The 113,148-nt window shown below is 39.3% G+C and overlaps 2 protein-coding genes across 5 annotated transcripts; one reads left to right on the top strand and one right to left on the bottom strand.

Moving 5' to 3' along the window:
- The first annotated feature begins 17,414 nt into the window (after positions 1-17,414).
- On the top strand, positions 17,415-35,026 carry dbh (dopamine beta-hydroxylase (dopamine beta-monooxygenase)). Its single transcript, XM_066713126.1, has 12 exons — positions 17,415-17,772; positions 22,389-22,535; positions 22,729-22,986; positions 23,388-23,564; positions 26,594-26,696; positions 27,244-27,410; positions 27,760-27,903; positions 28,747-28,785; positions 29,080-29,139; positions 33,027-33,154; positions 33,330-33,489; positions 34,361-35,026. Exons 1-12 carry the CDS (start codon positions 17,449-17,451, stop codon positions 34,481-34,483), a joined length of 1,830 nt encoding a protein of 609 aa, XP_066569223.1. The 5' UTR covers positions 17,415-17,448; the 3' UTR covers positions 34,484-35,026.
- Positions 35,027-36,947: 1,921 nt separating this feature from the next.
- sardh (sarcosine dehydrogenase) lies at positions 36,948-110,227 on the bottom strand. 4 transcript variants are annotated; one of them, XM_066713122.1, is made up of 22 exons: positions 110,084-110,227; positions 109,193-109,325; positions 107,024-107,362; positions 106,436-106,614; positions 106,140-106,319; positions 105,416-105,539; positions 104,221-104,321; positions 102,425-102,529; positions 99,918-100,047; positions 93,063-93,149; positions 87,999-88,089; positions 79,747-79,888; positions 70,684-70,767; positions 70,236-70,349; positions 69,575-69,713; positions 68,678-68,791; positions 57,800-57,947; positions 53,018-53,111; positions 44,509-44,671; positions 41,466-41,634; positions 40,884-41,019; positions 36,948-37,763 (listed from the first exon to the last, which is right to left on the bottom strand). In XM_066713122.1, the coding sequence occupies exons 3-22, from the start codon at positions 107,346-107,348 to the stop codon at positions 37,638-37,640; spliced, it is 2,751 nt and encodes a 916-aa protein (XP_066569219.1). In that variant the 5' UTR covers positions 107,349-107,362; positions 109,193-109,325; positions 110,084-110,227; the 3' UTR covers positions 36,948-37,637. The 4 variants fall into 4 exon arrangements, with proteins under 4 accessions (XP_066569219.1, XP_066569222.1, XP_066569221.1 ...); XM_066713125.1 differs by having other exon boundaries at positions 109,291-109,325; XM_066713124.1 differs by lacking the exon at positions 110,084-110,227 and adding an exon at positions 109,771-109,848 and having other exon boundaries at positions 109,291-109,325.
- Positions 110,228-113,148: the final 2,921 nt, after the last annotated feature.

The following is a 113,148-nucleotide window of genomic DNA, read 5'->3' as shown; positions in this document are numbered from 1 at the left end:
GTTACCACACGAGTTTGCCCCCTTTCAAAAGCAGCAGACTCAGATACTTAGTAAATAACGTGTGCATTTATCATAATATCCGACTGCCTGCCTATCCCTTTCTTTACAAACTAAAAAGGTACCGTACTTGAATTATGGATGCTCTATAATCAACACTGAAATTCAGTATACTAAACTGCAAAACTGTCAAGTATTTGGAGAGCCACTAGAGCCCGCAGAAACATGTTCGTATATATAGATCCAATAACCTTAACCAAATAATCACTTGCTCATTAAAATTGAACTCTGCATGTTATCAGTGAGTGGTTTCTATTATGGCAATCCTAGATATATTTCATTTAATTTAAATAAGCCAAATCTTTATTCTAAGTTAAAGTCTCTCTTAGGGGAAGATTCATGATTATTCTTTTCTTGCAGTCACATAACAATGAAGTCGTCGTGTTGTTATATTCATTACATAGCCTGGGCGATCAGAGCAAGCAGGTCACATGGGGTGGAAATAAACAGCCAATGGTCCTGTTACAATGGGTATGGGCACACCAATCTTTAGAAGAAATCATCAGGAAAAACAAGCAAGTTTATGTTGCCCAAATCAGGCTCAGTCAAAGTATGAGAAAGTGCTTTTGATGTTTAACATAGCAGATGTCTTTCCTTATTTCTTTCTTTCTGTGAATTAAGAACATTCATGAAGCAAAATTCAGTGTAGGCGTTGTGTGATCCATGGAAGGAATTAGTTAAACATTTACTACCACATTCACTTCAAGTGAATTAAAGCTACTGTGATTTTATTAATTTTGATTATAGAATTGTATTTGCAGTTTTTGTAGCAATCAACACTTTTGAATAAGTTGGACTTCTATATAAATTAGACTGATTCATTATAAATAGTCTGAATGATGTACAAATACAATTTATGTAAATATAGAAAAATAAATGGAGCATTGGTCTTTCTTCTGGGATAGATGGGACCTGTGCAAACCTGGACAGTCTACATCTAAACAGAAGGGGGGCTAATGCATTGGGAGAGTGTATGTGCAGAGTAATTGAGAATCATTTAAACTAGGGAACAGGGGGGCAGGGAGCTCTGACAATGGGATATGTTCCACTAAGGAAAGAAAAACAATGGAAACTGCTTGTAGGAAAGTCCTGCAATGTTTGTACCTCAATGCCAGGAGTATAAGAAACAAGATGTTAGACCTAGAAGCCACAGTGCTGGTGGGTGACTATGATGTTGTAGGAGTGATGGAAACATGGCTTACAGAAAACGATGGGGATGAATACAAGTTAGAAGGATACAACCGGTTTAGGAGAGACAGGCAAAATCGAAGAGGAGGTGGGGTAGCATTATATGTGAAAAATTACATTGAGGCTGAAGAACTAAAATTAAATCTAAAATTAAAATCTAAAAAATTAAACAATCTTTGTGGGTGAAACTTTTGGACAAGAGATGTGGAGGATTAGTGGTAGGAGTGTGTTACAGACCACCCAACTCAGATATTCAGAAATATGTTGCATTGTACAGTGTAATCAGGACTGCATGTAGCAAGGATGTGGCTGTTATAATGGGGGATTTCAAAGCCCATTTGGGATTACAGAAGCAGAAACAAAAATGGTTGAGATGGTAAATGACTGTTTTCTAACTCAATTTGTCAGGGAACCAACCAGAGAGAGTGCATGGATTGACTTGATCTTTTCAAATGACCAAGATAGAGTCAGAGGGGACACTAGTTAGAGAACCAATGGCAAATTGTGATCACAATATGGTTAGCTTTGAGGCATACTTGAAAAAAACAAGGACCAAGACTAAAACAATGATCTACAATTTTAGAAAAGCAAACCTTGTAGGTATGAGGCGACACTTAGAAGAGTTAGACTGGAGCACATTGGATACAGATTCAGTTGAAAATGGATGGTTATATTTTAAGAATATACTACTTGAGGCTCAGGAGGAATTTGTACCAAAATTTAGCAAATTGAGGACCAAAAAACATTGCACAAAATGGTTTAATAGAGGTATGCAAAAAAATATAAAGACCAAGAAAATATTGTATAGCACATACAAAAGGGATAGAGATGAAACTAAATACAAAGAATATGTTGAGCTGCAAAGAGATCTTAAGAAAAGGATCAGGAAAGCAAAGAGGGAAATAGAAAGAAAGAAACAGCTCTTGGAGCTAAAGCTAATGCAAAGAGCTTTTTTCAAAACTACAACAGCAAGAGGTCAAAAGGAAGTGAAACAGATAAAGGGCAAAAATGGAAAACGAACAAGATGTGGCAAATATTCTAAAGGAGTATTTCACAGAGGTTTTTACAAAAGAAAAAGCAGATAACATGCCACAGGTTAACAATCAGTCCAGTCAAACCCTAAGAGAGATCAGGATAAATGAGGAGGAGGTACTAAAGGGACTAGCAGAATTATAAACAAACAAATCACCTGGGCCAGATGGTATATTTCCAACAATACTTAAATAAATTAGGGAAATTATTTTTAGGCCGCTAACTCAAATATTCCAAAAAACACTTACAACAGGGGATGTGCCAACTGACTGGAAGATGGCAAATGTCATACCAATCCACAAGAAAGGGGACAAAACTGAGCCAGGAAATTACAGACCAATCAGTCTCACCTGCATTGCTTGTAAAATGTTGGAAAAAATGATTAGACAGAAAATTGAGGAGCATCTTAATAAAAAACATTTTCGTGGAGATAGTCAACATAGGTTTAGGTGAGGAAGATCATGTCTTACTAATTTATTGGAGTTTTTTGAACATGCAACTACAGCTGTAGATCATGTGAAAGCATATGATATGATATACTTAGATTTTCAAAAAGCTTTTGATAAGGTTCTGCACCAAAGACTGATCCTCAAATTGGAAGCTGTAGGCATTCAGGGCAATGTAAGTAGATGGATTATGAACTGGTTGATGTATAGGAAACAGAGTATGTCGATTAGAGGAGCTGCTTCTAACTGCAGTGAGGTTGTTAGTGGAGTTCCACAGGGATCAGTACTAGGGCCTTTGCTTTTTCTAATCTATATTAATGATCTGGACTCTGGGATAGTTAGCAAACTTGTGAAATTTGCAGATGATACTAAAATAGGTGCCTCAGCAGATACAATCTCAGCAGCACAGGTTATTCAAAGGTACTTAGATAATATTCAGTTGTGGGCTGACACCTGGCAGATGAAATTCAATGTGGACAAGTGCAAGGTATTACATGCAGGTAACAAAAATGTCCACTATAATTACACTATGGGAGGAATAGAACTAAATGAAGTAACACATGAGAAAGACCTAGGAGTCTACCTGGACTCCTCACTTTCTCCATCCAAACAAGGGCAATAGAAAAGGCAAACAATGTTAGGGTATATTATCAAAAGTGTAGAATTGAGAACAAGGGCAGTGATGTTCAGACTGTACAATGCACTAGTTAGAGTTCATCTGGATACTGTGGACAGTTCTGGGCTCCACACTTCAAGAAAGATATCGCTGCTCTAGAGGCAGTTCAGAGGACAGCAACCTGACTTATTCCAGGTCTGAAGGGAATGTCCTACTGAGAGACTGAGGAACTGAACCTTTTCACCCTGGAACAGAGGAGACTACGTGGGGACTTGATTCAAGTCTTCAAAATCATGAAAGGCATCAACCACATCAAATCAGAGGAAAACAGGAGACACTTCTTCACACAGAGTCGTCACAATCTGGAACAAACTCCCCAGCAATGTGGTTGAAGCTGAAAATTTGGGAACATTTAAAAATAGACTGGATAGGATCCTTGGATCACTTAGTTATTAATGGACGCCAAACAAGCACGATGGGTTGAATGGCCTCCTCTCGTTTGGACACTTTCTTATGTTCTTATGTAAATTAAGTTGTCATGCCAGCGCTGCAGTATGTTGGTCTCAGTTCTGTGGCAGTAGTAATGCACATTACCAGTTATATCTCTTCTGCACAGCTACACAAGACGTTACAGTGTCCAAAACATTGCATTACCACTGCAGAATATTGTGCAACGGCCCTGGCAAATCAACAAACATTATCCTCCCCTTAGAGAGAGACTCACTTCAGAATAAAGATTGGGTTTATTTCAATTAAATAAATAAATCTAGCATTGAAACAATAGAAACCACTCACTGATAACATGTAGAGTTCAGTTTTAATGGGCAAGTGATTCTTCGAGAATGGTTATTGGACCTATATCTATGAATAAGATTCTGGTGGCTCCAGTGGCTCTCCAAGTACATTTGTGCAGTATAGTAAATACAGTCGTATAGTCAGGGCATTTCACACTTTCATGTTACTAATTCTAATATCTCTTTTAAAGAACTATACATTTGAAGTCAGTTCAGCGATGAAGACAGAAACAAAAACAAAGGTTAGTTAGTTTAATATAGTACAGAAGCCTTAGGGCATTTTACTGGGGACTAGCTAACTCAAGTGGAACATAAAAGTGTATGACATATATTTTGTATGCATGATGTACATATTTGAATATATAGCATACTGTGTAACCTGTATGCTTTTGAATTTAATGCAATTCAATGAGTATTGCAACCAACACACTTCATAAATAGTCCAGATATAACAGCTGGATTCTGTAGAGATTTATTTTGTAGTTTTTGTGTCATACTGCAACATTAAACAAGACACACAATTTCCTGTAGATAAAATACGGACCAAAAAGTTCAACGTTTGAAGAATCACATTGCATATTTGGCACTCTGCAATGTGAAGACAATAAATAAAAAAATCATCCTTAATTTTAAAACACTTAAGAACAGTAGTTGGTTCTTCTGTGGAGTAAATGTTGGTTAAGGATGTTTAATACACAGTGGCCTTAAAGGCTCGAAAGAATTTTGCATTTTGCTAATGAGGCAGATTACATTGTCACTCTGCATGATAAATGGATATCTTTTTTAGGTACAGTATTGTATTTCAGATTACCAATAGGGGTCACTTCTCAATTACAGGCTGGGGGAACCTTTTTTTTTCTCATCTAGAGCCGCACATTTGGTCTTAGAGCAAACTCAAATATTTCACTTTTTTGTTTTAATCTATGACCATAAATGAACAGGCTATACAGGTTACAGGATATCACAGTATTTGACATGCATCCAATATTAGTGGTTTATTAAATAATGGGTATAAATGCAAACAGGACCCTGTGATGTACACTTTAAGCTGTGGTGCCGTCCCATCCCTTCCTCGTCCCCGTCCCCCCAGTAGCAGGAATGGCAGGAATAAATCACATAAATTAAAATGTCCACCAAGGCTAGTGATAACGAATAACATTCAGCCTGTGACATATTTAAGAAGAAAAAAGTGAGCCTGTTTGATTACATTTTTTTATTATTCTTAATTAAATATCTAGATGGTTCTGCTGAAATTAATTACAAATCCTTCCTGGGGTCATACAGTATATAGCCCCCACATAGGTTTTAAAATAGTTAATCCTATTTTATGGAACATTCATTTATAATTAAATCTGTTTGAGATATATTAGTATATGGAAGGAACAGTGGGAGATTCATGAGTGACAACCATTATCATGAACACACAGAAATGTACACGTCATATATGTGTGCCAATTAACATCACTTTCATCTTTATAGCTGAGGTACCCAATGCCATGGTCTAATCTAAGTTTAATGGCAAAACCATACTCCTGGTTCACAATAAATAAATACAATATTGTGTATACAGTATATATTTAATCAATCATCAACCCCATAACCATATTCTGAATCCCAACCCTAGCTACCACTAAAAAAAGTAAACGATCACCAATCTGAAAATATCCATCTTGGCTAACTCATTATAAATGCAAATCTTAGCTCATGTGAAAATATAACCTTTTTTATAATCCCTTAGTTTAATTCAACTGTAAAATGTATCCAAACACATCAAGATGTTTCCCTAAAACCTTCTTAGGATAATACATTTTCAGAACCTGCTCTAGATGCTCTCTATTTCTTTAAATAATGACAATGTGAAAAATGCAAAAATACTTTCTCCAGTTTACTTTGGAGAAGTAGAGCATTTTGAATGCTTATTTGGTTATTGTTTTTTTGGACCTCTGTGAAAGCATGATAATCTTTAAGTGCAAGGAGTGTTACAATCTTAGCTCTATATGTGTCTCCATCTCTTCTCGATCGTTCCCCCACTTTGTTGTAATTAGCCATGCCTGAAACGTGTAGGGGAGCAGAAAAGTGATGGAGAGGGATGAGGGAACCAGGGAACAGAGAGCAAAGCAATCAGCCACAATTAGAGGGAGAGGGAATAGTGATGTTGTGACAAATAGTACTCTACAACTGGAGCCCAAATCTCTAGGGACGAAGAAACTACCAGCTACCGCCAGGTTTATCTTGAAAGTAGAATAGGTGCATAGAATTACACAATGAAGTGTGATTTGGATGCCAGGAGAAAAGTGACAAACACTTCCTCTAGAGTGATAATAACAAAAGGGAAATGAGAAGCAAGAAGGCTCTGCTGTTAAAGTAGGATTAATGCTCTAGTATCCTACTGTGATTTTGCAGCTTGATCCCCCGCGTTTGTGTCTGCTTAGATCCTTACAAACAGGTATAATTACACTAGAACCAGTAATTAACAATCTGTCCGTTTGGCTTGCTGTTCTTTTAAATCCCTTTTCACAAATGTTGCATTTTACTACTATTAAAAACGTGAAAGACACATTTATGCATTCATAAGATGTGAGTGATTTACATGTTATTGTTTATTGAATTTTTCCACAGTAAAAATGTACAGGTCAGCAAATTTGGTCACCAATTTATAAATCCCTTACAAACATGAATAACTATAAATATAAATCGTTAAATGTTGATGTTTTCCTTCATATGAAAAAGCGTATTATTATTATTATCACTCTTGTGAAAGGAATGGTGCTATCTCTATGACCAGGTTGAAATGTATTTAGCCTTTGCTCTATAACGAATCACACTTGGGGTTATGAAATAAATATGACATCTGTCAAACACCTGGACACTCTAGTGCAACTACACAGATAAAATGGCAATTTTAATATCAGCCCAACACTGTGAAAAGACATAGCTGAAGGGGAAAAATATATAGTGTGTAAGACCAGATTCAACTTAGCAAAGACCCTTGCATCAGTGAACATGAGATAGAAAACAAATGCATGCCGTAACAACGAAATTACAATTAGATCCAAGGAAATGAACTGATTAAGCAATTACAGAAGCCACTTTGGACTGTATTGAGCATTCAGTGTCTAGTAGCACAGAAGTCCCAGTTTAGTAAGCCTCAGAACATCACAACTTGCACAATTTTATATGTTGTGTCAATTGTAGTGTCTAGTGGGGATTGGCTGCATTCTGGGCTCCAGCTGGGTATGTCAGAAATACATAGTTCAGGAAATGTGCCAGCTGAGAAATGAGTATCATCAGAGAGGCTCTTTTCATAATATTGCTATGGGACTGGGCTTCAGTTACAACCCTGGCCCTTTTAGTTCCACTATGCTGGACCTCGGTATAGCAGTTTTTCTTTCACTTTTCCTGGACCAAAGCACAGCTGCCCTCATCCTCCTGCCTTGGCAATGGAGACTTCCAATAACGAGCAAGACGCTTCCCATGGCTCACACTGCAACATTGATCAGAAAGAGGTAAATCTCAGTCACCAATTTCCCCTCCCGTCAGCCAGTTGAAAAAGGCCATCCCATAATTCATGGCAGCAGTAACAGACAGCAGTGTGCTGGTCAATAATTACTCATTTCCTGAAATGGTAAAAGTTGGCTTATTCAGTAGACAAGCACAGAGGACCTGCTCAGGTAAACCTGGTACTATGAGGATTATCACGGTAACAAACCTCGGCTTTGAACTTACGGAATCTGATTTCCGGGTGGGTAGCGGGGTTTCATTAATTAGTATTTGTTTGGAGGGATAAGTACTTAGCCTTGAAGAGGAGCTAGGCTTTTGTTTATGATTTTTGTCTGTCCATAATAAATCTTCACATCTTTCCACCATATCCCTTGCATTGTGGGCACCAGTTTTCTTAGACCCCACCTCTTACGAGTCCCCAGGACTGTGGTCATACCCCCAACAGTGTATCAGTTTGCATCATCTCATCATATAAAACTCCCATTGAAGGAGTTATGTCAGTAGTAGTCACATTTAAGTACCTGAACTGTATAATACAAGCCTATGTGTCAGATATGTATCTGGTGCTTAATTAGTCGTATTAGTATTTTTGATCAGAACCCCTCGTTTCCACAGTTGCAGCCTAAAGGTGAAATGGTCATATCTCCAATGGGAAATTCTGCTCTGTGACACCACAATCCTAAGTAGAGTGTATAGCCTCAAGTATATTTCTGTGCTTGCATGACTCAACCTCAGTTTCAAAAAATACTGCAGTTTCAGATTTATATAATAATTTTGTTTATATCATGGCGGCAGTTACAAAACTGCTCTAACCAGTAGCAGTAGAGGCAGTAAGAAGTAACTGAATGATATCTCATTGCTTAAATTTGTATCATAATTATTATTCATTATTTTTAGTCTTGTACTATTATTATTATTATTATTATTATTATTATTATTATTATTATTATTATTATTCTGTACGGATAAACACTATCTCCTCATACAGTTCTTGCGCTACACATAACAAGTCTCCAAAACAGTTACATAAAAGTAAAAAAACAATACTTCAAGTTATTATTATTATTATTATTATTATTATTATTATTATTATTATTTACCATTTATTATAATGATTTACTTCATATGAAGGGCCAGCATGAACATTATGTGGTCTTGATGAGCATCATGCTGATTGATTGTGAAGGTAGTTCAAAGGCAATGAATATACTGCTAGTATGCAGACACCTCTGAAACTATCAATCTATCAAGAGCTATCAAGAGCGGGAGGAGCGGGAGGATGTGTTACCTATTGTATGTGCCCTAGATCACCCAGCAATGTTCAAATGTTATTTCAGCTCGCTACAGCTTAACTACCATACAACAGTCAATAGTTGAAAGGCAGGTGTAGATATGAGAATCTTGAAGGACGACTATTTCTGCAAAATCCAAATCACATATTTTACCCGTTATTGCTCCTGTTGGAGAATGGCGTGAGGATAGTGAACCATAAAGGATCCTGTGACAATCATCCTGTAACTTTCCTTAGGGAAGGTAGAGCACTGCTGTCTTATTAGCTAACAGCAAATCGCAGCGAATTGAATCACTTTCCTACAAAACTTTTTTTTCCCCGTTTTCCTTTCTTTTAAAAATAGGCTTAGGTTTAAAAAAAAAAAAGATTCAATGCTAGAGAGGCTTGTCCTCTTGGCATTAGTGATAAAACTATTCCAAGGATGCCTCCCTGAGCAATGACTCATAGAATAAAAAGATTTAGTCTCAAAGCTGTGAGCTGCACACCAAGCGCTCTCTGCTTTCTCTCATCTTCCACCTTTTCTGTCAAAGCCATGATTATTGTTCATTTCCATTTTCTGAGCACAAGCAAACACACACACAAACTCCTATTCTTCTTGGTAATGATTTCTTTTCACACAACTTTCCGCCTTCCTGCTAGAGATATTGTACATTGTCGCGTTTCAGTCAGACCCAATGCTCGTTTGGGTGTATTGTTCATACAACGGTAAATGCGCAGGTTTGACAAGGTTTACTCCATGCGAGACTCACTTCCGCTCTCCCCCACTAAGCATCCAAGTACCGCATGATATTGCAAACCAGATCCATATCGCCTCCTTGCACACACACTAACCAGAGCACTTGCCCTATTCCACTGGGAGATGAAACTAGCGGGAGCCCTGGCAATCTATTATGATGTTAATGTGTTTCATCACAGAGCAATGTCAGACACGGGATGATTTGCAGCAAGCCAGGCACAGCAAAGGTGCACAATTAGATTTGTGTCAGCCTCCTTGAATAACTAACAAGACTCTCAGAGGACTGCAACACCACTATACAAACCAATTCCAGTCAAGGGAGGGGTGCGCGTGTGTGTGTGTGTGTGTGTGTGTGTGTGTGTATGTGTGTGTAGTGGGGATTAAATACAAAACATATATTGAAGCACTTTAATTCAGGAGCTCAAAGGCTAGGTTGTGTGGCTCTTTTTTTTTTTAGGAACATGTCTGCTGGTTTCGATTCATCACAGGCTGAACTTGGTCACAGGCTTTAGCTCATGTGACTCACTTGTCTAACATGGCAGCTATCCTGGTGAATCAATAGCAGAAACTTCCCAGCCTGCCCATCCAGCTCACAGTCCTCATATCCAGGGGTGCCCCAAAAGGAAGTGAACCTGAATTTTATCACATTAGTTATTAAACTATCAAATATTAAAAGGGCTGAAATTCTGATGTATTGTACTGACAAGGGCATAAAATATTCATAATTGGAGTTGAAGCGAGAAATGCAAGTTTGGCCTGTTTTTTCTCATGTCTTTGTCTATTGTTGAAAGGTAAGGACTGCCTTTATAAATCAAATATGATCAGCCTTTGAGATCCACTGCTTGCTTGAAGGCTTCAATCTACAGTGACTATTGGAGGTTTCAAAGTTTCTGATCCCACCCTCCAATCTTCTCTGAGGCCTTCTTATTGATGATATATCACCAGTAAAGGATCCATTCAATAGCTGCATCAGTTAATCTATGAACAGTCCTTCTTGACAATGTGCCCATCCAATTGCCATTTTAACATCTTCACTGTTTCAACGTCTTCTATGTTTCTTCTAAAATGCTATTCTTTAGTTTTTCTAGCACTTTTTCTAAATAATTATTACTTTTATAACAAGTATTTCAAAAACTCAATTGCAGATAAATTAGGTTAAATTTCCAATAAAGATTCTCCCATCGTCTTAAGTACACTGAAATTCTACTAGGATTTTCTGATCAGACTTTCTGCCACTCCACAACAGAGTGACATCTGTCTGACATCTATCTCCTTTAGACAGAGGGTAAATGAACAAAATGTGCTATTAAAAGCCAGTGTTCTAGGACATTTGAAACAGAAGACGTAAATGCAGGGGGGAAAAGAGGGGGAAGAAAAAAAATCACACCTTTGCTGGAGGTGCCCTCAAGTTAATTAAGGGTTTTAAGCATTTGTTTTAAGCGCTTTAACATTCCTTTTGTATTAGAGGCACATTTTTGCATGACTTAGGGTGGCAAAGAAGTTCCAGCCATTTGGAGTAGAGACCAATAACAAAAACAGTGTAGTGAAATTACAGTCATGAGCACATAGCTAGACCACAAGTTTCCACCGCATCACAGTAAAAAAGTAAACACAGTACAGATAATATGTATTACAAGCTTTCACTGATTCACAGAGACTGGTTTTACACTCTTATAAGGGATAAGGATTATTTTGTGTCCAATTCTAACAAATTCATTGCAACTAGATTGTTTTCCCTTTGACAATTATCAACAGAAAATCTGAAAGCAGCTGTGGATATAGTGCTGTGTATTTTATGCCTCCAGGGAGAGGATTAGCTTATGTTAGACACATGGTTTAATGCGTAAATAAACAATGTGACTTCTTTAAATAAAAATATCTGTGCATTATTCTAAAAGACATCCAGAATATGTCTGCACTGAACGGTTAACAATGCTCCTTTCATTTGTGACTGAATCTAAAGCACCCATACATGATGTTAAATTTTGTTAATAGTACCCATAAGAAATCTTATATGCAAGTTGTGCATTAAAACCATCTCAGAATTCCCTCTTATATCTGTGTTTATTTACCCACTGTAAAACAACTACAGCACAACAGAAAACTAACAACACTTTCAATGCTTCTGATTAAAAATTTTATTAAAAATATTTAAGGGATAGTGGAAGCTCATCCACAGCAACACAGAAGAGTAGGCAAGGTAGCAGTTGTAAACAATATTAATATTGAAGCAGGGTATATTAATCAATAGTAATTTATTATTGGAAATCTTGATGTTGTTCATTTAATAAAATGCAGGAACTAGGAAGCACCAATGCAAAGTTCCTGTGGTTCGCAATCCCAGCGATGACAATTCCAGTGTTAGCCAGTATTTGATTCTTATGCTTGGCAGAGAGAAGAAATGTTTTCATAGCTTGTTAACTTGTGAAGCGCTTCCATCTGTTCTTTACAGAGACAAAATTTTCTAACGTGGTCCAAGAGAATATTGTTTCTTGTTTTGAGTTTTATCACAGTGTTACTTAAATTAAAAGGGCGATGCTTTACAAGTTTAAAAATGGTACTGGGAGCAACAAGTAAGCAAGCAATCAAGCAAGTTAATGCTCCTAATGAGCAGGGGACTGGTGAAGGTGGTTGACGTGTGAACCCTGATCGGAAAATGGTCCCTGTGTGTGTGTGCGTGTGCGTGTGTGTGACCCAACAGGCAGGAGAGGGCGAGTGTCCCTTTGAGCCAGAGTCCCTGCCTAACCGAATCATGGCCAAGGTAAATTGAAATTGAAGGCATTAGGCAGAGACACACAATAACCAAATGATCTGGGATGGAGAATGTCAGAGAAGGCCTTGAGGCATTGGAGCCTGTCTGCCTACTTGCCATGTGCGCCGTCTCTCTTGCGCACGGGCCACACATGCACTCACTCTCTCATCCATCTCGTACTCTCTCAGCCCCCCCATCCCCTCTCTCTCTCTGCCTCCTTTATTCAATTTCCTTTTGTGTCGCTGATGCATTTGCTTGGCAGCCGCCAGGGCCACGCATGTCAGAGCCCTTGAGGCCCAGCAATAAAATGCGAACATATTGTCACGTTAAAAGAGGTATAAATCCAGTGCCATGCCGCCAGCTGTATGGTAATTTCATTAGCTTTGATGCCTCACTTTAAAAAATCTAATTTCTTTTTTTTCTCCAGTCTTGTTTTGGTTGATGATGCCACCCACATCACCCCCCCTCTCCCACCATTGTGGACGAGGAGGTTGAGATAACCTTTATACAGATGGAAAATACTCAGTATTTGTTGACTGAGCAGGCTGGGTTGGCAACATTTGAGCTCCACTAACTCTGGGAGCTATTTTTGTGGCTTTAAAATATTAAATCTCTGGCAAATCGGTGCAACAGAGTGTTTACATTCAATTGGTTTAATTATTTTTTTTATAATTATTATTTCTTCCAAGAACTGTTGAGTGCAAAATGCACGTGAAAGTATAAATGTTTCCCCTAGCAACGCACTGAAAGTCAAGTAGAACGTCATTAAGGCTTGCAATTGAAGTAACCAGTCTCAGAACCTCTACAAATGATTGTAGCAACAGCAAATCAAAGACAAATTGAACATTAAAATGTCTCCAGCCTAGAGAGTGGTAACCAAGGGAAGATTACTTATACAGTGAGGGGAAAAAAGTATTTGATCCCCTGCTGATTTTGTACATTTGCCCACTGACAAAGAAATGATCAGTCTATAATTTTAATGGTAGGTGTATTTTAACAGTGAGAGACAGAATAACAACAAAAAAATCCAGAAAAACGCATTTCAAAAAAGTTATAAATTGATTTGCATGTTAATGAGGGAAATAAGTATTTGACCCCTTCGACTTAGTACTTGGTGGCAAAATCCTTGTTGGCAATCACAGAGGTCAGACGTTTCTTTTAGTTGGCCACCAGGTTTGCACACATCTCAGGAGGGATTTTGTCCCACTCCTCTTTGCAGATCCTCTCCAAGTCATTAAGGTTTCGAGGCTGACGTTTGGCAACTCGAACCTTCAGCTCCCTCCACAGATTTTCTATGGGATTAAGGTCTGGAGATTGGCTAGGCCACTCCAGGACCTTAATGTGCTTCTTCTTGAGCCACTCCTTTGTTGCCTTGGCTGTGTGTTTTGGGTCATTGTCATGCTGGAATACCCATCCACGACCCATTTTCAATGCCCTGGCTGAGGGAAGGAGGTTCTCACCCAAGATTTGACGGTACATGGCCCTGTCCATCGTCCCTTTGATGCGGTGCAGTTGTCCTGTCCCCTTAGCAGAAACCCCCCCCCAAAGCATAATGTTTCCACCTCCATGTTTGATGGTGGGGATGGTGTTCTTGGGGTTATTCCTCCTCCTCCAAACACGGTGAGTTGAGTTGATGCCAAAGAGCTCCATTTTGTTCTCATCTGACCACAACACTTTCACCCAGTTCTCCTCTGAATCATTCAGATGTTCATTGGCAAACTTCAGACGGGCCTGTACATGTGCTTTCTTGAGCAGGGGGACCTTGCTGCAGGATTTCAGTCCTTCACAGTATAGTGTTACCAATTGTTTTCTTGGTGACTATGGTCCCAGCTGCCTTGAGATCATTAACAAGATCCTCAATCCTCAGGATCAAATACGTATTTCACTCATTAACATGCAAATCAATTTATAACTTTTTTGAAATGCGTTTTTCTGGATTTTTTTGTTGTTATTCTGTCTCTCACTGTTAAAATACACCTACCATTAAAATTATAGACTGATCATTTCTTTGTCAGTGGGCAAATGTACAAAATCAGCAGGGGATCAAATACTTTTTTCCCTCACTGTATAAGGACTATTTATTTTTGTATTGTCCAAATATAGACAGATTTATCACTACATAACTAATCAGGGAACCTCTTTTCAGTAGCTATCTGTTTTGCACATTTAACATTACTAAAATACAAACATTTTTGATTGTTTAATTTTCCTCAAGGTGTGTATTAAACAGAGAAATTGATAATGATTTCCTTTTATGGATATAGTTCCAAAACTGCTGGGAAACTAGTACATCAAATCTCCAAACTACCTGTAATAATGTCATTCCTGATTGCTCATACCCTTGTATTGCTGTTATTCACTGTCAAAAACAATTTGGCATTACATTTCCAGTTTCAAGGCAATATACACTCACCTAAAGGATTATTAGGAACACCATACTAATACTATGTTTGACCCCCTTTCGCCTTCAGAACTGCCTTAATTCTACGTGGCATTGATTCAACAAGGTGCTTGAAAGCATTCTTTAGAAATGTTGGCCCATATTGATAGGATAGCATCTTGCAGTTGATGGAGATTTGTGGGATGCACATCCAGGGCACGAAGCTCCCGTTCCACCACATCCCAAAGATGCTCTATTGGGTTGAGATCTGGTGACTGTGGGGGCCAGTTTAGTACAGTGAACTCATTGTCATGTTCAAGAAACCAATTTGAAATGATTCGACCTTTGTGACATGGTGCATTATCCTGCTGGAAGTAGCCATCAGAGGATGGGTACATTGTGGTCATAAAGGGATGGACATGGTCAGAAACAATGCTCAGGTAGGCCGTGGCATTTAAACGATGCCCAATTGGCACTAAGGGGCCTAAAGTGTGCCAAGAAAACATCCCCCACACCATTACACCACCACCACCAGCCTGCACAGTGGTAACAAGGCATGATGGATCCATGTTCTCATTCTGTTTACGCCAAATTCTGACTCTACCATCTGAATGTCTCAACAGAAATCGAGACTCATCAGACCAGGCAACATTTTTCCAGTCTTCAACTGTCCAATTTTGGTGAGCTTGTGCAAATTGTAGCCTCTTTTTCCTATTTGTAGTGGAGATGAGTGGTACCCGGTGGGGTCTTCTGCTGTTGTAGCCCATCTGCCTCAAGGTTGTACGTGTTGTGGCTTCACAGATGCTTTGCTGCATACCTCGGTTGTAACGAGTGGTTATTTCAGTCAAAGTTGCTCTTCTATCAGCTTGAATCAGTCGGCCCATTCTCCTCTGACCTCTAGCATCAACAAGGCATTTTCGCCCACAGGACTGCCGCATACTGGATGTTTTTCCCTTTTCACACCATTCTTTGTAAACTCTAGAAATGGTTGTGCGTGAAAATCCCAGTAACTGAGCAGATTGTGAAATACTCAGACCGGCCCGTCTGGCACCAACAACCATGCCACGCTCAAAATTGCTTAAATCACCTTTCTTTCCCATTCAGACATTCAGTTTGGAGTTCAGGAGATTGTCTTGACCAGGACCACACCCCTAAATGCATTGAAGCAACTGCCATGTGATTGGTTGATTAGAAAATTGCATTAATGAGAAATTGAACAGGTGTTCCTAATAATCCTTTAGGTGAGTGTATATACACTCTAATTGAATTGACATCCCTCCTTCTATACCTTAATCAATATATTTTTAATGACCATACATAGACTGATACAGCAGGTACAGTCTGTTTTAAATGCTTGAATATGAAACTGGACAAAAAATGTTGGTGACACATATTATTGTAATTTAACATGCATACATATTATGACCATTTTAATTTAACTTGATTTCGATGGCACTCAAATTAAGCACTACCTCGCAAAGGGTGTTTGTGCAGCATTGCAGAAGAGAGCACATGAAACATTGAAATGCATTGTTGATTTTTGTTGTCAAGTAGTTGTTTTTTCTAAGCTTATTAATAAACCCCTATTTCCATAAACCAGAACAAAGTGACATTAATAATAATAACAATTTGTTGTAAATGTCTGGCATTGAAACTCCCACACATATATTTATATATTTTTTTCACCTCAGCTAAACAATAAAGCTATTAATCATCAACACGACCACAAAAATAGATCTAATATTCTGTAGCTGGCACTGAGTACAGTACTTACTTTCATTATAAAAATGGTCATACTTGATTTATTTCACGGTCTTTTCCCTCGGGTCGCTTAATTTATTACATTTTCACAGAGAAGCCAGGAGTTTCCCCATAGCCATTTAGTCTTACTCAGTTTCAAAGCCACCAAACCATTGTTCTCACTGCGGTTGTAAAATCAACCAAATAACCAACAAACATTTCAGTTCGTTGAATCAGTTTAAACCTTTCCTCCAGTTTGAAGCTGGTGGTGTTTTAAAGACACCTATACAATCAGCTACCCCTGAGGGTAACAGTTGAAGAATCCATGCTTTATGTTTCAGTTCCTTTGGCAGATATCCTCACAGATGCTGGCTTTTAATCATAGAAGACATTTAGCTAATCTTCCCTAGGCAAATCACAACTATTTCATATTGTAAGAACCCGAAGAGTCCATTCTTAAAGTGAATTATTTTTCTGTTAGTAGCCAAGACATGTTTATCCTAACAGTCATGAAAAGTTTGTGAGACTCAAACTTTCACAAAAAACTAACAAAAAAGGAAACAATAATAATTAGTGGCCTTTTTCGGACACCTAGTGCCAATCTAACACCCGCAAATATTAAATAGGCAATTAAATGGACCCAGTCCAGTCCAATTCTCATTGATAATGTCCATGATCAATTAAGGTCTCAATTAAAGAGAGGCAGATGCCGAGAAGCACTTGACCAGAGGGCTCAACAGACAATTGAATTTAGTCAACAAACCAAATTCAATTAGGGACAGAACAGGGAACCAGCTGCATCATCACAGAGTGTTTAAATGACCAAGAGAGTGTGGACACCAATAACCAGACAGATCGAGAAAGCCTACGAAACAAACAAACCAAAACTCTTTCGCTTACAGAGGCTGGGAGAAAATGAGAAACTGGCAGTCGACCTTCAGCCTGCGTGAAGTGACGGTTATGTACTTCACCATGTTGGCAACACTGGTGGTGATCCTTGTGGCCTCCTACCAGGCAGCCAGCAATCTCGAGGACCCTTTCCCCTACCAGATGCCCCTGGACCCCCGTGGAAACCTGCAGCTCTCGTGGAACATCAGCTACCCTCTGCAGAATCTCTACTTCCGGCTGCTGGTGAAGGATCTTCGCTATGGTATCATGTTCGGAATGTCAGACCGTGGAGAATTCCAGAATGCTGACTTGGCTATTCTATGGAGTGATGGGTACAAGTCCTACTTTGGGGTACAGTTTAAGTTATTTTTATTTTATTTTTTTACTGTAATAAGTACTAATTTTAATAATTCAAATAATAATAAGTATTCAAAACTACTCAGATTTAGCCTCATAACACACATATAAAGGAAATATGTGTAAATAATGTTTTTTCTAAATTCACATCTATCAGTTACATTTCAACAGAATTGTACAATGTGTGACAGGTACTGGTGCCCTTTTACAGACAGCACAGATCATGTTGTAAAATGTCAAGCACCACTTTTGAGCTGATTGACACAGCAAACTTTAAAGTCGGTTTCAAACTGTCAAACATTACATTGAATGGCATGAAACAAGTTCAAAATCCATTAATTTTGTTTTTTTATTTAAAGCTTTCTTCTGAGCCTTGTAAGGATTACTAATTACAATTATTAAATGAGAATTTTAATGCACACATGCATTTTCAGTCTCACTTTGTCTCGCTCTGCAACAGACAGAATCTTCCCTGAGGCTAAAATACATCATTCTTTACCTAGCTGGATTTAGAAACATACTCTGGTCGGCAAATTTCTGTTTTGACAACAGATGTGTGCTTGGTGACTGGTTGGACAGTATTCTATGTAAAATGGTCTTCCAAAAAAGTAATTCTGTGCTTAATGATCTAGGTTATTCTAGACTGTGAACATAGTAACATACCTGGGATTTCTTTGGAAAATTAGAAAGCTGATGTACATGTATAGCAGATAATGAATTTGCTCCAATTCAAATAGAACCATTTCTTGGCATAAGCGACATAAGCAGCAGCTTAGGGCCCCCCAGCAAAATAAATGAATAAATAAATGGAATACATTTTCAATGATTTTCTATAATCGATTTTCATAAATGATCACAATGATCAGTTTTCAAACAATTTACAGATTCTATTGAGTGAGTCATGCCCATCCTAATTTATGTGCTAGAAACCTGCCATCGATCTGCTGCTCCATAGCAAATGCGTTCTAAAGGTTTGGGTGTGGCAGAGGAAAAAAACAAAAATTATGATTGTGACACGACCAAATTATAATGTTGGAAAAAAGAACAAGAACATACCAATCCGGCGCAAAAAAGGGTAAAACGAAAAACTGAAAAGAAAAAGAAGCATAAGAGAAAGGTATGGTAATATTATTTGGTTATGCTTAGTTTTTATTGCTGTACAGTAGCTTGCTTGCACACTAACTAAACCAGATAGCTGCCTGGCTGTATGGGTTTCTTCTCGTTACTTCAAGTTCACCATTCCTGCCACCAAATAGCATTTTATTATAACATGGTGGCTGTGTATTTGCATCTAAAGCAATTTTAACCTTGAATAGAATCTGCAAGAGGTTTGTTCAACTTTTTTTGCCTCCGTAAAAATCCATGCTTTAACACTGCTATCTGGCTCTGGAGCATCAGTGAACACATTAGCCAATTATCTATCAAGTTAAAATCAGCAAATGGGATTTGTCAGCTTGGTCAAGAGTCTTATTTAAATCTGCAAAGTGTGTGATAAATATCAGTCAGGACCTTCCTTGACTGACAGATTTTAGACTACACATGAAAGGGTTGCTGCTAACTATGACTAAACCTGGTGCCACTAATCCTATGTCATTTTAAAAAATGAGATTTTTTCACAAAACAATTAATTTAGGCTAACGAACAAGTAGATTACTACTATAATGTGAGAAATACAGATAGACTTAGTATGCAAGGAATTGTGTATAATACATCATAGGTGAAAAACATGTCTAATTCATAACATGCGGTGTCCATAAAGTTCTAATGCATGTATAACCTCCTCAGGAGCACTATTGAAGTATTTTGGTGGAGCATCCTCAGCTCAACCAAGACTACCTACCTCTTATGGTTCTAAGTGATGTTGTCCATTTAGCTAACAGGTCCCACTTTAGTCTTTACATGTAGATTTGTACATTGTATGTTTGTTTTCGTACATTTGTGTGCTTATACAAACGTTTTCAAGACAGTAAGCTTAAGCCTATGTTAGTTTGATGTTGTGCCAAGTGGGCTACAATGAGGGGGAGCCACCAAATCAAATCCTGCTTAGGGCCCCCAAAAGGCCAGAAACGGCCCTGAATTCAAACACTGTACAGTGAAAGGCGAAGTTAGCTAATTTGTGTTAGATATTCCTCTAATAATTCCAAAAAAGTGTCTTCCTATTTTCTCTCTTCTGAACAGCGAGTGAAATCACCACATGAAGGCACAAACAAAATACTCCAATGTCACTTTGAAAGCTGACCCCCCATTATCTTATTTGACAGTCAGAATCAATGGATTAGGACAGGTTTCAACATACCCATTATGTTCCTCACTAGCTCGTAGCCCTTCATTGAGTTAACTGTGGTATTTGCAAGAAAGTCTGGGTGGGTAACAGTGATTTGAAGAACAACCTCCAAGGAATCCAGAATGAGGAAAATTAGTTTAGTTTTATTAAACATTAGCTGGGCTAAATATGTTTTCTTTTATATAGCACATGGCTGAAGGGCAGTTTGTACTGCATACTTTATGTGGAGACACTGTGAATTTGCTTTACTTCAATCCATGCATTGATAAAGCATATCCTGGCACTAAAGGAATATTATTTTTCTCCTACAAAAACTACAGAGGCATCCTTCAGTCATTATTCTATAAGAGAATACCCTCCAAATGTGAAATTGTTCCAGATTATGACAGTGGCTTCTGCCTGTGAGTAATCTTCTCAAACCTTGGTGAAGGTTGAGAAAGGTCAAGACCAAAAATAAAAGGCATGGCGTGCTAAGCCTCCACTTTATATTTCTGCATTTTTAAAAATGTGCTCCAGGGTGTTAAGAATTCATAAGACTTTATCTTTGTTTGTGGACTTTGTTTTTGAAGTTTTTTAAAATTTAAACACTTTTTAAAATATATAACACAGATTACATACATACTTACACACACACACTTAAGTCACACTCAAATACCAGCAAAAAGCAAGTGTTTACTGGGCTATTGAATCTAAACAGGGCACTGATTTGGTTCATACTCAGAACCAAGGATCATGAAAACAACAAACAGTCAGGAGGGAAAAGCAAACAATACATCAATTTAAGGTGCATTTGTATGCTATAACCAGTTCATCAGGACATATGATTGTGTGTTTTTGTGGTGTGGTTACTGGACCCAGCAGTCACCGAGTATGAGGCTCGGTTCTCGGTTCATGGTCACGTAATCAGAGGCATTACGGGATAGAGTGGGGTTTTGACATATACTGCAGCAAAGTTAAATAAAATAAAATAAATGAGAAAAAGAGCATGACATTACATTATGTGCATATCTATATCTATACCAAAAGTCTGGCTGTGCAGATCTGCAATTGATTGAATACTCAAAACTTATGTTAAGTTTTACATTACTGCCTTAAAATAAAATTACACTAATACATGTACACTGTAATGCAGTCCAAGACTGTCTATGTATGCAGAAATATTTTTCAAACATTTTTTTGTAGGCTATATAACTTCTGACATGTTTGACAAAAGTTAGCATTATATACATCACCAACCTGTTGTTTCATCAATAACACTCCATTCACATAGACCCATTGCAGCACATTTGGTAGCATCTTAACTAGATCGCAAAGTGGAAACTTCTTGGTGTTGATATCACACAGATAATTGACACAAAAAAGGCTGCAAGTTTCTGTGTAAATGGGGCTATAGAGAGTGTATTTATGATAACGAAATTGGGATGCTGTTTATTTAGATAGCGGTACATCTTGAAATATTGTAATAGAAAAAACTAAACTGTAAAAATAAATATGCTTTTATATTAGATTCAGACAGAGGGAAAAAAATCAATACAATACAATACAATTTAGTCCATTTTAATGTTTCTGTAAAGTGTATCCCTGCTCTACTTTACAATCAAAACACAGCAATCCTCTTGTGTCTGCCAGTATAACCTACTCAAAGTGAGTTGATTCAAAGCAATTATTTTTGAAATGCCTCACTGTGCTTCTGTTAGTCAGAAATAAGAAAAAAGAATAACAAGCACAAACAGAATTCCTTGCCAAGTGTATGTCTTTGTCTTTTTACTGTTAATGGTGTAAATAGAAATTAAAAGGAGCTACTAAGCAGATTTTAATTGTGCTTGTGTTTATAACAAACTAATTTTCTTGGTTTTAGAACAGAAAAAAGAAGTTCCACTTTTCCACTCCTTTAAACACAATCTTTGATAGATATAGGCCCCTCACAGACCAGGAGCACCAAATAACCAATATAATGAGGTGTAGCTTTTCTGGCAACCTGTGGGTGCTCTACATTTACTGAAAATGTACAGAAATGAAACAAAGGTTTCCAATTCTACCTTCCAAACTTTTGAAAGTCATTATTTTTTCTAATTTTCTACACATTGCACAGTCGAGAAACGTCTGCTTCATTCTGAAAGAAAAAGACAGCCCGAGAAAATTCCATGATGCAGTCTTAGAAAATTGCCCAGCTGGGGCATGAATTCTTGGAAAAAGCTGAAAGTGGGTCCAGAAGTCCTTAGGGCGACAATTTGCCAACTCATTCTCACTGCTACCTTCTACCATAAACAGATGATAATTGGTTTCAAAGATGGTAGGAGCTCATGTCAAGTCTGTGTCTCTGCAGGACGCCTGGAGTGATGCTCATGGCCACGTCAGATTGGATAGCCAACAGGACTACCAACTGGTAGAAACACACAGGGCTCCAGAGGGATTTTACATTCTCTTCAAGAGGCCTTTCAGCACCTGTGACTCCAAAGACTATGTCATTGAGGTACTATCTTAACTGGAAGGAGGAAAAAGAAATGTCTCTCTGCTGGCATCTCACTCACTCAGCCTCTTACACATACATTTTTTTTCACAATCTGTACTTAATTTTCTAAGGATGATCCTGCACAATAAAGTGTTTAATCAATAGTATATAAGAATTGTTTTACTGATCTTTGCCATCTTTTGCATTGTTGTAGGAGGGCACGGTTCACCTCCTCTATGGTACCCTGGACAGACCAGTCACCTCGCTCCAGATGCTCAACCTTTCCCTGACCAACACTGGAGTCCAGCGAGTGCAACTGCTGCGGCCTAATATCCCTGCCCCCTCACTGCCTCCTGATGTCAAGACCCTGGAGGTCCTGTCTCCCAGTGTGACCATTCCAGGCCAAGAGACCACTTACTGGTGCCACATTGTTGAACTGCCAAAGAATATGCCAAAGAACCACATCATTATGGTAACTCAACTGTTTATTCAATAAATAGTAGGTATACAAATACGCTATAGTCCAGAGATCACCAATTCAAATCTGGATTAATTCAATAGTCAACTGTGATTGGGATTTGCATTTGTACAACTGGACAAATACTGCTGGAGTTGGGTGGGGTCAAGGATAAGCAAGATTTTCCTCAGTCACCTGTGAAGCCATAGTGTTTGACAGTGAAAGCTGCATTATTACTTTATCTGATACATATTGGGGGATTATAAACAACATAATTACTGATGTCCTCAATCAACAGATTTATCAATCAACAGATAAATACATAATAGATGGGCTGGTGATGTTAAGGTAGTAATATTTTTCTGATCCAAAGATCTTATCCATATACTTATTTAATACCATTTGTTTATCCTCAGTATGAATCTGTGATCACCCCTGGGAACGAAGCCATTGTCCATCACATCGAGGTGTTCGAGTGCGCCCCACAGTTCAACTCCATCCCCGAGTACAGCGGCTCCTGTGACTCCAAGATGAAGCCTAAGACCATCAATTACTGTCGCCACGTGCTGGCTGCTTGGGCAATGGGTGCCAAGGTAAAAATCCTTGTCTGGGCAGAGATACCAGACTGAACAAGCCTAATGCAATCACTCACCTACTTTAGATAAGAGAACACAAGAACATCACAGGCTCAAGATACTGTGGTGCTCAGGATAGCCAATTTAATTTATACGGTCACAGTTTGACATTGTAATTACATTTTTTTATATATATGTCAGTTCCCAACTGTATCAGTACTAATTTTAAACTTCAGTGACATTCCTTAAATTGAAATTTATATATACCAAACCAGTCAACCTTAATTAATTGAAGGTGAATATACAAGCTGCTGGTATTTCAGTACAGCATTAAACTGATTGGTACCATAATTACAAAGTATATTATAAAGGTTCGCCCCACACGTCCACTATGCCTTTCTCAGTGTGATTACACATGAAAGCCTTAAATTAGGATTACTGCATCTATGAGTATTTCAGCATAAATTACCTTGACAAAGACTGCAAGTGTTTCGGTTTCAAATTAAATAAAACAAATTCCATGTTTTTGGTAAGTCACCTGGAACTTCTGGTGACTGTCCACGAAGAACTGGGCAAGAAGCTACATCACAAACGGCTGAAGGCTCAATAGTTATGACAATGCTTGATAAAATAAATCTATTTCAATAACTGAAGAGGTTGCCCTGTAAGAGACATTTGTTTGGTTGGTAATTTGAAGACAAGCTGCTAGTCAGGCACACTGGATTGAACGGTGTTGACGTTGCACCGCATTTTAGGATAGTTCACATTGAGAGAAGTGTCAGGGTGTTACTTTGTTGCCTTTTGGCACCAAATATGAAGAGTTATCAAAGCATTTTTCTCATCTTTTGGAAAGCAACAATGGCAGAAAATATTTCATAATGACTCAATGTCTTTGGGGTGGGGGGGCAGGGTGTGAATGTACAGATGCATAAAGTACAAAGTCAGAAACTGCTGGAGATTCTGGGTCCAATTTAATTATATATACAGTTTAAGAGATTTCTCGAACAGCCATTCTTCTGGTTACATTATCTGTCAAGAGAAGGTTATCTAGAAAAGGACTGAATCTTGGATATTTCAAAATAACTACGACCTGAATTTAAAAATGTACAGTTATTTAAATGGTTAAATTAAGCTCTGCCAGCTTTAGCAGTAAACATATAAGATACATTGTTTCAATGGTTAAGGATCATAGCCAAGGCAGATTTGGAAAATGGTATTTATTCTAAATAGAAGCACACAGATGGGATTATCAAGAAGCAGTGAAATAAATGCAAATCATGTTTTCTGATGGTTGATAATCCAGAGCTGAAACGATGAGATTAAGGTTTAAATTAGTTGGGGATTTTTGAATGTTGTTGTTGTTTTAAATATATGTTCAATGCAATCTTACAAAACAACTGCATGTGAAAAAACAGTACAAGAACTGATATAAATAATCCTTATTGAACTGGTAGATTTTAAAACCTCATTGTTCAGATAAAATAAAGCATATGAAGATAATAGTGCCTGATAAGATAATAATCAAGATGCCCCCCACCCCCTTCTTCCTGTTATTGTATTATAAGCTTATTTTATTTTATTTTTAAGAAAAATGGCTTAGGAAATTGAAAATTGAGTAGGAGGATGAAACAAAATATCAGTTAAGCTCTTGGCTGTACTTTGCTTTGCTGTAAATGCCAAGGATTTTATCCAAACAAACTGAAGTATGGAGTATTTCGATTCTATATAAATTCCCAAGTGAGTGATACAGCTGTTTCAACAATTCTTCACATGACCGTAGAAGACCTAAACAACCTTGTTGACTTTAAAAGCCTGTACAATTGTATTAGACAAAGTGCATTTACTTCAGCATAAGTGTGCATACAAAAAGTGTTTTGTAGACATGTATAATGGAAGAGCAAAATATTACACTTACTGAGCACTTTTATTACAATTACACACTGGATGGTGACTGCCACACTGTGATGTTGCTGCCGCAGTTAGAAGCTGCATCACATATCTTGCCTTTGAGCTGCTTTCGATATGTAATGATGTATTGGCTAAAAAGTAAATCAAGGAAGGTCAGGTAAGTTTTGTTTTAGGATTAAAGCAGTACAGTGTTTGTATAATGTTATGTTACAGAACAGGAATTTATATATATATATATGAAATGAACTGAACCAAAACCATTTTATACAATCGTGTTTCACTAATAAGATAATTCCTGACAGTTTCCTTTAAATTGGAATTCAAATTTCAGACACATAAAATGTATGCTATTCCCTGGGGGGGGGGGGGGGGGATCATTTTGCAGTGCATATCATGTGCTTGTGTTCAGTTTGATCACACAGGACTGGCTATGTTTCTCCTTTTCACATACTTTAAGGACAAAACAGTTGTAAGACAGCATACATATAGTGACTTTAATTGCGAGTGACTGTCCTATTAGTTTGACAGTCACTCTCATCTAATCTGGGATTCCAGTCTGAAGAGCAAACAAAGCTGTCAGTTTGGCAACTTTCAGGCATGCTTTTTTTTATATATCGAGTCCTTCTATTCCCCATAGCCCAGTGTTTGCCAACAACACAAATCGGTAAACTAAACCAGCTAGATGAAGAGTCCTGGGGGTCAGTGTTTTAAATCAGGTTCATCTTATAAATGAAAGGAATGGAAGCGAACTGCTCCTTTAAAAATTAAGAAGCCAACGCACACTCTTTGTGTGGGGGAATGAAGAACATGCTTTTATATAATCGGCTGTGCTGTGCAGGCCGATCTTGAATTCCTTAAGACATCGGCTACATTTGAGTGAACAGCCTGGGGCAATGAATGCAAGGCAGCCTTACATATAAATCTAAATCTAAGTATGTAAATATTTACGTTGCATTCCTTATACAGGAGGCTTAATAACATCTCATTACGACCGCCATGTACATGGCGAACTCCTTCACTGCAGATAGGATGACTAACTTGCTTAAGATGACACACTCTTGTTATCAGTCAGTCTCACTTGGCCAAGCATTGTTTACTGCACATAACAGTTAAAAATATAAAAATGTCTGTCCTTTCAGGCTTTTTATTATCCTGATGAGGCTGGTCTCTCGTTGGGGGGACCGGGGTCTTCCAGGTTTCTCCGTTTGGAGGTCCACTACCACAACCCCCTGAAGATCAGAGGTACCATTTACATTTACATTACTGCTGAGTGAAAGACCAAATGCAGATCAGGAGATACTGACCGCAGTTGGCAGAGGTCTTTCTCTTTTTAAACTCCTTTTACAGACCCCTGATATGAAGCCCGTGGGCCACTAACAATATGGAGTGGAACAGATATGTTTCAAAGCAACACACACACACTGTACAGTTTAGACAGTTGTTTGTTGTGGAATGTAATTTTTCTTGTTATGCTCATCTGCCTCATTGAGTGTTTTTAAATCCCCTCTTAAATCCAAAAACTTACTCTTTTAAACTGGCTTAGTTTGAATCACTTATGTGGTTATATTTTGTTTGTGTGTGTGTGTGTGTGTGTGTGTGTGTGTGTGTGTGTGTGTGTGTGTGTTTTTATTATATCCTGTGTCAGGCTGTATAGTATTCTGTTCTTGTGTCCTTCCCTGTATACCTGTGAAACTTGTACAACACATTAAGATATTGTTTTAAATGCAGTTAATAAAACAAAGTTATTATTATAATTGTTAAACTTATCATTGTTATTACTTACTTGTAGGCCTACTGGACTCATCTGGAATACGGCTGTATTACACTCCCACACTGAGGAAATACGACGCTGGAATAATGGAGCTGGGCCTCGTTTACACCCCAGTGATGGCGATCCCACCCCACGAGGAGCACTTTGAACTGACTGGGTATTGCACTGCCAAATGTACACGGACTGTAAGTAGTGGCTGGTAGCCAGAGAAATAATTAAGCCAACAAGACGTGGGGAGGGGACATTGCCATCGATGTTGCTACCACATTGTGAGCTACTAACATGCCAATTTCTCAATACTGCAGAGATGGTAAGCACACAAACAGATGGGGTTTGGGTTCCTTTCGGTGAATACATTTTGGAAGTGACCCTAGAAATGATCTCAACTTGTACAACTGTGTATACTATGAAACTACAGCCATATGTTTACAAAGTAAAAGCTAGGTGATTTCAAAGATCCTAACTCTGACATCCCAATGCCACCCTGGCTGGGATGTTCGCAGGTCACTGGTTTCTTTTCCTCCCCCATGGCAGGCCCTACCATGGGGAGGGATCAACATTTTCGCCTCCCAGCTGCACACACACCTGACAGGCCGCAGTGTGCAGACAGTACTGGTCAGGGAGGGCAAGGAGGTGGTGATAGTCCAGGAGGACAGCCATTTCAGCACCCACTACCAGGTAGGTGAAGCCAGCATACCGATGAACCAGTGGGTATGCTGTAAGGGTCGGCAGGGTTGACTTGAGCTTCTCATCACTTAATCAGAGCTGCTACACAGAACAAATTAAGCATGGATGCCAGGATGCATCTGATAAGGGATGTGGGGGAAGGGGTCACATGATAGCCACGATAACTTGACCCCAATGCTGGTACCTTTGAGGTAAGAAGACCACTGCTGGACTGTAACATATACATAGTATTCATAGTGGTGTTAAACATGAAGGAAAAGAGGGTTACTGACTAAAATAAATACTGATTTATAAAATGTATGTTAAATTGTGCACCTACATGCATAGTGCTGCAGAACATGTGTTTCAGAAATGCATCTTCTTAGAAAAACCAAAGAGTTGGATGATTTAATTTAAGTCACCCTTTTAAGCCCACTGACTGTCTATATCAGCAGTGTGACCACAGGGTTTTTTGCACGTTGATATTATGTTGTATCTTGTAATCACCAAAAAAAGAACAAACAAAAAAGAAAAAACCCTTGAATTGAACCTCCAGGATTTCCATTTCCTTCATCTGAATGAAATGCAGAACATGCTAATAAATGCTTGCCAAGGCATAACAATATCAAATACAAAACTAAGACCCTTAAATTAAATCTTAAAATATACACATTTTGGTCTAATTTTGTCTTTAATTAAATGAAAAGGGTAGAGTTAGGTTATTAAACTAAACAGTGAACAGGCATTTCATTGTATTTAATCTGTCAATATTCATTGAATGAGTCAAGGGTATTATGATATTATGATATATCATGTTACAGAATAGATCTGTCTATATATATATTTTTTTTTCAGATTATCCGGATGCTAAAAAAGATGGTGAATGTGTTACCTGTAAGTAGTAAGTAGAGGATCTAAGGTCTTTAGCAAAAATTTTGGATATTTAAATGTCAGTAGCCTTGCCCTTTCGAGACCTTTTATATGTTATGCTAGTAAATATACAAAAAAACCTGTCAGAAAGCATTTTTTTCAAATAAAAATATAATAATATATCAGAATTTAATGCTAAAATGAATGTACATTATCGGCTGAGTTGATGGTATACCAGCCACTGTTAGCCGGAAAACATTGATGAGATTTTACCTTTGTATTTACTCACCTTCAGTGAAGACCCTTTATATTTCCCAGGGTGATGTCCTTCTGACCAGATGTATTTACAACACTGAAGATAGAGACAAGGCTACGGTGGTAAGCTCAGAAAAACACGTGTCTATTCTGCGTATCGCACCGCATCTTTATGATAATGAATATCCGCAATGAGATATAAAGTAAGCTACCCAGCTGTGTAAGACTGAACAATTTCTGCCTTTTAGTCTTGTGTGTGTGCTTAGAAGGCCCTTTAATTTTCTACATTATGAACCATGATGAGCAAGTCCAACCTCATTTAGTCAGAGCTCTTGCCTGAAAATCTATTTCTTGACCCATTCATGATGACTTGAGTCCCAGTGGCTGGAATCAGCAATACCAGGAACATTACCATAAACTATTTGCATTGCAAATGATTAATTAAAGTGCTGCACATCGCCTTAGCCACTGTTGCATGGTCCAGTGCAGCTCAGACTGTTTTGCATACTGTATAATTACTTCTGGGTCATGTAACAGGTATATGGAGAAAGTTGGCTCTCTTCTAAACTGTTTGTAAGATTATGTATATCAAGTTTAAGTATTTGTGTGGGTTTAAAAGCCCTCAGGGCTCAATTTTGTAGAGATTTAGATATATTTTAAGGATTTGCCATGTTAAAAAGCAAGAAATATCAAGCTGACATTTTCATTTCTTACAAAAGAAAAAGCATTGTACTAATTCTCTAAAAGGCTAATTTCATAGGCTGTGATTAGTTTTAATTTTTTTTCTGACTAATTTCATTTTAGGTCAGATAGTTCTGGCATTGAATAAATTGGAGGGACTGGAAACGAATGTGAAAATGTACGCCAGCATGTTGTTAAAATGATATGTTGTCTGAAAAGCAACCCAAGTGACTAATTAAATAAAAATAAAACTAACTCATAACATCCTTTTCAACTATGTCAGACAGATACTAACATAGTGTCCCTCATGAAAGACAAATAATTATATTCATTCTGAGAAGAGAGATTGTTAAATGGAAGCATTTATCAAGGGAACTGGACCAATAACTCCTATACACTCTCCTTATATGCAATAATAAAAATCTTCATACAGAGATTCTTAGTGTAATTGTCTTCTTGTTCATTTTAAAGAATAATTGATCAATTTATTTTATCAGTTTCTGTTGGAGATCTATATAACTATACAGTGAGGGAAAAAAGTATTTGATCCCCTGCTGATTTTGTATGTTTGCCCACTGACAAATAAATGATCAGTCTAAAATTTTAATGGTAGGTGTATTTTAACAGTGAGAGACAGAATAACAACAAAATAATCCAGAAAAACGCATTTCAAAAAAGTTATAAATTGATTTGCATGTTAATGAGGGAAATAAGTATTTGATCCCCTATCAATCAGCAAGATTTCTGGCTCCCAGGTGTCTTTTATACAGGTAACGAGCTGAGATTAGGAGCACTCTCTTAAAGGGAGTGCTCTAATCTCAGCTCGTTACCTGTATAAAAGACACCTGTCCACAGAAGCAATCAATCAATCAGATTCCAAACTCTCCACCATGGCCAAGACCAAAGAGCTGTCCAAGGATGTCAGGGACAAGATTGTAGACCTACACAAGGCTGGAATGGGCTACAAGACCATCGCCAAGCAGCTTGGTGAGAAGGTGACAACAGTTGGTGCGATTATTCACAAATGAAAGAAACACAAAATAACTGTCAGTCTCCCTCGGTCTGGGGCTCCATGCAAGATCTCACCTCGTGGAGTTTCAATGATCATGAGAACAGTGAGGAATCAGCCCAGAACTACACGGGAGGATCTTGTTAATGATCTCAAGGCAGCTGGGACCATAGTCACCAAGAAAACAATTGGTAACACACTACGCTGTGAAGAACTGAAATCCTGCAGCGCCCGCAAGGTCCCCCTGCTCAAGAAAGCACATGTACAGGCCCGTCTGAAGTTTGCCAATGAACATCTGAATGATTCAGAGGAGAACTGGGTGAAAGTGTTGTGGTCAGATGAGACCAAAATCAAGCTCTTTGGCATCATCTCAACTTGCTGTGTTTGGAGGAGGAGGAATGACCCCAAGAACACCATCCCCACCGTCAAACATGGAGGTGGAAACATTATGCTTTGGGGGTGTTTTTCTGCTAAGGGGACAGGACAACTGCACCGCATCAAAGGGACGATGGACGGGGCCATGTACAGTCAAATCTTGGGTGAGAACCTCCTTCCCTCAGCCAGGGCATTGAAAATGGGTCGTGGATGGGTATTCCAGCATGACAATGACCCAAAACACACAGCCAAGGCAACAAAGGAGTGGCTCAAGAAGAAGCACAATAAAGGTCCTGGAGTGGCCTAGCCAGTCTCCAGACCTTAATCCCATAGAAAATCTGTGGAGGGGGCTGAAGGTTCGAGTTGCCAAACATCAGCCTCGAAACCTGAATGACTTGGAGAGGATCTGCAAAGAGGAGTGGGACAAAATCCCTCCTGAGATGTGTGCAAACCTGGTGGCCAACTACAAGAAACATCTGACGTCTGTGATTGCCAACAAGGGTTTTGCCACCAAGTACTAAGTCAAAGGGGTCAAATACTTATTTCCCTCATTAACATGCAAATCAATTTATAACTTTTTTGAAATGCATTTTTCTGGATTTTTTTGTCGTTATTCTGTCTCTCACTGTTAAAATACACCTACCATTAAAATTATAGACTGATCATTTCTTTGTCAGTGGGCAAACGTACAAAATCAAATACTTTTTTCCCCCACTGTATATGATAGTACTGGATTACTTACAAATTCATACAATAGTGAGGATTTATGAGATACATAACCAGCTGTCTAACATCAAAACCAATCTGGTAACACTTTTCAAACTCCCTAAGAAGCAACTTTCTGATAAAACAAAAAAATCGTCCTCTCTTTAATAATCAACAAATGACAAGCTGAAAATAATCACATGGGGGGAGAAAGAGGAGCAGGTGTCTGATCAATTATTCAAAAGGGGGAATTATCGTAATATTTCATGTTACCATTCAGCTTAATTGTCATAAAGTAAGAGACAATTGCATACAAGATAATTTATAGGCATTAAGTGGGGTAGAGCTAACAAGACAACAAACAGGACACTGCCATCAAGGGAATTTAGGAAATTAATGGGATTCTCTAAGTAGCCCTTGCTTGATCTCCTACCTCATCAGCTGTTGACCTAGGTGAGCTTAGTCAGGTGAGGTGCTGACTACATAAAATTCTCCATTGTACTGTACCTGAAATTCAATCTCTGTGTCAGCAGGAAAGCACCCTAAGTGCTGAGGTGTCATGTTTTTGCCCTGCCTGGCAAGCCAGTTTCCATTTCCAAATGTATTCAGCCGGGCCAGAAGAGATGCTGACCTAGAGGGGGCACAGATCGACAGGAAGGACTTTTCTGAACAAAATACAGTCAAGAGCAGTAAATGTAACAAAAGCTCATGAAAGTGAATGAACTACACCATTTCTAACCACCCAGACATCTAGATTTGTCGAAGTCGAAGAAACTGTATATTATAAGCTGAAGTAACTGGTCAAGTCTTTGCTTCAAACACATGGTTTAATCACAGCTGACAAGTTGACAGTCTCCCTCCACCGCATCGAGTCTTTGGCACTGGATACCTTAATACTGCTAAGAAAACCCACTATTCTACCCTAAATACATACATGTGTATGTTAATGTTATAAAAGTTTACCTTTGACCATTCTTTTCTACAGTGTACAGGTTAAACATCAAGGGAATATCTTGTCCTCACATTACATTTATTTCAAACTTGGTAATTTTATCTAACTTTACATTTGCATTGACATTACAGCTATACCTCATTGAATTAGAGCGGACTTGACGTTTAGCTAACATTTTCCTTGCTTTATTCGACCATCCTTCCATATGCTTTATAAAAGGTTGACCACTCAGTGGCCGTTCAGTTTTATTAAAGCAACACAATGCCACTTCTGTCTCCGTCACACCAGGGTGGCTTCAGCATTGAAGATGAGATGTGTGTGAATTATGTCCACTATTTCCCTCGCACTCAGCTGGAGTTGTGTAAGAGTCATGTGGATGAAGATTACCTACAGAAGTACTTTGCCTTCATTAACAGGTACGTTGCAGCCAAATGATAATACCCAGCAGACCAAACAGTCGTCTGTGCTGAAGCCATTTCAGATCAACATCACACTGGTTAAACACAGCTAGGTACATAAAAGTCTCACCTCACTTAGAAAGAAGGTCTTCTTTCTCTGTCTCTCTCTCCTTCCCTCTGTTTGCTGGGGCAGGTTTCAAAATAAGGAGGCTTGCAACTGCAACCAGGCCACAGTAACGGAGCAATTTGCGAACATCCACTGGGACACCTTCAGCAAAGAGGTCCTGAGGTCACTGTACAGCACGGCACCCATCTCGATGCATTGCAACCAGTCTTCTGCTATAATGTTCCCGGTGAGTATGCTCACAGAGAGCATGGAGGACACAGCATGTGCGTTTGTACCTGTGCTGAACCATATTCATATACGTACTTGTGAAGACTGCAAGGGGTTTCTCCTTTGTGTGGAAAATGTTGCATCTATGTGTGAGGGACAGGGGAATGACCTGGCTACTGAGTCTTTTTATATTTATTATTTTATCAGTGACAAGGGGGCAATAAAGCCTATTTTTAAAAAATCATATAATCTTGATTATGCATTAAAAAACTCATCCAAAGACTCATCCAAAACTTCAACATGCCTCAGTGCTGCCCTTTTGAATCCCCATTCGTTTCTGACTGCTCACTTTCTGGAAATCTAATTTGAGGCGCTCTCTGTGAAACCTGCCGGACTTTTTAAATAGATTTTTTGATCCTTCTGGGTTTGATCCAGTTCATAACTCTAAATGATTTGGCTCTCAGACACAAAAAATTAAAAAAAAAATAATAATAAATTATTTAATATGATAATATTTTACCTGCATCTTTCATCCCTGTCCTATAAGTTACCCTGTGGGTTACAACATCCTTGTATAGGCTTGTATTCTGATATATTGCACAGTTGTACACTATTATACAACAGACCTGTTAGGCAATGCTAATTAAATACTAGTCCATGCTGGCCTCCTCCTGTCAGCAATGCACAATGTGCAACATTAGAATTCAAAAGTTAGGATCCTGGTTGCCTGTAATTCTTCAGGTGTATCCCAATCTCATCCATCCATGAGTGTCTGTCCAGAGTGCAATCAAACAGCTTTGTTACTCATTGTTACATGTGCAACATACATGTATTTCTCATCTCCTTGCTATGCCTGTCTGCTGATTTGTGTGTGTGCATTTGTATTACAGGGGGAGTGGGAGAGACAAGCCATACCCAGGGTCACAGCCACTCTCCCCAAACCTCACTACCTCTGTGAGACAGGGAGCCAGAGCCCAGAGCAGCTCAGTACAGCCATTGAGGTTCAGACCTGAGAGCAACCTTGACTCCTAAACAGACTTGGGGCCAATGAAGACTAACCAAACCAATATCAAATTAAAAAGGCATAACAGGGTTGAGCACCGTTAGTGCTAGAGGCACTGTTGACATCTGCATTTCATTCCAAACCACCTGAGAATTACATAATCGGTCTAATTATTTATTGTGGTCAGGTTTAAATGGTAGCTTATTCAAAAAAAAAAAAAAAAAAAAAACATTAAACATTGCTTTAAAACCGAATGGTACAACAAGTGCATATAACATTTAATAGCACTTGGTTGTATAGAGTTATGTCCATACACTGTGGTATGGACACATGAATCAGAAGAAAAAAGACTAATATATTCTTGGAATTGATAATTAGATGTTCTCTTTACCAAGGAGACATCCAGCAGTTAAAATTATTTAGAGTAAATAAGCAAGAATGTTTTTTTAGGTAGTAAATCTGCATATTCTGTCACTCTGGCCTACTGTATTCCCTTGCACAGTTTTTAAGCATTTTGCTCCACCACATAAGTGCTGCACTCTTTTAAATGCCAATAAACATTTGAAAATGTAAGTGGATGAATGTTCAGTTTTGCACACCTGCACTGTTTCTTTCTAGATCTGCACAATTACCAAGGTAACACTTGTGTTCACACATTCATAAATTGAATATTCACCACCACTTTAAATGATCATTAAAACCCAGGTGAGAAAAGTTGAACTCGACTACATGTAATAGTTTTGGCTAATATTATAATTATGAAAAAGCAACATCTTTGCATGTTAAAAGGTAGATCAATAAGACAAAAAGTATAAAAAATGTAAACAACAGTTAGATCAGGTGTCAGTACACACAAGGAACAGCTGCAGCATTCCACTGCTGAGACGGAAAAATAAATGTAATTCTTTAAATACAGAGAAGTCAGCAGCTCAGATGATACATATGTTACCAGTGTTCTTTGGCTAGAACTTAAAGGGCGCAAATTCTACTCTGGGAGGAATGGAGTTTATCCATATGGAGTTAACAAATCGTTGCATCTTGAATGAAGATTTAGTCAAACAAAGCACACGTTCCAGGTATGAAAGCCTGCCAAGATAAATGTTTCACATCTTTAATGCATGCATTTACCCAGTATATTATTTGCCACAAATATTAAATTTTCTCATTGTTTGCAGAGAGCTTTGTTCGTGACTGTCTGCACAGCTCAGCCAGAAGTTTATGATGTCTGTAAAACCCTTGGCTTCTCCCGTTTTATAAATCAAATCCAACAGACTTCAAGCTGTCGATTACCTTGTAAATTATCAACCATAAAGGTTTCCTTTCCTGTTGCTTCCACAGGGTTGGCACATTGTACTGGGGAAGGAAAAGAGACTGAATCTCCACACTGTGGTGATATGGGATTGAGAGAGGGAGGTCATGGGTTTGTGTCTAGGCTAAGCTTTATGATGTTGGCAAGACAGCCACAGGAACGACTATAGGCAAAGTGGATAGGAGGGAAGAAAGAAAAAAGCTGGGGTTAGATCACTTCACCTCAATAGGGGCCCAACTTAATAGATACCAGGCAGTATCTTTGCTTTGTTCCTGGATTCTCAAGGTTGTCGATCAGTGTTTAACAATTACATTTTTATATTTTGTTTGCATACTTATATAGCATATATTAGGCTCCTTGGTATAATGAGTGTTGTGATCAATTTATGAAATTTCATGGAGTCATACTGAGAGGTATGAGATTAATCTATGTGGGAGCAGTGTTAGGTAATGTGATACAATCATGAACAACACATCAAGTACCTTGTCACCTCTAGTGTGAAATACAACTGTACAACAACTTGAACAATAGCACAAGCCTGTCTCACTCCTGTTGTCTGTATCTTCAGCCCACTGTCTGGCTGTCCCAAGACAGGGGAATGATAACATCCAGCAGAGCTCAAAAGTAACCCTGTAGGAAAATACATTATGACTCATTGGTCAAACACCTAAAAAGTTTTAAACAATTAGGAAATAATTCACAAAAGGCAAATGACATAATCAGTAACACGTAAACTGCCTGTTTAGCAACTGACTTTAAAGGTAAGGGTGAACATATGCAATAGCATTATAACCAGCACCTCAGTTCAAAAACAGTAAAATACTCATACCAGAGAGGAAGGGAGGACTTCTCATGGTCAAACAGTTGGGATTTATTAAAGGACTCGCAAATCAGTGACACCTCCTCTCGTTAAACCAGGACATGATGTGTGTTGGTTAGGAAAATATTTACACATAAATTTGTTTTGTTTTCAAAGGTAAGCTGCTGTCTTAAATGCACATCTCTGTTGAAACACTTATTTTGACTATTTTAAAATTGTTCCAGGGCACATTTTTAAGTGATTTTCTACAGATCCTACTAGGATATGTTGGACTAGCCAGAAGAGTGAATTACTAGTTGCTTAGGGGCAGGATGTTGTTTAACTAATGAATAATTTTCAAAATATGTATTACACAGATTTTTATTTTATTTTTTTGTAAATGCATTGCTGTGATATAGCTAAGGAAAAATGAATACAGTATTAATATATTTATTTTATTTTAACCTGAGTTCATCATAAACAGCTCCCTTTAACTCAACTTAAAGTAAATTATAACCAACCAACAAAATAGGACAGAAATTGACATTTCTCATACCATCATACCACACCATTTGCCCATAGGGAAAATTAAGACTTAAATGTATAAAGAAATGGATGAAAAGCAAAGGACTTGGGGAACTGACAATGAGTAAACATTTCAAATGGAAAAAAGATCCAGGTACCATGTAGTATTTATGCAACTTCAAGTAGTTTTTATGCCAGAGAAAAGCTCACTTAAGACTCCCATATTGTCCTCCCTTCAGTCCCACCACAAACAGGCTTAAAGGGCTTCTGACAGCCCCAACTATCCAACCGAGATAATGAAGTTAAGGTACCTATTGACATCACTTGTGAAGCCCTGGAAAGCTAGCATCCAGTCTCTCTTCAGAGCAATCATGACTTCTCCTTTTCTGCTTCTTAAAAAAATGAGATACAATCAAATCATACAGGATCTTAATACTAAGAAGAAAATGGCAATATCTCAGATGGAAAGCTTAGGTTGTCAGGAGCCCTTTAACATTCCTCCTTGGGTGTCAAGGTGAAGCCCCAGGAGGCTTAGTAGATCCCCTTCACCCTCTTGCTCTCTGGATCAAAGGGAGACTTCAGGTGGGCAGTGGCTTTGTAGACGACCCCCATTCGCTCCATGGTGAAGTGCCCATTTCTCACAAAGTCAGGATTCACCTGGAACAAAATGGAAGCAGCTCAGCCAAAGCTCTGACCCAACATGGTGCCCCAAAACAATATTACACCCAAGACATAATTGACCACTGATACACGTATCTTTTACACCAGCCACCTGAGCAATCACAAAAAGATTACAAAGTTATAAAATTTAACCCTTCTCAATTTCCTGTCACAATAAAGATGTTTGTGTGTTGTGGCACAATGTGGCAGCAAAGCTGCAATCAAGCAGATTCCTCTCACTGTGATTTAGCTTCCTTTTGCTTTTTGACACAATAACTGTAAACTGTAAAAACTTTAAAGTAACAAACCATAGGACATATAAAATCAGGTGAGACATCAGTTTAAAGGTTGAGGACACTATTCTATGCAGTGGACAAGAGATGAGGAAGCTTCAAATCCATCTGGGTTTCAGTGTCAACCACAATTTTAGAACCATTAGGGCCACCTTATATTGTACAGAATAGATTCACTACGTAGTTTACCTAATAAAAAAGAAAAAAAGAAATGAGCGTCCGGCTAATCCTGCAGACTTTTGAAAAAAAAAAATGCATCTCACAAATTACTAGTTTATGGGTTTGTAAAAAAAATCATAATACACGAATGGAAAGGAAGATCTAAATCTCCTCAGGGCTAACTGACGGTGGCCTTCATTAAAGAAATTATGTATCCAAGGAAACCTGCATTCAGCACCATCATCCCTGGGTCTTGACTAGAATCCCAGAAAAGCTAGGCAGAGACGTACAAATGAGGCACGCCGACTTCACGTGTGACTGCCATCCTACAGCAGTGCATGAAGAAGGAAGCCTGTTCAACAGTACACAGCACAGTGCCTCCAAGCATGCCTCCTTCTCTCCCCCTGTCTCTCTCTTTCCAAAGCCAGATTGTGTAGCGATCCCGCTGCATCTTGGCAATGTGTTGTGTCATGATGTCATGTCACAAACTCCAGCGTGTTATAAAAACTGGCATCCCGTGCCCCGCTGCCAGGTCCGCTGAAAGCTATCGCCTGTTAAATATTTAACGGTGGAGCAGGCACACTTTAACTATCCCACCTCCGCAGTAAGCCGATTTGCTGGATCAGCATATCAATGCGTTTCCACCCCCAACCCAAAGTGACTTGACAAGATATATATACGACAAGGTCAAGTTTCTGATCAAACCAGGGAGAAACTGCTTATATTACGATATGTGCTCCAAATGCCTTTTGAATGAAATACATTATATTCTGATTTGGTTGTCATTGGCTCTCTTCACAGCGGGTCCAGAAATACATATTCATGTCCAGAGGTGTCGCAAGGGGGTAGGCATCCCAGGCAATTGCCTGGGCCCCCCCCCCCCGCTTTCACGAGAGAAAACTCTTTTCTAAGTCCTCAAAGACATGAAGCATAGTCTACTTTCAGGAATGGAGACAGGCATCCAATCTCTCTTTAGGGTCTTCCCTAGTCTATCCTTTGAATTCTCACCCTGAGGCACAATGTGACTCACTTCTGACCCACCGCTCATTCCCGAGATTTTGTGGGTGTCTTATTTTGCCAGCATAACTTTTCTTTCTGCATTCCCTCCAAGAACCTCCAAGTAAGAGGCTATATTGGAATGTTGCCGTCAAAAGAATTGTTGTGAACACGATGGAACATTGCTACATCCTCCCCTGTCTAAACAAATCTCCCAGCCTGTCACTTTTCCGAAAGCGGATGTCCCTTTAGATCATGTCAAAGATCTCCAACAACAAACAAGCCCGCTCTTTCACATTGTTTGCACCTGTCTCCGTAAGCCCCTGGTACAGTAGCCTTCCCCTGGTCTCTGTTTTCACATACCGAGATCAATACAGCCTTTGCTTGTAACACTGTCAGGGCAGAAAATAGATCATACGAAAAAATATTATAATAAAAAAAGATTCTCAAAAAATAAGTAACTACAGCTGAATGCTTTTCAAACTATTAAACATTATGGATTTTATTTTTCTATAGAAAAATATAGATCAGTAATATTCTAGTAATATCTGGACCTCTACTGTGGCTGAAACACAAGCTGGCTGAGGAAAATTTTGGTAAAAAATTGGTAAAAGAACAATAACCAGAGAATCAAGATCTTGATGTTCTGGAGTTTTATCAAAATATCATAAACATGAACATGAAAAATCCAGGAGGAAAGAGTATCTTTCTGATGGAAGTTTACCTGTAGAGATATAGCACATCTCCCTTTGAAGACCGAAATTTCAAGCAAGGCTCTGTTCCAGTCTTAGGCTTAGTATACCCTTCCTGCCCTTTGTGATCATTCCTGGCCATATCAATAATCCTGCCCCTGACTGCCTCAGACCAGGCATGAAAGACTAATCGACTCAGTCATGAGAAACGTTCCTCACGGTCCTCATGCTGTTCTCCCACTCTGTCCCAAGTTTGCATTTATTCCAAGAAGCCTTCTCACCTTATGTACAGTTTGCTATTCCAAGAAGATATTTGATATCCTGTAAAAAACCGAATTCATTTTCACATCAGTGAATTCTGGACAGCAGAGGAACTATCAACTAAAACAAGGAACACAGCCAGGAGGACCTAACAGAATAGTGCAGGCTCCAGTCTGGGCTCTGGGGTCCTTCTGAACTGCCAGATGTTGGCACATGTAAGTGGAATGTAACAGTTGGTACTTCTTACTGCTATTACTTCTTACAATTAATTAATGTTCCTTCCTTGAAGACTGTTTTATATTATACAATTTGTTCAGTCTTTTAAACACTTAGTACCATCATATTGTATATAACTCTTCCAGAGCTTAGCTAGTTTTAAAAGCTTCTGCTTTTTTACAGTTCAAAAGGTACACATTTCTGCAATTATGTGCCGTTATCTCATGGCCGTTTGGTTTTCGTGGATGAAATAAATAGATAAGCAAGTGTCCATATCCAAAAAGCCAAAATGTTCAACTCATTTAACTTGGGTGCAAATTACAAACAAAGGTGCCAGTTTCATATTCCCATCCGTGCAGTAACTGCTTTGTATAAAGCGTAGCATTGAGACTCAACACCAGAGACCCAGTGGGCGGCCTTTATCCTGGACGACGATGATATCATTAAGTATGTGAGTGTGATTAGAATAGTAGCGAGGTAGCACAATGGGCTCTACTCACAACTCCACCATCTGGGTCCCGGATGTAGCCGTAGCCGATAGTCTTGTCAATGGCAAAGCCATAGTCTGCTCTGCGCAGGTGACCAACCGGTTCGCCATTCCTGAAGATAGCTTCCAGGCCAAACATGGGCACTTTCCTGACAAACCCAGAGAAAAGACTTAAAACTTAACTGAGACAAGACAAAACTAAAACAAAAAACATACTATTTGTGTTTCCATAGCAAGTTAGTGAAAATCACTTAATTACATGAAAACTGGTGCTCAGTGTTGTTATCAATAATTACTAACTAAGCAAGTAAATGTGCCGGTATTTCAGTGCACTAAGTCAGGATATTGGTTCTCATCCCTGGTCCTGCCATACCTCTGTGTACAGTTCTGTGTTGTGTATATCATTCATTTACTGAACGTTGTAAACTGTTTGAATGTAAATTATTAAACAATTAAGCAATATAGAAGTAAGCAAGTGTTCAATCTCCTAATCTGGGACAAAACCCATAAGACAGAGGTACCCTATTAGGAGATCAGTTCCAAAAACAATTGTGGTGAAAAGAAGAGGGTGACGGTAGCAGCTGCGATACTCAACTCGTTGATGGTTAAACTGATGATTCGTCGCCGGAGCCCCTGGGCCTTTTTTGCCTCCAGAGCCTCTCTGCCCAGGAATGGGATGGAACTCTTCAGTTTACAGGTGAAGGCAAGTCCTGCCTCCAGGGGTGTGTCGTCGGGACGTAGGTCAGCATGCCAGTGCCTATACCCTGTGGGGGGGATATGACAATGAGCATCACTATGGTCTCAATGGTTTCAATTCTGTTCTCCTAAGAAATTAACCAAAACTTGTTGGCCAATGGGTCCAATATCAATACATGCAGAATTGTTTTCCCATAACAGAACAACATACAACCATAACATTATGACCACCTGCCTAATATTGTGTAGGTCCCCCTTTTGCCAACAACACAGCCCTGACCCATCGAGGCATGGACTGCACTAGACCTCTGAAGGTGTGCTGTGGTATCTAGCACCAGATACCGTCAGACCAGGCCACCTTCTTCCATTGCTCCGTGGTCCAGTTCTGATGCTCACGTGCACGTGTGCTTTCGGCAGTGGACGGGGGTCAGCATGGGCACCCTGACTGGTCTGTGGCTACGCAGCCCCATACACAACAAACTGAGATGCACCAGCATTCACTTTTTCAGCAATTTGAGCTACAGTAGCTCGTCTGTTGGATCAGACCACACAGGCCAGCCTTCGCTTCCCACATGCATCAATGAGCCTTTGCCGCCCATGACCCTGTCACCAGTTCACCGCTTTTCCTTCTTTGGACCACTTTTTATAGGTACTGACCACTGCAGACTGGGAACACCCCACAAGAGCTGCAGTTTTGGAGATGCTCTGACCCAGTTGTCTACCCATCACAATCTGGCCCTTGTCAAAGTCGCTCAGATCCTTACACTTGCCCATTTTTCCTGCTTCTAACACATCAACTTTGAGGACAAAATGTTCACTTGCTGCCTAATATATCCCACCCACTGACAGGTGCCATGATAACGAGATTATCCGTGTGATTCACTTCACCTGTCAGTGGTCATAATGTTATGGCTGATCGGTGTATGTAAGAGTTATTCAATTAAATAAAAGTCATTTGTAATAGTCTAATTCAAGATTGAAAAACCACACATTCTTAAAAAAAAAAAAAGAAAAAAGAAATGCTCAGGACAGGAAACACGTTTAAAACTAATATCATCCATCAGGAACACGGAGCTGGCTTTTACTTCTTTTAGCCAGAGGGATTTGAAGACTACCTTTTCTTCAGTTTAAATTGCTAACTAAAGGGGTTCTTGGACTTGTCTTGAACCTGTGTTTTTCTGGAGATAGCCACACCTGGCTGCCAGGCTTTAGTAGCCAATCCCCTGCTACAGAACTTCATAAGCATGAGTGAGGGTTGGCCTCATTCCCAGATAATAGTAAGCCTGCTCGTTGAGTACACACAACATGTTCCTTAAATACGAAGAGGTCTCCAATATGTGAACGCAGGGTGCTACATTCTAATCTGTTTATACAAAGCCTGTCTGGGTGTGAGTGGGCAGATGAGAGCGGAGATTGTCAGTGACTCATTCACAATGCCTAGATCACCCTACCCCAGTGCCAGTATCCCACGGACGAGCAGGAGTTGAGTATTCGTGAGGAAAAACACCCACACTTAAATATTTAATCCAACAACTTTGTACGTTTTTTAATAAATAAATAATCCTCATTTTCTTTCCTCTTAAAATATGTATTACCCAGTAAATACCTTTGTTTTGCATCTGTTTCCTAGAGAAAACAAGAACAAAAACATTAAAGTACAAAGAAAATTCATCTTTGAATCCAAACAACAAATGTTGATCCAGGAACTGGAAAATGTAATGCTGAAAAAACGAAAAAACAAATGAAAAATGTTTAATTGAAAACAAATTTGGAAAGTGTACGTATTAGTTTTTCAGATAAATATAAATAAAAGATGGAGAAAGACATCATGGAGAATGTCTGGAACAAAAGAGTAGCAGTCTGATTTAAACTAAGTGTCTGCTACGGGGAGCTATGCAAATTAACCGATTTGTTCTAATTTGCGTGATTCATCCTCTAGTTCACAATTTGTCCTACTTTGACTTCTGTTATTATAAAATATTTCCCGAGCAAGAACAAACATAAATGTTTGAGTTAAAAATGCTACTAATTAAGTAATACAAAGTTATGGTGTGGTCAGAGATAAAGAAACTTATATGTAAAATATGTAATTTCCAAGTCAGACCCATTCCCTGAACTGAGAGACCATCTCAAGGCTATTTCTTCAGGCAGTGCATGAGGTGAAATCTGTGGCTTTCAAAAAAAAATTTTAAATTAATACAAACTGACGCATCTAACGTTCCCAGGTTGTGTTTATTTTAAGGTGGAAGTTATTTGGTTCAATCTTTCAAGATGCATGAAGCTCAATCAGCTTCTGACCTGTTTTTATATATTCATACGTATCTCGACTAATGTCACTGAGCATGTTTATATGCCTAGTGAAAGAGGTCAATAGCCGTCAAATGTGATGGCGTTCAGGATCACAATCATACAAAAATAAGAATACAAAAACTTGATCAAATAACTGTCTCCAGATGAGGAAATTCAGCTTTTTTCAACAAACCTGATGTGCTGTGATATAACATATGGGGATTTCACTCAGGTTACATTGTGCATATCTGTGTCAAGATGCAATTTAGTGAGTAGTTGGATTCATGCTACTATAATGTTTGACAGGAGATAACCAAAAGCTTAAAACAAACAAACAGATCCTAGTCTTTCAACAGTGAAGGCAGGTTAAAATGTGGTAAATTCTAGCAGGAGAGAGACTTATTTTTGGTTGGCCTGAAAATGGCGTGCGGGATTACAGCATGACTCAGTAGCACCTGTTCCATTATACTTTAATGGGTAAGTATGTACTCTAGATTGAACAGAGTGATGAATTTTGCAAAGCACCTTGGGAACCCTTATTAGAGCCTGCATTCATTTATAATATGGTAGCACCCATTCACACCCAGCTGGCCCCCGGTTTTTAGCTTGAAGATGTTCTCAAACAGGCTGAGGAATGAGAAGCAGCTACCCACCTTTCTCGATGCTGAGGGAGTCGATGGCTCTGTAGCCGGCATTACAGATACCATGCTTGGCCCCAGCCTCCATAACAGCGCGGTACACTGGGACGCAGGCCTCTCTGGGAATGTGCAGCTCCCAGCCCATCTCTCCCACGAAGGAGAGACGCATAGCACGAACCTGCGAGCAAGGAGAGCTCAGTAAGCTGTCTGGTCCAGGCACACAGCCACTTATTGGAGCTCCTGTATGTAAATGGTTGAAAACTTGGCAAGCCAACAACAGAACAAAACCAACCAAAGAAAGAAACAAGCAAGCAAACAATTGATTCATTGAACTTGTTATTCTGTGACTCTCCCCCACCCAAACAAATAATAAAAAAAATTGAATGCGAATGAACAAGTCAAAATAAAAAAAAAATATAGACCTCAACCTTGCAAACTGAAGGCCATTCAATTCCAAATTCCATGTTAATTGTTTTCATCCATCAATATGAAAGTACTACTGTTTTAGCTGTTGCTACCAATTGTACATTTCTTCATAATACAGGCCACATCTTAAGAATAGTTTTTGGCGTACACGTCACTTGTTTGACTAAATAACATAGCAGCTTTTGTAAACATTCAGACTGCTTAGCGTTTTGGAACCACCTTGATATCGGACGGTTTCCTCCCCGCCAAAATTATTTCTGTTCTATCCTTGCATGGAGCTGTCACAAGGCAGCCAAAACACCATTATCTGGCTTCACTTACCTCATAAATTACGGTCTTTGGCTGGCTTTTGAAGCAAATTATGAGATTATGCAAAGACAAATTGTTTTTGGCTGGTGTAAAACTTTGGAGGGGTTAAAGAATGTGAGCACTAAAGAATGTGAGCCAGCAAGCCAGCCAATGATGACTTTACCATTTCAGACCATTCTGAAAGATGGCATCCCAGAAGATTTAAGCTGCTGTTGCTGCCAATGGAAATATTTTTGATATTCTACTGTTAAATAAAGAAAAGCACTGCTGATGTGTGTAATGAAATTTAATTCTCCACCGTGGAGGAGTTTTACTTATTTAGGATGCAAACCTACGTGTAACCTGATGGATGGGTCTACAACTGCAATATATTTTTAACATTACAACCAGTAAATACAAACTCTTCCCAATTTAGCCAGGTACACAGTAAGACTCCTAGAATATTAACTCAAGTTTTGACTTACCATGAGTGTCTTGCCAAAATGACCAAATGCGGTCATATTATTTATAATACTTTCACTTGCTGGTGGATCATGATTGCAACCAATGGGAAACTTTGGTAAAAATTGGTATCAGACAAGTATTTGAGCCCAGAGGAAATGGATTGTATTAACTGTATATGTTCAATTATGTTGTATTATGTGATTTTTGATAGGGCATTAAGAACATCCCTCAGTTTGGTTTTGTGCTACTTCCTCACATGATCTGGACCCCTGTGTCTGCGTACAATAATGCCATCCACATGGAAGACTTCAAACTCTTGACCACAACAGACTGAAGAAAGTGAAACAAACTCAATGGAACAAACCGGTTCAAGTACTGCATTTAGTCCTTTCTTCCCTGTAATGGACTTGTTTTTATTCTTCATGAAATACCACTTTGAAGTACAATGGCATCTAGACTGCACAGCTTTTATCAGCTCTATATACCTATGGTTGTGTTTGTTTGTTTGTTTTTTTGGCTCCTGCTTAACAGTTCACTAAAAGGCTCTATTTTTAGAGATGAGTTCTGAACAGGCCTGCCCACACTCACTCACTCCATTAATCTCTATCATTTTGTTGGAAAAAAAAAATCTTAAGAAATGCAGGAATTTTTGTGTTATGCTTATGATGAAAATTTAAAAGGGAGTCATGTCATTTTTCTTGTACATATCATAGACGAGTGTCAGGACACAGTGGGAGTTTGTCAGCATTGCTATACTCCGTGTGGATAATTTACATGAGACAACATAGGCGTTGTACGCAGACAGATAAAAACAAGATGAAAGTTTTGTTCCTTTTTTAAATTCTGATGGTGGGACTATTAAGGATGAAGACCTACTTTCAAAACGCATTCTCTTATTATATGATTGCCATACTTTTTTATTAATCAAAAAGACAAGTTCTTAAGGTTACAAAACCAAAAAGAAATGTTTATAGTAGGTAGGTAGTGTATGCTGTAGTGTTGTTCTGTGGCATCTAACAAAGCCTCTTAAAAAGCTTTCCAAAAGCTAAAGAAGATAAATGATATGGGGAAGCACATTAGAACAGCATTGAATAATTTGCCACCAATGGTTTGCACACGTGTTGCACTTCACTCATTTCCTTCCCCTACGCTTCCAGTCAGATTACACTGAATAATGAGAGGTCTTCTCAAGTGTTGTTTTTGTTGAAGCAGTTTAGACGGGATTCCAAACATATTAAAGCTGAAGTTTCCAGATTCCCTGATGCATCTACTTTACAATTTTAGATTATTAGAATATATTTTTTAAACAATCCTTCGGCACTCTGACTTTTTATCAACCCTTGTAGATGACTGCAAATTCCTGTCATTAATCTAAAAACAATTATTTATAGATTAGATACTGAAGTTAAGACACAGACAGGACATATAGCGTATCAAGCATGATTAGTTCTGCCTGAGTCTCGAGACTTATTTCTCAAGACAGCTGGTCACTGAAGCAATATACAGTTCCATGTTATTTTTCAAACAATTCTTAAAGATCTGATTTGGACTGAAGATGCAAGTACCAAGACAGAAACAACAAAATAAAGGCATGATGTAACCTCTACTTCACTCGGGATCTTTATGAACTAGCTGAGATGAGATGGTGGTTGAGTGCTATTATGATATAATACTATATTGTAAACAAGAGGGGTCAAACATACTTCTCTCATTCATGCAGTCCTTTTTTAATTTATCTTTTGGTTATCGACAACCAATTCTTCACAGTTAAGCCACTGAATGGTTTCAGATTTGTGTTTGTTGGCGTTTGTTTTGTTGTTGGCAGTGGGTTTTTCCCCCCAGAACCAGCGTTTTCACAACATTCAACTCCAGCAGTCATTGCAGAAGATGTCTGAGGGGGGGTGGTCCATATCCTAATGAGCAGCTTCATCTCAAGTTCAATCTAACCTAATAAATCGATACAATAGTTCCAACAAAGTTATCCAAAGCCACAGTTGTAAAAACCTAAAGTGTTAAGCCCAATGCTCACAGGCAGGTCTGAGCAGTGCTGTGGTGGCACATGTGCCAAGGGAGTGGGGGGGAAGCAGCTTCAACACTCAGAAACAATTGACACAGTGGACACAAGTATTTGCTGACAATCCCGATGCAACACCCAGTTTAGTCAGAAAATTAAGGGAAGTGAGAGTCTTAGTGGGCTTTTCTAAGGCTATTTTATGAGGGTTCAACTTTCATTCGGCATTCTTATCATGATGAACGCCTTCACGTGTTCAAAATACATAACAAAAAAAGGATTTTGCCATTGTTGTAGTGTCAAAGTGACTCAAATTTAACTATTACAATCAAATTATTGATGCTCTTCTTTCTGGCTGGCATTGGCCTTTGACAGCAGTGATCTGCCTGGTCCGAAACCCTTATCTGGTGAGTTACTGCCGACCGGCGAGTGAACAGACAGCAATCGATGGTGCAGATTTCTCCGGGCCTGGCGAGCAGTAGGCTGGCCGCTGTGCTGGTGTTTTACAGCTTCGTGTAGGAGTCAGGTCTGCGTAAATCCACCTGCTATTGATTTCACATCTCACCTTTGCGCATCCCTGCCTGGCAACAGATGGGGCTGCTCCTGATTTATGTGGCTTTGTCTCCTTCCCAGGCGATTCTCCTGCAGCCCCTCCCAGCACGAAACCCACAAACTCTGCACCCACAGTGCACTCTTGCCCAGGACACAGCAGAAACTAATAGTACTGTAATCCAACAGCCCCCAGCAAACCCCTTCTGATTGGCTGAATGTATTTTGGTTTGGTGTATTGTATAGTGCTTCCTTTCTGCTCCCAAAGGGCTGCAGAGCAGAAGGTTTTATAGGTTTCTTTAAATCACTTGCATAGGAATAACAAAAAGGGTTAAATGGATCCAATTAAGCCAATAATTAGTTCATACTTAACAGCTCAGATGGAAAGAAAAGAATATCGCTGAACTGGACTGGACTTCTCGGACTACATCAAAGGAAGCCATTTGGTTTCCAGATCCCACACCTCCCCCCGGGAAGACAGATCACGAACATTCCAAAGCTACACTTCTTGGAAGCATGTGACTGGACCCTGCCTTATGAATGCTGTTACATTGTGTTGTTCAGAGAAACTCCACTGAGGTTGGGGAGCTTCCATGTCGGGGTCTTCCAGGCCAGGCCTGTTAAATAAATATATTATTCTCTGTAATTCAAGTCTGCTTTTTTAAAGAAGGGTTCAACAACCCAGAGGACTGAAACTGAAGAGCCCTGGTGTATGATGTCAACACATTCATAGAACAAAGCATCTGAATACATGCATGGACTGCAGACTTGCACATAATTGACATCTCCTACAATCTCTTATATTTGACATCTCATAAAACCTCCATTACTACAGCGCACTAGATGCTGACTGGTTAGTACCTGGTAATCAGTGATGGTACGATAGAAGCCCAGAATGCAATCTGTATGTGTGAGAAGGAAGACCCCCTACAACTGATAAAGGAAGCCTATTTAAATGTGTTAAAGATAAATGGTGCTTTGAGATATAAAACTAATGATCCATCTTTGAAATTCAGTATATATAAAACAAAAAAATACAGAAAGTGCTCTGGGAAATTTCACTGATTTGAAAAAATAAAATAAGCATTTTGCTGTAGCAAATCTGTACTTGGTCGCCAGTCATGGCCAACGGCCAACGCCAGCTATATGACTATTTTAGTACAGACACCCTCAACACGCAAGGAGGCTGCTGGCCACAGAGCAGAAAGCGCTCTGTCTCACAATGGCACAATAATCTCCCACACACTCTGCCATAGAACTGCTTTCTCTTTAACTGGAATGTATAAATCAATGCATCTCTGCTCTCAACTTGGAGAAATGTCACGGTGCACATTTTTTATGACCTTCCGCTGCTCCAGAAACCCACTAAATAATGAAGTGCATCTTCTGCCAGAAAAATGCTCCCGAATACTGTAATAAAAGCACATTACTTGGAAGGCTTTAATTCGAATGGAAAACGGCATAGCGCTAAAGTATTTGTTTAGCTGGATCTCAGACAAGTTGGCGACAAGCTGGATTGAAGGCTGTCTGTGCTACACAAAGTATTGCGTAAGAGACTGCAGGCACTCACACTTCCTGTGCCTACTGTAATTTTGTGAGAAAAGCTGTTAATTGCTAGAGCGGAGTAAAATTAGTTTTTACGTTGAAAGTCACAGAAAACTTATAATAGGTCTGTCCCAAAACGACATGTGTTCTTGCTACAACTTTAACTGTTTGTTTTCTTAATATACTGACAGTTTTTTTGTTTTACTGGAGGTACTCCAATTTATGTTGTGATAACGGACCTGCATTATCAAAAACACAAAGCAAATACTTTAGGGTTAGGAAACAGGAAATGCTGAATATGGCACATATATATATTTATTATTTTGGTATTAACTTTATCCTAGGTAAGTTATGTGGTTCCATTACTAACATACAATGTTGTATATTGAAAAGCAGGTGACATTTTCAGTGTTTAATTGAAAACTATAATTGTTTCATTGAACCTTTTGATATCAAAATATCCAGAAAGAATTATTTAAGTTGTCACAATCATTATTATTATTATTATTTATTAGCAAATGCAAAACTGAATCCTTATAAAATACAAAATACAGTACAAAATTGTTATTGTGGATGAATGCATTAATGAATTGAAGACTAAAGGTCATGCCACCTTCGAAACAAATGGCTCCAATTGAGTTCATCCTCAGCTAGACAACATAGGAAGAGGTTAACTCTGTTATACAAATACAATAAACACAAGGTGTAGGCTTCTCATACATATAAGCAGTATGAAACTTCAGGCCTGCTTGAACCACATTTCTATAGATTCAGATGTCTTGAAAATGAAATAATAAAATGAGATATGCCATCTCATCAATGATGCGCCATTGAATTATCACTGCTACAGCTCACCAGCATTAGAAAAACATGGTGAGTAAGTTACTTTAGTTAAAATGGGGGCAAAAGCCTGTTTTCTAATACATTGCAGGATGAGGAGACAGCTGGGAAAGAATAAAAGCAAAGCTAAAAAACGGATGACTCTGACACAGAGGGTACTCTTAGGAGACATGCTCACAAGTACCATCTGCCAACTGCAAGATGCAAACAACTGCTTTCTCACACTTTCTAAAACTTTCCAAGGTCAACTTTTAAACATTTCCTCTTGATGATCAGAACTGGTTCCAGAGGCTTCATGCATTATGGGGTTAAAGTGACAAGGATCAACAACGTGAAGTATTTACTCTTGTTTCTAACTATGTGGCTCTGTAACCTTGGAAGAACCTATTGTAGAGATGAATTAGAAATGATTTTCACAGGCACTGATGAAGGGGTGGGGGGGGGGTTCACTACTCTGAGAAACATCCATCTATTCTTACTTTGCTCAGGTCTGAAATCTAGTAAATGAAAGCCAGGGCTCCACAGAAAAGATTTATAGCTTAAATTCATTAGCTTCAAAGCTTTAAGATGTTCTGACGTCAGCAGCAACAAATGTGTTGTTCTAGTAGGAGGCAACCAGACTGCTGCCTCGGCATCAGTGTGGGCCACCACCACATATGTACTTCACCACGTATAAACCAGATAACAGAAATCAAGAATCTTTACAAGAAGAAAAGAAAGGTATTTTTAAAACCCTCATTAATCTCAATGCAAGGACAGGCAGAGAATCACTGACAAAGTTGATCAGGAGGGTCTCCACGCAATTCCAATTATATCAGCCATGATTAAAACGCGTCCATAGCCTGAACCGCCCTTTCGGACATGCATGGTATTGGAAATCAAAAGCATGCAGGCTCATCAAATAATTCATAAAAATTACTCCACCGGCCTGTTCTCCCCAAATGGTTTGATTCTGGTGTTTTACTTAGGGGATTAAATGAATTCCCTTCTGGCTCCCATGTGTTGTCAGAGAGGCAGGCCCAGAATGAACAGGCTACAGTGATGGGAGACATGAGTCTCTTCATATATTTCTAAAGAGAAGTAAGCTGGACTGTGAAAAGATGTTTCCCCTCAGGTGTGGCTCAACCAATAATTAACACCTAGTAAACCAGCAACCTTACTTCCTTATTAAAACCATTGCAACACCGATGTAAAGATCTTTGATGCTTGAATTTGGGTCATTGTCACCTGCATAATAATGAACCACAGAATGCAATGCGCATGGATCGATGCATCTTATTCTGAAAGAATGTCCCAGAAACAATTATGAATTGCCCATGGGATTACATAATTTAACGACAGAAGATGTAATTATTTATATATTTGCTTACTTATAACTAAATCTTGTTAAAACAATCAATTTTAGTGAATTGCAATTTACTGCTCCAACAGCTGCAGTCTTAATTAATTTCAGGCTTGTTAAAGTGGCACCCATTAATTAGCACTACAAGCTTAAACTAAGCAATTCACTGTAGAAGGCATTTCCCTCAGTCTCTTCCACACATGGTTAGGCTCCACTGTCATCTCCTTGACCCCAACAAATGCCATCTAAATAACATTAATAGTAGTAATAAAAATTATTATTTTCAAATGCTGACTTCCACCCCCCCAACAACCAGCAGTCAGCAGTACTGTACATCCAGCACATAAAAGCTCAGCTGCAGAAAACAGTGAAAATCGAATTGCTTTTAACATATTAAACTTTAATATTAATACAAACCAAGCTAATTACATTGAAGAAGATACACTCGTCTTGGTGGAGCACCAGCAATCTTCAGCTCTGTTGATTAATTTTAAAATGCACAGCAGATGTGTCTTAAGTGCTTTTTAGGTAGATCAATGAACCAGATGGAAGGGGCAACTTAAAGCATCCTACATGAGAAGCACAAACTTTTTTCTGGATGCACCAACTAAAATAAGCCTCAAACTGTCATCTGAGGTAAGCAGAGTCCTAAGGCTTTCATCCCATATTTAGCAACATCAGAAAAATTCACAAATGAAAAACCTTCATTGTTCATTCATTCCTGATGTTTCAGTGGTTGGAGCAAAGGATGGGGTTCTGTAACAACAGCTGTGTGTCAGATTAGTCACATGACTTCAAAACTCGGTTTTCATGTTTCAGTTCTGAAAGTCATTCACACACCAGAAGCTGGTTTATCAGTCAGGTTTATTCCTTTTGCTATAATTTGCATCCCCTCACCTGTCTTTTCAGTCAAAGGGTTTGCCCAAGAAACTCTTTAAAAGTACAGAGCCACACAATGCACTGCTAAGAAGCAAACATTTTACTTTGTTATGACGGCCAGATGAGCCTGCATACTGAAGCCACTTAACACAAGAATTTTATTTTATTTTATTACTTACGTAATGTCCTGCTGCTTTCACAACTTTGTGTGTTGAAAAGGGAAAGGCTGTGTTGCTCAGGTCAGAGTCCAAGACCTCCTGGAGAACAGAACGGCTGAAGAGGCAAACAAGAAGAGCAAAGTCAAGAACCGGTGTGAGGGTGCAGGGGCTTTGGACATACAGATGCATATCAATCTCTGGTAGGGGCTAATTCAATAAGAGCATAAATCAACCTTGCAGTTTTAAAAAGCACTGATCACATTGGGCTGGCTTGTTTCCCTATGAAAGTTAATGAAGGCATACAAGTCTGTTTGCTGTCATGTTGGAGAGCAGAAGCTTCAGACTGCTGTCTTCTTCTTGATGGCTACAGCAGATTTTAACGTAAGAACAAAGAAGTTCTTGGAAAAGGCTTACTGCCCTAATGCTTTAGATCTTTCAGTTTTTTGGATTTACCCTGGCAATCCCCCCCCAAGCCTACCACTTTCAAACATGATTAATCATGATGAGTGATCTTCAAATATTTCCTTTTTCATTTTCTTAACAGAATTCAGCCCTGGAAAAGAGTCTTCTGGTGCCTGACAGATCCAGCCAATGCATTTTGCATCTGGCTAAGTCTATTCGCTGTAACACAGTAATATAGAGTGCCAAACAAAGATGTTCTTTGGAAAAAGGTTAGTGCCCTAATGCTTTATCTCTTTCTGCTTTTGAAATTTCCCAAAAGCTCGCCATTTTCAAAATTGATAAACCATGATGAGTGAGATTGAAATACTTTTTTAAACACCCTTTTTCTTTCTGTTTTAAACAGCATTTGGTCTTGTGATATAACCAGGGAATAGAGTGTAAATTACAAATGTTTACAGAAAAACTAATTAAAAAGACCATTTAAATTGTCTGCCTTCAGTCTGTCATTTAAGGATATTGAAAGAACATTCAGCATTTACAGCCTTGTATATTCATGAGTTGGTCAAACAGAAAACTGAGTGGCCACCATTTTCTAGATAGTCAACCACATTGACAATAAATTCCCCACCGGCATTCCCACAGAATCATAAATCTCGACAGGAACTGCAGTCTTTTAAGAAGTGTTTCAACAATGTCTTTACCAGCATTGTTTTTCCTGTTCGTGTTCCATTATTGAGCTTTCAAAACTATGGGGAAACTGTATTAACACACAAACCTCCATCCCAGAGGAAGGAGGCAGATTTATAATTGATTACTTACAAAACGAATGTGAGTCTTAATATAAAACACTGAAAAATTAATGAGCACAGCCTCTTAAACAAAATGCAAATGTTTGGGTGGCATACTCTAATATTTAAAAGTTTTCATGCTTCAAAGCAGAAAAATAACTTAACCCCAGTAATGCATACCTTATAGGGTAAACATGTAGATATATTATTTAAAGGCATGTAATGCAGTATAGAAGAAATAAACGACTGCTGGTTGGGGTGTGGTAATTAACGAAAAGCTCCAATTATTGTTGAGGGAAAAAACCTGAGTAGCTGATTATCTGACCTGCCCTGTCATTAATTTCAACCAGTTTGCTAGAAGATTAAAAAGCTTTTTTTTCATAATGTAATCAATTATCCAAGAGCCTACAACTTGACCCTTTTTACAGGCTGACCTGCCTGAAATGAACCACTTTTGACAGGTTTCATCATGCTGTAAAACATCTGATCTCATTTTAAGAAAGGGGAAAAGTACAGAAGCTCATCAGTGCCACAGAGAATAACAAATCATTGAGTTAAAATGGGATAATATTACGTTATTTCACAATCGTTATTGCATTGAGAAGAGATCACTTCATTCCGACATCAACACCATGCTTCATATATCAGAACAGATGTGGATTAGTACTGTATGGTGTATTATTCATAACCATTACACCTGAACTCAATAACCCCTGCTATTGGTCTTACTTAGAGTGTAAACCTTTAATGAGACAAACATCAAGGGTTTACACGCATATATACAGTACTTATTAATTAAAATGTTGACAATTTGCCCAGCTAATAACCATATTTTTAGCTATACCCCGTCTGCATCTTAATCTACCCAGTACAAATGCAATTCTAACCCTATGGGAAGGTGAAGCCAAAACTGAATGGGAAATTCCTAATCCTACCCCATATTTTTAAAGTTTTTTTAAAACAATTTAACTTAACTCATCAAAACTATCCTCAGAATATAATCTAAACTGAGCTGTAATAGCATGTCCATTTTCACCTGTATCTATACCTAACCAGAACTTCAGTAACATGCTTAAATTTAGTCCCAAACAAATAATGCAACCAGCATCCAAAATCCAAACCCTAGCCAAGGTCCACATTTCTAACTATGTCAGACCCTACTACCCTATCCATAATGGAAGATTAACTTGCTTGGTACCAAACCCAGACCCTTACCATAGCCTGGACCTAAAATACCAGAGGGAACAATTGCAAGTAAACTTTGTGCTCGACGGGAGAGTCAGGGGTTAAGCAAAACTTTGGAGCCTATGGAATACAGAATGGCTGACCGTTATGACTGCAATATCAAGGACAGTTTCATGTGAATAAATTAATAGAGCATTCTGTTTTTCAATGATCCCCTTTACACTGAAATAATGGATTCATACACTCTTCGTATGCTATTTGTATGAATCATACTCCTCCTGAAGGGTGAATATTCCCTCACAATAACACTGTATAAGAATCACTCAGCATCGCAATATCTGTGTGCATGTCGCTGTGGGTGAATGTGCATTGTGAACGCATTATGAAAATGCTTTTTCATATATTCATGTTTGCCGTTTAGAATTACAAGATCCATGTTCCTTTTTTAACGAATGTGCGCTCATGTAAAAGTCCATTAAATATATTTACAGGATCATTTTAGAGTCCCTCTGGAAGTGACAACTGCACATCTGAAGATAAAAGACCCTCAGCCCACTTTAAGCCACTCGGCAACGCTGCAGGGAATTTAAAATAACAATCTGTGCACCAAGAGTTTGCGGAGAATGCTAAACATATGGGAGTGCTGCAGTCATAAGTTTCCCTCATCAATAGCCAAGCACATATTAACATAAGTGGAAGTGGAAAGTAAGAAACCTTGTTCTTGTTGGTGGGTTATGAATTGTGTTTTTGTCCTATGTCTAAATAGATACCTGGCATCAAGTACTGGGTTTGACATTTGTGATTGGCACGTGCGTCAAAGTTTTGATTTATTCTCTGCCACAGTTAAGTTTTCCTCCTTTCAGAAACAAAATCAAAGCTCAGATGGTTAGTGTTTGCTCGACATTCTTATTAGGCAAGCAAAACACTAATTTGTATAGGTTGAATAGTCAAATACTCAAACACAGATGGTCCAAGTCCAAAAGAGGTTTATGTTTTTTTATATCAGTAGCTAGAACCCAGCTTTATCTCCAGTATGCACCACAGTCTTCCACTCCCTTTGGTTATACCATTTTCAACAAAACATCGTCAGCAGATAGATCCACACAAAACAAAGTCAGAATTTCCTTTGTAAAGTGAAAGCAGCAGCTTTGCAGACACACAGAGAGAAGCAAATGCTGGGCACAGAATTTCTCAATGTCACTGACTTCCTGGGACGTGTGTGTGATGTGACAAGGTCGCACCAGATCACCTGAAAGGTACGAACTTTCTAATTACATCACTACTGACACATATAACATCCGACAGTTTTCTTGGAAAGGGTGGGTGGAAGAGAAAGATGTTAACAGTAGAATGAGCTCAATTTTCTCTGAAGCTTTATGCATGTTTGATGGGATTTCTATCAGCAGTGATCCAAAGAAGTGAGGGGGAATAAGTATTTTTCCTATGAGTTAACCACACACCAAAGAAACACCTTAACCTCCTCCATTGCTAATGATTAATAAGGCACACTGAAGATGTCGCTTTTCTCTTCTATGAGAGACTTTTCATGTTTCCTCAGTGGCTTGTAGTATTGTCTTTTATTTTAATCCCCTTTTCAAATGGTGGTATAACTACCAAGCATATGTTGCAGTCAGCCTCTTCAGGGCCATTAATATGCATTAAAATGTACATTCACAATGATGCAAATTAAGGCAGATGGGAAACACTGAATCACACTGTGAAGTCGCAGCACCCATTGCAAAATGAGAAAAATGATTTTTAAGCACCTCAAAACAGGACAGGAAGAATGGAAGGCAAAGGCTGAATACATTACATGCATGAGCAGCAAGTGCTTCCGATACGCAAGGGGTAAGTGTTTTAAGTGCAGTTCTACTTGAAAGAAATGTGCTTTTCATCTGGCGTGTATATGACAAATACCTCACACTGTGCCCCTTTCAATCTCCTTTGCCATTCAGCTCCCTCTGACTTGGGCAGAATGATACCAGCCTCCCACTTTTTCTACTGCCTAACACAGATTTCACACACTGATGCCTTATAGATGCCTTTTAGTATCCAAAGCATCCCTTGAGGTGTTGCCATGTGGAAACTGGGAAAAGAGAAAGTCTGATTTTTCATTATTTTATTAAAGTTCCAAACTTGAAAGAACTCCATATCACCTATTTTAAAACTGGGATAGAGTGTCCAGTGTTCAGTAACGGATCAACCATCTTCCTTTGCGGAAGAACATAGCGTTTACAATAGGGGAGGAGCCCATTCAAGTCAACATGTTAATTTGGTATTTGCTCAACATGCTCATTGTCGATTGCTGATTTTGACAGTACAGTTTCAAAATGCTGTGCCTTCCTTAGACTTCTTAAACAGCTTTGTGCAGCCAACATCTATACACTTCAATTTCACAATCAATGTCAGTTAATGTCATCATACCAACCTCTGTGGGCCCTGAATGCTGATCATGCCCATGTCCTCAGAGCAGTCCAGGAGCTGACACTGGAACTTCATGTCCTGAAGTACAGTGTGAATGTGACACCAGTTGTGCTCCGCCACACCGCCCCCAATGGCCAAGTAGTATGCATCTCCTAAGATAAAGACAGAAAGATGACACCCCTGAGGATGTGTTAGGCAGCTGGGAGGAGAAGCTAAGAGGCATGCCAATCAGTAGGAACCTAAAACGTTATCTAACTTAACATTCTGAGATATGGGGAGTTTACATTTTTGATGGTTAACATTTTTTAATAATTGTTTTGGTCACATTTCAGTATGTGTTGATATGGGCAAGATATACTTTTTTGCACATTTCCATGGAAAACATGGCAACCACAGCATAAGGAGACACTGAACACTTTAGTCACCCAAAGCCTGGGTGTTCGATCCTGCTCTTGTTTTAACCAAGTTTCCTGGGATGACTGGATTTTCATACAAATCAAGAGAATCTGTATTATCCAGTGCAAGACGTTAATGTATAATTGATTGAGCTCCTATTCAACCCAGGGATCATAATACATTAATTGTGCATCATCAGATTCATGTAGGTTCAGATCTTTGTGGAAAACAGTCAGGTTGCCTTCAGCAACTTCACAGCATTCTCTCTCATGCAACCCCTTGGCACAGCTGTCTGGAAGGTCAGCCAAAGACAGCTCTGAAGTGTGATAAATTAGAATTGCTTTGGTATACGATGTATTCGTAATGACCAGGGTTGTGGTTTATGGCTAAGCAGGTATTGTGCCTTCGGTTCTGCAAAACCTGCACATTGCTATTTCAAACAAACGAATTGCACAACTTGATCATTCCTTCTCATTTGAGATCCACCCTTTTGCTCAGTCAATGCAGGCAATATACACCACCTGAGACCTGTCATTCTTGTTGCATTTAAGATTGAACACTTTCCATTAAAGGATTCCTGATATGAGGACTGCTAGTATGTCTTTATTACACATGGTGACACATACAGCACGTAGTGCGTTGAGCAGTGTACTCTGCAGGCATTTAGAACAAGCTGGTGCAAAATCACATGTAGAGTGAGCTGCACATTTTAATTGGAAAGCCAAATCTCAAAGTACTGCTTTCAACTTCTGAAAAGAAACCTGGAGCCCAGCACAATATCAAGTCTGTTCCACTCTACAACATGCATTCAAGGATGGCGAGATGCTTTAGGTGTCACTGCACTACATCACAAACTTGGTGTCACAGAAATTAAGGATGTTTGTCCCCTCGATGGTATTCTATTCTATAAGTCACTTCTTTCCCCTCTGCAAATTTAAAATTGGAATACTTTAGGGATATGACCCAACATGCCAAATAAAATGGCTGCTGTTAGACCTCTACCTCATCATAAAAATAAGATTTGCAACAGGGAAATGAATGCAGAGACATGGTAGTAGTCAATCCATTTCTTTGTCTTTGGTTGCTGCTCTGTGATCTAATAATAAATTAAAGCAGAATAGCAAATTAAGCTGCTTAATGGCTTTTCATGTAGCTAAAAGTGCAAATCACCATCTTAAATTCCACTAAATGCAGGTGAACTAGAAGAAGAGCACACTCAAGCTTGCTCCTGGGCTTTTGATACAATGCTAATGCAAGAGAGAGACAACTATTTATTTCCTCATCTCTTCTCAAGTGCATCAGTACCTTAATGAAAATGCAATTAAAATGATTATAATAATTATTATAATCCATTTTCGAGGCTTGCATCTTTGTAACTAATCAGATTAGTTAATTGAGGAAACAACGTTCTGTATGGTATATTCAACGTCTGCACGTACGGTTACATTTTAGCAATAAACTGACATTGCTGACAAAGAGGTCAGAAACAGGACAATGACAGGTAGGTAGGTCTCTGTACTAGATCTGAAACTGTGCAGCAGGGTAGTGTAATAAATTTAGTTAACAGGCAAAGCCTGAAAATGCAATAGCCTCCACAGAAAATGAAAACATGTATACAGACAAAACTGTTAACTTATACTGGTAGTATAACAGAAAAGGAAGTACTAGTTATGTATATATAAAAGATCAAATAAATAAATAAAATCGCCACCTGAAAGAAGAAGAAAAAGAAAAAAAACAATAACCAAACTGATTTACTGTAATAAAGTTACTGGCAGTGATTTTATCCACTGCTTGTCTGTGCTGTGCCTGTTCTCTTTTGGTCACTCAGTATTTCTCATTGGTCAAGAGGAGATCAGCCTTGCTTCAGTGAAAGCCCTGGCATTTTCATAGAACTCATTGCAAGTCATCCGCCACCTGAGTTGCTTCAGCAATATGTCCTTTCCGCTGAGGTCAGTGACCTCCCCTGGCTCTGGCGTGGTGACCCCTCATGGGTCATGACACTACCTACAGTTCCTCAGACCAGCAAGCACGACTCTGGGCCTACCAAACCTCGCTGTGTCATGCAGCTTTTACCTTTCATGGCTACCGCATCAGTGCTTTTGTTTCGAGCTGTTAGGGCACATTCCCTTTGAGAGGAAGGGTCCTGCCGGCAGCCTCTGCGTAAACGTGCCCTAACATGAAACAGAGCTGAAGCATCTCCTGTTCTGCCTGATCAGTTAACACATTGGCTGGCTGTTTTTTGATTGATAGACTTCTTAAGGCCCTGCTGGCTGTGTCCCTCGAGGAGCGCTTTACACGCAATGTGAAATGCAAAGGGGTCACATGCAGTTAATGTGTGCATAGACACGCTACAAGGAGAACTGATGGCAATTTTTGAGTATAATTGAATTTCAAAGCTTCCCTATGTTGTAGAAGGGAAAAAAAGCCACAGAGGTGAAAGGTAATACATTGAAATAAAGGTCTTTCATTATAACACAATTACAAAGAACCCCAGTGTACACTGAATATGAATGCATCACTTCATAATGCATTTCACATGTATTCATATGATTTATTAATCAAGGGAAGTCAAAAAGTTACCAGTAAATGTCATTGATGTTGAAAAGCCTCTGAAAGTACCAAATATCTGTACATAAACAGTGCCTCTATGGCTGAATAATCCATAATTATTTTTAAGTGGATGACAGGGGTTAAATTATTTCCATTGGGGTTGGGCAGAAATGGCCTAAAATCTGTGCCTTTTGTAAGGGGAGGAAATATATATATATTCCTTGTTTCTTACCAGACAGCAGATTTTGTGTGACAGTTGACTGAAGGCCATTCTCCATTACAACTCAAACACAATCTATATTAAATGCAACCTAAGAGAAATGGGCAGAAGGATGGACAACTGTCTCACATTTTCCATATCTGACCAACTGAAAAAGCCACTGAATAACATGCACACTGCACAAGTCCCAGTGCATGAATGCAGCTGTGCAATGTAATGGAGCATTAAACACATGTGCGCCCCTTAGATTGAACACACTGACTGGAAAGCAAGGAGGAATGCATGATATAGCGAGACACACCAACTGGATCCAAAAACCACTAGCGGCTCTTCAGATGACCAGAGGAATTGCTTTCCAGCAAAGACTAAGATACAATCAAATCCATATTATTGAAACAAAAAACTAAAAGAAACACAGCACCAAAATGCTTCCACAAGCAAAGCAGGAACTAAAACATGTACTACCCGGAGGATTTTACTAACAGATAGTTCTGGACATAGTGGGATCCTTAAAAGGAAGGTCCCACTTGTTCCAAAATCACGGTTGTATGAGTCTTTGCTTACATGGTGAAGTTTGCCATTCGCTATTATTGTGTATGTTATACATTTTTTAAAACATCTAAGTTGCTTATGTGATGGACTATCTGGAAGAGTGCTATGCATCTTACGTACACACTACAACACAAAGACGTGTAAACGCGTGATTTTAGAATGAGTGGAACCTTCCCTTTAAGACTACTAAAATGGTACAACATACTCAGCTAAATGCATTGATACTAGGGGATGTGAACATCAATTATGTGAATTGTTATTAAGCCATAATCCAACAGTTGTCTGAGCTTAACCTTCACATTGGTTGCAGAAGATGTGCTTCTTCAAGGTGCAGTGAAACCCTAGCTGTCAGACTGGGTTTTGCTCCCCCGGCTTTAAAGCAACATGGGTATCTTGAGACCCTGCGACTTGTGGCAGCAGGAAATGGCTGCAGGCGTTCTCAAGAATCTCACTTGTGATTCTGGTATCAGGAATAGCAATGTGAAAACCCATGTACAGATTCACACTGCCACCACTCTCCCACACTATCCTCAAGCCAGTGAAGATCTTCCAGTCCAATAAGGGCTGCCGGAAGCTATGGCTTTTTTCTGACCACTCTTCAGATACAGGCTAGTGAATGATGACCAGCCATAACCAGAAGGTATTCCACTGAAGTGAAGCCTGGAGAGAGACCTTGAGAGTGAACTTCAAGAGCCGTCCTGGCTTCCCTTCTCCAGTATAATATAGTATGGTTTATGATTTATGATTCATGAATCCAAGTCGAGGATCAGTGAAATACAGACATTTAAGCATTTCCTGCAGGAATCACACTAAATAAATCTTTCAGGACTTCTTTCACCGATAAAATAAAGGATTCCTTAAGGAGCTCTGCAGTGTACTCGTAGGAAGCTGTAAAGCCTTTTTGCCCCACAATCCTGTGTTTGTTTTCAGATTGCTTCCAGCTTTAGCATCCCTGTCCGGAGGAAAAAGAGATATTGTACTCCCTGGTCAACAGTATGGGAAAATAAGATCCTACGATATACATTACCAGGGAAGAGTGTTAAAGTCAGCATCAAGACTCAGTCTAGCACATGTGAATAAAATCTAGCTGACCTTGATACAGCGCAACGTCTCATTTCTGAAAGTCTGCCTCCTATTTAAGTCCTCTTCAAGCTGTACCCAGTGTTGTGATTTACCTCTCACAGTGGGGGCTGCACTCTCACCCAGTGGCTTCAACACTTTACTGTACAAAAGTTGGCTTGTCTTTCGCATTATTTCCTAAGCATTCTCTTTATAGCAGGTTTAGTGGTTATGAATATATGTAAGTTGTTGTTGATTGTTGAGGCTATGTGTAGATTACAAAAACTTGAATGGAAGGTTACCACCTGCTTAATAAGCACTTCATACTAAACAGAAGGAACAAAAGTCCACATAGTTTTATGGGTGAGAACCCCAGCATTCCAAGCTGCTAGCTTTCATATCTCATTGATTCTCACTGCAGTCTACAGTTTTCCTTCAATCCAATGCTGCTCCATAACAAGCCTTTGAATGCAAGCTACATCTCTCTCAGCTGGAATCACTCATTGCTTCCCACCCTGATTATGTTGACTTTGTAGCACTTAATTAGTGGTTTCCCCATGAGCTGTTGCATCCTGCACTGAAGTGAAAGGCCAACTGGAGAGGACTACAGTAAATCAATGCTGGAGAACATGTATGCTAAGGCATTCAGTTCTTGATTTTAGGAGTGGGTAGTTTGAGAGAAGGAGGAGGAACTGGTGTATGCCAAGTGCTAGGGCTGTATCCAATTAACTTAACACATGACATTTCATGTGATACCGGTCCTTTGACATCCAAACAGTCATTTCTGTTTAATGGTCCTCACCTAGACGTTGATGACTGCATGCTTGCTTCGGGCTTACCACTAGTATACTGCAGTCCACACTTCCCACAACCCCCACTGCACCAACACACACACATACAGTGGGGGAAAAAAGTATTTGATCCCCTGCTGATTTTGTACGTTTGCCCACTGACAAGGAAATGATCAGTCTATAATTTTAATGGTAGGTGTATTTTAACAGTGAGAGACAGAATAACAACAAAAAAATCCAGAAAAACGCATTTCAAAAAAGTTATAAATTGATTTGCATGTTAATCAGGGAAATAAGTATTTGACCCCTTCGACTTAGTACTTGGTGGCAAAATCCTTGTTGGCAATCACAGAGGTCAGACGTTTCTTGTAGTTGGCCACCAGGTTTGCACACATCTCAGGAGAGATTTTGTCCCACTCCTCTTTGCAGATCCTCTCCAAGTCATTAAGGTTTCGAGGCTGACGTTTGGCAACTCGAACCTTCAGCTCCCTCCACAGATTTTCTATGGGATTAAGGTCTGGAGACTGGCTAGGCCACTCCAGGACCTTAATGTGCTTCTTCTTGAGCCACTCCTTTGTTGCCTTGGCTGTGTGTTTTGGGTCATTGTCATGCTGGAATACCCATCCACGACCCATTTTCAATGCCCTGGCTGAGGGAAGGAGGTTCTCACCCAAGATTTGATGGTACATGGCCCCGTCCATCGTCCCTTTGATGCGGTGCAGTTGTCCTGTCCCCTTAGCAGAAAAACACCCCCAAAGCATAATGTTTCCACCTCCATGTTTGATGGTGGGGATGGTGTTCTTGGGGTCATTCCTCCTCCTCCAAACACGGCGAGTTGAGTTGATGCCAAAGAGCTCGATTTTGGTCCACAACACTTTCACCCAGTTCTCCTCTGAATCATTCAGATGTTGGCAAACTTCAGACGGGCCTGTACATGTGCTTTCTTGAGCAGGGGGACCTTGCGGGGGCTGCAAGATTTCAGTCCTTCACGGCGTAGTGTGTTACCAATTGTTTTCTTGGTGACTATGGTCCCAGCTGCCTTGAGATCATTAACAAGATCCTCCCGTGTAGTTCTGGGCTGATTCCTCACTGTTCTCATGATCATTGAAACTCCACGAGGTGAGATCTTGCATGGAGCCCCAGACCGAGGGAGACTGACAGTTATTTTGTGTTTCTTCCATTTGCGAATAATCGCATCAACTGTTGTCACCTTCTCACCAAGCTGCTTGGCGATGGTCTTGTAGCCCATTCCAGCCTTGTGTAGGTCTACAATCTTGTCCCTGACATCCTTGGACAGCTCTTTGGTCTTGGCCATGGTGGAGAATTTGGAATCTGATTGATTGATTGCTTCTGTGGACAGGTGTCTTTTATACAGGTAACGAGCTGAGATTAGGAGCACTCCCTTTAAGAGACTGCTCCTAATCTCAGGTCATTACCTGTATAAAACCTACCTACCATTAAAATTATAGACTGATCATTTCTTTGTCAGTGGGCAAACGTACAAAATCAGCAGGGGATCAAATACTTTTTTCCCCTCACTGTATATATATTTGGAATGCAGTGATACAATGCTTCATATTTTACATTTGCATTTACTGGGCTGTGAGTAAGTACACTAAATGAGAATATCACCTCTAACAGATGGAGCTTGGCAATCCAGTGCTAATTCATTTCCTTCAATAAAACCTTTTCAAGCTGAACATCAGCTTCTATTAGCCCCTCTGCCCCTTATTAGAATGCTTGGTTGCCCAGCTACTATATATTTTAATGACATTTGCTCACAATGTACGGTCTTTATTTGATTGTTATTTCTTTCCAAACCAAACCTGTCCAATGCGCAATGAGTCCATTAGCTCAAGGTTCAAGAGAGAGAAGCCAGTGTCTTCTATGGAGGTGTCTGTAAACAGAGGTCAGGGATGATTCAAAGCCTCCCTAATGCAGGCTGTGAGCTGGTCTCCAATCAAGGTATATCCACGTCACTGAAAAACTGGCCACACTGCATGCAAATAAAATCAGTGACAAACAGTACCACATAACCTGTACAAAACATCGCTCTCCATTAATCAATACATATTGCTATGGTTTCCTGTAGCCCCGAGTATAAATGTTCGGTTTTAAATTACTGTACTATGGTTTCTAACTGGCCTGCTTCATGTTTGTAGAGCTGACATCCCCAAAACCAACTTGCCGTTTTGTGGCCTTGCTGACATCATTTGTTAGCATACATGAATAGCCCAGAGCATCTGTTCATGCTCCCTGACACTAGAAGATTCATCCAGAGAGAAAGCCAGCAAGTTTGCATTTGAATTTCTTCAGCGACGGCTCACAAAAGCAAAGTAGTGAGTCTGCCCACGAAAGTGGTTTTGATAGAAAGAGAAAAAAGCCCTTTACTACATTTTAAACAAGTTGTTATTTTCCAAATTTCTATTTGTTCAATCTTTGGCAAGCCAAATTATCATTTAGAGATATCTCTAAATCATTTAAAGATATCTTCAAATGTTTAAAGATTCCTGCAAATATTTCAAGATATCTTCAAGTAATTCCAGATATCTTCAAATATTTAAAGATATCTCTAAATCATTTAAAGATATCTGCAAATCTATTAGAGATATCTGCAAATCATTTAAAGATCTCATTTAAAAGTACATTTAGAGATATCTCTAAATGATTTGCAGATATCTCTAAATGATTTGCAGATATCTTTAAATCATTTAGATATATCTGCAAATCATTTAGAGATATCTTCAAATGACTTCCTGTATGTAGCCCAAGATTATCACTTCCTGTTAACTTGTTCATTCATTTCTATGTAACTGAATAAGGAAACAGGAAGTGATAATCTCAGCCAAAATACAGGAAGTCATTTGAAGATATCTTGAAATGATTTGCAGATATCTCTAAATGAACAGGAAGTCATTTGAAGATATCTCTAAATGATTTAAAGATATCTCTAAATGAAAAGGATGTTATTTGAAGATATCTCTAAATGATTTGCAGATATCTTTAAATGATTTAGAGATATCTGCAAATCATTTAGAGATATCTTTAAAAAGCACCTTATTTAGATATATCTAAACCGTTTGCAGATATCTCTAAATAATTTATAGATATCTTTAAATTATTTAGAGATATCTTTAAATATTTGAAGATATCTTTAAATGCATTTAGAGATATCTCTAAATGATAATATGGCTTGCCATATCAATCCTCCAAGTTTATTATTAAGTGTCCAAATGTGAGATTCCACTTTTTACAATTCAAGAATGACCTATAGTAAATCCAAAACAATCTTTTCTGCATAGAAATATTAAAAGTTAGCCTAACCCCTGTCAGATTTACAGATTGCCTTTTTTTTTTTTGTAAAACTGTTAAATTGTGATATATGTTGCCTAGTACAGCATTGCCAGTAATGGAAGAAAAACAGATGCATTATTGAGAAACAAGAGCGATATAGCTGGCAACTTGTTTTAGTGCTCTTTATTTCATTATGAAGATGCAAGGTGATCACTGGGGCCCATGAGGTGGAGTACTTTCATTCCTCGTTAAACTGCAAGCTGTCAGTTTATGTTCATTAGGAAGATTTGTAAGATGAATAAAAAATAATAATAGCAAAAGAAACAAGAACATTGATCAATTAAGAGTTTACCATCAATGGCGTGTTATCTTTGTGAGTGTTATCCTTACTGGATACATCAGTGGTACTGATATATGAATTGTCCAGGTATTGCTCTGAAACAGACACGCAGCAAAGTCGTGCAGTAAATGTACTCTGCTTCTCTGGATACTGAATAGATAATATGTTCACTGGAGCAAGAGCTGGGTTTATGCTTTGAAAAAAAATAAAACTAAATAGCAGAGTGGGGACACAGACCAGTCTCCAGGCCCTCATGTCAACTGCTTGAAACGATTGGCTTCCTTTAGTTTCCTACAGAATAGATGAGCATGTAAACAATGGACTAGTTGTTTGGCAATCATTGCTTTCAGGTCGGACAAAAGACCATCTCCAGGGAGGGAGAGAGAGAGAGAGAGAGAGAGGTACAGGAGAGCCCTACCTCCACACAGACAAGTAGGTATCCTGCCGTTCTCTTACTTTCTGTTAAACTGAGGTCACCGTTCCGTCTTATCAGCACTCTGAATAAAAATCAGTTACCATAACAACCCGTTTAATATTTCAAAGCTCTCCGAGGAAAAGGCTTTGCTGCTTCAACAACTTGATGGCTGTTTAAAAAAAAAAAAAAAGGATGACAAAGCTGCCTTCTTTTCACTAAAGAGGATGGTGGGGATTATACCAATATACTGCAGAAGGGACCCTATACAGACATCGAGGCCCAGTTCACATTAGTCAGTGTGCTTTTAGTTCAACCTGGGTAGAAACCATTAGTTTTAGGGTCCCTTCTGCACTGTCCTTATACGTGCCATCTGATTGCAGCAGAAATGCTTTTAATGTCCTGAGAGCATAGTGTGTTTTTAAGACAGCTTCTCTGACCACAAACAGGCTCCAGTGAAACATAAATGGACATGGTGATTGGTGGAAACAGAGGTACTATTTTCATGAGAAGGACTTTTTTTTTGGATGCAGACGCAGGTCTATTAAAATGTCAAGCCATGGAAAAATGCACATGAAATAGCATGGAGAGAGAAAAAAAAAATAAGATCTGATCAAAATTGTATGATTAATCTCAGTGGGGAACTCTGGGAAGAGCAATTTGGAATATCAGTTACCTGGAAACGTCTTTTAAATTACTCATTTGGTGGGTGAATTAATAACCAAATTATACTATTGCATTCTGGTATTTTAAATACACTGTAGATTAAACTGGCTTTAAAGGCAAATAATGTACTTTTTTAACTAACCTCAATAAGGTGATATTTGTTATACTTCACTTTGCAAAGCAAACTTCCACAACTAGCACTAAACACTACAAAATACTAATTACTATTAATTATGAAAGACCTGTATAAAGAAAACCACAGAGCACAGGGAAAAATAAAAACTAACTGAACATACCCAGACATATCTAACTGTGCATTTAATGGTCCACATAAGAAGTGGAAGCTTCATGGAAACAAATGTGAGGGGACACTTTAATGACTGAAACAAACAACAGGAAGAACATAACTTATCACACCTACCCTTTAAGACCTCTTGATTCATTGTTTGGGATATTTACTTCAAGAATGCTGTGAAATACATAGGCCACCTGTGTAATCTTTGCATAGGGACATATTCGCTGTCCCTGGTAGTGGCCCTTTTTTCATTTGAGCAATTCTCTCCCCAGCAGTGGCAGGACCATGTTGCCAAGTAACTGACCTTGGAAAGCAGGAGCAAGAGGAGAGCCGGACGGGCCTGGTTCAATGCGGCTGACCGTAAGATCACTCTCAGTGCCACCCCTCTTATTCAGCATACAGGTGTAGACGGTGGAGCCTGCACAGGGTCAGAGGTCAACCTGTCAGTGTCTTCACTCCAGCTCAAGAAAACACCAGCGTCAAAATGGCAATTCCCTTAAAGTTTGCATCGAGTGTCCATTAAGTCATCTGTCTGGCCAATCATCAATGTGTCTGACATGAGACCCAATCCGTTTTTGCATCACCTTACGACATGCAAAATGACAAGAACATTTACATTCTCGTTTTAATTGAAAATTAAAATTTGATCCATACCACACCCAGCAATAGAAATAAAATTACTCTCACTGCATTATGCATTGCTCTAACTAGCTGATGTCAGAAGAAAGTGGTTAGCAGAAGTAATTTAATGAACATCATGTTACTTTACTCAATTCATCTGTGACAAATTTGTTTTGCTGAATATTTAAGTTTCACATTCACAAATCCATCTCATGGGGCGGGGGCGGGGGCGGGTAGTCGGGTAAAGAGCCTTCATATTCAGTAGTTTGCCTTACAAGATACTACACTGATTGGTACGTGACTAATTCCAGAGCACTTTCACATGGTGACTGACTGAATAACTTAATGACTCAGCAGAGTTCAAAACATTACATTAAATCACGACGGTGATTTACAGTTGCAAACTGAATAAAACAGTAGCATTATTCACATTCTGGTTTAACTTCAAATTACCAGATCCCCTTGCAACAAAGAAAACACATTTGTATTCATATTAAAGACATTGGATTAAGAATTTAGAACAGTTTATTCCTTCCCTTAAAATGTTCCATCTTCCACATGTACAGGATGCCATACTCACCCATGGGCTTATTAACATCCGCTGAAAATAGCCAGTCCGCGGCCTTCTTGGCATCCGGGCCCACCAGGTAGAACTTTCCAAAGTAAGACATGTCAAAAACAGCCACTGCGTTCCTGCACGTCAGACACTCATCTCTGATCTGAAACGAGAAAGAGGTCCACATTCACACAAAGGGCTGATGACCATGTTGAAACACTAAGCCCCCCTACCACCAAACAATAAAAAAGGGGATGGAAATGTGGGAAGCTCATTCATTATATACACCCTATATTTTCATGTTCATGTTCTTATAATACGGTGTCTGGCTACTGGCAACTCAAGACACACCTGTTCAGACTGTACCTGTAATACCACAGCCAACATCTCAGAACTCTTATGCAATTTCTGTATTGAACTGATATGCTCCCTTCTGCTGCTGATTACTGATGTGTTCTTAACTTTATAACTTAAATATTACCATAACTACTTAGCTCATATGCACTAGGATGCATGCTTCTTGTTGCATGTTATACTTCTTGTAATCACTCTTTGAAATGCACTGAAGATGAGTCTTCTCACTGGTCAACGGGTGTCTCCTAAGAAAGCAATATTCTTCAGATTACCCTGGTCTAGACAAAGGGAGAGGAGGAATACATTCCGACAGGAAATAACTTGTACTCACCAAATCATGATGGGGTGGGAAGTCAAAAGTATACTCTCTTGTCAGCAGCTCATTATACTTGTAGTTATGATTTTTGGATGCATCATAGGCCCCATAATAATCATAGTCCAAAACCTATCAACATGACGTAAAATAATCAAACGTCAACTAGATGTTGTCCATCTTGATTAATCAACAGAGATAACAAATAGTTTCGAGTGCAGTTTTAGACATCAAGCACCTAGTCTTAGCTGCATTTTCAATTGTGTCCCCATTTCCTTGCATACATTTCTTAAAGTGTGTTAAATATTTATATCTGTATCTCTTCTCTTCCATATCACAAAGGAACACGATAATTCCTGTTGTGTTGTGTAGTCTTTGAGTTCCCCATTGTTTTCAAATCAGATTCAAAATGCCTACCCCAAGACAGAATAAAGCACAAAGGTCAATGAAAAAAGGATTTGCTTACAGGTGCCGGGCCTTCTTGGTTAAACCAGCCCGGACGCTCCCAGCCATGCCTCTCCTGGAACACACAGCCCTGAGCCACCAGCTCCTAGAGGACAGAAACGGGCAGCCATGAGAGCGGAAAACACCACACCCTTATATCACCAAGCTGCAGTGAAGCCTAGCTCTGGAAATTAACCTGTGATGCATTTAAATGATTTGGAAAGATTAGAACTAGAGCGATGAGCTTTCAAAGTCTACCTGGCAGGATGCGACATCCACGCCTGGGAAAAGATTGACGCTGTTGTGCACCTTTAACCATTCCTCTGTGGATGGAAAAGTTTGTTCCTTTACACATACAGTTAATGAGGTAATGTTAACACCAGTGCCACGACTACAAGGAAAGATGCCATTCTCTGGTGTTTGCCCTCCTTCAACTTTGTTACAATTGTACAGGTACAGCAGGGAGATGACTCACTGTTATAAAATACTTGGGTGATTCATTATAGTTACCGTAGCCTTTTGCTTTCCTAGCATTTAGACAGCCCACAGCGGGCCAGGAGAATTTGCGTAGATCAAAATTATTTGGAAAAAAATACTGACCAAACTGCCATTCAAAAAGAATTTGTTTTGTAAACAGTTATGTGAATTTCCTATAGATGTTGTGAATGCTTATTGGGAAGAAGAAGAAAAAGAAAAAATATTGATTATTAAATAAAAAATAATGATATAAACAACTGGGAAAAGAATGTCTACTTTGTGGAGCATTTAATTATGTAAAATTGAAAACATGCAAAAGAGAGAGAGAGAGAAACATGTGCAGATCCCCTTTCTCATCAGAGGAAAGTCTCACAATACATTTAGTTGTTATGTCTCTCTGGGCCTTCCTTGGGATTCCCAGACCTGAGCCCAATAACCACTCAGCTAGTTCATCACATCCCACCACTCGAGTGATGCAAAATTAAAAGGAGTCCCTTTGAGACTAAATCAAAGGCCTTTAATATCTTACACCACCAAGTTACACAACCTGCTGCTACCCTAATGATTATCTAATGATATCCTACTGTGACTGATTTCATCCTGTAGAGTTTGTTATGGAGGGAGCTACTTGTAAGCCTCCAGAAGCCATTATCTAAATAATCTTAACATGAACATTAAATAAATGTAAAAATAAAACACATACAGGTTTTTAAAAAATCCTAACAGAAACAGACAGACATTGATTCTATTTGTAAATGAAGAATTACCACCATCACTATTCTTATTTTTATTTTGAAGTTTCCTGATAAATAAAACCCTGTACCAAGGTCACAGTTGGAGGTCACATGGGTCACAATGGCAGGTATCTCACCACTGATGGGAGCTCTCTAGAAGAGCCCGTGTTATAGTTCAATGTGGTGGAAACACAGAGGCTTTTAAAATTCTGTCCGTTTTGTGAACTAGGGGGGTCATCAATAAATTATTTTCAGCAGCAAAGTGAAGCGCTGGAAGTTGGTAGCATTGGGAGCAAGTTTCTTACATTTCTGAAACATCCTACATAGGAGAAGGTAAATAAATAACATTGTGGAATAAAGTAATGTGTAAGATGGCCTGGCCAGAAGACAGGGGTTTTCCACACAGCACTTTACAGAACTGGCTCCTGAGGTACGGCACCAGTTTTCTTATTTAGTCCACAACATGTATATGTATGGAGTGTGTTGGGGTATGTTCATGTAGGCATCAATTTATGAATTTATAATTTTGATCGTTCTAACTTGTTAAGTGAAAAAGAGTTAGGTAATTGTTTACATCTTAATTGAATAATAAGGGAACAGACAAGATGTAGAGGAAAGGGACCAGTACAAATGGGGAAAACAATATTAAAGACAGAGGGAGTGAAATTCACCAGTGATTGTTCATACTGATGTTAACAAAGAGGAGAACACATCAGGGAACACACTCGGGGACACACATGCCTTTCGGCCAGGTGGCTGCAGTCCGAGTCCCAGCAGGTTGATGGAACCAGCTGCTATGCTTCCAGCACCACCATCTTAAACACAAGATTTATGAATCCCTTCATTAAAAATGCAGCATTACTATTCTTTACACTTCCTGTCCATGCACTTAAACATTGCGTGCACTCAGTCTTGCCTCATGACTCCAAAACAGCACTGGTGTGATATTTCTTCCTCAAATCTGGCCCAGTTCTGTCGCAAGAAATTTACTGGGACCCCTTTCCCAGTTTTAATGGGATGTAAATCCCTTGGAGTCTGCAATTCCCTCAATTAATGCTTGGGTAAACAGCCATTAAGACCTTTTAGGTGACTTTAATATTTCAGCTCTAGTTCTCTCTATTAATACAGGAGGGGTTGAAATGGGAACTAATCTTCAGATACCAAGCTGAGTGCCAGGCTTCCACCAAGCGCCATTTCAACAGTCTTTTGGAATAAAAGTACCATTTTGAGTATAGATTTGAGTTGAAGGCTTGGGAATGACAGTCTCTCGCAGGCTCCTGAGCCACCAAAAACCATCTAGGCTGAATCTCGCTGCATTTCATTTGCAGTACCTACATGTTCCCTGCTTGATAAACACCTGACCCTGGGTCCATAACAATAATAATAAAAATAAAAATCTTAGAACAATTAAAAGACAAATAAGCAGTTCATCACTGTCATGTCTTCCATCTTCACCATTACCATCACTGTATATAAGAGCCAGAAGTGTGTTCAAATCAGAGTGTGAGGCCAGATCACTGGCAGCCCTTAGGGATTCTTCTCCGGACCGCCTCCAAGTTCCCATCAGAAATACTGCAAGCTGAATGTGTCCCAAAGCTGGAGTTCAGCCGAACAGTGACTGACTATCAGAAAATTTCACAGCCATGCTCTCAGCGGGCTGTAGGGTAAATGCAAAGGCTGGCTGGCTGGGCTGTGTGTGTGTGAATGCAGGATAAGATCTTGAGGAACATAGAGGTTTACAAATGTGACAGTTGGAGAACATTATCTGCACATACTGTCCCTTTTGGGGAGCTCTTGGCTGAAGGCAGCTGTCAACACCGGTCTGCTGGACAATCTTTATACAAGTCAATTCACACCAACGATACAAGCACAGCAATCTCTGATGGAGAACGTCATAGTAGCAGTCCATCCCTTTCGGGCCAAGCTGTACCAGCTTGCTAGCTGACTGGCCTAGGTGAACAGATCCTAGAAAGGCTCCACCCTCTCACTTACAAATTCAGACCAGGTTATTTTCCAAATGTCTTTTAAACATATCACCAGCAGACTGTTCTAGGCTGGAGCATGGTGCGTACAATCAGGATCGTCTACAATTGGGCCATATAATGAGTGTTATGCAATAGAGCTCTGTAAATGAGACATCAGGCAAATGTTCGACTGACTGTCTCACATCTTGATTCACTGGTTCCCAAGAAGGCGTTGACAGAATTATAGTCAGATTACTTACATGTACGTTACAATTATCTACCGGATATCTAGGATATGTTTTGACTCCAATCTGAGTCACAGCAGTAACACGTCTCTAATTCCATTCAGTGTACTTAAAGGACTTTTTTTTCCCCAATTGTTCTTGAAGTTAGAAAATAAATATTGATTTAATCTTTTCCGTACCTTGGCGGATTTTGGACTTTACACTTCCTGTTATTCTCGGTGAATACTGGGCAGGGTTTACATCCGAGTAAAAGCCTTAGAAAATCAGCATACCGTAATCATGACTATAATGCAAAACTTCAGGCATGATCTCATCACATTTTCATTTTCAGAAGCTAAACAAGGCCGGGCCAGCCTGAACAGTATTGAACGGAAACCACCCAAGAAAAACGAGCTTCCTGCTAAATGCAGCATAGGCAGACCAATAGGTGGTACTATGACAAGGGTCAATGTATCGCATGAAGGAGGTGCTAGGTTTCAGATGACTACTTGTGGTCATTAAAGATCCCATGACACCTTACTAAGTGCCATGGTATCTTGCCACTTACCACAAGACAAAGTTTCCTCACCCAGAGTGCCAGCCAAATTCCAAGGCAGACTTGGTCTAACTTGCTTAAAGGCTTTGGTTTGTTGTTTATGTAATCATAAGAAATGGAGGAGGGGGGGGTTAATTGTACATTACATTACAGTAAAAGATGGTATTAGTAATAATTTATTTGTAAATTTAAGTGGTTATTCTGCATAGTTCTACATACTATTAAGACTTAAAATAACTGAACAGGTGGTATACAAAATTTAAATTCAAGAGGTTATTACACGGTCAGTGAGCTTATCTCTGCTCACTATAATTGACCACAGAGAATCTTTCCATCTCAGACACAAAAAGAACAAATCCAAAACCAATGCCAGAATATCTTCCAGCTGAAAAGAGATTGTATTTGAAAAGTCCTCAGTTCAGTGAGCAGAAATTCAAATCCAGAAATAACAGAATATTAAAATGATGTAATTTTAAGACTCACTAAGATAGCCAAGCCAAATTCTGCATTAATTTTTTTTAATTATTAAATCTGCTTTGTGGTCAATCCTCATTGATTTAAAATATGTACCAATAAGTGGGCAAGCTGAAGATTTTCCCTTCCTTTCAACACGCTTGCTTGCCCGTATCCTATTTTTCTGTCTAACTACTGCCCTGACTTGCTTTAAGAGCTTTTTTTTTTAATTTTATCTTTTTACTAATTGGTTTGGTCAAAAATTACATTTGTGAATATCTTTTTTATTTTTTATTATTAATTCCAAAAATTATCTAGCGCACAGTTTTAAACACATGCATATACATTGGTCCATCAAATACTGGGTATGTAATTTAGAATAAGAAGATGAGTCAACATTATTATTTAAACTGAAGCACAGTGCCAGGCTTGGTTGAGTATAGGTCTTTTGGGCTTTTGTGTTTAGATTTTGTCTGATTGTCGTTTTCGAACATTATTAGCTTTAACTGATGCAGCGCCAAGCTTATGACTGAACTCTAAAATGAGATCAAAGGTGTCTGATATAAAATAGATGCATCTCTGCTTGTACAGTGCAGCGCACAACTCAGTGAGACTATGTTTTAGAGACTTATTGGTCTCCAAAACTTGATTTTGTTTCTTAAATAGATTTCGTAGCCTCTCTGCATGCTGATTCTTCACACATTTTTCAAAACAGGCTGTGCCTTACAGTGTGTTAATTTTTCTTTATTTTTAAAGAACAATTCATACAATCAAGGTAATCTAAATACGATCGTCATAGCAACTCTGACGCAAAAACAACCACCATCAGTTTTTGACGGACAATCTCCCCGCCCCCCCACCCACTCTTTTTCTCCTTGTGTCACATGACATCCATTTGCACTAATATTAAAAAAAGAGAGATGCAATAAATTAGTCTAATGCATTAGCAAGCTCTTCTCTCCTGCATGTAAATCTATATAATTTGGTGGCCAGGCTCTGACATCTCTCAAAGAAAAGCCTGTCAGTTGGATGCCATCTTGCTTCTTCTTCTTAATAATATCTGACAAGAGACCCTTAGAAATGATATGCCCCTGAGGGGGTCTGTAGAGGGTCAATCCCACTTCATGCCTTAAATAAGGAAAGAAATCAGACAAAGAAATTGGTGTTGTGCACCCAAACGGGGGACAGCAGCAAGGGGAGGGGAAACAGACCTGCAGAGTTCTCCAAAAGCATGTAATAAATCTTTCTTCATTAAACTGGAGGGAAACAAACTAATGATTTCAACAAATTATACCCAAAGGGCAATGTTCCTTTTTAATGTTAATTATATTCCATTACAGCATGTCATTACCATTGTCCTCTGTGCAGCATACACAGATTGTCTTGGTGTGCTGTAGGGTCTCCTGCCATCAGACACAGTGCTGGCAGTTCAGTCTGTGAGGCAGTATTTAAGGGGAGGAAGGATATTTTAAATTGTACCAGCCCCACATTGTGGGACAAGGTTAGCCTTCTTGTCTTTCCCTTTGACACCTTACATACCCTGAGGCCAACTCTCCAACAAACTTTACAGATCTAACAGACAAAAGGAATACTAAAATCGTCTTCTGCATAATTGAGATAAACCTCAAAAAGTTGCATAGGCATTTCTAAAGTGAATGTCAGTGCAAGATATCTGCAGAAGCATAGCTCTTTCCTGCTTTAAGAATTTTAAGATCGGTTAAAACTGGATTCTGATCACAAGCACTAAAAATGTTAGACTCACAATGACACTGAAATTCCATATTACCACACCTTCGTCTAATACTGCACTGACACCCTGCCTCATTTTGACCTCCACAAGGGCCAACTACTAAACAAATATGAGTGTTAATTTTGTTAATTTTGGTTAAAGCCGACGTGGGCCAGGTTCTGACACTACAGGGACTTAATCAAATAGAAGTGGTAAGATACATTAATCTAATAAAATCAACACAGGATTCAGGCTGTTCTTTGATTAATCAGATGGAGAAAAGGTCACCAAGGGTGATGAGACTGCCTTAACAACATCTGACATCTGACGTTCTGGTTGCTACCTAGATTTTTAAGTACACAGCCAAGAAGCGTCTTTGCAACCTTGAATATCTGGTATATAGAAACTCTTTGGTGAAGAATTAGGTATGTTTTACGTTTTATTTTTATTTTACATACATCTTTCTTTGGCCGTCTTGTGTTGCTTTTGGCCTCATCCCACCTGGCTTGTGCTGGACATGCAAGATAAACTGATTACATGATGGACAGTACTGTTTATACAGTTTAAACGGTCTAAATTCATCTCCATAATGTACACAGCCTGCCGTGTAGATAGACAGCCCAGACACAGGGGTCTCCCGAGTTAGTGATTTTTCACCTTTCAGACAGGAGAAAAAAAGAAACTCCTAAACGAATACCATCATTCAATTTTTCTAAGCAGCAAGCTATATAAGGGAGTAGGACAAAATTGTGATTAATCACCCCTACCTCCCTTCCCGTTAAACTTCCATTCGCCACTAGTAACCATAATTTGCAATATTGTTGTAGAGGGGAAGTATATTAACGCTGCAGTGCAAAACAGCATTTCTCGTTAAATTATTGCAAAAGGCATACTGTGACTAGTAGTAAAAGGCAAATTGACACAGATGTCATATCTTTATGGTTGTTGCAGAGCGTGCAGAAAAAAATACTGAGTACATAAGTAACTAGTTTATTTGGAGTGTGGAGGCTGGGGCTGAAGGTATATTTAAAAAAAATGTTAATGTGTCAACTGCAGTTTTTTTCCTTTTCCCACACTGTAAAGTATATTGCAATTTTCTTTTTAAATAAGGGCAATATGATTAATTTACATTTTCCATTCAAAATCAAAATTTATATAAATATATACTCGATATTTAACGTTTTTGTTCAAATGTATCTTCATCTGAGGACACACATTTGTTTAAACAAGCAATGTTTGTAGATTTGCTTCAAGAGACTAAAACAGCCAGGCAGCAGAGAAGAACCACGCAAGCCAGCATTGGTGGTATTTTTGGAAACACTAAAGTGTCAGCTTCAAACAGTAGCTTAGCAACAGGTTCACATATGCAAGGTTACACCCACCTAACACACACACACACACACACACACACACACACACACACACACACACACACACACACATAAAATATCATGAGCTATTATGTAAGGCTAAATCTCTTAACAGTTCCCAGACAACAGAAATTAAAAGCAAGATTGAATGTGAAATGTAAGAAATGACAAAATAGAGTGCTTCACAATGTAGTTTCCTTTTGCCCCTTCAATTGCCATTAACACAAAAAAGAGAGAGATGAAAATTTCTATTTTTCAATTCTGCAGTCTCCTACATAACGCCTACAAAATATTTGACGTAAACGGCTATATTTTTACATGCGCTTAAGCGACAGTAGATTGTGTAAATTGGCCAGTGTTCCAAGTTCTTAAAAAAGCTCCCCTGCAGCATTAAACACATTCCAGCTTTTACTAATACACACAAGGCTGTTTTTTCCCCCTACTGTATTTCAAAAGAATTTCAATTCAGTCATTAATTGCAGGTCCCGTCTTTTACCAAAGCAGATCTAAGAGATGGCATGAACATTAGCACAAGCCACCTGGGCAAAGCGTAACTAAATACAAGCAACATTTTTCCCATTGTTATTGGGGCTCTGTAATTCCAGGTTGTTCTTGTCGGTTTCTCTGGTCTTGAAAGCTATAACAGACAGTGTTCCTATTTGTTTTATATATATACGCACACAACACGCACACACACACACACGCACACACACACACACACATACACACACACACACATACATATGTGCCATCCCAGTATTCATCGAGTAAGCAGTGCCCCTAGTATAGACTAAACTTGTTCTGGCACATTTTCGGTCCAGACTTAGGTCTTGGGGCACTTCCCATTGCCAAGAGTGACGAACAGTCTTTATGTGAATTGATCCTAGGAGAATTGATTCTGCTCTGCAAAGGCATTTAATCCCATTTCAAGGACTTGAGGACACAAACCACAAGACCATAAGAGTGAAGTACAGAACATCTAGAAATGTGCAGCATTCACTACAATTAAGGCTTCGATAAATATCACCATGACAGTGGGTAATTTGTCAAATTTGGGAAGAACAGATCCGAAATTGTACAAATTGGATAAAGGTTATAAACTCCAAAAACTTTTCTGTGTAGTAATTATAATAAAAAAAAAATGAAATAGGCCAATACTAATGCGATATAACTGAAATTCTCATTTGTTCCCAAATTGCATTATTCTCTCAATTAGCTGATTGCTCCCTAAGGTTCTGCAAAGCAAATCTTTTTTTATTAATCACAGTAACTATTTTTTCTACAAATTAACCATTATTCTTCATAGGAGCATTTAAAGAACCGCTTAGGAACAGTTATTAAATATACATTTGTGAAAGGTTTGTGTGCAAATGTCAAATAAAATCTGAACACATGAAAATCCTACACTTCGTTAACATCAATTTTTCTCCACAATTCTGAGAGAGAGAGAGAAGTATTATACACAGAAATGACTGACATTCGGGCTTTCATGCGCAGCTATTCAGATTCGCAGCTGTGTGGGGTTCGTCTCCAGGAGCAGACTGTGGCAAATCACAGAAAAGGGGGGTCTTACAGTACCTGGTAAAAAGGGTCTTTCCTCATGTTCCTGCCTGCCAGGGGCTCATCGAAAGGGAACACCACAGAATAGTTCTTGGCGTAGGACTCATGACTGCGCTCCCGGATCCATCGGTTATTATCTGTGAGCGAGTGATGGAACCTCCTGCGTACCAAAAATGCAGATTGAGGTCAAAATCAAATGCATATATTTGTATGTGTTCAGCACTTGGAATATTAATGTAATATAAAATGAGTAACCAAAAAAAAACACATTACTGGAACTACACAGGAGGTGGGCAGTATTGTATAATATCACTTAGGCTTTCCTGACTCCTGACTCAGTCAACAATCACTCCTGCAAAGAGGTGCCTTGCAACCAATGGGCCAAATAACATTTAAAGTTCAACGGGTGTGACTTATTGTATTACACCAATAGGTTACCTACAGTGAGGGAAAAAAGTATTTGATCCCCTGCTGATTTTGTACGTTTGCCCACTGACAAAGAAATGATCAGTCTATAATTTTAATGGTAGGTGTATTTTAACAGTGAGAGACAGAATAACAACAAAAAAATCCAGAAAAACGCATTTCAAAAAAGTTATAAATTGATTTGCATGTTAATGAGTGAAATAAGTATTTGACCCCTTCGACTTAGTACTTGGTGGCAAAACCCTTGTTGGCAATCACAGAGCTCAGACGTTTCTTGTAGTTGGCCACCAGCTTTGCACACATCTCAGGAGAGATTTTGTCCCACTCCTCTTTGCAGATCCTCTCCAAGTCATTAAGGTTTCGAGGCTGACGTTTGGCAACTCGAACCTTCAGCTCCCTCCACAGATTTTCTATGGGATTAAGGTCTGGAGACTGGCTAGGCCACTCCAGGACCTTAATGTGCTTCTTCTTGAGCCACTCCTTTGTTGCCTTGGCCGTGTGTTTTGGGTCATTGTCATGCTGGAATACCCATCCATGACCCATTTTCAATGCCCTGGCTGAGGGAAGGAGGTTCTCACCCAAGATTTAACGGTACATGGCCCCGTCCATCGTCCCTTTGATGCGGTGCAGTTGTCCTGTCCCCTTAGCAGAAAAACACCCCCAAAGCATAATGTTTCCACCTCCATGTTTGATGGTGGGGATGGTGATCTTGGGGTAATTCCTCCTCCTCCAAACATGGCGAGTTGAGTTGATGCCAAAGAGCTCGATTTTGGTCTCATCTGACCACAACAATTTCACCCAGTTCTCCTCTGAATCATTCAGATGTTGGCAAACTTCAGACGGGCCTGTACATGTGCTTTCTTGAGCAGGGAGACCTTGCGGGCACTGCAGGATTTCAGTCCTTCACGGTGTAGTGTGTTACCAATTGTTTTCTTGGTGACTATGGTCCCAGCTGCCTTGAGATCATTAACAAGATCCTCCCGTGTAGTTCTGGGCTGATTCCTCACCATTCTCATGATCATTGAAACTCCACGAGGTGAGATCTTGCATGGAGCCCCAAGACCGAGGGAGACTGACAGTTATTTTGTGTTTCTTCCATTTGCGAATAATCGCACCAACTGTTGTCACCTTCTCACCAAGCTGCTTGGTGATGGTCTTGTAGCCCATTCCAGCCTTGTGTAGGTCTACAATCTTGTCCCTGACATCCTCGGACAGCTCTTTGGTCTTGGCCATGGTGGAGAGTTTGGAATCTGATTGATTGATTGCTTCTGTGGACAGGTGTCTTTTATACAGGTAACGAGCTGAGATTAGGAGAGTCCCTTTAAGAGAGTGCTCCTAATCTCAGCTCGTTACCTGTATAAAAGACACCTGGGACCCAGAAATCTTGCTGATTGATAGGGGACCAAATACTTATTTCCCTCATTAACATGCAAATCAGTTTATAACTTTTTTTTTCTGAATTTTTTTTGTTATTCTGTCTCTCACTGTTAAAATACACCTACCATTAAAATTATAGACTAATCATTTCTTTGTCAGTGGGCAAATGTACAAAATCAGCAGGGGATCAAATACTTTTTTCCCCTCACTGTACCAACCTTAAATATCAAAATCAACATCAACCTAACAGCTAAATCATTACCTAGGTCTTCATCTGAAGAATTATTCTTACCAACTAAAAGGCCAAATAACAGCCTGAAGACCCAACTCTCGTCAACACCACAATATCAAAGTATGCCCATACAAAGCAAGCTGGCTACACCCAAAAATAGCAACCCTAACCTTAATTAGGGCTGTTTACTGGGGACCCTAACCCTAGCACAGACAAAAATTTAACAAATTTTAACATACAAGATCATTGTTAATGCATAATGTTGCTACCTTACTCAAAATAATACTCCAAAAACAACATAAATGTAATCACTAAAGCATTTTGACCTGCTTCTGTATCCCTAAAATGTTGTCAAATACTCATTTTTAAAGATTTTTACATCCAAATCTTCAAATAATAGAGATCCAAATTAATTAGACAACAATATTCATAATCTTCATTCTGATCTGTGATGGGGAGGCCTTGTATTATGCACTATTATAAGAATATTAGTGGGTTACCTGCCCCTTATTACACTTAGTTGTAGTGCTATGGAAGACAGTTGAACATCTTGTTAGCTAATTACATTTATTTCAATGTTTAACATGTTCTGGATACACACACTGACAGGCTGCTGTTACTGATAAAAGTATGATTTTACTTCAAGTACTTTGCAAGAACTTCAGTAGTAAATTTTAGTTGCTAAATACTTTTGTTTGTTGGTTCGTTTTTAGCCTCTTTCTGTTTTGTGCGCTCATCGTTCAGAGAGGTTGCCACAACTTGCTGTAAACAGATCCAAAGAACCTCCTCCAGGTTTTTTCTCGATGCTTAAAACAAATTTCATGTACTGCACAGAACAAAGATGTTTTGCCCTGTAAGTCTGTCAGGAAATTATCAGCGGTACACTTGTAAACACCTACAGACTGTAGCAAGAGATGCTCCCCCTCTTGACAAGAACAACAGCCTCTTCAAAGATCTGGCTGAACATCTTTAGAGTGGAGGAGGTGAAGATCCTGGGAAACCTTTCATTTTTCATACGTTCCACCCCACTGAAGATTTAACCCTGAAGTCATCCAATTCCAAGAGTAAAGGTGAAAATTAATACCACCAAGAAAGGACTGTATAACAGATTGAGTTGTTGAAGTGAAAGAAAAATATGGAAAAGTACTTGTAAGAAAAGCAAGTAAACTGACAGGACCACGAGTACTATAAATATGCTATTTGTGTGGGTCACCAAATTTTAGGGAAATTGCAACTTGATCATTGTAGAGGCTTTATAATTATTTACCTGCCATTTTCATGGGAAACCAATGGCTGATTTGTTCGTAAATTACTGACACACATTTATTTTGAAGGTTCTGTTTTGTTTCTCAACTACCAACATGAAGCATAGTGAGAGGAAACACAGATGACAAAGATCTTACAATTACATGGTGACCATCACTGTAACAATGACTATGGGCCGGATTAAATCAAAGCTTTGACTCACCCGCTAACAGCACACTATGAATCTCATCTTGAGGTGATTTTCAAGTTGAAAAAGAAGCATCTGACAAAAAGTCAGCAACAAGAACAGGTTTGCCGTTTTCTATAAGGAGATGGATTGAAGTTTTGATTTAATCTGGCCCTCATCCTATACCATCTTATTTTGCAGAATACCCAGCGTCTTACTCTGTTGGTGAATAACTGAAGACATTCCTATTCATAATTGTTTAGGGTGTCAATTTGGACTCTCCAGCTGGAAATATACATATTTTTTCTTCCCTATTGTGTTGCAGTCATATAGTTAATGAAGAATCCAACTTGACTTTTAACATCATAGGCCCATATTATTTCTTGATTGTTTTCTTATTTTAAACTCCTTCTTATCAGATCAACAGGCAATAAATACTGGGCCTATTCTTAAAAGCACGATGGGTTTACAGTGCCTCTTTTTGACTAACAACTAAGTGTGGAATAGGATAAAACTAAAGCAAAGAAGGATAGGAAATACAGCCAAACAGAAAGGTTGCAAGAAAAACAACAACTGTGCTTTTTACTGGCAATAAGACAGAACTTTCCCACTTTAAGAAGGAAAAACTGAGACCACTATGAAACTTTCAACTGCCTAAATTAAAAAATAAAGCTCAAGAAAAACAGAATAAGAAAGATATCATTTTAAGTAGATTCAGAAAGAGACACCTTCAGTTCATGTAGGTGCATTTATCTTGAGCCATCCATTTCAGACCCACATTTCCATTATCACTCATGTTCTGTAAGACACGGCTTGGAGAGGGGTCTGGTTTTAAAAGCGCACTCAACTTCCACTGAACATTAAAAGGATTCGTATGTACCAACTGGAAATGGCTCAGCAGTAGACCTTTTGGCTTTCACATCTAGTACATTAAGAATAACAGTTTCCAGAAAAGAAATACAGTAGGTCTGGGCTGAATCATTTTCTTTATACTTTTCTGTAATTCAGTTTATTTTAAACGAACCTCATTGAGCAAAATGTATTTATAACTACAATGAGACCACAATCCCTTCTGAAACGGTTGACAAGTAAATATTGGAAAGATCCTCTGCCTTGACTTGAAAAGTGTAGACATGTCAACGTGGCATACATCGGACTTGCAACTAAATCATGAAATTATGATCTCAACACAATGATTTACTTGGCACGAAGCCAGCGGTTTAAAAAAAAAAATATATATATATATATATACACACACACACACACACACACACACACACACACAATGCATGAAAAGGGATTTGTGGACACATAACAGATTAGGAAAATGGTCTGTAAACTGGCTTAATAACCAACAACTGTCTAGCCATAAAGCTGAGAAGAACACGTGGAAATATCTGAAGTCAGGAATCTTCCATCATTATTTATTTTATTTGAAGGCTTCTGGAAATGTGACTGCACAATTTACTGTTGTGTTCCTCATAATCTGTTTTAGTTCTAATACAGATGAAGACCACAATAATCATGCAGATACTGTTTTACTCCAAACTTTTGACCTAACCTTTATCTTTCACTCCATGAAGGAAAATAGAAACTCATGTATGTTCCCAAGGCATCTCTGTGTTTAGTGCAAGTAAAGGCCTTCAAGCCACCTAACACAATTTTTCCCCCCCCACATCAGAGGCTTAAAGTGAAGCAGCGTGATATGTGACTGCTCACCCAAGCAAGGAACAACGCCGTGCCTAAAATGAAATGACCCGAAGGAAGGTTATTTGTGCTCTGTTTTGACAACTTAATTACATACAAATCCGACTTCCTGGGCAACCAAAACGAAAAGGTCTTGCCAATCCCGATCATGTTAAAAGCAAGCAGCGGCTGTCAACGTGTGTGAATTTCCAGGAGGGAGCACTGAAAACGTGCAAAGCCCAGGGCAAGTACTGCCAGAGCTGGAGCTAAGCAAAATATGAAAGGCCTTAAAATGTAATTGAATGCATTTTTAATAAGTACAAGACAACGGTCCCAGAGTTGCACAAGTTGCCTCACTCCCCACCCCCACCCCCACCGAAACCATGCACCTCTGACTGTCTTATGCTCTAAGAATCCATCGTGTGCTTCCAGGGGGGCGAATTAAGCTGTGTCCATTTTCACTAAGCTACCAAAAGCTAGGCACCTTATTGCATATGAAGGCAAGTCCCAGTGGTACTGGCCAACACTAAGTTTAACATATTAATCAGTGAAATTGCTTTAACATGTCCATGGTGTCTTCTCATGGTCAGCATCATGTCAGACTCACCTTACATACAACAGGGTAAAGCAAAAATATAGAAGGAGAGGGCAGAAATTACCCAGTAGTCTCATAAGCAGTAAAGCGGGTAAAATATGTGGTAAGATGTCAGCAATAAAGGAATATAAACTAGTATATTTTATCCATTTAGGCAATAAACCTGTTAATGAATTCTATATTAGGAGGGAGAAGGGAAAAAAAAACTTTAAACATCTGTCTTCATTAGAGAACGCAGCTAGACATTTTCTCCCTTCAGCATGAAGTTGTTACTTTCTGTTGCTTTCAGGTTTTGTTTTTGTTTTTTTTAGCAACAAGGAACCATTGCAATCTGTGACTGTCAGAGCTACAACGCTCACCACGAAAGTCTCAATATGACATGTGCTGTGATGAGTTGGAGAAATGACGCAGTTTAAGAGAAATGTTTTGTGTAGCACGATGACAGTTGGCCGATGTTTCACCTAAAAGGAATCGTGATAAATAACAGAGATCCCCAGTGAATACTTTTCATCGCTTTCCATTTGGTTGGAGCTTTTCCTCAATCTTCAATAATTACTACCAATGGTACGGCCCTCTTCTCCAAATGTCAGGATCGAAGGAAGTTGAACAAGCTTGGGAAATCACTGGAACATGATTTATGCAGTAAAATAGGTCTATTAAGTGTCGAAGTGAGGAAGAATGACCAATCTTGTTTCAAAACAATCCTTCGAGAAAAGGAACCTGACACGTACACTATTACACACAGCTGAGAAGGTTTACATAGAGAAGAGAAGGGGGCAGAAACTGATGTGATCTTAAGTTGATAAACGTTTTAAATTATTACATGGGATTGTTATCATCTTTGTGTGACCTGCTTTACATTTCTCCTTTACAACCATGTTAATGCTGACATGTTTGATATGTGCCTCTTGGAGAATTACCTACGGTGTGCTATAACCCCAAAGAAAACAAATCTGCATGTAAAGAACTTAATGTTCACTTGCCTCCACTGTGGGTTTGTTGTTGTTGTTGTTTTTCTTTTCAATTAAATTAAATATAAACTATGACTAAGAGAAAGGACTGGAGGGGACAGGGCTAATTACACCACTAGAGGATTTCCCTTTACAAAACAAGAGAAGCTTCTAAAATGAAGAGTAACATTAAAAAGTACAATGAAATTAAAAGAGTAAAAAGGCCTTTTCAATCTACAAATGAGGAATTCTAACCAAATCATTACCTGTTATTAGGCAACTCAACCCCAGGCACTGACGTACTGAAAGATCGTCCTGAAATGCTAAGAGGAAGGCAAAAACACTGTGTTGTCTACTGTAACACAGGCACACCATCCCACCCACTTCCTTCTGTTCTGCTGTCATGTTGTGTTTTGAATTCTGATGTAAGATCTGCAGTTTCCACAACCTTCAATAAGTAGAGACTTTTAAGCCTTTGACACAAAGAGAACTAGCCTAATCAAATCCACAGAACATGACTGTTTGTATCGGACAATTGCCCACTTAACTTACTTGTACCTACCTGGAAATCTTTGGCATGGTGATTAAATAAGGCATGTTACTGAAGGGGCAGATCTAACAAGAAGTCAGTAAGTGCTCCTTTACGACAGTGTTTATAATCAAACTTTACAATGTACTGCATTGGAAACTTGTGTGACGTCCTGTAGAAAAGGCTGTTCAAGGCAGTGAAGGCCTGCTTGCTCCCAAGAGTTGCTTCCAGATTCCAATTGCTTCCAAAACACATTATATAACATTGAACCATTATGTAAGCTTATATTTAGCTCATCCTCACTGTGCGTTATCTTTAGAAACCTATAGCAACGCCTCTCACAGTTCATCAACACCTTGTTTTAAGTAGGAGGGAGTTAAGAAAGGTTTGTGAGTGATATAAATCAATGACAGACCGTGTCTTTGAAGCCTGAGAACAACTTCTAGTTTAAAAATGGATATAAAATATCCTATTTAAAAAAAAGTAACTTTAAAAGTAGTTTCTGTTCTTCCATAGCTCATAAACCTAGCTGTAATATATTATGTTTTCTATAGGAAACTAGAAGAGTAACCAATGGACTTACGTGTCTAGGTAGCACTGTTTTGCCAAGCGACCCAAATGTCCAACATAATATTGTTATGTTGCAGGACATTTAATTTAAAATGGAGGTAGCATTAAATCCACTTCTGGGCAGATGCAGGTGTTGAAAAAGAGCAAGTACAGTCATTCTACTCCGAAACAATGATTTTGATAGAAAAAGTAAAGCACATTTATAACTATACATTTATATCTGCTCCTGTAAACTTGAAAACAAAAACAATACATAATTTATATTAGATAAAGAGCATGTACAGAGTGTAAACATTTTATATGTTTTTCAACTTTTTAATATGAAATTAATTTATTTTTGTTACCCTACATTAACTAAATGATCATCATACCTAAAGGAATATTACAAGTCTTCCTACACCATGAATGTCTTGATTTAGGTGATCTACACAGTGGCCCTATACTCCTTGTTGAAACAATTCAATGGAACATACCTGATGTCATATCCATACATGTCTTTCTCTGGTCGCCCATGGATGATCCAGTGAGCAAGTTCCTTCCCACAGCCTCCTCCAAGCATCATACCTGGGGGGAGAAAAATTATGAAAGAACCGAACCACCGTTCAGAAAACCAACTGAAACCCACAGTTTAGTCTATTTTTCACCCTGAGGATTTTTTTTTCCAGGTTGTGGTTTATTTTGTGATTCTAATTATCATGAAGTCACTTTTGTGTTTAATTGTATGAATTCAAAACCTGCTGACTGTCAGGTAGCTTTTCTTCTACTCCAGCCACAGTAAGAGTAACCAACAGGTTGACACCTTATATTTCTTATATTTAAACCCGCTAATGAGAACGCCTAATTCACTCCCTTAATCATTCCTTTATCAACCCTGTGTCTTGTAAATCAAATGGAAAAACACATTTACAAGTTCTTCCTTATCTGTTTCCATTTCAGAGCATTGCTCTTGGCTTTTAAGCTCTAAAACCAACAGCTGTACAGACATCTGTGGGCTTGTCTTATTTACAGCGCAGGTACAATTTCCATTAAGTGAAAAACATGTTCAGATGTTTCGGCTGCTCTGATTTCACAGCTTTTTAAGTCCACAATAATTTTGATTGTAGAGTAGGGATGCCAGTACACACAAACTAACTGAAAAGAAATCTGTGCAGTGAATCAAATGACATAAAGAGCCAAAGGAATACTCAACAGCATGTGTGCACAACACCTGAAATTAGGACAGGATTTCACAATTTCTTACCTTTCTGCTAATCTGAGAACATCAAAGATATATTTGAAAGAAGATTTCTGTCCAGTGTTAATCAGTATGACTTAGCCCTGAAACCATTCTCTCTATAAAGTCTTGCAAAACTAAGTAGAAACACAGACAGAACAAATTAAAAAAGTAATAAAAGGACAATTTTGATCATATAATATACAAGGGGGAGACCGAAAGTGAGACCATAAATGTCACGCAGGGGAAGTTCTGCGTTATGGAAAACCATTTTAAGGTTTGGCATGAGTTTACTAAAAGAGGTTGAAAACATCAGACTTAACAGTCATAGTAGCAGGAAGCCTACTAAAGCTGGAAAAGAGATTTCTGGTGTTAATGAATAATTAATAAGTAGATCCAGGTCAAATACAGTTAGTGAACTGAGACACAGTACAATCGTCTATGGCAGAGCCTGCATTAATTTGCCATGAGCACAATAGGACTTTCAAAAGTATATTTATAGGTTTGTGATAATTCAATGAAAAAAAGCTCATTAAATTGTCCATGGTTATATAAAGTCCTACTATCAAATTTGTATATTTTCATATGTTACAGCTACAGTTCTGATCCAGTATCGGAATCTGGGATATTTTGTGAATTAAACTGGGATGTGTAAAATGTGCAGTGTTGCTCCATTGATTTAGAAACGTTAAAGAATTGACAGCCACTATGTGAAGGTGTTACCAAAGTCTAGGTCACTGCGCCTTATGACAGATATTTACAACCTCAGTGTTGAGAAAAATCTATGTCGACAACAACAACAAAAAAGAAAAACGAGATGTGCTCTCATGCCAGATGCATTCAATATTGCTGCTATCATGAGTAATTTGAATGCACGGCAATTTCAAGGCATCCAACACAAATCCACATATCTGGGATTAAGTTGAGTAATTCCACCGCAGGGAATGAGATACAGGGGTAAAATGAAAAAAGGAGAAAGAACAGAAAAATAATATTCAGTTTTCTTCACAAATACATCTTAATTCAGTGGTATTTCTGTAAATGTCAAAAACAGAGATGCGAGCAAAGAGGGAGTTTGAGGCTGCCTCGTTCTCGTTCAAATTAGCCCCCCAAGGAACACGATGGACTGCATATTTTCCCTCTAGATGCGATATACTGTGAGGCATAGACCGATAGAATGTTTCAGTGCTTGAACAACGTACTTGCTCTTTCCAGTTTTACTTCCAGATAAGTTACATGTTCTCACATAATGGTCACCTGTACAATTTCAACTAAATGAGCTGAGGCCTATGCAATTCTAATGGATTTGTTCAGGGTTGACTTGTGTTTCAGGATTACCATGATGATACAGTTTCAGAAGCAAATGTGGAACAGTAACTACTAGGTTCTTGTCAGCTGACCAACGGTGGCACTTCAGTGCAATCTGAATACATAGTGATGCTTTAAATCTGTGGACTTACTGGAATAAAGTGCAGCCCAACTACAGAATTAGGCCCCGTACCCACATGTAGACAAAATCAATCACTAAGGTTTATGCAAAACAAGTAAACGACCAAAAGAACAAAAATCCCAAAAGAACATTCAATATAAACTGAAACACAAGGTCATATCCTCTGCATAATTTGGAGATTCAATAACCTGCCTTCTGCAAGCTGTTTCATTATATTAAAAAAAAAAAAAATTCTTGCTGTAATGCCAATCAAATCAATACCCCTTATACTAGACAAGAACAAAGGCAAAACTGGTGCTATAAGATTGTTCTGAAATGTTCACCTGAGAGGCTCTCTCGAAATTTCTTGTCAACTAAACAAAACTGAATTTATGTGGGGACTGATGGGCAATTTTGTAAATGAGGTCACCATCTTTCTCGAATGATCTTCCCAGTTGAGTTTAAAAATTAAGCTTTAAAAAAATAAAATTACATTTAAATTAATTTTGTAAAAAAATTACAAAGACTTAAGTAACGCATCCCTTCTGGCACAACTTTATTTTTCACAATCCAAGTAAGTACTGAAATGGATAACCAGTCAACTAAGGACACGGATCAGGTCTAAAGGATGTTTAAGGAAAATATGTGGGATTACATGCAGAATACAGAATACAGCAGTGGTTTCTTGTGCAAAAGAATATGTATCCAACATAACCTGTCAATTATGCTGCCGATTATTAAGATCTTTAAAAAAACAGATGGGCATGTTTCTTGGAATGACAAGTTAGTGACATCTGGAGGAGCACAAAGGATTTTTCTTATATAACATTACTAATGGCTCAGCTGAGCTGTGCTAGGTCTTTGTACTATTAGGCATACATTCCAAAACATATACTTTTAAATTATCATCATCATATCTGTCTCTTTGCTCTTCCAATTACATACATTTGAGTATTTCTCAGATTAGAAAATGCATTATACAAATACATTTGACGTGGTTAAAAATTCCAACACTCCAGCTACAGGATCCGTGAAGCATAAATGAGGAGTTTTGTCTCAGTGACGGATATTTTGTTGAGAAGATAAGATCCCTGTGGAGCCTCAAGCCTTTGATAGGCACTGGCGAGCCTGCTTAAAATAACCGTCAGAAAATGGAGTGAAGCCACTTCTTGCAGGATGTGCAGAAAACTATGCAGGATCTCTAATAATGTATGTGGGGCTGCCTCTCCAGCACTGTTGTGTATGTTTGGATGATGAGTGCAGAGCCCCCGCACTGTCATTCTGTCTCAGCAACTCTCTCCCACGCAGGGGCCCGTCACCGCACACCAGCCTCCTCTAGGTACAAAGCAGCATTCACTGTTCGATCAATCACATCAGCAACTGTGCAGCCCCACACACACACGACCCACAAGAACTATTTTAAGAACGAAAAAGTTTAAAAAAAAAAAAAGAGCTAAACAAAAGGGCAACGTGATAATATGCGGAGGAAACAGGCTTGTCTGTATCTCATGGCACAGTGAACACTAATATACAAAATGTATTTGCACAAAATTAAGATTTAGCAAGGTTAATCATTGTGCTCGCTGCTCAAATTAAATATTGAATCATTTTCACTTTCAGCTTGCCAGCACTCTCTGATAAGGATGAAGAAAAGATTTAAGAAAGTTAGGCAAGGGACCATTGTCCTGGGCTTCTAAGCAGCTTTACCTAGTATTGTTTTTGATCAGCTCAAAAAGGTCATCAAAACCAGACCTTCTTACCACTGGGATGAGAGAGATTTAAGAAAAATCTTGTTCCTGTAAAAGAAAAGGACTTTGTGCCTTTGAGCTCTCTTGGCCAGAATTCTGAGTTTGATCTTTGTTTTGGTTTTAGGTTTGTTTTGTATTTTGTCTGGGGGGGAGAGCCATCCCAATCCTATATTTTAATTCTATGAAGCAATTGAGGAGGCATCTTACAGGAAGAGGAATAGATAACACATCCTGGCACATCCCTCCAGACTGTCTGGTACAGATGTGTCCAGTGACTGTCTATCTGCTGCAGGAACGAGGCCTGTCAGCTTCTACTATGTTCTCCTGCATTGGTCTTCAACATCTTGAAAGATTTATTTAACATGTTCGACGCAGCCCGTTTTTCTTTTATTTAACAGCATTATGTTGTCATATATACTTCATCGTCTCTGGACTGGGTGCGTAACAGCTGTCTTTAGCTTCAGTTTCATTTCAGCCTTTTGAGATTGTCTTCTGTCTTCGGAAGCAAGATGTGTTGCTACTTCTGTCAAATGGTGGCCTCTCTTAGTTTACCCAAGCTTTGTTGACGTACCTTGCTGACACTCTGCCAGAAATGTGTCCTAATTTACATTTCTGGACAAGCATCAAAATGTTTGGGCCTTAGGTCCAAGTTCACAAAGTCTCAGAATCACTTTCATAAAGCCACATCGAATAAGAGTCAAGGCTTCTTCCACATCAGCAAAACAAGAACAAGTCTGTGAGAGTGACAGCCATGGTTATTATTTGGAGAGTCAATGTTTTAATTAGTTATGTAAACTGTTATTTAGAACAGTGGGAAAAAGGTGGAAAAGTGCATCTCCTATGTATGCAACTTATTTCCCAGGATTGTGCTTAGATCATCTTAAAAGGCCTAATTGACACTCAAATTAGGTCAAACAAGATCAGCTATCATAGAAGACTTAAAATTCTATGTTCTTCTTCACTTTTATTTCCACATTCTGAAGACATCTGTAAATCATTTATACAACACCAGAAGAAGTAGGGTGCATGGTATCAAAAGTGCCAGTTGCTTGCAGAAGTGCCACAAGATGGAAGTGCAAGTGTGCTAGAATTTTTATCAATCAGTTTCCATTAAAAATGTCTGGGGGGAAAGGTTCAATTTTCTCACCTGCACTGTTGAAGCCACAGCCTAAGAAGAATCCTCTGACTTCGGGAGCCTCACCCATCAAAGGCTTGTGATCAGCAGTGAAGGATTCTGGGAGGGGAAAGGGTAATAGACAACAGTGCAACCATTAAAAAGAGAACCCAGGCTTGGTTGGTATGTTCTTGCTCTAGAAAATGGCACATATATATGTGTTTTTACAAGCTGCAAACCACATCATTAGATTTTGAAATTGAGGCCATATTTTGAGATGATATGAGGGATTAACAGTTACTCTATAATTTAAGAACCACTTAATGTAAATCTCTGGTGAAGGCAGTTTGTCCTTTCCCTAAATGAGAGCAATTCAATGCTTGAATGTCAGCAGCTATTTACACCAGAACATCTGTTTTGTTGTTGTTTTTTAACACTGCAACGTTGAAAAAGAAAACTACAGGAGGGAGACGGGCAGGTAAACAACCCCCACCCCCGCCCAAATACAAAGGGTATTTTTGCAAAAAGTAAATTAGTGCGCAATCTCCACAGCAATATTTAACACACCTTTCCAATTACTTATAAAAAAGAAAAGAAAAAAACGACCCATGCATCTGTATCTCAGATGAGAGGTTAAAAAAGAAGAGAGAAGGAAAATGAATTTAGAGAGAGAGGCATATATTTTATTCATCTTCTCTTAAGTGCAACGCAGGGCAATAACTAGTCTCTCTGATCTCTCTTTCTCTCATTAAACCCCTGCCATTCGCGAGCCCAGGAACAAAATCAGGCTGAGAAGCCCTTTGAACAATTAAGCTTTAGCCTGGATAGACCATAGGGGCACAACTCTTAGGGCCATGATGGCAAAGGAAGGGGTAAACAGCAGAACTCAGAAAAACTGCATCAAAAATTTAGCTATTATTCTACTCGTCAATTCCAACATCTGCCACTCCTTTAAAGTGTAACCAAAAACATTGGTTAGATTTTGTCCCTATACAGGGCATCTGTAGAGTTAAATGATAATAAGTTGAAATTCCCAGGAAATTAAGGGAACATAAATCAATCTGTTCCCCATATTAGATGAGTCTGTTATATTATATCAGGGGAAGTACAATACCATTTTAAATTTTACTGTAATTGAAAAGACCAAACAGCACAATGCTTAAGGTAATAAAGGAATTCCTTGCAAATGTCTGGTGGGCCAGAAAGTTGGCACTCTGTTTGAAAATATTATTTTATACAGTGTTATATAATATAAGGCAGTGGTGCATTTGGCTCAGAGGTAAGGACAATTTGATTTCTAACAAAGAACCTAATATATTAAACTGCAGAGAAATGGGACCATATTTTACAATTTTTCATTTGAAAAGAAAAAGTAGTTAATCCTGTATCTATGTTCGTTTTCCTTGTCTGGAAAGATGTATTTTTTGGGGGGAACAGGTTTGTGAATCTCTGCTTCAGCCAGTTCCCTTCACCAGCACGTCAGTCAGCGCGAGGCGGTCAGGCTCTCTGGCGAAAGTGCCGCTGTGTACCTGTCATGTTCCATTAGGCCAGGCTGAGCGCACCGGCCTGCTTCCCAGGCAGAGCTGATATAGATCACACCCTCGGGATACACAGCAGCTTTCTCTACTTAAAGGCTCCTCATACATCTTTAATTGTCCCTCCACCTGCAAACCAGCAAAGTTTATCCCTAAATAGAAGGGGGGGGGTCGCATTGCACTTTTTTGACAAGCAGATGAAAGACACTCATTTTTTATTTCTTTTTGCAGTACCTGCCTCTGCTGAAGACTAAAGTCAAAATGCTAACTTCACATTTTTCTCAGGGAGTGCTGGGTGAAATATTTGGGTGGCACTAGCGCTAACTTTCACAGATGTGGAAATTTATATATAAATCACAGAAATTATGTGTATCACAGTGTACACTCACCTAAAGGATTATTAGGAACACCTGTTCAATTTCTCATTAATGCAATTATCGAACCAACCAATCACATGGCAGTTGCTTCAATGCATTTAGGGGTGTGGTCCTGGTCAAGACAATCTCCTGAACTCCAAACTGAATGTCTGAATGGGAAAGAAAGGTGATTTAAGCAATTTTGAGCGTGGCATGGTTGTTGGTGCCAGACGGGCCGGTCTGAGTATTTCACAATCTGCTCAGTTACTGGGATTTTCACGCACAACCATTTCTAGGGTTTACAAAGAATGGTGTGAAAAGGGAAAAACATCCAGTATGCGGCAGTCCTGTGGGCGAAAATGCCTTGTTGATGCTAGAGGTCAGAGGAGAATGGGCCGACTGATTCAAGCTGATAGAAGAGCAACTTTGACTGAAATAACCACTCGTTACAACCGAGGTATGCAGCAAAGCATTTGTGAAGCCACAACACGTACAACCTTGAGGCGGATGGGCTACAACAGCAGAAGACCCCACCGGGTACCACTCATCTCCACTACAAATAGGAAAAAGAGGCTACAATTTGCACAAGCTCACCAAAATTGGACAGTTGAAGACTGGAAAAATGTTGCCTGGTCTGATGAGTCTCGATTTCTGTTGAGACATTCAGATGGTAGAGTCAGAATTTGGCGTAAACAGAATGAGAACATGGATCCATCATGCCTTGTTACCACTGTGCAGGCTGGTGGTGGTGGTGTAATGGTGTGGGGGATGTTTTCTTGGCACACTTTAAATGCCACGGCCTACCTGAGCATTGTTTCTGACCATGTCCATCCCTTTATGACCACCATGTACCCATCCTCTGATGGCTACTTCCAGCAGGATAATGCACCATGTCACAAAGGTCGAATCATTTCAAATTGGTTTCTTGAACATGACAATGAGTTCACTGTACTAAACTGGCCCCCACAGTCACCAGATCTCAACCCAATAGAGCATCTTTGGGATGTGGTGGAACGGGAGCTTCGTGCCCTGGATGTGCATCCCACAAATCTCCATCAACTGCAAGATGCTATCCTATCAATATGGGCCAACATTTCTAAAGAATGCTTTCAGCACCTTGTTGAATCAAGGCCACGTAGAATTAAGGCGAAAGGGGGTCAAACACAGTATTAGTATGGTGTTCCTAATAATCCTTTAGGTGAGTGTATATACACTCACCTAAAGGATTATGAGGAACACCATACTAATACTGTGTTTGACCCCCTTTCGCCTTCAGAACTGCCTTAATTCTACGTGGCATTGATTCAACAAGGTGCTGAAAGCATTCTTTAGAAATGTTGGCCCATATTGATAGGATAGCATCTTGCAGTTGATGGAGATTTGTGGGATGCACATCCAGGGCACGAAGCTCCCGTTCCACCACATCCCAAAGATGCTCTATTGAGTTGAGATCTGGTGACTGTGGGGGCCAGTTTAGTACAGTGAACTCATTACATGTTCAAGAAACCAATTTGAAATGATTGGACCTTTGTGACATGGTGCATTATCCTGCTGGAAGTAGCCATCAGAGGATGGGTACATGGTGGTCATAAAGGGATGGACATGGTCAGAAACAATGCTCAGGTAGGCCGTGGCATTTAAACGATGCCCAATTGGCACTAAGGGGCCTAAAGTGTGCCAAGAAAACATCCCCCACACCATTACACCACCACCACCAGCCTGCACGTGGTAACAAGGCATGATGGATCCATGTTCTCATTCTGTTTACGCCAAATTCTGACTCTACCATCTGAATGTCTCAACAGAAATCGAGACTCATCAGACCAGGCAACATTTTTCCAGTCTTCAACTGTCCAATTTTGGTGAGCTTGTGCAAATTGTAGCCTCTTTTTCCTATTTGTAGTGGAGATGAGTGGTACCCGGTGGGGTCTTTTGCTGTTGTAGCCCATCCGCCTCAAGGTTGTACGTGTTGTGGCTTCACAAATGCTTTGCTGCATACCTCGGTTGTAACGAGTGGTTATTTCAGTCAAAGTTGCTCTTCTATCAGCTTGAATCAGTCGGCCCATTCTCCTCTGACCTCTAGCATCAACAAGGCATTTTCGCCCACAGGACTGCCGCATACTGGATGTTTTTCCCTTTTCACACCATTATTTGTAAACCCTAGAAATGGTTGTGTGTGAAAATCCCAGTAACTGAGCAGATTGTGAAATACTCAGACCGGCCCGTCTGGCACCAACAACCATGCCACGCTCAAAATTGCTTAAATCCCCTTTCTTTCCCATTCAGACATTCAGTTTGGAGTTCAGGAGATTGTCTTGACCAGGACCACACCCCTAAATGCATTGAAGCAACTGCCATGTGATTGGTTGGTTAGATAATTGCATTAATGAGAAATTGAACAGGTGTTCCTAATAATCCTTTAGGAGAGTGTATATGCACCATTGTATAAGTTCAATTTCATGTCTATTCATTTGCATCTCATTGACGGCTAAAGACAATGAGAGTAGCACACAGTGAATGACACACATCGATGTATTCACTCTCTAGGAGCAGAGACGCTCCTTGAGAGTAGAGAAGGAGACAATCAGAATGAGCTTACTCAATTACCTGTCTCCGTACAATGCTTAAAAAAAAACGATTCCTTTAAGGCTCTGGTATTGCTTTAATTATCTCATTTAGGCCTTGCCACAAGACTGTGGCAGATAATCGGCATCTGGGAAGGAACGGTTTACTTCAATGACAGTGCAAAAGCTCATCGGTGCAGAAGGAGGGTTAGAGGCAGGCCAGTGCACTGGAAGGAAGGCAGGTGGAAGGCTGCATGCTGAAGCAGCAGTTCCTCTTGGGGCAGCTGCACCTTCAGTAGATCAGAGGGGAAAAGGTCTGAGTCTATTTGATCATCTCAGTGGTGCCAGCACACCAACTGCTGACTAACTGGGTTCAACAGAGCACTTGGAACTTCGAGCTGAAAATGGGCAACCGCAGGGGACACGGAGAGAAACCAAAATGACAAGTCAGCAGCAACAGCAGCAGCAAAACACAACACATAAAATCTGAAATCAAAACTTTCAGTCAGCTCAGGAAAACAACCCCAGCCATCAGCCTGGTGTTGTACTGAAAGGCATGTGAGCACAATAAAATAATGTTATACCTTCCTGATCTCCAGGACTTATTACTCACAAATCTAGTAATAATGAAAGAGGCAAATCTGCACATAGCTTCCTCGTTTCACTTTTAAAATTGACATCACTCCCCTTTAAGGCCTGGTCTCTGTTAATCCAGACAAAACAATTCAGTTCCCTCACTAACATACGGAAACATGAGTTTCAGATTCAGCACAGTCCTTCGGCAATTTTCCATTAGATCTCCAGTTCCTTTTTTAGACTTTAGGGGGTAAGGGCATTGCACGGGCAAATTGAAATGTGCTTAAATGGCACGAAACCAATGGAGAAGACATTTAACGGTAAGGGAGGTTATAGGGTGCAACTACAAAAACAAGAGTAACAAGAATGTGTTGAGAGATCACCTAGGTTTGAACTCAGCCTTGTATAAACAAAGCATGGAAAAGGAAGAGACTCTTACATGAGTAACTCTAATCTTTCTGATGGCTACAAGGTCACTTTGGTTTACATCCTAGCAGTACAATTCCATCTGTTTTACAATAACAATAATTACATCCATCAACCTTCTTATTTACAACTTCATTGACCACTTTTGTTGTTAAACTTAGCACATTTAGCAAGCCTTAATTGGAGGACACAGAAATGTAACAACCTGGGCCTTACAAGTTGCTCAATCTCTTCTGACCTTTTACAATTTCTATAGGTAGACATACTGATAAAAAAACCTTTGCAGATTATTTGCTTATGCATCCTTAACGGTGCTATTTTGTGTCGATGTAGTCTTGGGCTACATTGAAAATCAGAGTTACTTAGTATTTGGCATCTTAAAAAGACCACTGAAAATTCTAGGAATACATATGCATCACAGATCCTCAAAAAACAGGCCAATCATAAAATCTAAATAAATAATGAAACTGCACCCTTGAAAATTAACCACAAGCCCAGGCAAATATAACTGGGATGAAGTCATGTCTTGAAGCCTACAAACATGAAAAGTCATTCTACCGATTTCCAAGAAACGACTGAAAGCTTTGGCAGTTGCTCTCTTGTGCACGGACAGTAATTTAATATGTTTTGGTTCAATGAGGTACAAGTTGTTTGTACAAAACCACTGCACCACACTCCAAGCATACAATTTTTTAACACTTCACGCATGGATACATACAGAGATAGGCCACTTTGATATTGTCACTTAAGTTCCACAGTGCTGCTGGGTAACCAATATTCAGGCACCACGTCACCTGCCAGGCAGGCTAAGGCTGCGACTTGGGCCCATAAGTAATTGCTTTAATCCTAATGGCATTTACCATTTTAACCAACACTGAATGTATTACTCATTATCAGTTAAGACATGGTTACTAAAAAACTGTTCCAACAGTCAAGTTTTTAACTTGTTATTTCTATAATTTACTCGGTTTTCATACAAATGATTGTCCACAAAAGAAAATAAACGGATGCCTGATAGATTTTTACGTTAAAGCTGGTGGAGGTTGGGGAAGGTGAGGGGGAACACACAAGCATCAGACCTGTGTGTTTTGTTCATCCGTTTGATAACAATTTGCTGGAGATTTTGGGATGAGCCAAACTCGTAGACATTAACCCAAACACTATTATGCTCCAAGAACCTAATACAGCCTGGTCCATAAATCTACCTGGCAGTCAACCAAGCAGCAGACCATATGTCTCAAATTTTCTCTTGGGATTGTGTCATTTGGAGATGACTTGACCTACTGAACCTGCTTCAGGACATAGACAGGGTCGGCATGGGGATAAACACGCTAAACTGGATCAGTTCCCAAATAAAGTCCTCGGAGGGAACAAAGTTAAAAATACATAACTCACTAACTAAATAAATACAGTAATGGGGCTCTCCAGTACCTGGTCCACAGACAGTAGATTTGATCCCGGTTCTCTCCAGTGCGGGAATCCGGTTGATAGCTCCCTCAATGTTCTGCATGAAGACGTCCCAGTTCAAATCAAACAGACTGAAGGCAAACTTGTCAGAAACCTGCAAGTCATCAAGGGATGTGTTGAACAAATTAACAAGTCAGGACTTGATTTTAAGCAATGCAACTGCAGACACATGAAGGTCACATGAAGCCTAATTTTAAATAGACCATGGCAGCAACACGAGGCCACACCATCATGCCTCAATCTGCTAACCCTTGAAACGCATGAAACAATCATTCCAATATTTGGGATTGTTTGCAGACAGAGGAGACAGTTACCAAGACACTGACTCAAGTCATCCACATGTAAAACTAAAAGAGACCAGATGCAAAGGATTGTGTTGATTAATTAGCACTCTGAAGGGATGAAGTGAAAGAAAGGCGAGGACTTCTTCAAACCTTTAATTGTTGGACCTATTCAAGCGCAAGACTGTTTCTAATTTAAAAAGTCATTTTCACTTGATTGCACAATGGGAATGATCTCGAGTAATTCACAGGGAAACGAATGCAAAAAGCAGCTGTTTCAACTAAACCTTCTTTACGGTTATATAACACGGCAACATCAAGATTCTGCTCTGCAGGAACAGTTGCACGCACAGAATTTAAGAGTACGTTCAGTAAAGGCCCTTCCTTTGTTCATGTCAATGATGTATAAAGTGATACATGTTTAATTGACACAGAGTTGTGTTGTTTATCAGAGATAGGCCCAGGCCTGTAACACACTTGCAAGTGGCTAGCTAGAGATACATTGACGAAGACTGGGATTGCTCTTTTCAGGTTTTATTTATTCATTTATTTTAGTTTTAAGTGTTCCCTTGCCAAGCTGCACGATACATTTTCCCCTCTTCTCCTTCCAAACCTCATCTCCAACACCTCAGCCATTACAATCCCTAAATGTCACTTTACATGATGCACGCCAACAGACTCACAAGAACGCTTTCTCTCCTGTTTCTGACAGGTTTGGCCTATACCAGACAGGTGAAACTGAAGCTTCAGACAAATGGTGGTTCAATAGAGCCCATTAGTCAACCAGATATTCTGTGGATGCTGACAGTTATGCAAGTAAAATGCTGAATGCATAAAAAAAATCAAAATAGTCTGTGTGCATAGAGTGAGCACAGGGGTCAGGTTTAAATATAAAATGTTTAATAATTGTTTTTCTTGAGGCTTGACCTTATCAAGGTAATCAGACCAGCTGGCTATTTAATGAGCAAATGGATATGCCATTGTTGAACCAGGATTATCAAACCTGAACAAAAGCAATATTCCTGCAAGGCCTTTCAACAACTCGCAATAACATCACTCGTCCAATAAACAAGGCATAACTTGGATGGGAAAACTAACATTGCAAAAGTTGCTCAGTACAGGAACTCTGAAACTTGGATTGTGTTGGTTAAAGCCCATTCTTACTCTATGGAAGTCAAAGTTTAGGGGGAAAGCTAGCGCTAATCCTAACCAAACCCAAAACCTAAACACTTACATTACATTCTAGTGCACAATTGATCTTAACTAGTCAAAATATTACTAAAACAACAGACAACCAAAATGTAACCATAAGATCATTCCTACCTGGGCTCAATGAGCTGTGTGAGTTTGTCACTTGCACATTGTGAAATGTTTAAAAATGAAAAAAAAAAGCTATTTGTGTTGCTGAGGTGAAGTTGTTGTGTTGGGTGTATAGGAAATCAAATGCATACAGACATGTTTTATAAAAACTGCAGTTCAACTGGGTGCTCGTCCGCTTCTTCATTTAACTTTGAGACAAAGTGTATAGGCGTGAAAAGTTCCCGTTTCTCAGGACACTGAGGAAGCCACAACTACCACAAGCTTAGACCAAGCTTGTGCCTTAGGCTGGCCCTGGGAGGTTGTGTGTCAGCCTGTCACGCTCGGGGGAATGTTCCGGCTCCATATGGGTTCTTTAAAGTTAGAAAAAAGTGAGTCTATCCCTCCAGAGTGAATAAGCTCACTGCACCCCTCGAACATACAAACAACAATGTCTTTTCACATTGAATATAATGATTGGCATAAATATACAAGGGTATTGTACAATGGGGAAAATAAATCTTGAACCAAAAGAGCTCCTCTGTGAAGTTAGCAATGATTCTGCAATGATCGGACAGGTTCAAGCGCCCAAGAAGTTCTTAATATTACAGGTCTGGCTGTACTGTCATTACCAGTGTGGAAATTGCTGTGTAGTGCCATTTTAGCTTAAAAAAAAAAAAGATGGTAAGGACGGCGCTGTACGGATGATGTAATGCAGATTTTGCTGGAGGTTTTCTTTATAGAATCGGGAAAGAAGCAGAAGTAAATTGACAGACATGAGGAGAAATGCTTTAATTAATTGTCATGTGTAATTAATCTGGATTTGTGACCTTATAATGGAGCGGTATAACCAAAGTCCAGCTTGAAGGCTGAGACAGTTGAACACAGACATACCTCTTCCCAGAAAATGGGATTCTGCTCATAACCGCCAACAGAGAGGGCATCTCCTTGGAGACGGAGGTACACAGATGCATCGTGGTCCCGGACATTGGGCATATTCTACAGTGAGGGAGAAGAAGAAGAAACAATTACTGGGCTTTTCTTTTGATCCAGAACATTCATTACTTCCACCTTACCTCTTAGTGATTTCAAGCTCACATTTCAAAAAAAGCTTCTTATACAAATCATACTTTTTGAGGATACTCCAAGACTAATTTAAACAACTATTAGGATTAAGTTTGTTAGGATGTGTCAAATGAGGTTAGCTGGAATCGTTCATTACTGCAAAGTTGGCTTAATTGGTGGAAATGTGGAATAATCCGTTCTATGATTTAACAACAGAAAATAGATATTATGTTTAACCAGCAAGAGAGCAATGTGTATAACTAAACATGGTACAATTATTTAATTTTGAAGATAAGCAATGGGAATGAGTCTTAAAATACTCATCTTCTGTTAGTCAACTGTCACAGCTAGACATACTAGCCCAAGTGGATATTTATTGCCCAGCCTAGATTGATAAGCCCAGTGTTGCATAACTGGATGAACCTGCAGCTCCAGAAATACACTTAATGAGTGCAATTGTGTTTTTGGAAAAGCATTGGAATATTCCCTCTCACTTCATTAGGATATTACGCAAACGCCAACAGCTATGAAAATGTGCAGTGATGTGAGATTCTGCATATCAACTCCCTATAGAGCAGCTTAACGCAACTCCTCTGACTAGAAGCAGACAAATAAATTGAAAATAGAAAACAAAAACAAAAATAACATGAAAGATTACCTTGCAACCTTACATCAGTAAAGCCCCTTGACTCTCTAGCCGTGTCAGGTGTTTAAGAGAGACTCTATCCATTCCCATATACTGTATATAAGTGTATCTTTAACTCATGTGTCGTACATTCAGTTGTGGTCTTGATTGTGGCCTACTTTATCTGATGGCAGACTGCCCCCTGCTGATAAAAATCACCAATACTTTGACTTCATTATTTCCACCACTTAAACTGAAACAGGACCAAGAGGTCAGACTTCATCATGATGCAATCCAACAAAAGGATACTTCATTTTAAGGTGAACTCCCGTTACTTAAAAATCATTTGAATCTTTTAGCAGGGTCTTCCATTATAATGATGATAATTATTGTTTACAAAAACACAAGCAAAACATTTATATATTCATTCATTAATTCATTCATTCAATCTAAATGGTAGAGTGTTTTTACAAATCCTTAATTCACAGTGTGATTGAGCATTGGTTTGAAGGCTGCCGTTTACGTAACAAAAGCCCAAATTTCAAACTGTGGCGATGGCCTCAGCTGAATTTCTCCACATTAGGCTGACCTGAAAGAGAGCTATCTTTAGAGGAGAAGACGCACTCTGTAACCTGTTGAAGTTTGCCCAGGACCAAAACTCATGACAGGCACATTTCACGGGGAAAGTGGAATCCTTCTAGTCACGAAATAGGAATTTAAAATGAACTGCAGTAGAACCAATTGATATGACAAATGAAACGAGAGGGAAAAAGGCCTTACATGATTTCACTCTGAAATAAAGAAATTGGTAATATTAAATAACACTGTGGATACAAATAGCATTTTATAATACAATGGATAATCTTGGAAATTGACTTGGATTCTAAATTTTGAAAACATATAAAACCAAACCCCAGCACTACACACCACATATCGGCCTAGTTCATCACAAGCCCAGACAGCACTCATACACACCCCTAACCGCAGAGAGGCCTGTTACCTGGATTCCTTCGATCCTCTCGGTCACCACGTAGGCATGGTGCATGGCAATGAGGGGCACGTTTACTCCTGCCATTCTGCCCAGTTTCTGGGCCCAGACACCTATAAAAACAAAGGAATTACAGTCACCAGCTTCAGAGATGACCTGTTATACCACTGCTTATTTTCACGGCCCTAAAGCCCAGAGAATCACACCCATTGACTCAGTACATGCTCAGTATCCAGATAGGCATGGAAACAGGGAAATGGCTACGCTTATTTGGCATCAGCTTGTTTGTTAAAAAAATATATATATATCCCATCGGGACTTTGGATAAAGAGGTCCTGCATTCATATTTGTTTAGGGGGGTCAGTGAGGGGTCTGTTAGGCTCTGAACAACAGTTTCATTTGAGAAGCTGACCTCTTTGCAAATGGACCCCTTGCAATAAAAACTGTGGCATTTTATACAGTATGAACAATCAAGGAGATTAAATGAAAGATAGTCTACAACAACCAGACCGGGCTTCCATAAAATGAATTGGAAAATGTCTCCATGTCATCTGCTTGCACTCAAGATACAAAAATAATTTTAGAAAGGGAACAGTAGATTCTGTCTGCCATCTTGTGGAACAAACAGACTCCTACAAGTGTAGCTCCTAGTGAATGCACTTTGAGTCCTTTTATTAGGGAAATACTTATTTTTAAAAGATGAAAAACAATACACTCCTAGATGAGATCAATTGTGGTGCATAGCTACAGAGATTCATTACCAAATGAAAGCTAACTAGAGACTTTAAACTGTACACAGAATCATTCAGAATCTCTGTGATACGATTGGGGAATATTGATAGGGAGAAATTTAGGTGGACAAGGAACACTCAGGGCTCGATTAATTAAGATTAATATCAGATTAGTTTATTCAGCTGAGACACAGCACTCCAGAGACGACCAGTTGGGAAGACATCTACAATTTTTCTAACGAACATACTATCATAAAGAAGACTACTCCTTTTGGTTGCAGGGCAACAATGGGCAAAAATATTAAATCTAGACAGGGCACTGTCCCGCATCAATATAATACTACACTTATTGAGGTGCACAAGTAAAAGTTCAGGGAGATGAGGCACCAGTGCCTATACCAGTGCAAATACAATAGACTTTTGTGAAGGACTGCACCATTCAGAAGTAGACAGCAAGGTAACAAAGATTTTTCTACCTGCACAATTGACTACACAGGGGGTGAGGATGGTCCCATATTCCGTTTCAACAGCTTTCACCTTTTTCACACCAAGATCATTGGTCTGAACCTGGATTCCTGTCACTGGGCAGTTTTCTATAACCTATAGTCAACAAGAGACATGGAATTACGATCCCTTCATTGGACAATCAGTATTCTGACAAGTAAATAAGGCTTAGGTCAGTTTTAACCAAGCATCCACATCTTCATTTCATTCACAGATGTCAGTTCATCAGCTGAACACCTACATTATATTAAGAATCTTGAGAATCAATAACCTTAAGGAAAGAAGTAGTTCACTGTAGCCCACAATATAATGTAACACCCACTTTTTAAATTGTAAAGCTACAATTACTCATAATACTGCTCTACCTTCATCTGCATCCATTAGTTAAGATTAGCCTGGGGAGTTTTCCATGGTTTTATTTTGTTTTTACAATTAATTACATAATTTCTGGTCATTAGGTAAACTAATTTAAAAAATATATGAAAATGGTGATAAGGATAATAATCACATAGAAGTTCAAGAACTGCTATTGGGAATGTGTCTCCTCAGGGACTTCTGCAACATGGACAATCATTTCAAAGGGCAATGAACTACTGAGACTGTAGCAAGGGCACACTTGGCAGATATAGGACATTGTGATAAAGGACTGGCACACTATAGATGTCCTTCAATGTGTGGTGGAGGAAATAGCCTTACTGTAGCGCCCCTTGCTGTAGCTGCCCTGCACAGAGTGGTACAAGTGCCTGCCGGGTCCATCGTGCCATCCTTGGGAACATACAGTGTGCCGTACAGATCGTCCACATTCATGAGAGGGTAAAGGTCCTTGGTCTCAGCAGGGGACAGGACATGTGATTCGATTCCATACACTTTCCCCAGCTAGGAAGTGCAAAGAAAGCTGATGTCAGTCCAAAAAAGGAGCACGCCATCATCGGCCAACCCTATCCTCTTCCTGGAAGTGCAGTCCAGACACCACACTGAAGGACTGAGCCTACCGTCATGAGACGCTTGTACTCATCCAGACGCTGCTTGTTGGAGGCAATGAAGAGCCCTCCGTTCTGGATCCAGCCAGTGTGCAGCCCGGTCTCCTGCTCCAGGTCACAGCTCACCACCTGTCTCGTGTGGGCCAGGAGCTCCACCTCCACGTCACTGGGCCTGAGCTGCCACAACAAGCCTGCAAAGACAGCCCCACACCGAAGACAAACACATGGGAACATTTCAAGAGCACACTTTGCATGTCGCAATCTATATTTGTAACCTGGCTGATTTGTACATGACCCCGTTGAGGTCAATGTCACTCTGCTGGACTTTGAAGAGTCGCTCACCCCTGCGGAGGGGGTTCGAATCTGAGGTCTGACCGCACAGCACTGCTTGCTGCAGTCGTGAAAAAATATACGTATCGAAATGCCATTGATAAGCGTTGGGAAAATGTGTGTGTGTTTGACTAGACCCTGCTGAGGCTCCAAAAGTGCCTCATCCTCAGAGGAGAGTTTGGAGGGTTTTTAAAAAAAAAAATAAGAAAAAAGACTGAGATAAATGCTGAGTGCTTGGACCATGATCCATACAGATTCCCCATTTCTTACCCGCTGTGTGCCAAGTGGTTCCTGCTGTGAGGTGGTCGCGCTCCAGAAGCACCACGTTAGTCATGCCCATTTTGGCAAGATGGTATACAGTCTGGCATCCCAGGCTCCCTCCTCCGATCACAACAGCGTCAGCAGACTTTGGCAGGGGCTTGGTGGGCCCGCTGACCGCCCCCCCGCCCTGTTTCAGGGTTTTCTTGTAGGGAACGTTCTTCTCTGTGGTCTGCTTCCCTGGGCTGCTGTAGCAGCGAGAGGTCGCGGGGCAGAGAGATGGGGGCAAGGGCCTACAAGAAGCAGCCCTCCTCACTACAGTGCCCAGAAAGGCCATATCCTCCTCTTTCCCTGCAAACACAAGTAGTGGGCAGTTGGGAGATTTGTACCTCATCAAAGCTCAGTGATTCCCAATATTTACCATGGTAACAGGTGTTCAAGCATAGGTCTGTCCCATAGAGTGCCAAATTCTCGTTATACTGCCCTTGTTAGCAGCGTTCAAAGTCCAGTATATCCTGGTGGAAGCGCTCGCCTCCTCTGAGTACGCTCCCATGTTCTCCTTGAATTTATCAAGATGAGCATCAAGGATATGGACTTTGAGGTGGAGCTGAGGAGAGAAACCCATACTACCCCAACCAAAAAGACCTCAACAACTTGATTAGAGATCTTGGTCTCACCAACTCCAATTCCGAGCTTTTGACATCTAGGCTCAAGCAGTGGAACTTGTAGGATGAAAGTGTGCAAGTCGAAGATCAGAGGAAGCATCACCAACACCAGCACCTTCCAGGGGTCCACCAGTGACTCCCACTTGACGTTACTCCTCCCCACAGAGAACTCGGTCTGCTGTGGCCAGTCCCACCTGTGGTAGTGCGCCTTGGTGTCCCTGCTGTCCCAAAGGCAAAGATAGCAGGGAAACTTGGTAAAACCGCCTTGGAGACCCATCAGGAATGCCACCATTTTGAAGTCTCCTATGACCTCCCAGCCGTACTCATCATACTTTAAGGCATCCATCAAGGTCTTGATGCTGTTGTAATCCTCTTTGAGGTGCACCGAGTGAGCCAGGGGAAGAGACAGGTAGTTGTTACCATTATGGAGCAGCACAGCTTTGAGGCTCCTGGATGAGCTGTCAATGAAGAGGCGCCACTCATTCTGGTTACAGGCGATTCCGATTGCTTCGAACAGACTGGTCACATTGTGGCAGAAGCAGAGCAACTTGCTTGAGCCTAGACATCAAATGCTCGGCATTGGACTTGGTGAGACCAAGATCTCTAATCAAGCTGTTGAGGTCTTTTTGGTTGGGGTACTATGGGTTTCTCTCCTCAGCTCCACCTCAAAGTACATATCCTTGATGCTCATCTTGATTAATTCAAGGAGAACATGGGAGCGTGCTCGAAGCAAGCACTTCCACCAGGATATACTGGACTTTGAACGCCGCTACCCAGGACAGAATAACAAGAACATGATGGGAGACTACATTTGGGGGCTGATTTGTGAAAGTGATTTACAGTATAATCGTAAATCTCGAAAAAATACTCACTTCTAAATCTTTTGTAGACATTTTTGTATTACTTTAGTATAAATACATGTTAATTTGGATTCATATGTTGTTTTTTTCTGACTTCATGTGAACGAAAAGACACAAATTCGCCGGTTTCCCAATTGGAAATAGGTACATTTCAAAATATCACTGTCCTGGTCACAAAAGCAAAGTTTGTGGGGAATAATAGCCATTTTCTATACTTTTGAGGCATAAGCAATTAGGAAATAACATGTATTACCCAGGAACAAAAAATAAATAAAATTGTTACACAGTGTTAGAAAATAGCTAAATGGCTATATAATAGTTTATGTATCAACATGGTGGGTTAATATCTGACAGCACTATCGCTCTCATACAGAAATGTATTGTGACAAACCAAGGAAGTTGCTGGTCATGTACAATACCAGTCAATATTAAATAATTACATTTCTTGTCTGATCGCATAAACTCTGCACAGTTTTCCATTAAGTATGTGTATTTACAAAATCATTCCTACAACACTCAAAAGTCATGTCAATAAATGATCTCAGTTCCTTATCATGGAAACAACAACAAAAGAACATGCAACTATTGGAATATCTTCTCATCACAGCAAAGACAGTCACATTCAAACCTTTCTTTACATGCAATGCAGTATTTACCAGTTTCTGCAAAGCATGCAAACCTCTCTCCACGAGACGTACGTCTGTGATTTCTATCCCTCAGTTAAAAACAATCCACTTCCTGCATTGAAACTTACAGTCTTAGTTCTTCTTAGCAATGCGGAGTTGCTTCCTAGGAATGAAAGATATAGCTCAGTACAACGAGAAAAAACAAGGATGTAAACAAGTTCAGTTAAAATGGCTGAGAGAAGACAAGTGAGATCTACAGAGCAGCAACTTCTGAAACGTGGTTTCCGCTGGCAGCTGTGCACTCAGCTGTGCAACATAATATCCAAAATCCCTGCTGCCATGCAGGAGTAAAACAGATATGTAATCTAAACTGCATAATATAAGCCTGTAAAAATGTAAATTATTTGAATGTATTGATAGAGTCTAGTTCTTGTTACATTGCTATATTATCCTTTACATTTTACATTTTTGCTTTTAATAGCGGACACCTCTAACGTTATATTCTTTATATAAACCTCGGCTAAACTACTTGCGCAGGGAGATTAGTTGCACTTCTAACTGCTAACAGCACGAAATTGGTTTATTTACTTTACACCGCACAAACATACCCCTTCCGAAGTCGGTGGGCTTTGATCCTCTCTATTTTAGACCAGAGACGTGTTACCAGCTGTTTTCCCTCGATACACAGTATGCTGAATGTTGTCACTTGCGTAAAGCTCAAGTCAGATACACAGAAACACGTGTATTTGCACCAAAGCAACGATGCATGCAGATACAGTCGTGCTTTCTGTGCATGCATCATTGTTGCACTGAAGTACACATCTGTGCAAGAGATGGTGAAGTTTGTGCTGTTTTGTTTGTTTGGGCTTGGTTTTGAAGTAGGCTAGTAATACACCAGGAAAACAATCTAAATTCACTCACCGTTTTTTTTTTTTTTTGGTTTTCCTCCAAACGGTTGCTGATTCATCACAATGCAGGGGATGCGAACATCTAAAGTTTTATTAAAAAATAGGTCATATACATATATGTTCCAAATACTCGCAACCAGGCACAACTCACTGTGCTGTTTTTGGTAAGGAAGGTGTGCTGTGTACAACGTCATCCTTGTGAATACTTGCCTGTACTTTTCATTGGTGCAGGTGCGACTCTCTCACACACCTTCAAAAAGCAAAGACTTGTGACAATACTAGATACTAGATTCTGGATGAAGAATACAACACTCCCCCCATATTTAATGGTGAACAAGTCATAAGAAAATACTGAGTGGGAAGAGGCATAATGAATATTCATGCATTACCTACACACTCACTAAAAATGCTGGTTTAGAAATAACCCAACCTGGGTTAAAATCCAACCTTAACTATTCCACATATCCAATACTGGGGTTATCGTAAAACAGCTCATTGGATTAAAGTTGTAATTCAGGTTAATAGTACACCAATGGTGGGTTAACTTAACCTTAGTAGTTGGGTTTATAACCTTTTCTTATTTGATTAAATGACCTGAAACTACATTAATGCTATGTATTAAAATAAAAATAAGAACAGCACATTTACAGTTTAAGGGAATACTTTTGAATACAGCTAAAACAAATGCGTTATGATAAAATATATCTTACAAATGTAAAATACTATGAAATATCTATATGAAAAACTGCATAATAAGAAGGTGATATTCCCACCCCATCTGAATAAGACGATACACATGCTTTTAAAGATAACAATTGTAGGCCTTTAACGGTAAAGGTATTTGGTTATTTGACTTTTTTCTTCTTTTTATCACTATTTGGCATTACAATTACATAAAAATTTAAATTGAACATTTTAATTTTCTATACGTAACAATTCATACACTGTATGCTGCAAAAAAATCCATATAGGAATTGTAGCACAGATTTGGGAATGATAAGTTCAGGGACGATATTAATTTAAAGTAAACATCCACAGATTTAAGTAATTATATCTGCTCTGGTGCATACTCACAAAGGCTTGAGAAAGCAGGTGTTGGTCTCCGAGCAACAGTGACTGGTTAAACGATAAAACCCAGACACTGGGTTAGGATCACAGGGCAATAAATAACCCAACGAATGTACAAATAACCCAACAACTTGACCCAACACTCATGATCCAATGGGTTAAAATTATAACCAAACACCTTTTTTGCTGCAGCAAATAATAAACAGAATTGTATGAATACTAGGAACCTGGAAATGCTGTGCATGAAAGCTGTGCAGTGCAGACATGTTCACAACAAGGACACTGTAATGAGTTCACAGTGTGTTACAATAAATGCAGTGAAGCATGATAGCATTGCCCAGTCACATCTGGCTGAGAGGTGAAGTCAACATCTGTGAATTAGTGAAAATGTATTTATTATTCTCAAGAAAATGTACAGTATATCTCAGATAATATGTTCCAGCTTGTTTAAATATGTGTGTGTGTGTGTGTGTGTGTGTGTGTGTGTGTGTGTGTTTTATCTGTTTGGGGTTAAGTATTTATTTCTTTTGACATTCTCTCAGTCTTTGTGTTGGTTTGGCAAATTAAACTAAGTTGAAATTTAGAGGTAAGATACAGAAGATTTGTGTGCCGTGTCCTCTATGGGAGGGTGTCTGGGAAGTATGTGGACATTGAGACCAGTGTAAAGATTTCTGACAGAAAAGTATAAAAGTTTAATTTCTTTATAAGTAGTCAATGCTTACAATAACACATTATCAAATAATAATGAATAAACAATCTGAAAGCAGAGTTCACATATTCAGTAGGGCAAGTTTTATTTTCCCTTGATAATAGCTATACAAATACATCATTAAAGTCAGTCTTTCTCTGGCAAAGTATGGCACTCTTTCAGGGAACATTCATTTAGTCAAGAGCATATTTTAGGACTGTATAAAGACCATCTGAGTTTTCTCTTGTTCTTTTTATGTTTTGTAACTAAATAAAGGCTACCTGTACACTTCTGCTTTGAAACACCTAGACTCTGGGCACACTTGACCCTAAAACTGCATTTCCTCAGCTGTCTCTCACTGTCTCTCTCACTCACTTTCCCTGCTCACAGCTGTGGCCTTCAAGCGCCACCCTGCCTTCTTCACGTATCCAATCAGATTGTGCAGTTGCAACCTCCGCCCCAGAATGAACTAGTCCAGACAGTTCAAAACAAACAAGCTAGGGACACTGAACTCTGCACCTTAGCCCAAAGCATCCTGACAGGTGACTGGTGCAATGTCATAGACTGTACATTTCCATGAAAACAGGGCGATCATCTGAGCTGCAGGAACATTTACCTGATATTCTCCAAAAAGTGATAATACAAGTTAAAATGTGCAAATATCTAGGAATGCAGAAACTTTCCAGGGGAACGTAGATATGGAAATTTGTGGTCTAGCTTGCTGGAATAATACAAAAATCAACATCAACATGTCAACATTTGCACTGCCAAACAAACTCAAACAAAAAACAGCTACTGTTCCCACATCAGACTGGTTAGGATCCTTGGATCACTTAGTTATTAATGGACACCAAACAAGCACGATGGTGCGAATGGCCTCCTCTCGATTGTAAACTTTCTTATGTTCTTATGTTCTTAAGGGTGTGACTTTACACACAGACCACTCATACAAATATGCTGCAGTAACGGAGAATTTCCACAGGAGGGTGCTATGGGGAAAGCGGTGGTGGCTCAGCTACATAGCTGTGTATTCTTTGTATTGTCAGAATTGAAGTCCGTTTTCTAATCGTCAGTTTAAACAGCGGCGGTTTAGGTATAGGCGACATGGACGGCACTGGGAAATCTACAGCTCTGGAAAAAAATAAGAGACCACTCCAAGTTCAGAAATCAATATTGAGTGATCTCTTATTTTTTTCCAGAGCTGTATAAAATAGCGCACCTCTAACTGTGTACAGTACTAATGCAATTAGTAAAATCAGTCACACTACGAAATGCTACCAAATAAATTCAATGCATTCATAATAATGTGAATATATAGTTTC

Source organism: Amia ocellicauda, chromosome 9, assembly GCF_036373705.1.
Source record: "Amia ocellicauda isolate fAmiCal2 chromosome 9, fAmiCal2.hap1, whole genome shotgun sequence".
Lineage (NCBI taxonomy): Eukaryota > Metazoa > Chordata > Actinopteri > Amiiformes > Amiidae > Amia > Amia ocellicauda.
Note: the sequence above shows the minus strand (reverse complement) of the source record. Positions and strands in the feature narration are given on the sequence as shown.

Bases quoted from the DNA above. Each gene is read 5' to 3' on its own strand.
- dbh (XM_066713126.1), top strand. From the start codon at position 17,449: ATGAGAAACTGGCAGTCGACCTTCAGCCTGCGTGAAGTGACGGTTATG. The intron at 27,411-27,759 runs GTAAGTAGTGGC...CCCCCATGGCAG, and splicing joins CTGCCAAATGTACACGGACT to GCCCTACCATGGGGAGGGAT. The intron at 33,490-34,360 runs GTGAGTATGCTC...TTTGTATTACAG, and splicing joins CTTCTGCTATAATGTTCCCG to GGGGAGTGGGAGAGACAAGC.
- sardh (XM_066713122.1), bottom strand. From the start codon at position 107,348: ATGGCCTTTCTGGGCACTGTAGTGAGGAGGGCTGCTTCTTGTAGGCCC. The intron at 106,615-107,023 runs GTAAGAAATGGG...CTGTCTTTGCAG, and splicing joins AACCACTTGGCACACAGCGG to GCTTGTTGTGGCAGCTCAGG. The intron at 57,948-68,677 runs GTCAGTTACTTG...TCTTTATCTTAG, and splicing joins TCTTGCTCCTGCTTTCCAAG to GAGATGCATACTACTTGGCC.